General features: G+C 45.3%; 2 protein-coding genes across 2 annotated transcripts; both read left to right on the top strand.

Annotated features, from left to right (window-relative positions):
- The first annotated feature begins 11,008 nt into the window (after positions 1-11,008).
- On the top strand, positions 11,009-53,743 carry VAMP8 (vesicle associated membrane protein 8). Its single transcript, XM_040414522.1, has 3 exons — positions 11,009-11,106; positions 49,362-49,526; positions 51,292-53,743. The coding sequence occupies exons 1-3, from the start codon at positions 11,092-11,094 to the stop codon at positions 51,433-51,435; spliced, it is 324 nt and encodes a 107-aa protein (XP_040270456.1). The 5' UTR covers positions 11,009-11,091; the 3' UTR covers positions 51,436-53,743.
- Positions 53,744-65,016: 11,273 nt separating this feature from the next.
- LOC120986147 (vesicle-associated membrane protein 5-like) lies at positions 65,017-107,178 on the top strand. The gene is made up of 3 exons (XM_040414523.1): positions 65,017-65,256; positions 103,006-103,143; positions 105,607-107,178. Exons 1-3 carry the CDS (start codon positions 65,254-65,256, stop codon positions 105,790-105,792), a joined length of 327 nt encoding a protein of 108 aa, XP_040270457.1. The 5' UTR covers positions 65,017-65,253; the 3' UTR covers positions 105,793-107,178.
- Positions 107,179-135,927: the final 28,749 nt, after the last annotated feature.

A 135,927-nucleotide genomic window follows, 5' to 3' on the forward strand; every position in this document is an offset into this window, starting at 1 on the left:
GGATATCAAGGAAGGCGATACATCGACTATTGATCTCGTGGGTGAACCTAAGGCCTATGTCGTTAATATTAAGTTGCTGAATAAATGCCTTAAATAATTCGACAGACCCATCCCACAAGATCAGGATATCATCGATGTATCGCCCCCAAAATAAGATATGGGGAGTCCATCGTTCGCACGGTTCATTGAAGACGATATTGTCTTCCCGCCAGCCCAGGAGGAGATTTGCATAACTGGGCGCACAGGGGCTACCCATTGCGGTCCCCCTGAGCTGTTTTTTATTTTTAGTTTAAATATTTTGCAGCATGCTGTGGGTATGGCTTTTTTCAGGTATTTTCTTATAGACTTCTCGATAGGAAAAATAAACAGAATAAACAGCTGGAAAAAAAAGTGCCACAAAAAAACAACAGGAAAAAAATGTAATGGCTTAGGGGCTGTTCACATCATATTTTTGCCCCACGTTTAACCCTTTGACCCCCGGAGGTTTTTTTATTATTGCGGTCTCATTTTTTACTCCCCGCCTTTTCGGATCCATAACTTTTTTTATTTTCCCGTTCACATAGCCGTATTGAGGCTTGTTTTTTTTGCGGGACAAGTTGTACTTTCTAATGACTCCATTTAATATTGCATATGAAGTAGTGGGGAGCTGGAAAAAAAAAATCCAAATTGGGTGAAATTGGAAAAAAAATACAGTTCCGCCACATTTTTATGGGTTTTGTTTTTACAGCATTATCTTTGCAGTAAAACTGACCTGTTACTTTCATTCTCCGGGGTAAGTACAATTACGGCAATACCACATTTGTATTATTTTTCTTGTGTTTTAGGCTAGGGCCACGCAGCGGCATGTGTCGCGCCACATTTTTTATAGTGATAGCCAATGGTGTCGCATTGCGACATGCTGCGAAAGTCACAAAGAGTCCATCCAAGTTGGGTTTTTGTGCAACTCTCGCATCACAATCGCAGCATGTCACAGTATGACACTATAGACTATCAATGTTGCAATGTAGTTGTACCCACTTTCGTCACCGTGTAGCCCTAGCCTTAATACTGAAAAAAAATATATATAATTAGATTTTTCTTTTCATCGCCATATTCTGACCCATATGTGTACGGAGCTCATTTTTTTGCACGGCAATCTGGGCAATTTCATTGATACCATTTTGGGGTGTGTATGACTTTTTGATCACTTTTTATTAAATTTTGTTGCGGGAGCTGAAGTCACCAAAAAACAGTAAATCGGCCATTTTTACTTTTCCATTTTGCAGTTTGCCATATGGTATAAATATTTTTATATTTTAATAGTACAGACGTTTTTGCACACGGTGATACCCGTATATATTTTTATTTTTATTGTGGGGAAAGTGGGTGATTAGATTATTTTTTTCTAAAGCATTTTTTTTTTTACACTTTTTTATAGCTCCCACAGGGAACTTTAACAAGCAATCATAAGATTGCTTCTCTCATAGACCCTAATGCATTCATCTATGACAGGGACGCTCAACCTGCGGCCCCCCAGCTGTTATAAAACTACAACTCCCATCATGCTCTGCTGTAGGCTGTCAGGCAGGGCTGGCCTTAGGTATTCAGGCGCCCTGTGCGAGCTAATCAGGCACCCTGTTTACCTAAACATACACAAAGAGGAAAACAATCTTTGTAACAAACAGTTTTTTTAAATTACCGTATTTTTCGCCCTATAAGACGCACTTTCCCCCCCTCCCCCCCAAAAGTGTTGGGGGGAAATAGCAGTGCGTCTTATGGGGCGAATGCTGCATTTTTCCGAATTTTTAATGATACGCTGCGCCGCGATGCCATGCAGTGACTGTATTCTACTACACGGGCCCCGCTCACTGTATATAATCTTATCTATATTTGTAGGCATTGTTAATATAGTTCAGGGTAATCAGCGCCTGTATACTTACAAGTGCTCGTAGCAGAGAGGAGGGAGGAGGCAGGCCGGGAGGACGGGCGCTGGCAGTGTGAGTGACTACGTCACGCGCCTGCGCCGCCCACTTTATGAATGAAGCAGGCGGCGTGGGCGCATGACGTAGTGACTCACGCTGCCAGCGCCCGTCCTCCCGGCCTGCCTCCTCCCTCCTCTCTGCTACGAGCGCTTGTAAGTATACAGGCGCTGATTACCCTGAACTTTTATATATATTTTATATATTAACAATGCCTACAATTATAGATAAGATTATATACAGTGAGCGGGGCCCGTGTAGTAGAATACAGTCACTGCATGGGCCCCGCTGTCATTATAAAACCAGATGCAACCCCCACCCCCTGTATTGGGGGTCATTCACACCGCAGTAACACTATTATGGGGGGGGGGGGGGATCTGTGGATGACACATAGCATAAGATGCTATATATGTGTCATCCACAGATGCCACCCATAACAGTGTCACCCACAGATCCCCCATAAGTGTCACCAACAGATCCCCCATAACAGTGTCACCCACAGATCCCCCATAACAGTGTCACCCACAGATCCCCCATAACAGTGTCACCCACAGATCCCCCATAACAGTGTCACCCACAGATACTCCATAACAGTGCGCCATCCACAGACCCCCATAACAGTGCGTCATCCACAGATCCCCCATAATAGTGTTATCCACAGACCACCATTAGTTCAAAACCCACCAAAAGCACACCTTTTGGTTAAAAATTTTTTTTTTATTATTTTCCGCCTCAAAAACCTAGGTGCGTCTTATGGGCCGGTGCGTCTTATAGGGCGAAAAATACAGTACAGATAATTTAAGTGCAAGTGCAAACACGTACAATCATACCCAGTGTCACCCATAGCCAGTCTCCTGCCCCCCTTAATCATACCCTGTCACCTTTGCCCAGTCCCCTGCTCCCCTTAATCATACTGGGGGACTGGGTAAGGGTGACACTGGGTATGATTAAGAAGGGCAGGGGACTGGGTAAAGGTGACAGGGTATGATTAAGGGGGGCAGGGGACTGGGTATGATTAAGGGCCCTAATCATACCCAGTGTCACCCATAGCCAGTCTCCTGCCCCCCTTAATCATACCCTGTCACCTTTGCCCAGTCCCCTGCCCCCCTTAATCATACCCAGTGTCACATAGAGCCAGTCCCCTGCCCCCTTAATCATACCCTGTCACCTTTACCCAGTCCCCTGCCCTTCTTAATCATACCCAGTGTCACCCTTACCCAGTCCCCTGCCCCCTCAATTAGACCCTGCTCCCCTTAATCATACCCAGTGTCAACCAAAGCCAGTCCCCTGCCCCTTAACCCCTTAAGGACATAGGACGTACCGGTACGCCCTATTTCCCGAGTCCTTAAGGACCAAGGACGTACCGGTACGTCCTGACTTTTAAATCGGGATTCCGGCGCCCGAGGGGTTAAACGGAACGGGATTTCGGCTGAAATCCTTCAGCCGGCATCCTGTGACAACGCCAGGGGGGGTGATGTGACCCCCCCGTGTCGGCGATCGCAGCAAACTGCAGGTCAATTCAGACCTGCGGTTTGCTGCGCTTTTTGCAGTTTCTGATGCCCGCGGTCCCTGACCGCGGGGATCAGAAACTTTTGAGTGCCTATAATCTTTATTTTTCACCCCCCCCTGCACCCCTGCATGATTTGATGCCGGCGGGTGGTGCGGGGGGGGTGTCGCAGGCGGTGGGGGCGTTGCGGGAGGCGGGCGGTGCGGCAGGCGGGATCGCGATCCCCCGCCCGCCTCCCCATGAACGATCGTTGGTGTCTAGTGGTTGTACCAGGGTGCCAGCACATTGCTGGCACCCTGGTATAAACGGCTGACATCTGTGAAGATGTCAGCCGTTTAACCCTTTCCATACCGCGGTCCGTACGGACCGCTGTATGGAAAAAGTTATCTGTCATCGGTCAGGGAGCTCCCTCCCTCTCCATCGGGGGGCTGCTGTGCCTTTGCAGCCCCCCGATGGAGAGGGAGAGAGCACCCAGAGAGCACCCCTTAGCCCCGTGCTTACCCTTCCCCGTCTGCGAAGTTCTGAGCAGACGGGGAGGGTTCCCATGGCAACAGGACGCCTGCTCAGGCGTCCTGCTGTCCATGGTGCTGAACAGATCTATGCTGAAAGCATAGATCTGTTCAGTGTAAGTAAAATACAGTACAGAACAATATATATTGTTCTGTACTGTATTATACAGACATCAGACCCACTGGATCTTCAAGAACCAAGCGGGTCTGGGTCAAAAAAATGTAAAAAAAAAAGTGAAAAAAGTTAAGATAAAAAAAAAAACATTTATCACTGAATAAAAATTAAAAAAATAAAATAAACTACACATATTAGGTATCGCCGCGTCCGTAACGACCTGATCTATAAAATGGTCATGTTACTTTCCCCGCACGGTGAACGCCATAAAAATAAAAAAATAAAAACTATGAGAAAATTGAAATTTTGCCCACCTTACTTCCCAAAAAAGGTAATAAAAGTGATCAAAAAAGTCGCATGTACGCCAAAATAGTACCAATCAAACCGTCATCTCATCCCGCAAAAAATGAGACCCTACTCAAGATAATAGCCCAAAAGCTGAAAAAACTATGGCTCTTAGACTATGGAAACACTAAAACATGATTTTTTTTTGTTTCAAAAATGAAATCATTGTGTAAAACTTACATAAATAAAAAAAAAGTATACATATTAGGTATCGCCGCGTCCGTATCGACCGGCTCTATAAAAATATCACATGACCTAACCCCTCAGATGACCACCGTAAAAAAATAAAAATAAAAACAGTGTAAAAAAAGCCATTTTTTGCCATCTTACGTCACAAAAAGTGTAATAGCAAGCGATCAAAAAGTCATATGCACCCCAAAATAGTGCCAATCAAACAGTCATCTCATCCCGCAAAAAATGAGACCCTACTCAAGATAATCGCCCAAAAACTGAAAAAACTATGGCTCTTAGACTATGGAGACAAAAAACATTTTTTTGGTTTTAAAAATGAAATCATTGTATAAAACTTACATAAATAAAAAAAAATGTATACATATTAGGTATCGCCGCGTCCGTGACAACCTGCTCTATAAAATTACCCCATGATCTAACCTGTCAGATGAATGTTGTAAATAACAAAAAAAAAAACGTGCCAAAAAAGCTATTTCTTGTTACCTTGCTGCACAAAAAGTGTAATATAGAGCAACCAAAAATCATATGTACCCTAAACTAGTACCAACAAAACTGCCACCCTATCCCGTAGTTTCTAAAATGGAGTCACTTTTTTGGAGTTTCCACTCTAGGGGTGCATCAGGGGGGCTTCAAATGGGACATGGTGTCAAAAAAACCAGTCCAGCAAAATCTGCCTTCCAAAAACCGTATGGCATTCCTTTCCTTCTGCGCCCTGCCGTGTGCCCGTACAGCAGTTTACGACCACATATGGGGTGTTTCTGTAAACTACAGAATCAGGGCCATAAATAATGAGTTTTGTTTGGCTGTTAACCCTTGCTTTGTAACTGGAAAAAAAATATTAAAATGGAAAATCTGCCAAAAATTTGAAATTTTGAAATTGTGTCTCTATTTTCCATTAAATCTTGTGCAACACCTAAAGGGTTAACAACGTTTGTAAAATCAGTTTTGAATACCTTGAGGGGTGTAGTTTCTTAGATGGGGTCACTTTTATGGAGTTTATAATCTAGGGGTGCATCAGGGGGGCTTCAAATGGGACATGGTGTCAAAAAAACAGTCCAGCAAAATCAGCCTTCCAAAAACCAAACGGCGCACCTTTCACTCTACGCCCTACTGTGTGCCCGTACAGTAGTTTACGGCCACATATGGGGTGTTTCTGTAAACAGCAGAGTCAGGGCAATAAAGATACAGTCTTGTTTGGCTGTTAACCCTTGCTTTGTTAGTGGAAAAAATGGGTTAAAATTGAAAATTAGGCAAAAAAATGAAATTCTCAAATTTCATCCCCATTTGCCAATAACTCTTGTGCAACACCTAAAGGGTTAACGACGTATGTGAAATCAGTTTTGAATACCTTGAGGGGTGTAGTTTCTTAGATGGGGTCACTTTTAGGGAGTTTCTCCTCTAGGGGTGCATCAGGGGGCTTCAAATGGGACATGGTGTCAAAAAACCAGTCCATAAAAATCAGCCTTCCAAAAACCATACGGCGCACCTTTCCCTCTACGCCCCGCTGTGTGGCCGTACAGTAGTTTACGGCCACATATTGGGTGTTTCTGTAAACGGCAGAGTCAGGGCAATAAAGATACAGTCTTGTTTGGCTGTTAACCCTTGCTTTGTTAGTGGAAAAAATGGGTTAAAATGAAAAATTAGACAAAAAAATTAAATTCTCAAATTTCCTCCCCATTTGCCAATAACTCTTGTGCAACACCTAAAGGGTTAATAATGTATGCAAAATCAGTTTTGAATACCTTGAGGGGTGTAGTTTCTTAGATGGGGTCATTTTTGGGTGGTTTCTATTATGTAAGCCTCGCAAATCGACTTCAGACCTGAACTGGTCCCTAAAAATTTAGTTTTTGTAAATTTCTGAAAAATTTCAAGATTTGCTTCTAAACTTCTAAGCCTTATAACATCCCCAAAAAATAAAATATCATTCCCAAAACAATTCACACATGAAGTAGACATATGGGGAATGTAAAGTCATCACAATTTTTTGGGGTATTACTATGTATTACAGAAGTAGAGAAACTGAAACTTTGAAATTTGCAAATTTTTCCAAATTTTTGGTAAATTAGGTATTTTTTTGTGGAAAAAAAATAATTTTTTTGACTTCATTTTACCAGTGTCATGAAGTACAATATGTGACGAAAAAACAATCTCAGAATGGCCTGGATAAGTCAAAGCGTTTTAAAGTTATTAGCACTTAAAGTGACACTGGTCAGATTTCCAAAAAATGGCCTGGTCCTTAAGGTGAAAATGAGCCCGGTCCTTAAGGGGTTAATCATACCCAGTGTCACCCTTATCCAGTCCCCTTCCCCCTAATCATACCCAGTGTCTGTCACCCTTATCCAGTCCCCTGCCCCGCTTAATTAGACCCTGGCCCCATTTAATAAAGGATATTTGGTTAAAAAAAAAAAAGAAAAACAAGAACAGGTACTCACTATTTAAAGTCTTCTGCTCCCTCCCTGTCACACATTTAGTGGATCCTTCCGCGGCTCTCTGTGAAGGCGCAGCACTTGGAGGCTGCGCCTGTGCCCCTAAGCTCCTCCTCCACGCTCCGGAACCTGACCTGGCAGCTGCAGCGGCTCAGCTCGCCTCACACAATCCTGGGCCTGCTGTCAGGGAATGCTGGGAGTTATAGTTTTGCAAAAGCTGGAGGGCCACAGGTTGGGCATCGCTGATCTATGAGGATTACCTTAGGTGCGGCACCCTCGGATAATTCAGGAGGACGGAGGCACCCGCACTGACTATGAGCCCCTCTAGGGGGAGCAGGTACACAACCGGAAGCGCGTGCTTCCGGGTTTTTGCGCTCCCAGATGCTGTAGAACGTTTGACCTTGGCATCTGAGGGGTTAAATGTATGCAATCGACATGATCATTATAGCCTAGCGGCTATGGCCCCTACATTGCTCGCAAGCAAGCGTGTGCCATCTTTTAAGACCTGCCCTGTGCCATATATGTAGGATAATGTGCGGGAAGGGGATAACATATACACTGGGATAGAAAAGGATACAAAAGTGTACGAAGTTGTGCTTTTTTATCCTGCAGAGTCCAACAAAAAACGTACAGATTAAACACGACCATATTTTCTTTCTGTGTCTGTTCCGTTTTTTTGTGGACCGTATGCGGAACCATTCATTTTAACGGGTCCGCAAAAAAGACAGAAGTGACTCATTCCGTTTCCGTATGTCCGCTTCGCATGCACATGAATGTATTTCCTTTCCATGTCCGTTCAGTTTTTTTTGTGGACCGTATGCGGAACCATTCATTTCAATGGGTCCCCAAAAAAATGGAAGTTGCTCCATGTGCATTCCGTATGTTCGCATGTCTGTTCCGCAAAAAAATAGAACATGTCCTATTATTGTTCGCATAATGAATGAGGATAGTACTGTTCTATTAGGAGTCAGCTGTTCCTTTCCACAAAATACAGAATGCACACGGACGTCATTCGTAACTTTTGCGGATTCATGTTTTGCGGACCACAAAATACATACACTCGTGTGCATGAGCTCTAACGGGCACATTTTTTATATATTTTTTACAATGGAACCCTATGGTGACCGATGCCGCTAAACGGCGTTTTGCAGCAGTTCCATGCAGTCCCCAATGCACGGGCAACATCCGTGCGGCAGCCGGGACGGATCGAGACCCATTCAACTTGAATGGTTCCATGATCCGTCCGCAGCATAAAAAAATAGATCCATGCGGCGCCGGGACGGATCGAGATCGAGGCTGCAATACGGCCACGGCCAGGCAACGGCCGTGTGCATGAGGCCTTAGGCCTCTTGCACACAAATGTTGTGTGCCCGTGGCCGTATTGTGGACCCGCCCGTGTGCACTTCGCATCACGGATGTGGACCCATTCAAGTCAATCACGGAGATGCGGAACGGAAGCACGGATCGGAACCCCACGGAAGCACTATGGAGTGCTTCCGTGGTGTTTCTGTCCGTGCCTCTGCACTGCAAAAAAATATAACTTATTTAATTTTTTTGCGGTGTGGACGGATCACGGACCCATTCAAGTTAAATGGGTCTCTATCCGTCCCGGCCGCCGCACGGACGTTGCCCGTGCATTGGGGACCGCAAATTGCAGTCTCCAATACACGGAATGGATGCACAACATTCGTGTGCAAGAGGCCTAAGACAAATTTGTTAGTGCATGCAAAGATATGTATTCACTGCCCTTTAAGGACCCATAATGTACCTGTACGTCATGGGTCCGATCCCTAAACATGTCGCCCGCTCGCAGAGACCCGCAGCACATGTATGCGATCAGCCATAAGGCTGATCGCATACATCTTACCCTTCAGATGCCGTAGTCAAATGTGACCATGGCGTCTCTGCAGACCGGAACCGGAAGTCGCGCAACAGCTTTCCCCGGCTGAGATCTGGGAATCTGTTACCTTGCGCTAATTGACCGAAGCATCAAGCAGGCTTCAGAGTCAATTAGATGTATATATCAATACAGGCCACTAGGTGGCAGCCTTGTATTGATAGTGCAAATGAAGTCTTCAGTGATGGCTATTTAGCCATCACTGAATACTATGGGCAATCGAATGATTGCCAGTTATTGTCACCCAAGGTGGCTTAAAAAAGAGTAAAAAAAAAGTTTTTACAAATATAAAAAAAAAAAAAAAAAGTTCAAATCACCCCCCTTTCCTTAAAATAAGAATAAAAATACTTAAAGGGAATCTGTCACCTGCTTTTACCATTTTAAGCTGTCACCATCGCTATGTTCACTAAAGTACCTTATTTCCAGCAGTCTTCTTTTTATTTTATTTCGTTTTGTCCTTTTGATATAAAAGTCCTTTTTATGATATGCTAATGAGGCTCCAAGGTGCCCAGAGGGGCGTTTTTTTCCCTCTCCGGTGCCCAGTGACGCCACCCTGCAGTGCCCAAGAACGCCTCCTGATCCTGAAATAACCTCCGACAGCCCCGGCAAACTGTTCCACCCCCTCCCCACGTCATCGTATACCTTCTAGAAATGCCCCGTCCTTCTTCCTGTCGGCGGCCAGAAAACTCGCGCAGGCGCAGTACCGCCTGCGGCCTGCGCGATCATCAACCTCCTCAGGGCAACAGCGCTCAGGTTACATCACTGGGCTCGGCGCATGCCCAGTGAGACTTTTGAGGCTGTTGCCCTCAGGAGCTTGATGATCGCGCAGGCTCAGGCCGCAGGACATACTGCGCCTGCGCGAGTTTTCTGGCCGCCGACAGGAAGAAGGACGGGGCATTTCTAGAAGGTAGACGATAACGTGGGGAGGGGGTGGAACCGTTTGGCGGGGCGGTGGGAGGTTATTTGAGGATCAGGAGGCGTTCTTGGGCACTGCAGGGGGGCGTCACTGGGCACCGGAGAGGAAAAAAACGCCCCTCTGGGCACCTTGGAGCCTCATTAGCATATCATAAAAAGGGCTTTTATATCAAAAGGACAAACGAAATAAAGTAAAAAGAAGACTGCAGGAAATAAGGTACTTTAGTGAACATGGCGATGGTGACAGCTTAAAATGGTAAAAGCAGGTGACAGATTCCCTTTAACCAATAAAAAAAAAACATCATGGGCATCGCCGCGTGAGAAAATGCCCATACTATTAAAATATAACATTATTAATGGCATACGGCAAATGGCGTAGCAGGAAAAAATATAAAAACAGCCAATTTGCCATTTTTTGTCACTTCAACTACCCAATAATTTTTTTATAAACAGTGATCGAAAAGTCGCACACACTTAAAATTGGTATCACTGAAAAGAACAGATCGTCCCCAAAAAAATGAGCCCTTACACAGCCCCATACACATAGCTACAAAAAAGTTATAGGAGTCAGAATATGGTTATGAAAAAAAATATCTTTTTTTCCTCAAAGGTTTTAATTTATTTTTCAGTATTAAAACGCAAGATAAATTATACAAGTGTGGTATGGTTGGAACCGTACTGACCTGGAGAATGAAGATAACAGGTCAATTTTACCGCATAGTGTACAGTGTAAAAAATAAAAATAAAAACCTTTATCAGAATTGCGTTTTTTCCCAATTCTTTCCCATTTGGAAATTTTTCTCCGCTCCCTACTACATGGTATGCAACCGTAAATGGTGCCATTAGAAAGCACAACTTGTCCCACAAAAAATAAGCCCTCATAAGGCTATGTGAATGGAAAAATAAAAAAGTTAGGACTATGGGAAGGAGGGGAGTGAAAAATGAAAACGCAAAAATGGAAAATCCCAGGGTCCTTAAGGGGTTAATGCAAAATAAACACACATTCGGTGACTACATTCCGGTAATAACAGAGACAGATGGAGAGATGGAATGCTCCTTGAAGCTTTACCTGAAGGAAGGTGAGCTCCTCACACCACTCCCTCTTGTGAAGAAGGGAGGAGGGAAGACAAGTGTAGAACAGGAAGGGCTAGTTTCATAACTCTCACACAACAGGAAGAGACTGCAGCAAACTCACAGAGGAACTCAGAGAGAGCTAGAGGACCAGTCATGGACAGGAGGCCGGTGAGTGCTACACAAGGCTGGGGGTAGAAGAATAAAGGGGGGTGGCAGGCAGATAAACTAGAAGGACTGAAATACTTGTGAGGCAGGTGTGAGTTTTAAAAGAAACCTTAAATAAGACCTGGGGGAGGGTTGTCTGTCATGGAGCTTGATGAGAAGGCTTCCCTGTAGAGAACATTGCCAAACCTAAGTATAATGCTGAATGTGATGTGTGCAAATCAACATTGTATCTCACTGAGGTGGTATGTAGGGTCTACCAAGATGGGACTTGTAGTTCTACTAAAGCCAAAGAACAAGCCTAGTGATAGAACTGCCAAAGCTGATGAGACTGGGGGACCTACAAATGGAACTACAATCTTCAAGATCTTGACCCTGACCTAACGTTTGTGGAACCACAAGATCTTGAAGCTCCTCAGAATCTTAAGCAGGTCTGGGATTGCCGAGTTCACATCAGCGTTCAGCCTCTCCGGAAAGGATGGATTACGCTACTTTCACATTAGCGGTTTTAATTCCGCTATTGAGATCTGCAATTAGGATCTCAACAGCTGAAGAAAATGCTTCTGTTTTGTCCCCATTCCTTCTCAATGGGGACAAAACTGAATGAAACGGAACGCACCAAAATGCATTCCGTTCCGTTTGGTTGCGCTCCCATCAAGCAGCGTTTTTCTGTCCGCGATGTGGTGCGGAGCAAAACGGATCCGTCCTGTCACACAATGTAAGTCAATAGGGACGGATCTGTTTTCTCTGGCACAATAGAAAACAGATCCGTTCCCCATTGACTTTCAATGGTGTTCATGACGGATCTGTCATGGCTATAGAAGACATAATACAACCGGATCCGTTCATGACGGATGCATTGCGGTTGTATTATGGTAACGGAAGCGGTTTTTTTTGCAGATCCATGACGGATCCGCAAAAAAACGCTAATGTGAAAGTAGCCTTAGGCACATAACTGAGCAGAATGGGGCCTACGGACCACATAGACTATAATGGGGTCCGCTAGGTTTCCGCTCAGAGGAAATTTTTAAACGCTGATGCCTTAGGAGGAACTAGTAATAGGTAGTCCAAGATTTTGAGAATTTTAGTTCTGTTGGAATGCTGAGTAAAGAAGCCTCCTAATGAAACACGGAGGATTGCCGGCAGTCGTGGCTCCAAGCCAACTTGGAACTAGACGAGTAGAGTTGGTGTGCTGGGACTTATAGTTCCTGGTCATGGTGCTTGGACGATATCAGACACCAGGAACTCTTGTTGGACTTTGTCTGTTTCCAGCTCTTGTAGAGCACACAGAGGTACTGTGTATGGGCAGGCGGTATTATGTTGTCAGGGACACAGCTGCTGTACGCCCCGATTGTCAGTCGTGTAACACCGAGGGGGCAGATTCCTTCACAGGAGCGATGGAAATCGTTTCTATAGGGAGCATTATATGTAATTACGTCTTGCCTTTGTCTCCACATCAAAAGCCTGGCAATGAGAGAGTTAACTCTCCTTTATGTGGCGGCTAAAGGACTGTAGACTTTCCAGGACACAGATTAGGTGTGTGCGTGCAATGACGTCAGGTTATTTGACAGTGACACATAGGGCAAGCAGTGGCCCGCCACCCCTTCATGACCAGAAATGTTTTAGAGGAGACGCTATAGATTAATAGATCCGCTGTCAAGAAATGTTTTATTCAGCCGCCTCTTAGCTTCATCTGTTTTATTACTATATATTAATATTATTTATGTAAGCCAGCCATGAACCATCACCGAACACCCCTCTAATCAGAGCCGACATCTGCTGCTATGTGACTGATATTTTGACTGTCATAGATGGTAGAAAACATTGTCCTTTGACCTGAGATAAAACTAATAAACAGCCAAGGATCCATAGGTAACTTATTTAGTGCTAACCAGTCACTACGAAAGGGTCTAATGATCCACCGCTCTGCTGCTGTTATAATAACTATAAAAAAGGGTGAATAGTATTTTTTTATCTGTTTCTGGGAAAGCTGGTTGACAACCAGTACAACCCTAATATATCCCTATATTGCTGCATAACGAGGTGGATCACCATTCAGGCCTATAGGAAAGATTGGTAAGACCGCCGGTTTGACATCCCAGTTTTCCCCTGTATATAACACCTGTTATGTGAGGCTTATAATATTCCTTTAAATTTTTTTAATTTTTTTTTGTTACAGCGAACATAGGTGTTGAGCGAACTTGTGTTTTAAGTTCGGTGTCCAAAGTTCGGGTTTGGGTTATCAAAGAATCCCTTTATGGATTCCACTACCACATACCTTAACGGAATTCGGAATCCATAACAGGATTTTTCGATAACCCGAACTTTGGACGCCGAACTTAGAACACAAGTTCGCTTAAAGCGAACCTGTCACCATGATTTTGCGCATAGAGCTGGGGACATGGGCTGCTAGATGGCCACTAGCACATCTGCAGTACCCAGGTCCCATAGCTCTCTGCGCTTTTATTGTGTTAAAAAAACGTTTTGAGTTATATGCAAATTACCTGATATGAGTCCTGTAGCCGGAGATGAGTCAAGCGTCAAGGAGCCCAGCACCGCCCCGCGTCCTCCGAATCTACTCCTTGCCGGCTGACGTCACAGAGCTGGAGCGCCGAAATCTCGCGATGCGCGAGCTAGCGCATGCGTAGTTCGTTCCCTGTGCTGATGCCAGCACAGGGAATGAACATGATGCCGACACTGCGCATGCGCTAGCTCGCGCATCGCGAGATTTCGGTGCTCCAGCTCTGTGACGTCAGCCGGCAAGGAGTAGATTCGGAGGACGCGGGGCGGTGCTGGGCTCCTTGACGCTTGACTCCTCTCCGGCTACAGGACTCATATCAGGTAATTTGCATATCACTCAAAACGTTTTTTTTTAACACAATAAAAGCGCAGAGAGCTATGGGACCTGGGTACTGCAGATGTGCTAGTGGCCATCTAGCAGCCCATGTCCCCAGCTCTATGCGCAAAATCATGGTGACAAGTTCCCTTTAACACTAGTTGTCACCCATCTTTCCCAGATTCCTAAACAGCAATCGTGTGGAGATACGAGGGCATGCATATGAAGGCTCAGCCGGGTTGTCAGATTACTGTATTTTTCTGTGTTGGAAACATGAGCTTAAGGCCTCATGCACACGGCCATGTTCCGCGGCCGAGAGCGGTCCGTGGTAACCCGGCCGGGATTCCTGCTGACAGCAGGAGCGCACGGCGTCTTTGGTTGCTATGACGCCGTGCGCTTCATGCAGCCGCTGCTGTACAGTAATACACTCGTGTAGATCATACCAGTGTATTACTGTACAGCAGCGGCTGCATGAAGCGCACGGCGTCATAGCAACCAATGACGCCATGCGCTCCTGCTGTCAGCAGGAATCCCGGCCGGTTTACCACGGACCGCTCTCGGCCGCGGAACACGGCCGTGTGCATGAGGCCTAAAGGGGTCGTCCAGGATTAGAAAAATATGGCTGTTTACTTCCAGATACAGCCTCGCACCTGTCCATGCGTTTAGTATTCGTGCTCAGCTCTATTGAAGTGAATGGGACTGAGCTGCAATACCACATACAACCTGTGAACAGTTGGTGTGCTGTTTGTAAAAGAAAGAAGCCATATTTTTCTGACACAGGACATCCCCTTTAAATCTATTTAAACCTACCAGCAGAGATTCTTTTCTGGGGTTGCAGGCTTCTGCAGATCCGCGCTTTTATCACCTCTTATCAGGAGCTCCTTTGCCGTCTTTTCATGACTTCGCCGCAAAAAAACGAAATGTTCGTATATCTCTTGGTTGGAATATGAACAAGTGAAATCCTATATTTCCTCAAAGGGAGAGAAATGTTCCTTTGAGACGTCCTTATCTGAAACTGAAAAATTATTTGTGTTGCCATCTCCGCCGACTCAACTGATCTCTTCGCTATATAGGAATCTGATAGAAGACACACATAAGGGCAAACCGAGTTTTATTTTGGGTTGGGAACAGGAATTAGGTACCTCTATAACAAAAGAGGACCAACAGAAAGCGTTTATATTCTCTCACAAATTATCAATGGCCTGTTCAGCACAGGAAAAAAACTATAAGATTATGGCTCGGTGGTACAGGTATCCAGTCAGACTACATAGGATATTTCCTTCGGTCCCAGAATCCTGTTGGAGATGTGGTACAGAGAATGGAACTATGCTGCATATTTGGTGGGGTTGTGGTAAGGTAAAACCTTTTTGGGACAAAGTCTTCGATATATATAGAAAGATGACTGAGAAGTCAATAGAAAACACACCTCAAGTGGCGCTCCTCTCCATCTTACCAGGCTCCATTGCATCTCAGAAGCGTAACATATTGAGATTTTATATCTCTGTGGCTAGGTCTGTGATCCCTAGACATTGGCGCACCATACATGCGCCTAACATTAGAGAATGGTATCAAGAAATGTTGCATATAAATAGAATGGAGGAGATCTCTGCTGAGGCCTCCGGCCTATCAAGCAAATTCCATAAGGTGTGGTCGCAATTAGTGTTGAGCGAACTTCTGTTTTAAGTTCGGCGTCTAAAGTTCGGCTTCCGGTTAGCGGAGAATCCCGATATGGATTCCGAATTCCATTGTGGTCCGTGGTAGCGGAATCAATAATCGGCCATTATTGATTCCGCTACCATGGACCACAACGGAATTCGGTAATCCATATCGGGATTCTCCGCTAACCGGAAGCCGAACTTTAGACGCCGAACTTAAAACAGAAGTTCGCTCAACACTAGTCGCAATGGATCGACTTTCAGGAATCCCCAGAACTTTTATCAATACTCACATCGTAAGCAACTGGCACTCTCGTCATATACTCCCCCTCCTGTCTTCTTCCTTCCCCTCCCCCCTTTTGCTCCTCTCCTCTTTTTTCTCTTTATCTTCACTTTTTCCTCCTTCTCTTGTTAGTTCTTTTCTCATATGCTTAGTGTTATCTTTTCAAAGAAAGAGCTGGGGTTAGTCCCCCACGTCATACTAACGTATCACATTGCAGAGATATTTTTGCTGGCATGTATTCATGTTGATACATATGTAAACTATGTGCACCATTAGATGAAATGTGGACATGATAAATGTATGAAAATTGAACTGAATAAAAACAGTTTAAACATAAATCTATTTAAACCATTAAAATGGTCTTCTGGCACACTAAAAAAAAATGGTGGCAGGGGACTCAGAAAGGCTGGAAAACATAGGGAGTGATTTATCAAACTGGTGTAAAGTAGTTGCCCATAGCAACCAATCAGATCCCACCTTTCATTTTCCAAAGGAGCTCTGAAAAATGAAAGGTGGAATCTGATTGGTTGCTATGGGCAACTGAGCCAGTTTTACTTTATACCAGTTTGATAAAGCTCCCCCATAAAATAAGTGCTAACTCACTGGGAATTCCATATTTTTTTCACCCACAATGTGGACCAGAATAGGATGTAATTTGTGGAATTCAGAAAAAAATGTGTATAGGTTGTGTGCTTGAGGCCTAATTCCTTTTTTGGATCATGGTGATATATCTAAACTATTGCACAGCAAAGGGCCGTTGTTGCCAGTAGCACCTAATCGGATTCCATGTTTTTAGAGGTCCTTTGGCAAAGGAGGCAGCGAACTGATTGGGTGCTATAGGTAACTGCACCACTTTTTTCCTGTGCACCGATTTTGATAAATTCGCCCCATCGTGTAGATATTCCACACTTGGTTTACTTCTAGGGCCTCCATGTTTCCCACAGAAACTCTGGGAGAAGTGGAGCAGTTGCCCATGACAACCAATCAAATCCCAGCTTTCATTTTTTAATAGGCTGTTTGGAAGTGAGTTGGGATTGGTTGCTATGGGCAACTACTTCACTTCACACTAGTTTTGATAAATCTCAAGAGAATTTATACCTATACTACCATGTCCAGGGGTTGTTCGTCTGTGTCTTGACATTGAGGACATGTTCTTTAGGACTCGTGCACACGGTCCCCAATGCAGGGGCAACATCTGTGAGGTTTCTGCAGATGAATGTAGACCCATTCAACTTGTATGGGTCCGTGATCCGTCCACACCACAAAAAAATAGAACATGTTCTATCTGTTTGCGGTGTGGAGGCACGGAGAGAAAACTACATGGGGTTCCATACCTCCAGTCCGCACCGCACATTCCGGACCCATTGAAGTGAATAGGTCCACATCTGTGATGCGGTGCACAAACTGCTGGGGTCTGTATATTGCGGACCTGCTGTTTGCGGGCGGCAATATGGGCATGGCCAGGCAACGGCCATGTGCTTGAGACCTTACACTTGTTCTTGCGCTGAACCATGACGGTGTAGGACCCTTTAGACTCTGTTCACACTAATGCTTCTCTGTACTGTCATTTTAAAATAAATATTTCCTTTTCACATGCTCGTTGATTTTTGTGGTATTTTTATTATGGACAGGGACCTGTAGGTGGGACGTATTTTACTGCAAAGCTAGGTTCCCAATCCCATGGAGTATTTTGGGGCGAAGATTTTTGCATGGATCACAAGCCGAAAATCCTTGCCAAAACAGCTTGCAGAACTTTCCCATTGATTTCAATGAGGAATCTGCATGTTGAACCATACGGTGCATTTTTTTTCTGCATGCAGTTTTATAAAACGGACCGTAAAATAAAGAAATGTCCTGTTCATTCTTGATGCGAATTCCGTGCAGAATCCGCATCCAGAACTCCATTGAAAGGCCGCTTTCAGACGAGCGAATTGCACACTCCGGACTCCCTCCGTGAGTATAAGACAGTTCCCGTCCTGAACTTCCAGCACTGCCGGGGTCACATAGCATTATATTGATTTATGATGCTATGTAACCCTTAGTCTGGAATGTATTGGATAACACTGACATAATGCTGTCAGTGTTATACAATACATTTCAGAGCTGTAAGGGTTACATTACATAGCATAATAAATCAATATAATGCTATGTGACCCCGGTAGTGCTGGGAGGTCAGGACGGGAGCTGTCTTATACTCGCACTGCAAGTCCGGAGTGTGCAAGTTGCTCATCTGCAATCGGCCAAAATGGCGAGGAATGAAAATCCTTGCCGAAACCACAACCAAAATTGCATTGAAAAACATGGCAGAAAAAAACTGATGTAGATTCCGAATTACCCCCCCCCCAAAAAAAAATAATCCAAGCCATAATTGGGGGTGTCACACGCACAGCATTTTTCACAACAACAACAAAAAAACACACCACACCACCAGATGTTTGTGGAAGGCCAGTGGGGAGTTACAACACACCACAAACACTACATTATTATGGCTTTTTTCTTCTTCTCACTTTTGATCCTTTTTTGGGGGTCTGTGCTGTTAATTTATTTATATTATTTTTTTTTTTTCAAAAGCAGCAGTTATTATTTTTTTTAAAACCAATTCCCAATAAACACCAGAAAAAACGGTGTCAAAGATGTGGGACCAAAAAAAAGCAAACCAAAAATGCTTGTAAGAAAAAAAGATGTGTGTGATAGAAGCCTAATCGGCTCAAGTGTCACACACAAGTTTTTATTTTATTTTTTATGTTTTTGTGGTTTTGGTTCATCTTTTTTGGCTTGTGTTTGTTGCAGCTTTTTTTTTTCCGCAAAAAAACACACCAGTTCCAGATATTGCATGGAAGTCTATTGAAAATATTAACCGTAGGACAAACAGGTGGGCACATCGATTCCTCTAGTCAAAACACACTATATATGCAAAAACACATCAAAAAACGCTACAAAAAAAAACTTTCCATATCATCATTATGACGGCCCGTTATTCCGTGTGGCCGTCATGGTGATCTGATGGAAACCGAATTACCGGTAAGTCGAATTCCGTTTTTTTTTTTCGCGTTTTTATCTTAGCCCAGATAATGGCATGGAAAAATACTGAGACGAGACCCTAAGGCCTCTTTCACTCGGGCGTTGCGGGAGCGTTACGGGAACACCCGCGATTTTTCCGCGCGAGTGCAAAACATTGTAATGCGTTTTGCACTCGCGTGAGAAAAATCGCGCATGTTTGGTACCCAAACCCGAACTTCTTCACAGAAGTTCGGGCTTGGGATCAGTGTTCTGTAGATTGTATTATTTCCCCTTATAACATGGTTATAAGGGAAAATAATAGCATTCTGAATACAGAATGCATAGTAAAATAGCGCTGGAGGGGTTAAAATAAAAATAAAAATTTAACTCGCCTTAATCCACTTGCTCGCGCAGCCCGGCATCTCTTCTGTCTCCTTTGCTAAACAGGACCTGTGGTGATGTCACTCCGGTCATCACATGATCCATCACCATGGTAAAAGATCATGTGATGACCGGAGTGACGTCACCACAGGTCCTGTTCAGCAAAGGAGACAGAAGGAGATGCCAGCAGCGCGAGCAAGTGGGTTAAGGTGAGTTAAATTATTATTTATTTATTTTTTAACCCCTCCAGCGCTATTTTACTATGCATTCTGTATTCAGAATGCTATTATTTTCCCTGATAACCATGTTATAAGGGAAAATAATAGTGATCGGGTCTCCATCCCGATCGTCTCCTAGCAACCATGCGCGAAAATCGCACCGCATCCGCACTTGATTGCGGATGCTTGCGATTTTCACGCAACCCGTCACGCATTGCACCCACGCGTAGAACTCGCTCGTGTGAAAGGGGCCTTGATGTGCTTTCTCACTGTGCCGATAAACAGGCAATTATCAGGAAGGAAGCCTTCCTTCCTGATAATTACCTGCTCGTCAGTGGAGGTAAGAGCTGCATTTACATGCAGCAATCTCCTCCGCTTTGTGGGGACCAGCATCGCTTGTCCACATACTGGTGCGTTGTTTCTGGGCAGCAGGTCGCTGTTCACACAGCAAGATCTGCTGCCCAGGAGCGACGACTGAGGCTTTTTGATCATCCATCTGTTGACCGGCCGCACCTTTACGTGGGCAGATCATCGGCAACAAGCATTCGTGATAACGTTCATCCCCGATAATCTGCTAGGCAACGTAAATCCGCCATTAGGCCTTATTCACACGTCCGTTGTTTCTTTCCTGATCTGTTCCGTTTTTTGCGGAACAGATCTGGACCAGATCTGGACCCATTCATTTTCAATGTTTCCTGAAAAAAAATCTGACATTGAGCTGTCCGTTTTTTTTCAGGACCCATTAAAAATGAATGGGTCCAGATCTGTTCCGCAAAAAACGGAACAGATCAGGAAAGAAACAACGGACGTGTGAATAAGGCCTAAGTCTTGCAAAATGCAAAAATTTCCAGATTTCTACCTGGCGTTGCTCTCTTATCTGCTTCCTGTTTCCGACTTCTTGCAAGATGAGTAATGTGAGTACTGAAGAACCAGTTTGGTGACTGAGAAGGGGCGACGATACGGCCAAAATGTCTCCGTCATTGTATGAGATAATTCAGAGGTGTGGAGGCCTGTATAACACATGAGTTATGTGAAGTCACTGCTTTTGCCATGACTACATCCTATAGATACATATGGGCTCGTGTACATGTGTTTTTTTCGGATTTTTTTTTTAGTACAATGAAATCTTTTGGAGAGTTTCCCTTATATGTAATACTGCATAAACCGTAGTTCATATCAGAAGGTTTTCCCATGCTCGGCCTGCTGCTTCTTTCATAGGAGGTCATGGGGCCCCTGATCTTGTGATTGGTGGAGGTCTCAGTGGTTGGACCCCCCAAGGATCAGATACTTATCCCCTATCAAGTTTTTATCTTGACACAACCTCTTTAAAGTGAACCTCCTGTTCAAAAAAACAAACGTTCACATTATCTAGGGTAGGAACAGAACATTTACCAGATGCCCTCCTTTCAATCTTTTTAGTTGCCGATCTGCCAGTTCCTGGGATCCTCTGCTGTCACCCAAGATGCCCACACCGCTTCTCGGACCACCCAGTACACACTGTGCGTTTGGTGGCACATGACACTTCCTACTTGTCCAGTCCTGCTCCTGGATTGGCCAGCACTTTACACGTGAGCAGTGGTGGCCAATCCAAGGGCAGCCATCTTGGATGGTACAAGAGGAGCCCAGGAACTGGCAGATCTGCAGCATAGAAGAGGAAAAGGAGGGCACCTGGTAAATGTTCTGTTCATTCCCCAGTTAATGTGAATTTATTTTCTTCTGGAACAGACGGTCGCTTTTAGGGTAGAGAGAAGAAGTACTACAAAGGCTCCAGGATTTGGGAGATGCTATATCTTCTTATGGAGAAATGAATGGAGTAGCTGCCTGCACGTGTGGCCGGCCACTATAGTTATTTCAGGGGAGCAGCAGGGGGTACGGGGTACCTGTTCACATGATTGGTGGAGGTTCCAGTGGTAGGATCCCCTATGTGCTTGTTACTTTTTTCAACAAAAACAAGGCTCTGACCCTACAGCCTAATTCACACGTCTGTGGAACACGGTCTGTGAGATACCGGACTGGCACGGCGTCATCGGTTGCTATGAAGCTGTGCACTTCGCGCCGCCGCCACTGCTGTACGGTAATACACTTGTATAGATCATACCAGTGTATTACTGTACTGCGGCGGTGGCACAAAGCGCATGGCGTCATAGCAACCAATGACGCCGTGCGCTCCTGCACTAAGCAGGATGCCGGTCCGGTATCTCACGGACCGCGTTCCACGGACGTGTGAATTAGGCTTAAGTCTCAGGTAAAATAACTTGCAATTTTCTTCAATGCGATACCACGTAAGATTGCAGTGCAAACTGCATCACAATAATTCACATGTGGATGCAGATGCTAACTTCAGTCTAAGGCCCCTTTCACACAGATGAGAATTCCGCGCGGGTGCAATGCGTGAGGCGAACGCATTGCACCCGCACTGAATCCGGACCCATTCACTTTAATGGGGCTGTGCACATGAGCGGTGATTTTCACGCATTACTTGTGCGTTGCTTGAAAATCGCAGCATGCTCTATATTGTGCGTTTTTTTAACACGCAACGCAGGCCCCATAGAAGTGAATGGGGCTGCGTGAAAATCACAAGCAAGTGCGGATGCGGTGCGATTTTCATGCATGGTTGCTAGGTGACGATCGGGATGGGGACCCGATCTTTATTATTTTCCTTTTATCAAATGGTTATAAGGGAAAATAATAGCATTCTTAATACAGAATGCTTAGTAAATTAGGGATGGAGGGGTGGAGGGGTTAAAAAAAACAAAAAAACTCGCCTCATACACTTGTTCGCGCAGCCCGGCTCGTCTTCTTTCTTCTTCTTTGAGGACCTGGGGGAAAAGGACCTTTGGTGATGTCACTGCGCTCATCACATGGTCCATCACCATGGACCATGTGATGAGTGCAGTGACGTCAGCAAAGGTCCTTTTTCCCCAGGTCCTCAAAGAAGAAGAAAGAAGACGAGCCGGGCTGCGCGAAAAAGTGGATGAGGTGAGTTAAAAAAAATGTAACCCCTCCATCCCTAATTTACTTAGCATTCTGTATTAAGAATGCTATTATTTTCCCTTATAACCATGTTAGGGCTCTTTCACACCTGCGTTCTTGTCTTCCGGCATAGAGTTCCGTCGCCGGGGCTCTATGCCGGAAGAATCCTGATCAGGATTATCCTAATGCATTCTGAATGGAGAGAAATCCGTTCAGGATGCATCAGGATGTCTTCAGTTCCGGAACGGAACGTTTTTTGGCCGGAGAAAATACCGCAGCATGCTGCGCTTTTTGCTCCGGCCAAAAATCCGGAACACTTGCCGCAAGGCCGGATCCGGAATGAATGCCCATTGGAAGGCATTGATCCGGATCCGGCCTTAAGCTAAACGTCGTTTCGGCGCATTGCCGGAGCCGACATTTAGCTTTTTCCGAGTGGTTACCATGGCTGCCGGGACGCAGCTACGTGCGGCTCCCCGGGCGCTCCAGAGTGACGTCAGGGCGCCCCAAGCGCATGGATCACGTCATCCATGCGCATGGGGCGCTCTGACGTCATTCTGGAGCGCCCCGGGAGCCGCACGGACTGTAAGTATACCGCTCCCCCGCTCCTACTATGGCAACCAGGACTTTAATAGCGTCCTGGCTGCCATAGTAACACTGAAAGCATTTGGAAGACGGTTCCGTCTTCAAATGCTTTCAGTACACTTGCGTTTTTCCGGATCCGGCGGGCACCTCCGGCAACGGAAGTGCATGCCGGATCCCAACAACGCAAGTGTGAAAGAGGCCTTATAAGGGAAAATATTAAAATCTACAGAATACCTAACCCAAACCTTAACTTCAGTGAAGAAGTCCGGGTTTGGGTCAAATTCATTTTTTTCTCACGCGCGTGCAAAATGCATTGCACTCGCGCGAAAAAAACTGAAGAACGCAACGCAATCGCATACAAACTCACCCCACTCACAGGCAAAATCACACGATTTTTCCGCGACGCACCGGCATCCTATCCGGCCCTCACACGCAACGCCCTTGTGAAAGAGGCCTAAGGCCGGTTTCACACGGGCGTTGCGGATTGGGGCCGGATGCGTTCAGAGTGCGTTCAGTGAAACTCGCACTATTTTGCAAGCAAGTTCAGTCAGTTTTGTCTGCGGTTGCGTTCAGTTGTTCAGTTTTTTCTGCGCAGGTGCAATGCGTTTTGATGCGTTTTTCAAGCGCGTGATAAAATACTGAATGTTTACAAACAACATCTCTTAGCAACCATCAGTGAAAAACGCATCGCACCCGCACTTGCTTGCGGGTATAATGCGGTTTTCACTGAAGCACCATTCACTTCTATGGGGCCAGGGCTGCGTGAAAAACGCAGAATATAGAACATGCTGCGATTTTCACGCAACGCAGAACTGATGCGTGAAAATCACCGCTCATGTACACAGACCCATTGAAATGAATGGGTCAGGATTCAGTGCGGATGCTATGCGTTCATGTCACGCATTGCACCCGCGCGGAAAACTCGCTCGTGTGAAAGGGACCTAAGGCTACCTGCACACGTAGTGGATTTGTAAGCGGAAAATCCACAAAAAACGCATGGAAATGTGCACTATTTATTGAGGATTTTTCTGTTTGTTAACAGCCCCATTAAAGTCTATGGGGAAACCACTATAGAAGGTGCAGAATCACACAAACATAGTAACCTAGTTTATAAGGCAGTTTAATTTCTGCAAAAAAAAAGTATACATTACATTTGGCAAATGTCATTCACCTTGCTGGTACTGTACTACGTTATGCTTTTTCCACACGAAAATCTGCGTGGAGAAAACGCACGTAATCTGCAACGTATTCAGGTAGCCGAAGGGCTCATTCACACGACTGTGTGAAGCCCGTGTTGTGGAACGCAAATTGTGGTCCGCAGTGCACGGGCACCGACCTTGGCCAAGCTGCATGGGGATCGTGGACCCATTCACTTGATCCCTCCGTTCCGCAAAAAGATAGAGCATGTTCCGTAGTGTTCTTTTTCGTGCTTCCGTTCAGCATCTCCGGATTTCCGGAGCCATTGAAGTGAATGGGTCCACATCCGTAATGCGGAATGCACACGGAACGGTGCCCGTGTATTGCAGATCCGCAAATGCGCTCCACAATACGGCAACGGGCAGCACACGTTCGTGTGAACGAGCCCTAAAGGGGTTTTCCAGGATTTGGTCCCTTTTTAATTAAGCCCCCCTAGTATGTGGTACTTAATTAAAGAATCATACTTAATGAGGCAGCAAAAAAAAATGGAAGTTACTTTGTGTGCGATCCGTTTCCGTATGTCTATTCCACAAAAAAATAGAACATGTGCTATTATTGTCCGTATTATGGACAAGGATAGGACTGTTCTATTAGGCACCGCAAAATACGGAATGCACATGGACGTCATCTGTATTTTATGCGAATCCGTGTTTTGTGGACCCCAAAATACATACGGTCGTGTGCATGCGCCCTAACTCTTCTCCCTGCTGCTCTGTTCGGTCATCTCCCAGTCCCTGGCTTGTTTACTTCCAGCCAGGGTATGGACAGGGTCACGTGTGCCGCTGCAGCCAATCGCTGTCCCCAGTAGTGACCTATCGCTTGGGGGATATGTCACCACTAGCTTTAGATGCTTCATCCGCAGTCGCTTTGTTCAAAACTTTGGAATAATACTGTACTGTATTAGAATGTATGGGCTCCGATGAGCCGAAGTAAGTTATTAGCGAAGTCGCGCGAGACTTCTTCGAAAAACTTCAGTAGTTGATGTTTAAAGTAGAAGCCCATACATTCTAATAATGTATGGAGACGGATCTCCGTACAGTATTAGGGTCCATTCACACGTCCGTGTGTGTTTTGCGGATCCACGAATCTGTGGATCCGCAAAACACGGACATCGGCGATGTGCGTCCCGCATTTTGCGGACCGCACATTGCCGGCATTCTCATAGAAAATGCCTTTTCTTGTCCGCAATTGCGGACAAGAATAGGACATGTTCTATTTTTTTCGGGATCGGAATTGTGGACCCGGAAGTGCGGATCCGCAACTCCGGATCCGGGCAGCACATCGTGCTGCCCCATAGAAATGAATGGGTCTGCAATTCCGTTCCGCAAAATGCAGACCGAAATTGCGGATGTGTGAATGGACCCTTATTCCGAAGTTTTGAACAAAGCGACTTCGGATGAAGTATCCGAAGCTCGCTTCGCTCAACACTAGTCACCACTGAGGCCAGTCATTACCTGCATCGGCGCACATGTTTCCAGCCAGGAATCCGAAGATCACCGATGGAGCCAGGATGCCGGATCGGAGCGGCAGTGAGCAGGTGAGTGTGATTCTTGATTTAAAAGAGACCAAACCCTGGAAAACCCCTTTAAACGATGCATATTTAGGGGCTCTGCGACAATTGGCATTAGAGATTAGAAGAGGCATGAAAGAAATGGCGCATGGAATAAAATGTGCAATAATTATAGCGTGTTATGTCACTGTGGACTCTTGACCTGGGCCGGACATTTTCTGTGCTAGGTCAATTTGCATGGAACCCGTGAAATCCGAGAAGTGTGAGTCACAGGGAGTCTTCCTGCTGCTTATATATAGCAGGACAAAGGGCAAGGACGTTTCCGATCTAATCATTATGATCCATCTTACTGCACGATGATTGGTTTACAATTCGTTAGGCTGTATTCATATGGTGCAATAAAAAATGCAAAAAAGTAAATTTTTTTTTTTTTTTGCCTTCTGAGGTCTGCAGTCGTGTTTTGAATGATAATTTCATCATTGTTTGGTGCCATGATAGGTCTGATACACTGCACCATTAAATGGCATTTTTTCAGCCTTTTCCATCCATTTTTTTTTTTGAACATCCATCCTTTGGTCTGCGGTGTATTGGGTTTTAAAACCCCAGATGTCTCCCATCTTTAAAGACCCGTTCAGTGGCCGGCAATGGGTGGGAAGGGGTTAAACAGGTTGGGGGTAGAGTCACGAAACATATTCTATATTTTTCAAACCAGCACCTGGATTTGAATACTTTTGTAATTGCATGTATTTATAAATTTAGTATAGCCAGTGCGCTATTCAATAAAATGTATCTGTATAGCGCCACCTGCTGTTTGTTCTTTTCCTTATTTTATGTCCGTCTCACTGAGCTGGTCGAACGTGCTCAGTTTAAATCTTTTAACTTTCACCAGCCATATGTTCTGTAAGAAGCTGTAGCAGTTACAGGGAAAGAGCTGCAGCAGAAAGGACATGCCCCCTGAACTGCCAAGCCAAGGATAATGTAGGAAAGCAATTGAAGCAGTGAATGAGGAGATTTCTGGATCCATGTGAGCTACAGGACTGTTTCTAACTTTGTTAGAAAGGTATTGTCATGTTTTATATGATGTCTGATTTTCATTTTTTACATCAATCACGACATAACCCCTTTAATCGAAGGATATCTAAAGTGTATGAACTGCTTAAAGTGAGACCACAGTTTATCCCAGGCTTCCATAGACATTAGATAAAATGTGACCAGTACATGCACCACCAGTGGTATTGCTTACTGGTCATACAACGCTGGTAAGAACATGTCATGCTCATCCAGAAGGGCTTGGAAAATGTGCAAATGTATGTTACCATCTTTTCTCATTTCCGCCCTGCCAACTCTCGCCCTCTCATGATGTCTCATCTGACGTATGACACAAGGTTTCTTATCCTGATAAACCAGATAAGCATTTAACAGTCTTGAAGGAGGGTTATCTAGATGAGCAGTTTATACATGGTATTGATGATTTAGGACCCTTTTACAGGAGCACATTATCAGGAATGAACGCTTGTTCCCAATAATTGCCCTGTGAATATGTGCCGCTGGTCACTTGATGAACAATCATTTGCTGGGGGAAAGCATCATTGATGTGGTACCCAAAAACATTGTGCAGCGAGTCCCTGAGGAGCCGACGCAGAGGATGGGAGTGGTTGGGTCACTGTGTACTCCTTCAGGCCTTTGCTCCCTGGGGGATCGGTGGTTTGAAGAATTAGACAAGAAGTAAAAGTAGAACAGTTTCTTTCTACTTAGTCCAAAATTTAACTTGTGGTACATCCAGCAGGATTAAGTACAAAGTGCAGTTTCTGGCACCAGATGAGGAGGTATGGTGGCTGGTTGTGTGGCAATTAAATAAAATTTGTAGGAACTTGTGGATATAAGTGTCCACTCCATGATACAGGCTTGAAGTTAGTGTGGCCTGGATGTTTGCCAGGTGATGGATGTCCGAGCCGTAGTCCCTCACCTGCAGCAGGGTTTGTAAAGCTGTGGTTGCTGCTCACTTTGGGTGCTGTAGCTTTTTGGAAAGTAGTGTTCTCGATTTTGGCAATCTCTCTGGATTAAAGGTCTCACAGGGGAACTGGATACAGTCCCTTGAAGAAGGAGCTCAAGCATGTGCTACCTTTCCCTACTTGGTCTGGACTTGAACTCTCGCTCCTGGCAGGAAGTAGAATCAGGCCACTCCTACCAAGAGGGGAGTAACAGGATGGTTAGCCATGTTCCTGCCAACCATCCCTCCTCCGATGGAGTACACGGCAGAACATCATATAACCTAATATAACAATTGCAGATACTTCCAGGTCTGGGGCACTGCAATTGTTTCTATGTAAAGAGGGATCTGCTGCCCAGAAACAATGAATGTATATGGGGATGAGTGAACGCTGCTTCTATGTTTTTCCCTCATGCAGTGGAGGTGATTGCTGTATGTAAATGCAGCTCTCACTTCCGCTCACGAACAGTCAGTCATCAGGAACCTTCGGTTGATTCTCGATAATTGCCTGGGTATCGGCCAGTTTAAAAGAGTCTTTAGTGATCAGTCTTGTCTGGTGACACATGTTCTGATCACGCAGTGCATACCTGTCACATGCCACATCTGTCTGTAAATAGCCGTGACGTCATACCTGTCCGCCTATGCTTTAGGTGCAAAGCTGCTGGCAACAAGGATATTGTATTTTTAGTTGAAAAATATAGCCACCTAGTATGTAACCACCATACATAAGCAGGCAACAAATATGTATTGCCTCCCATTATATCTTTAGGCTTGGTTGACACTTGGGGCGGGTAGTTTTTATATATTTTTTTATTTATTTTTTTGGTTGACACTCTGAGGGGGTAGTTTTTTAGTTTTTTAATTGAAGGGAGTTCCCTGTTAAGGCTTCATGCACACGACTATAATTTGGGTCCACGTCCGGTCTGGTTTTTTTTGCGGACAGATGTCATCCATGTGTGGTCAACATCCACGTGGCCGTTCAGCAAAATAAAGAACATTTTTCAGACAAGAATAGCCAGTTCTAATAGAAAAATGTGGCATACATACGACAGATATCCGCAGTTTGTGAACCACAAAATGGATAAGGTTGTGTCCATGTAGCTTAAACCAGGCACAGTGCCTTGTAGGGCTAGCTAGATTCTTAAACCAGGCACAGTGCCTTGTAGGGCTAGCTAGATTCTTAAACCAGGCACAGTGCCTTGTAGGGCTAGCTAGATTCTTAAACCAGGCACAGTGCCTTGTAGGGCTAGCTAGATTCTTAAACCAGGCACAGTGCCTTGTAGGGCTAGCTAGATTCTTAAACCAGGCACAGTGCCTTGTAGGGCTAGCTAGATTTTTTTGTGTAACGAGTCTGGCTGCAGAGCTCTCACCCATGACCTAACCACTTTTTGGAAAAATGGCGAGAGTGTTGGAAAAGACTAAAAAGTCACAAACTTTGTAGCCAAACGGCACTTCCAACAAATTTTGTGACTTTTCTATGCCAGAAAAACTGGTGTGGAGCTACAGTAAATGGCCCCCTATTGTGCCTGGTTTAAGGCCTAGTTCACACAGTCGGTGTTCGGTCAGTGATTTTCATCAGGGATTGTGAGACAAAACCAGATATGGGTCAAATACACAGAAATGGTGACAATCCCTCCATTATACCTTATCTCTGTGTAGCCTTCACTCTTGGTTTTGGCTCACAATCCCTTACCAAACACTGACTAATGGCTCATGCACACAAACATATTCCGCGTCCGTTCCGTTTTATTTTTGCGGACTGTATGCGGAACTATTAATTTCAATGGTTCGCAAAAAGAAGTTACTCCGTGCGCATTCCGTTTCCGTATGTCCGTTTCTGCAAAAAAATAGAACATGTCCTATTATTGTCCGCATAATGGACAAGGATAGGACTGTTCTATTAGGGGCCAGCTGTTCCATTCTGCAAAATATGGAATGCACACAGATGTCATCCGTATTTTTTGCGGACCACAAAACGCATACGGTCATGTGCATGAGCCCTAATACTGTGAACTAGGCCTATCAGTGAATTTCTGCTGACAGACCCCCTTAAGATATACAAAATGGATAGGATAACTGATGCAAAATGGAATAGAAGTCCATTAGGTTTTCATTCTCTTTAAAAAGCTAAAAAATTCCTTGGATAAAAAGAAAACTAAAACTTTCAAAGGGGTTGTCCAGGATTTTCAACTGATAGCTTATCCCTTTTAGGGGTCCTACCACCAGCGCATGCGACGTGTGCCGAGCTGCAGTACCAGCAGCAGCCACACTAGTGTTGGGGGTTACTCTCCTAGGTAGCACAGTTAAAGGGATTATCCAGGAAAATATATTTATGACTTATCCTCCTGATAGGTCATCAGTATCAGATCTGTGGGGGTGCGACACTGGGGACCCCCGCCAATTAGCTGTTAGCAGAGGGCTGCAGCTTTTTCCTAGGCCAGTGACATCACTGTACATCGATCACATGGCCTAGTTGCAGCTCAGCCCCATTTAAGTCAATGGGGCTGAGCTGCAATACCAAGCACTGCCACTATACAATGTACGGCGCTGTCCTTGGAAAGCTGATGGGAGCCTGCATCGCTGATGGTGAGCTCACCATAGCAACCAGATTCCACCTTTCATTTTTCAAAGCTCCTTTGGAAAATGAAAGGATCAGTCTGGTTGCTATGGGCAACTAAGCCAGTTTTCCTTAGCTCCAATTAGGGCTGCGAGCTATTGATTATTTTAGTAATCAAGTAATCTATCAATTAATCCAACGATTAATCGAGTACTCTATTAAAAAACTAATAAAGAACTTTTTCCTTTATAAAATATCAGCCCCCCCCCCCCAGTGCCATCAATCATTTGTGCCATCAGCTCACCTCATGCCATCAGTCCTCTGTGCCATCACCCCCTCAGTGCCATCAGTCCTCTGTGCCATCACCCCCCCCAGTGCCATCAATCCTCTGTGCCATCACCCCCCAGTGCCATCAGCTCTATGTGCCATCTGTCCCCAATGCCATGAGCCCTCTGTGCCATCATCCCCTCCGATGCCAGCGTGCCCTCAGCTCCCCCAGTGCCACCATCTCCGCTCCTAGTCTCCAGCAGCCCTTTAATACTTACCTCTCCTGTAGGGGCGCCCCTCCACAACTCCTCTGTCTTCTTCTCCGCGCGCTGCACTGTCCTCCTGACACATCATCAGGACATAGGGCACGCATGCGGGCACTATGACCTGATGTGTCAGGAGGGCAGTGCAGCGCGCGGGCCGGCGGGTGACCACGGAGCGGTGAGTAGTAGCAAGCACTTCTCTCCTGCTCCGTGGTCACATAACACAAACAAATCCTCGATGCATCGAGGATTTTTTGTGTGGAATTACTCAATCGAGTAATCATTTCAGCCCTAGCTCCAATTTTAAACCTCCCCTAAAGGCTGCACTGTTGCTTGAGGCCTCATTCACACAGTGGTTCCAGTTTTTGATCCATTTTGGCAATTTGCCAATATCATCTGTAAAAACTTCCACTGCTATCAAAGCCACATGATGCTTTTGTCCGCCGCCCCCACCCAAAGGTGAAAACTATGCCGCAAAAATATGTCCAGTACGTTGTGGGGCACACGGGCTCCATGGTGCGGTATACTGTTATTAGGGTGTGGTTCTCGAAGAAAGCTGTTTTGTGTATAATAAAAGTAAATTGTGTTACCTGGTGGTAATAATCGGTTTATTAGACATACCAGTTATTGGCAGGTGGCAGGGCGGGCTATTTACCCTGCATGGCAGTGACGTCACATGTGGGTTTAGCTTTCAGAGTAAATTCCAGCATAGGGCAGGCCACGCGGAGATCATTTTCTGAGTAAACAGGGATCCTGGCTAATTCAGATAAAGGTAACACTATACAATAATACAATAGAGTAGCAAAATACTGGGGTTAGAGGGGAAAAAAGGGTCTATTTTTTTTCACTGAAACAGCGCCACTCTTGTCCATAAGGCCTTGCCTGGTATTGCAGCTCAGTCCCATTGATTAGTGAATGTTGACCAGTGTTATGCAGGGCGAATGAGAGGACATTGGAGCCTTAACTATGGGGGTGTCTGAAAACGTCACGGAAAACAATGTCAGCAGCGTCCTCTGTCTACTTGTCCCTGCTAGATCACTTACCTGTGTAAATTTATGTCCTTGTTGATTGAACTACCTCCACAGAATGGAACTGTAGGCATAACATGTGCCGCCATATGGCGCTCCTTAAGGCACCGTATTTTGCAGATCTTTCCTTTGACAAATAGTGTTTCCGAGGGAGAGACATTCAATGTAGTACACCAACTAATAAAAAGAGGCTTATGGAGGTATGGTACATTCCTATAGGGGTTTATGGAGCCATATTACAGCCATGTGCTGGAGAGTGTACTGTCGTGCAGATATAAATATTCATGGCACGTGGACGGCACCATGATTAACATGTCAGTCTCAGCACACTCATAGGCAGGCATTTATGACTGAACTACATGCACTTATGTCTCTCTTCTACTTTACTAAGTCACTAGGGCGGACATGAGAGGTTTGGCTGCCTTAACTTTTCTATCGTCATATTTAAAGACAATAGGCATAGTAACAGCATATGCAGTCTTACCTTAAATACAACTTCTGTGGAGTAAAAAAAAAGCATAGGAACGTAAAGAGGTTGTCCCATCATATAATATTCTACATTTTTCAAACCAGCACCTGGATCTGACACCTTTTTGTAATTGCATGGAATTAAGAATTTTGTATAGCCACTGAGGTATTCAATAAAATGTATCTTTATAGCGCCACCTGCTGTTTATCGTTTCCTTATTTCTTTGTCCACCTTGTTTAGATGGATACACATGCTCAGTTCCATCCTTGGACTGTTACCTGCCGTATCTACTGTTAGAAGTTGTGACATTTACAGGCTAAGGACTGGAGCAGAAAGGATACGTTCCCTGAGCTGTGATAGGGAGAGAGCTGCAACAGAAAGGATACGCCCCCCTGAGAATGGACATGCTCTCTTACCAGTGATAGGGAGAGAGCAGCAACAGGAAAGGCAGCCCCTGAGCTGTGATGGGGAGAGAGCAGCAGCAGAAAAGGCAGCCCTTGAGCTGTGATGGTGAGAGAGCAGCAGCAGAAAAGGCAGCCCCTGAAGTGTGATAGGGAGAGAGCAGCAGCAGAAAAGGCAGCCCCTGAGTTGTGATAGGGAGAGAGCAGCAGCAGAAAAGGCAGCCCCTGAGCTGTGATGGTGAGAGAGCAGCAGCAGAAAAGGCAGCCCCTGAGCTGTGATAGGGAGAGAGCAGCAGCTGAAAAGGCAGCCCCTGAGCTGTGATAGGGAGAGAGCAGCAGCTGAAAAGGCAGCCCCTGAGCTGTGATAGGGAGAGAGCAGCAGCAGGAAAGGCAGCCCATGAGCTGTGATGGTGAGAGAGCAGCAGCAGAAAAGGCAGCCCCTGAGCTGTGATAGGGAGAGAGCAGCAGCAGAAAAGGCAGCCCCTGAGCTGTGATAGGGAGAGAGCAGCAGCAGAAAAGGCAGCCCCTGAGCTGTGATGGTGAGAGAGCAGCAGCAGAAAAGGCAGCCCCTGAGCTGTGATAGGGAGAGAGCAGCAGCTGAAAAGGCAGCCCCTGAGCTGTGATAGGGAGAGAGCAGCAGCTGAAAAGGCAGCCCCTGAGCTGTGATAGGGAGAGAGCAGCAGCAGGAAAGGCAGCCCATGAGCTGTGATGGTGAGAGAGCAGCAGCAGAAAAGGCAGCCCCTGAGCTGTGATAGGGAGAGAGCAGCAGCAGGAAAGGCATCCCCTGAGCTGTGATGGTGAGAGAGCAGCAGCAGAAAAGGCAGCCCCTGAGCTGTGATAGGGAGAGAGCAGCAGCAGGAAAGGCAGCCCATGAGCTGTGATGGTGAGAGAGCAGCAGCAGGAAAGGCAGCCCATGAGCTGTGATGGTGAGAGAGCAGCAGCTGAAAAGGCAGCCCCTGAGCTGTGATAGGAAAAGAGGTGCAGCAAAAAGGACACTCCCCCTGAGCTGTCGCTATAAGGACACCCCCATCCCCAAGCAGCCAGCTTAAAATAAATCTAGCAGAGTTAATTGGAGCAATGAATGGGGAGATCTCTGGATCCATGTGAGGTGCAGGGCTGGTTCTAGCTTTGTTACAAAGAGATTGTCATGTACTATATGATGTCTGATTTTCAGTTTTAACATTAATCATGGGAGAGCCCCTTGTAAGAGTGCCCATATACCCTCAATAGCTGGGTTTAATACCTCCACAATTTTGTGTTGCACCTCATGAGGGCTTGTATACTTGAGGCCCTATATATCCTGCTTTTTATTTCCCTTGGCCTGGATGTAATTACACCTCCAGATTACTGTAACTGAATCTTTGTCCTTGAGAAGTATACTAAAGAACCATACAGAAGTATGTAGTAAATTTAGAATCCTCCTCCACAAAATGACAATAATGGCATTGTTTAAATAGTACATGCACCTTTAAAACACGTCCAAAGAAACAGACATGACAAGATTATATTTTTGGGGCCATGAGATGGGACCCCTATTAATAAACACTCCACTCAGCTTTTAGTTTTATGATACAATAGTATTCAGGATCCATATGATAGGGGGGGTCATGTGCTAACTTTGCCAGTTTTCTTTAGTAGAAAAGTCACAAATATTGTCACAGGGAATCTGTCACCAGCGACCTCCCTATCCAACTGTTTGCATAGACACATAGCTGTAGTTCACCTGATTAAAACTCAGTTTTTCTTTTGTTGATCCGAGGCTCCGTTCCTGAGTTATGATACTTTTTCTTAATATGCAGATTAAATCTTTGGTGCAATAAGGGCGTCACCATTGCTCTTGTTACACACCAGCACCACTCCGTTCTGTAGCCAGCTCCTCCCTTGATGCTTTGCTTGACAAGGCCAGGCAGTGTCAAAACAGTGAGGGAGGCACAGAAAGGAGTGATGCTTGGCTGCAGCGAGAGCAATGGCGACACCCTCATTGCACCAAAGGCCTAATTTGCATATTAAGAGCAAAAGAAAAACAGCATTTGGTGAACCACAGCTATGTGTCTATGCAAACAATTTGATAGGGAGGTCACCAGGGACGGACTGGGGACTTAAAGTGGCCCTGGATAAAATACTAAAAGTACTAAAAGTTTTGTAGTCGGGTCCAAATTGATGGAAGGCAGGGCCAGCAATACCATATCTTGGCACATTATACCACCCCAACAGAGCCAAATGCCACAGTCCATCAGAAAAATACTGCGTTTTAGATAGGACCGTGCTACTACAGGATTACCAGAGACCTTCTTTATATCACAGGATTTTCATCAGCAGATGTAGACCTAGAAGACACTCAGTCTCCACCAATATGCTTCCTTCCCCCAACACGACAAGCACAAAACGCATTATTCTACTGTGTGAATTTGACCCACGTCACTTTTTGGGACCTGCAGCATTTTGAGTCCTGGCAACGTATCGGAGGTTTTATATAGTTCATCACAAAATACTGCCACCAGCAGCACAAAATACATCCCCAAAAACTTTCACTGGCCAGCCTTGAGGAGGGCCTATGCGGCCCCCTGGGCATCAGCCCTCCGGGAACTTTCCCTGTAAGGTTTATGGCCAATCCGCCCCTGGAGGTCGCTGATGACAGATTCTCTTTAAAGGCTGTGTACACTTTTTGGGGGCAATTTTTTATTATTATTGCAATACTTATTTTGAGCTAAAATCATTTTTTCAATGGCTCTTTATTAAAAATATGTTTTTTCCCCCGTCATCTGGGGAGCAGACAGGCTCCTTATCTCTGCTCTCTGACCTTATAAACACTCATTCTAGCTCAATCCTTCTCTTACTGATAAGAATGTGGCTTAAATAAGTGTTTATGACCTCTCAGTAGTTTAGAGATAAGGTTTATTAGATGACCGGCACAAAGTGAAAGTACCAGTCACACAGCTAGCTAAACAGTTATCCCTTTGTGACAGAATGGCTCAATATTTTTTAATAAAAGCCAATTGAAAATATGATTTTTAGCCAAAAATGAGTAAAATACAATCATAAAAAAAAATGCCTCCAAAGGTGTACATAGCCTTTAATAAATTGGCTCATTAGCATACAAGGCGGCAAATATTCCAGGGGGCAGCGCGGACAAATGGGGGCACTGATTGAAAAATGAATGACTGAATAAGCAATACCTGGGGCATGTAAGTAAGGCTATATCTTTAGTTTAACTTTCATTTTCAGGTGAAAGGTCCTCTTTAATCTGAATATTGCCTAGAAATTGAAGTCAGAAGCCTAAATTCCCAGTCCCAGTAGTCGGGGTGTTAGATGACATATACATTTATAGGGTTGTTTTTGTAGTTTTGTGCCTTGTTGTCACCTATAGAAAATTATTTCATGCTTGTTTTGTACAGTCATGTTGTATTCATGATGATGTCTTCCAGGTGAATGGAGCAATAGTGCACATGTGTGACCGCTACTCCATTTACTTCTATGAGAGTCATGTATTCGCCACTCCCATAGATGTAAATGTAGCGGTAATGCACATTCACATGTGGCCCTTGTGGACCCCTCCTCTCGTGATCACTGGAGGTCACAGTGTCTGAACCAACAGAGATTAAACAATTATCCTTCCTTCTGTGGATCAGTGTTATTGGTTTGATAACCCCTTTAACCCTAAGTTCACACTTGCGCGTTTTACAGCGCGTTCGAACGCGCTGTAAAACGCATAACCGATGCAAACCAATGCTTCCCCATGGGACTGGTTCACATTTTCGCGTTTTACAGCGCGTTCGAACGCGCTGAAAAACGCCCGACGCATAAACAAGTTCTTGAGCTTCTTTGGGGCGTTTTGTCGTGCGTTTGCGGCCATAGGACACTGCTGTCAATCACACAAACGCGCGTAATACGCACGTTGACTATGGACAAAAACGCGCGACAAATACGCACGACAAAAACGCGCATATCAAATACGCTCAGGTCTGAACCCAGTGTTAAGGCTTGGAGATGGCTGTAAATCTCTAGGATTTGCAGATCTCAAAAATGGATACAGTTGTGTGCAAGAGCCCATTCGGAAGGAGACACGCTCACACTCTGCCCTAACCCCTGAAGACGCCGGTTCACGGTGAAACATGTCGGGGGGCAGCGTGAAGCTTCAGTTTTAATGCAGTACATCGTTGCAGCCTAACTAGCACAGGGGGAATCGACACACTGAGCTCACACTATACTGGCAGCGCGCAGCCAGTTAAGCAGTAGTGATCGAACCCTGCACTAATAAATCTGGTGGCGCAATACCCAATAGCAAATTGAATAGACGAGAAAGGTCTGCGATGCACTGGAATTTTAAATATGTAGTTAAAGGGTTTCTATCACTTCGTTTCACCTATTTAGCTTTCAGACACTAGCGATCCGCTAGTGTCTGCTTTATCTAACCATCCTAATATAAGAGCTTATTGTCCTGCCGTTTAGCTAAAAAAATAACTTATATAGATATGCAAATGAGCCTCTAGGTGCTATGGGGGCGTGATTAGCACCTAGAGGCTCCGTCTACCTTAACAAACTGCCGCCGCCCAGCGCGTCCCTCCAGCCCGCCCATCTCCTCCGGAATGCGATGCTCCTCGTATTCGGCGCATGCGCAGTGAATGTCTGATCGCTTCCCTGCTCAGACATCTCCACTGCGCCTGCGCCGATGACGTCATAGTGCTCCGAGGAACAGGCGCAGTGGAGATGTCTGAGCAGGGAAGCGGTCAGACATTAACTGCGCATGCGCCGAATACAGACGCGCACAAGGAGCATCGCATTCCGGAGGAGATGGGCGGGCTGGAGGGACGTGCTGGGCGGCGGCAGTTTGTTAAGGTAGACGGAGCCTCTAGGTGCTAATCACGCCCACATAGCACCTAGAGGCTCATTTGCATATCTATATAAGTTATTTTTTTAGCTAAACGGCAGGACAATAAGCTCTTATATTAGGATGGTTAGATAAAGCAGACACTAGCGGATCGCTAGTGTCTGAAAGCTAAATAGGTGAAACGAAGTGATAGAAACCCTTTAAGTTAGAAGCAGCACTATTAGAAGCATACCAATAAAAGTTAAGTACTAGGCATATAAGTAGGTGCTGGATTAATAGGTGTAATTTAGTCCTTAGGACATTAGTAATTATCATTTTTTGTGTAAAAACACCACATCCAGTACTAAGGGAAAGTTTAGTTTTTGTTGCTAAGCACTTTAAGGGCTCAGGCACACAAACATATTTTTTTCCGTTTGGTTCCGCATACGGGTCTGTAAGAAAACAGAACACATTCACTTCAATGGGTCCGCAAAAAAACCCAGAAATTACGTGTGCATTCCGTTTTCGTATGTCCACATGTCCTATGGCATTGTTACAATGGATTTGCAAAAAAAAAACAAAAAACTGATGCAATACGGATGTCACCCGGATGTTATCCGTTTTTATTTTTGCAGATCCGTGTTTTGCGGACCACAAAACACATATGGTCATGTGCGTGAGCCCTAACAGTGATAAGCTTGAAAATATTCCTATGGGGCCAGTGCTGAGCACCCTGCGCTCCCCGGTGTATTTAGGTAGTGGGCAGTTCCTGGATCATGTGCCATACATTCGGCATGTGATCCTAGCCTGGTTACAACCAGTGATCTACATGGGTTGCGTCTGCGCAGTCAGGCAGCCTCGGGCACTGACTGCTCACAGCTCCAGAAGCTGCTTGACTGCGCAGGTGCAACCCATGTTGTAACCAGGCTAGGATCGCATGCCGAATGTATGGCACGTGGTCCAGGAAGTGCCTACCACCTAAATACACCGGGGAGCACAGGGAGCTCAGCTTTGGCCTGGTAGGAACATTTTCAACCTTATCACTGTTAAAGCGCTTAATCCGTTAAAGGGGGCGGCACTAAAAAATTAAATAAATGGCAGATTAGGCTACTTTCACACTTGTGGCAGAGTGATCCGGCGAGCAGTTCCGTCTCACAAATGCATTGCAATAACGGATCCGTCTCTCTCCATTTGTCATACGGACAAACGGATCCGTTTCTATTTTTTTTTCACATTTCTACCAGTCTGCGCAGACCGGAAGGACAGATCTGGCATTCCGGTATTTTTAATACATTTCAATGTAAATCCGGCATTCCGGCAACTAATCCGGAATTTTGGACGCTGTGCTGTGGTATTTCCTCCGTCCAAAACGCTGTTCAGTGACTGAACTGAAGACATCCTGATGCATCCTGAACGGATTACTCTCCATTTAGAATGCATGGGGATGAAACTGATCAGTTCTTTTCCGGTATTGAGCCCCTAGGACGGAACTCAGTGCCGGAAAAGATAAACGCTAGTGTGAAAGTACCCTAACCCCTTTAAGGTTCACTTGAATGAGGCCACGCTTCAGTACCCCACCTAGCGGGCGGCTCTGTAGCCTCTTCGTTATTCAGATTGGTGGAGCTTGCAGAGGTCGGACCCCCACTGATCATAAGGCAATGGCATATCCTAGCAAGATGGGAAGGGGAGAGTGAAAAATCAAATACGGAGACCAGGGGAAGGGAAACGATGGTCCTGGTGGAGCGGGGCCCATGCCATCAATGACCCTAATGGAGCTAAGAATTGTGTAATTTTTACAAATCTGTTCCATAACATTTATCTAAGCTTTCATGACGGGGACGTCAAGAGCTGTGTGCCTCTCGGGCACCGGAATGGGTTAAATATACTGGCAGTGTGCATATAGGCGCAGCGGGTCTACACACGTACATGATGGCACACATGCTAAAAATCAATGCGGCCGTCTCCGTAGGAAAGTTTATTTGCTGTGCTCCCTGGTGTCCTATACTGCGCACAAAGGAATTCACTTGTGCAAGCGAATGTGCCCTGGAACAGCCTGTACGGTGCCTGCTGATTTAGGCTCCATTCACACGTCCGCAAAATGTGTCCGCATCCTTTCCGCAATTTTGCGGAAAGGGTGCGGACCCATTCATTCTCTATGGGGACGGAATGTGCTGTCCGCATCCACATTTGCGGATCCGCACTTCCGCATCCGTGCTTCCGTTTCCACAAAAAAATAGAACATGTCCTATTCTTGTCCGCAATTGCGGACAAGAACAGGCATATTCTATTATGTCGGCAATGTGCGGTCCGCAAAATGCGGAACGCACATTGCCGCTTTCCGTGTTTTGCGGATCCGTGACTCCGTGTATCCGCAAAACACATTGCGGACGTGTGAATGGAGCCTAAAAGGCACAGTCATTACTTATGTGTAACTGCTGTACGACCCTGTCCACAGTTGCTGTGACCTATAGCCTCAATGTAAAGTACACCAGCTACTTAAAGGGAACCTGTCACCTGGATTTTGTGTATAGAGCTGAGGACATGGTTTGCTAGATGGCCGCTAGCACATCTGCAATACCCAGTCCCCATAGCTTTGTGTGCTTTTATTGTGTAAAAAAAAACGATTTGATACATATGCAAATTAACCTGAGATGAGTCCTGTCCCTGACTCCTCTCACGTACAGGACTCATCTCAGGGTAATTTGCATATGTATCAAATCGTTTTTTTTTTTACACAATAAAAGCATACAGAGCTATGGGGACTGGATATTGCGGATGTGCTAGCGGCCATCTAGCAACCCATGTCCTCAGCTCTATACCCAAAATCCCGGTGACCGGTTCCCTTTAAGCACTTGTAGTCCCATAGACTGAACTATAAACTGTTCTAAGAGCATTTTTCATAAAACCTGCATGAGCCGCTTTAATTGCTTTTGTGCAGTGATGTGGAGACAAGGGTTGGCCAGCACAATCCTCAGCTTACATTGCGACACTGGATGACACCGTCAGTCATAGAACTCGTTCTGCCTGCATAACCGATACTGCCGGAGTCTGTCGGCTTTGTGTCGGTCACTGCTGAGACTTCCACCATTATATATTGTACAGGGCAGTAGGGAAGCCATGGCGGGTGCACAATAGTGTTGATCGTGAATATTCTACTTCGAGAATTCGCGAAGATGTAGAATTTTGTGCTATATATTTGTAATCGCGAATATTCTAGCTTTTTTTTTTTTTTTTTTTTTTTTTTCATCAGTACCCTCCCTTCTTGCATGTGGGCCAATGAGAAGGCTGCAATATCTTTGTCAGAGCTTAGCAACACCCCTAGCAACCAATAGGAAAGCTGCCTACCCCTTACTATATAAGAAACTCCCCAGCAGCCATTTTCTGCTGTTCTGAGAGAGAGAGCAGTGACATTGCTGTGCTCTGTGCTTTCATCTGGATCCTATTCCTTATCCAATTACATTAGTTAGTTAGCTCATATATACTGTATAATACAGATAGTTAGTTAGTTAGTTAGCTCATATATTTAATACAGATAGTCAGTGTAGGTTAGATAGTGAGATAGTGTAGCTGATGGGTGAGCACCTCTTTATTTTTATCATTAGGGCATCTGCCCTTTACCCCATGTCTAGTTAAAGGGAGTCTGTGAGCACATTTACCCCTTTTTAACAGTTCCCATAGCGCTGTAGCCGCAACACAGATGATTAAAACGGTATCTTTATATGCTTTTGTGGACTTGTAAAACTGATAAAAACGAACTTTGATACATATGTAAATGAGGGCTCGCAAGTGCCCAGGGGCGGCGTCCACCGTGTTGGTGCCCAGGGGCGGCGTCCACTGCGTTGGTGCCCAGGCAGCTCTGCCACTTCGGCTCTTATCCCCGCCCAGCCTCTTCCTCTGCCCGCCCATCTGTTTTCTCTCCCCCTCAGCGAGATCCCGTGCCTGTGCGCTGACTTCCTTGGCCGGGGCATGCGCACTGCGATGCCCATTGCTGGCACGGCATTGCAGTAGCTTATGCGTATGCGCCGGCTAAAGGCGCAAAAACTGCAGAAAGGAGGCGGTCCATCGGCGCAGGAGAAGAGGAGGAAAGCAGAGCGAGCAGCTGTCACTGCAGACAGAGAGCCAACAGAGGTACATTCATCTCTTTGATCCGTTAGCCGGCGCATGCGCATAAGCTACTGCGATGCCGTGCCAGCAATGGGCATCGCAGTGTGCATGCCCCGGCCAAGGAAGTCAGCGCGCAGGCGTGGGATCTCGCTGAGGGGGAGAGAAAACAGATTGGCGGGCAGAGGAAGAGGCTGGGCGGAGATAAGAGCCGAAAAGGCAGAGCTGCCTGGGCACCAACGCGGTGGACGCCGCCCCTGGGCACTTGCGACCCCTCATTTACATATGCATCAAAGTTTGTTTTTGGCAGTTTTACAAGTCCACAAAAGCATATAAAGGTACCGTTTTAATCATCTGTGTTGCGGCTACAGCGCTATGGGAACTGTTAAAAAGGGGTAAATGTGCTGACAGACTCCCTTTTAAAGGTAATTTTAGAAGCACGTTCAAACTCCTCATGAATTTTCTAATTTATTAATACATGTTATATATCCACTATATCTATTTTAAGTAATTCTGAGTACTAGCAATAGGCAAAGTCCCAAAGTACATTACAGTGTAGTCTTTTCCCAATATCTGTGTATAAATGGCAACAATGATGGTAGTAGTAGTCTTCCCTGAGTCTCACTCTTAGGGCTCATACACACAAGCGTAATGGCTCAGTGCTTGTGCTGCGGACCGCAAATAATGGTCTGCAATGCACGGGCACTGGAGGTGTGCACTTTGTATACGGATGTGGACCCATTGACTTGAATGGGTCCGTGATCCGCAAGATGCGGTCAAAGATAGAGCATGTTCTATCTTTGTGCGGTGCGGAGGCACAGAGTGTTTCTGACCTGTATCTCCACTCCGCAAAAGATAGGTGAAGTCCTATCTTTGGTCGTATCTGGCAGATTGTGGACCCATTGAAGTCATTGGGTCCACATCCGCAACATGGAGTTCACACGGCCAGTGTCTGTATATTGCGGATCGGCTGTTTGCAGTCCGCAATACGGGCACGGAGCCAGTACGCTCGTGTACATGAGCCCTTAAGTTCGCTTTGCAATCTTCCCAAATAACTACAGGCATGCAATTCTGTTTTCGTTAACCATTTCTGCAATTCCCAGGCCACAAGGTGCAGATTCTTGACCTTCTAACTTCTTCTTAGCTGTAAGTGTTTCAGAGATGATCATTCTCTTGGACTTAGCCCTAATCCTGTGTCCTCTTAGTAGCACAGCTAGAATAGACTTTCCACTAACTAGAGGGGGGAGGGGGGGTGGACCCAGGTCCATCTTCTAGTAACCTCAAAGGTGTTTAGTCAAGGAGTTAACCCTGACTGTTATTCGGCATACAAATGCAATAAGTCACAACATTTCACTTAGCAATACAACATTAGAACAATCAACCTTTTGAGGTGTCCTTGTTTTAGGATACTGCAGATCGAGCACATCACAAATGTTCCAAGCGTTGTGGCATAAGATGAGTTCTTCAGTATAGCGCTTGCTACTAACAGTGTTTGCTCAGGGGTAGAGATGCAACTATCGATTATTTTAGTAATCAAGTATTCTATCAATTAATCCAACGATTAATCGAGTACTCTAATAAGAATAAAAATGAATTAAAAGCACATTTTCCTTTATAAAAACTCATCAGGCCCCCCCCCCGTGCCATCATTAGCTCCCCGCAGTGCCATCAGCCCCTCTATGCCATGTGCCCCACTGCCATCAGACCCTCTATGCCATGTGCCCCACTGCCATCAGCCCCTCTATGCCAGGTGCCCCACTGCCATCAGCCCCTCTATGCCAGGTGCCTCACTGCCATCAGCCCCTCTATGCCATGTGCCCCACTGCCATCAGCCCCTCTATGCCAGGTGCCCCACTGCCATCAGCCCCTCTATGCCAGGTGCCCCACTGCCATCAGCCCCTCTATGCCAGGTGCCCCACTGCCATCAGCCCCTCTATGCCAGGTGCCCCACTGCCATCAGCCCCTCTATGCCATGTGCCCCACTGCCATCAGCCCCTCTATGCCATCATGTCCCCCACTGCCATCAGCCCCTCTATGCCATCATGTCCCCCACTGCCATCAGCCCCTCTATGCCATCATGTCCCCCACTGCCATCAGCCCCTCTATGCCATCATGTCCCCCACTGCCATCAGCCCCTCTATGCCATCATGTCCCCCACTGCCATCAGCCCCTCTATGCCATCATGTCCCCCACTGCCATCAGCCCCTCTATGCCATCATGTCCCCCACTGCCATCAGCCCCTCTATGCCATCATGTCCCCCACTGCCATCAGCCCCTCTATGCCATCATGTCCCCCACTGCCATCAGCCCCTCTATGCCATCATGTCCCCCACTGCCATCAGCCCCTCTATGCCATCATGTCCCCCACTGCCATCAGCCCCTCTATGCCATCATGTCCCCCACTGCCATCAGCCCCTCTATGCCATCATGTCCCCCACTGCCATCAGCCCCTCCATGCCATCATGTCCCCACTGCCATCAGCCCCTCCATGCCATCATCTCCCCCACTGCCATCAGCCCCTCCATGCCATCATGTCCCCCACTGCCATCAGCCCCTCCATGCCATGTCCCCCACTGCCATCAGCCCCTCCATGCCCCTCCCCCCCTGTAATACTTACCTTTCCTGGCAGAGTGCATGGCTGGCTGGTATGGAGTCCCCAGGAGAAGGACCACAGCATCTTCTTCTTCCCAACATGCACTGGGACCTGACGATGTGTGCATGCCAGGCCCAGGACAGTGCAGCGCGGTGCCGACGGGAGGCGACGGAGCGGTGAGTGATGGGCTTCACTTCACTCATGCTCCATGGTCACATGATCAAAACGAATTCTCGATTACATCGATTAATTGTTACAGCCCTACCCAGGGGTGCACCTAGCCTTTCAGCTGCCTAAGACGAAAAAACCCCCTCCCATGTCAATTTCTTAACCTAACCCCTTCCCTTCGGCTGCCTCCCCTCTTGCCCCTACCTGGTGCTGCCTGAGGTGATTGCCTCACCTGGCCTCATTGGTGGTGCACCCCTGTGTTTACCTATGGAGGTTGCATGACTGTGTGCTTGATTTTTTTTATGCACTCGGTATAGTGTAGATTTAGGTACATTTCCCCAGTTGAAAAAAAAACTAGGAGCATTTCCTTGTGAGCTTCTTGAAGCCGATGTAATCATGTAGATGTGAAGACTTGAGGTGTTTTGTCATTACAAGTAACCACAAGAGCAAATAAATATTGAGCTCCATAGAAATCATTAGTCCGTGGCTAGGGTTGGGTGCACTGCTGGCATGCTCGGGACACCAGATCTTGGGTGGTGAAAGAAAACCTCTGAATAAAGGACTCTGTGTAAGGAGCAGAAAATCCCTTGAAGAATGAAGATTTTTCTGTTTAATTACTTTGATAGGAAAGAAAGACTTCTCAATGCTGCTGTCTGAGTGGCTTCCAAGTATGGCCTCAACCTCTCTCCATTCCCATAGGATATAAGCACGTTCCAATCTATTGTTATTTTGGGGCCCCTCTGTGACAAATGATGTATGAATGATCCCTTCTCTACAGCGTTACATCTTCATTACTCCTGCACTGTGACATCATGAGTGCGTTATACCTGCCAGTGACATCGTTATTTTTTATGCTGTGAGGTCACAGGTAACCTTTGGTCACCTCCTGTGCTACGAAATCACTGGGTGAGATTTATCTTCCCCCATAATTTGCAAAACCCGGGTTTGTGAATTTTTGGACTGCATTTTGACTAAATTTAGCCACAATTGGCATTTCTATAGCACCCTTTCTGAAAAGTGGACGTGGCGAGGGCATGGTATGGGCAGGGCCGTTGTCACCCCACCACATGTATCGTAATTTATGCCAGTTTTCTGGAGTAAATGATGAATGAAGTCTGCACCAGCTACAAGTTGGCATCGTTTTCAATAAGGGCGCACAGTCTGTCAGAGGATAAGCTTAATGTGTAATTAGTTGTGCCCCTCGCCATAACTCAAGTGCATCCTCCGGTGACGCAGGAGATATATAGACTGAGCTAGCAAACATAGATCATGATACATCTCCCCCATTGTGTGTGTTATCCCCGTGTCGTGACATCACTGCGTGTATTATTCCTGTGCTGTGACATCACTGCGTGTATCATCCATGTGCCGTGACATCACTGTGTGTATTGTCCCTGTGCCGTGACATCACTGTGTGTATTGTCCCTGTGCCGTGACATCACTGTGTGTATTGTCCCTGTGCCGTGACATCACTGTGTGTATTGTCCCTGTGCCGTGACATCACTGTGTGTATTGTCCCTGTGCCGTGACATCACTGTGTGTATTGTCCCTGTGCCGTGACATCATGGTCTACATCAAGAATAAATAATTTTGTGCTTTTCATGCTCTGAAGCTGCTGATGAAATTAAGGCTAGGTCTACACGACGACATATGAAAAATTGTCGCACGACATTGGCCGAATAGTGATGAGGGGGTCGCCCGTAATCGCAGTTACTTGTTACACCCCTGCCAATACCTCATGGACCCAACACATGTTTTTTCAAAATTCCAAGGCCTGTATGAGTTCCCAGGACTACGAGTAGCCATGTGTACTTTATGATGTTTTCTGCTGGTGCTTTAGTTTTTTAGATCTTTTTTTTTATGTGAATATTCATTGTATAATGAAAAGACTCGCCATTCTCCACCTGATTGCCGTCAGTGAATGTAAATCATTCTTACTTGTAACCAGAGTTTGAAGAGCTGTACAGACCTAACATTTCTCATGCAGAGCTATGAGGAGGATGGGTGTGGGAGTAATGGCACAGATAGGAGTAGTAGTGGTTCGCTGTAGCTGTCCTGACACTGGCGCTCCATGGGGCCGTGCAGCAGTGAATGGAGGACACACGCCGGAGTTCCTTGGGGCACACCCTGGGCCTTTTGGGGACTCCTGCCTGGTGTTAGTCGGGATGTCTTTGATGGTGTATGGTTGGTTGGTAGGGTGCAAGGCAGGAGGGCAGGTGCAGGGCCTGCAAAAGGTTAATGAAGTCAATGATCAGGCCAGTCTCTCTTTACTGAATAGATAATGGGAGTAGTAGTTCATACAGCAGCAAAGGCACAGTTCTGGAGTATGTGACAGAGTAGGCGTGTTCCAATAGTTGTGTATAGGCAGTAGCAATGATGTTAGTAGTAGTCCTCCCCGAGTCTCTGAGGTTCTCCGGGCTTTTTCTATTGATGACGGGGGTCCGACACCCAGCACCCGCCAGCTGTACGGGGAGACGGCGCATGCAGTGCACACATGCTGTCTCCCTTCTCTCTACCTGCTCCTCCGCTGTATGTCTATGGGACAGTAGCGGCGGACAGAAAGAGAGAAGGGAGATGGCACGTGCGCAGTACTCTGCACCGTCCTCCCGTAAAGGTGATTGGCGGCGGGTGCTGGGTGTCGGACCCCCGCCGATCTGATATTGATGACCTATCCTAAGGATAGGTCATCAATAGAAAAAGCCCAGAGAACCCATTAAACGCACTTTACAATCTTTCTAAGTAACCACAGCCATGCAATTCCACTCTCGCTGTGTAGTGGCCATGCCAGGTACTGCCGCTCGGTTCCCATTTATTTGAAGCTCCAGCCCACTGTCAGAACAAAATTACAGGGATATTTCTAATCCAGTTCCAGGAGCATCTGCTAAGAAATAAAATGAAGGCAGATGGAGGTTTCTTCTCACGGATGCTGAATTGGTGCAGTGCTTTATGGAGGTACCATATGGCGGCACACAGACTGCCTCATGTTCCTGCTGATTTTATACCATTGCTACAGAGGGTTTGCCTGTAATCTGCAGTACCACATTTGGCTGTGTGCCGTTAATGACTTGGCGCCATTTGTGTCTTAAGCCTTCGGTTGAAATCTTTCACAGAAGCGGTTTCCACATCCTTAACGACCTTTTACATTTTTTGTTCCTTCCTCTTTTTTCCTCAGTCTCGCCCCCACCCCACATATTCTGTGATCTCTAACCTCCTTCTGTGATCTCTAACCTCCAAGATGTTCAGAAAATAAATTTTACATAGATTTGGTTATTGAGGCCAGCGCTGGGTTCATACGACCAGACGCGCGCCGTCCTGTTAAAGGCACAGTAAATCTGATGCCTGAATTATCTACGTTTCTTAGATAAATATTGGCTTCCGTTTTTTTGGGTTTTTTTTGGCAGCATCTGCTAACCCTCTAAAGCTGGCATCCTCAAACTGCGGCCCTCCAGCTGTTGCAAAACTACAACTCCCAGCATGCCCGAACAGCCTACAGGTATCAGCCTACAGCAAGGCATTGTGGGAGTTGTAGTTTTACAACAGCTGGAGGGCCGCAGTTTGAGGATGCCTGATCTAGTGTGTGGGAGAGGTCTCCTGACTTTTCCCTGACAGCTTGGGGTTTGGGGGAGATGAGGATTGAGCATGTTGAATTTCCCCTGCCTGAAGCTTTTTCTTTCTCCCCCTCTCTGCATACTTGGATGTGTGTGGAGAGAGAGCTGTAGGCTGAACGACTGTGCATGGCCGGCCATAGTATGGTTATAATTCACAGTGGTCGTCAGGTAGCAATCTCTGAGAGCTGAATGGCTCTCCATTTATGCACTGATATACCCCTCAGGGGAAGGGCGTATGACTAAAGAAGGTCCACGGCACCTCAGCCACGTTAAACACTTAGTAAACTCTGCTTGGGTCAGTCCTCAAAATTTTCTGTACCAGAATTTCAACCTTTTCATAGATTACCTACTGTCCTCTACTAGGCCGCAGCTGAAGCCTAGACCTGAATCTGAATGAATAACCACATACATGTGATATGTGAAACGTGGATATGATCTAAAGATGAATTTTCAGTCTTTGTCCAGAGTTACACTTTATAGTTATCCCATGTAAAAAAAAAAAAAAACCCGGACATCATATAGTACGTGACAATCTCTTTCTAACAAAGCTAGAACCAGCCCTGTACCTCACATGGGTCCAGAGATCTCCTCATTCATTGCTCTGCTAGATTTATATCAAGCTGACCGCTCAAGGGGGCACATCCTTTCTGCTGCCACTCTCGCCCTGTAACTTTTAGCAATTGAATGATGGAACTGAGCATGTGCGTCCACCTCAGCCAGGTGGACAGAGAAATAAAGAAAAGAAAAAACTGCAGGTGGCGCTATACAAATAGATTTGATAGATTTACTCAGTGGCCATACAATGTTTTTAATTACATCCAATTACAAAACTAGTCAGATCCAGGTGCATTATTATTATTTTTTTTTTTTTTATGTATTTCGTGGGACAACACCTTTAGGTGCAAGACTAGCATTAAAAGTGCAGATGATAAGTCTTCCTGAAATGCATCTTGTAAAATGTCTGATGGCTATAGTGGAACCCACGTCACTCCTGATGCCCGCATGGCCGCTGCTGCATCTCCTCGTTGCGTGGATCAAAACATCCAGCAACAAGGGTGGAGGGGGTGGTATAGGCTTTCTGGTCAGCGAATCGCAGGCCGCGATCGGACGAGCCTACCTAGCATGGCGGGTGACGCTAGGGAGGCTTGTTCCCATCGCGGCCTGCTATTCCCCCATCATTCCCCCCCCTCATGGCCGGATATTTTCATACGCACATCGGGGAGATGCTGCAGCGGCCGTGCGGGCATCAGGAGCAACGCGGGTTCCGGGAAGCGGGGTAAGTATAACCTATATGATGTGCCCGAGAACTAAGGAATGGTCTTGCAGGTTGCTGTCATGCTGTATAATAACATTCCTTTATTTTTGTATTTTCAGGAGACAGTAGGGGCTTCGGCCCAAGTGGCCCCGGATCGCGTGAGGGACCTGCAGAGTGAGGTGGAGGGTGTGAAGAATATTATGTCTCAAAATGTGGAGCGAATCCTAGCTCGAGGGGAGAACCTGGACCACTTGAGAAATGTGACGGAAGACCTGGAGGCCAGTGTGAGTATGCTTCTCCGTATAGGACCCCCGAGTGATTCCAGCCAGCATGCAGAGCTACATGCATGACCTCCGAGGATCCGCACCACATGGCCCAGCAGTAAAAGCTTTTGATGCTATTGCAGGAGTAGTAAATAGGGTAGGCAGTACGCTTCAGGTCACCTGTGGTGATACCAGCTAGCAGGCAGGGTAGGCCATCAGTCTATGGTCACAAGCGTCTGATTTCTGAGACCCCCACAGATTCTGAAAAGTAAGGGGTCACAGAGCTGGTTTAGTGTCCGGTCACCTTCAGAGTTCTCGGCCCCATGCTGCAGTTTCTGCATGGAGGTAGTTAGGGCGCTGATGTTCAGAGCAAAGCAATAAAGGGGACACAGTGACCCCCCTTTTCAGGTTAGGTGGGGTTCCCAGAGGAAGATAAGAATACCCATTCAGTGGGTGCAGAGCTGTATGGTGGCTAGTTGCTGCAGCTCATGGGGGCTTGGCTGGGCAGCAGGTGCGTTCCTATAGTTGCTCTCTTGGGCAACACTAAGGCTACGTGCACACGGCAGTATAGTTTATGCAGAATTCGCTGCATTTCCGCACCGTATCTGCATGTCTTACTTACGGATTTTGACTCTGATTTGCTCCAGATATCATCCTTTGCATTGCAGAGAGTGAAATATGCTGTGAAGGGCCGCACAAAGGATTGACATTTCAAAATCCGCACCGCAGACCAACTTCCGCCACCAACTTTCCCACCCTGTGAACATAATACTTTGAAAATCTGGCACTGTGTTACTCTGCACGTAATACGCACTGTGTGCATGTGGCTTCAGGGTTTCTGCACACCTTGCAGACTATGCGTGTTTTTTCCCTGCGGATTTTCGTGCAACAAAAACGCAGCAAAGTGAATGGGATTTGCTAAATCTCATGTACACTTACTTTTTCCATCTGGAAATTAACCGACCATGCTGATTTAAAAACCTGCAGCAGGTCAGTTGTTTGTGTGGATTTTTAAAGTGAATTTCATCATTTTGCAAAGGGTAAGATTGGGGCAAATCCGCAAGAAAATCCGCAAGCGACAGATGTGGATTTGGTGTGGAAACACAGAGAAATCCACACGAAAATCTGTAAACCGTGTGAAGGTAGCCTTTAAGATCCACACGAATTTCCATGCAGAGATATGTGCGTTTCTGCAGCATATCCACGCCAAAATCCTTATTTCTAATTGCGGATTAGATGCAGTTTTGCTGGAGATCTCACCCTTCTACTAAAAAGGGTGAAAAACGCAAACCTAATTGACGTGCTGCAGATTTTCCACGCAGAAAATATCCGCAAAGTGTACATGAGATCTGTGTAATCTTATACACTTTGCTGGTACTGTAACACACGGCGGTTTTTCTGAACATGAATCCGCGTGGAAAGCTCGCACCTATTCCGCAACGTGTGCAGGTGGCCTTAGTGTTCGTCCACACATGGCGTATACACTGTGCGTTTTCCTCAGCAGAATTGCTGGAGATGTAGGCATATCTTATTCTTGCCCACTCTCCTCTGCAGCAGAAATTGACCCAGTATGTCCATATATTCCTCAGATAGGCTGAAATCCACCGCAAATCCGCAGCAAAATTCGCCGCACAGTGCAGCCATACCCTTATGGTAGGATCCTCCTCGAAGGAGGTTTCCATGAAGTGGCCAGCTTGTGTGGATATGTGGAGCGCCTCTTCTCCCCTCCAGATCATCTACTTCATTGTCTCTTATCCCTATTATTGTCCTTTTTTTTTTTTTTCAGTCTGAACACTTCAAGACGACATCGCAGAAAGTTGCCAGGAAATACTGGTGGAAAAACGCAAAGATGATCGCTATAATTTGCGTCGTTGTTGGGGTCATAGTCCTGCTCATCATCCTCTTGGCCACCGGGGTCATCCCCACATAGATATCCTCTATATCCACGCTCTTCTTCATCCCTTCCCTGAAGACTCGTGCTGATCCCGAATGAACCCCTGGCGAGGAATCCTGATATTGTGACCGACTGTGTGCGCCCTCCACGGGATATAAATTGTCTGTGTATGAATGGATCCTGTTTTTAATATCCGCCATGTCTATATGTATGTCTAGTTTCCATGTTCTGTAATTTCAGAAAATCGCTAAGCCGATCAAATACCCTTTGTGCTCTTGCAATGTGCCAAGCTGCCTGGATTTTGGGGGCGGCCAGCGCTTGCTTACAGTGGAGGTGGTAGTTTAAAGTGAAGCATTAGGGCCACGGAATGGCTATGTGACGTGCCCTGCTGGCTCTTGATCTGTCCAGTAGAGGGAGTATTTATTCATGCAGAGTATGGGGTAAGTCATGACTATGCTTCAAGCAGACCGGGAGACTAGAGTCTACAATGCCCAGAGTTACCCTATAAGCTTAGACATATGTCATGACGTTACAAAATAGCGGCCTCCACTGTGATCTGTAAACGGTACTATTAAATCTTATCTGCAGACGTTTTTTTGTTACTCGTCTCCATTGCCCTTTTATAATGTATTGCTTTACTACCTATTGTAATATTACAGTCACCAAACCATTAAAGGGGTATTCCGCTAACTTCTTATCCCCTATCCACTGGAGATGACTAAAGGATTGGTGGAGGTCCGACTGCTGGAACCCCCACTGATCGTGAGAATAGAGGTCCTGTACCCCTGTCCTGATGGAGCAAGGTCGAGCATGTGCACTTCTGCTCCATTCATTCTCTTTGGGACTGCTGGAGATATACTTAATCCATAGAGAATGAATGGAGCAGCATGGGGCATGCTTAACCAGTCGATCTATTCCCTCCATTCTCGTGATTGTGGGGGTCCCAGTGATCAGACTGTCACCAACAGGGGGTAACTTCTTATATGGGGATACCCCTTTAAGCAGGAATATGCTAACTACCTGTAGCCACCACTAGGGGGAGCAGGCTGCATATTGTATATATATTGATCACAGTAATAACACAGTATTCAGTAAGCTCCCTCTGGTGGCGGCTACAGGTATTTAGTCTATGCACAGGACTTAGGGCTCCAATCGCTATGAAGAAATTAGTTTGCACAGAACTTTAGACCTAAAAACAATAGGATAATAAAAGTTGGACCTCTTTAGTGTAAATTGATTGCTTGGTCATGGTGGATCATCAATTGGGGACAGGGAAGTCACACCACAGTGGGGATGAGGAAGACCTGTGCTTGTACATACAAAATAAATGTATCACTGATGCGAAAAGAATGTAATTTAGCTAAATGTATGTTAAAGGGGTCTTCTAGGAGTATAATATAGAGGACTTATGCTGAGGACATGTGATAAATATATCTGATCTCTGGGGGTCTGACCGTTTGAAGAGGCCTCTGGTCGGTCACGTGGCCTAGGCGTAGTTCGGTCCCATTCATGTAAATGAGATTGAGCTGCAATACCAAGCACAATGCCCTCACTAAGTAGATATGGATGACCTATCCTGAGGACAGATCATCAATATTATACACCTGGAAAATACCTTTAATGGCAGATTTAAAAAAAAAAATGTCTCCTAAACATCCTTTCTGGCAGCTCGGCCTGAGCATACGGTAACATTTTAGTGCTTTTTTTTTATTTTTGTCTTTTTAATAGCCGGGTCGAGCATCCTTTTGTATATTTCTTCGGTGTGAGCTATATCAGCAGGCTGCGCCTATGCAAGCGGAGAACATTTTTGTCATGATTCTCTCCTTTTTGATACGTGATTGTGCTTTACCGGTGTTTTCACTCCAGCTCAAATACACGATCTCACATTGACTAAGTGGTGTGACACTGCAGCAGTTGTCGGGAAGGGTGACAACCCTGCTGGTGTGTATATAGCTCTCCAGCTGCTGTAGAACTACAATTCCCACCATGCCCTGCTGTAGGCTGATAGCTGTAGGCAGCCTGGGCATGCTGGGAGTTGTTGTTTTACAGCAGCTGGAAAGCCGCAGGTTGGCCATCCCTGAATTATAGCTAATGCCTGCCATGTGCAGTTACAGGAGGACATCCAGGGCACTAGATGAAGAGTCTAAGCTGCCAGAAATCTGTGCCTATAGGTTCTTGAGAGGTAAATCCACCTACTGTTAAAACAATTTTGCTTGACATGTCTGCTTTAGTAAATAAATGCTTGTGCTTGACCCTCTGTTATTCCTCCTGGAAAATGTCTGAATGAGGGTGTTGTCATTCTCTGTCAGCACTGATTGGGCCGTTCAATACTGTAGGGACACATCCCTCTGAAAAGCGGAACAGTAACACCCATTTGTCAATCTATTCATTTCAGGGAGGAATAACAGAGCAACATCACAACAAAGATGTTCCAGCATTGTTATTTTATGAGTAATGCAAGCACACACTAAGGGTCCATTCACACGTCCGTATGTGTTTTGCGATCCGCAAAACACGGACACTGGCAATGTGCGTTCCGCATTTAGCGGACTGCACATCGCCGGCGCACTCATGGAAAACGCCTTTTCTTGTCCGCAATTGCTGACAAGAATAGGACATGTTCTATTTTTTTGCGAAACGGAAGTGCGGATCCGGAAGTGCGGATGCGGACAGCACATTCTGGCCCCATTGAAAATGAATGTGTCCGCAAAATTGCGGAACGGATGCGGACCCATTTTGCGGACGTGTGAACGGACCTTTAGACAGACATGTCCGGAGAACTGACTCACCTTTAAGAGCAACAGTTGATTTTTCTGCAGGATCGAGGATTTACTGCACATGAATTATAGTATGGAGAAAAATAAAATTAGTTCTCAGCCAAGAGAAACTTACTATTTCCAGTTCATGTCTATATATTTGAATATTATTAGATACATTTTCCTTTTAGGTTCCTTGACGGATAGGTTTAGTACTCCTGCACTAGGAATGGAGAATTAAAAAATACAATTTTGCCCCAGAGATTTCCTTCATGTCATTATCTAATAAAAGATATATATGACTATAAAAAAAAAGAAGCGCCATTTAATATGAAAGTGAAAATAAAAAATATATACTTGCAATACTCAATCCAAACACCAGAGGGCGGATGTGCAATATAATTCTCAGCCAGGAAGCACTGTACAATACCATTCCTGCTGTACACCAGAATATAGGGGATGCCATGGGATTTTAGCCTCCGCTGTAGTCCTGTAAATCTGTCTTCAAATAAATGAATATGAAGCTGTTTGTTCTATAACTTCTATAATTTAACTGGAATTACTTGGCATTAAAGAGTTAAATTGGTTCAGCTTCCGTGTGATTTGATTTGCGGATTTGCGGATTTGCGGTGACCTCTTTCCTATATTCTCCTGTGATTCTTCTGGTGACCATAGAGATGTTTTAAAGGGGTTATCCCATGACTAATGTAAAAAAATGAAAACCAGACATCAGGTGGTTCATGACAACCTCTTTCTAACACAGCTAGAACCAGCCCTGTACCTCACATGGGTCCAGAGATCTCCTCATTCATCGCGCTACTAGATTTATATAAAGCTGGCAGCTCAAGGGGAGTGTCTTCTCTGCTGCAGCTAAGGAGGCGTGTCCATGCTCTGCCTATCACAGCTCAGGAGGTGGATGAAGGATGAAACTGAGCATGTGCGGCCATCTCAGTGAGCAATTTGAAGAAATAAGAAAAAAACAAACAGCAGGTGGCGCTATACAGATACATTTTATTGAATAACTCAGTGGCTAGGCAAAATTTTTAATTACATGCAATTACAAAAGTATTCAGATCCAGGTGCTGGTTTAAAAACTGTAGAATATTTTTTGTGGGACAACCCTTTTTAATCGGTTATTGACCCCTGTGCTCCTGAGAGCAGAACATTGAGGTTCTCAGTTTTTCGGCCATATTTTCCCCAGTAACAGGTGTCTTCCATACATTGGAATTTGCCCTTCTCCTCCAGGGCCGTGCAGCCCCCTCCTCACAGATTCCACCTGCAGAAGCTTTTCCCTTTTCCAAATCCTTCTTAGGATTTAGTAGGAGTACCCTGGGCCTATGCAGGAACATGGTGTCACATCACACTCCACACAGGCCCAGTGCATGGCTCGTGAGATGGTGTGTGGTCATTCCAATCTACAGGGCACCAGGGCTGCAGATTATGTGATACAATCCTTCTACTGATTGTACAGCTAGTATATATTGATGACCTATCGTCAGGATAGGTCATCAATATCTGATCGGTGGGGGGGGGCGGCACCCCTGCCGATCAGCTGTTTGAAAAAGAGACCGCGCTTCATGCGAGAACTGCTTCATTACACTGCACTTTATCTTGAAAGTTTTGGCGGTGTAGTGTAATGACTAGTCCTCACTCCATTCATACTACGCCGCCACCACAAGGAAGACGACACACCGTGTAAAGAAGAAGAAGCAGCGCTCGCATGGAGCCAGGTTTTCGACCACCATTAATCGCATATTGATGACCTATCCAGTGGATAGGTCATCAACATATACTGCCTGCACAATCCCTTTAAGGCCCCATGCACATCACTGTATCCGTTTTGCAGTTTGCAAGCCGCGGATCCGCAAAACACAAATACCGGCTGTGTGTGTTCCGCATTTTTCCGTTTCACACATCCCACCCTATGTTTTTACGGACAACAATAGGACAGGACATGTTCTTTCTTTTTGCCAGAACGAACATACGGATACGGACCGCACACGGCCTGCTGTCCGCATTTTTGTAGCTCTGTTGATATGAATGGGTCTGCATCCGACCTCATCAGGCAGTTGGATTTCAATTGCCTGATCGGTTTGTTGTTCTTGAGGGTAAGTTGCTGCTAGATGAGTCTGACGGCGTCTTTCTGCCCTTTTACATGCATGCTTGGCCGAACTGAGCATGCATGTGTATGGGAGGGTCAGGAGAGAGAGAGAGATCTTTAAGCCAAAATCTGATGTATATGACAAGTATTAGACTTATCGAAGGCCTTCAGCCCCTTTTCCTTCTTAAAAACACTTCCTGCTTGTGCCCTGGACTTTGTTCAGACTTGTTATAGGGACATTATGTGAAACCAAGTCATCAGTCAAATCAATATTAATACATATACACACCGCTGCCATTATGCTAGACACTAGGGGGAAATCTATCAAGACCGGCGCTACAGAATTTAGTCTTTAAAAAGTTACAATATAGGGCCTTGCAACTTTTTGAAGGCTCATTTTTAGAAAAAATGTTACCGCGTTTTGCATTTTTTTCACCACCCAAAAAACCAAAATGTCATCGGAGTTTCCATCATGCACGGCGTCATGGTAAACCACAAGGCAGCAGAGTTTAGCTTTTGAAGTGAACGAAGAAGAAAACTTCATGTTACTGAAAATTCAGGACTAGATAAGTAAAGCAAAGTATTTACAAAATCACTCTTTTTTTGTAGCCTGTGATGGGCTGTTCAAAGTGGAGAAGAAGGAAAAGTCAAGGAATTCTGGAAATCACAGGATGGACAGACATGATAATACTATCCAAATGGAAACAAAATATTCGAAATATCTCAATTTATTCAGTACTGAGTATGAGCGCCACGCACAGTAATACACACACTTACACTCCTTGGCATGCTATCAGTGAGGTTATAAATGGTGGTATGAGGAATGTTCTTCCATGCTGAATGTACTTGGGCACACAAATCATCAAGATCCACTGCTGGCAGCTCCTTTTGCAATTTCCAACCGATGATGTCCCAGATGTGCTCGATAGAAGACAAGTCCAGAGATGCTGCAGGCCAGGCTAGCAGTTTAGGCCACACGCTGCTCACAGTAGCACAAGCAACATGCGGCCTGGCATTGTCCTGTTGAAAAATGGCTCCTGGGACACTTTGGAGAATTGGCGGTAAAACTGATTCCATGACCAAATCAATGCGCCGTTAGTGGCACCAGAGGAGGTAGTATTTTGTGTAGGTTCCTGTCCTAAAAATATCACCTTGTCGTTGGTGGACAGGCAAAAATAATTTTGCTTTTGTGCTTTCAGCCATGGTGATGTGCATCTGCGCACTGGGATGTGCTAACTCCCTCTTTTTCTTTGTGAGCTGTTAGTGTACCTGAAATGACTAGAGGGTTCTGACGACCATACATTATGCCACCCCACACCATAATCCCGGGACTAGGACTTGTTTGATGTTCCCTTGTGAAGGCCTTCTCATGATGTTGCCCATGTGGTCTCCAGATGAATCTCCAGCTATCATTGCATCTGAGACGAAAGTGGGACTCATCACTGAAGAGGATCTCCATTCCAGCCTCCATTGCCGTCTTACTGTACACCATGATAGCTTTGCGACAATGTCGTGCAGATGCCTGATGGTTTGTGTAGACACTGTTTGCCGCCCTAGGCTTGGGATGTGACGTCCACTTTCACTTGCCGTACAGAATGGATCACGACGCGCCATTCTTCTAATCAGACGATCCGTCCATGCAGAGGTTCTCCTCTGTCCACCTCTTGCTGTCATTCCAGTTCTTCGTTGTTCTCCCAACCACCTGGACACACAACGTTGAACAGTGCTGTCATCTCAGCCTATACACGTAGCAATCTGCCGCAGTAATGAACTGAACTAGGTCTCTTAGTTTAAGGATTCTGTCCCTCTCAGTTTGCGACAAGTGGAGATACCTGACACGCTGAACAACATGAGGCATCACACAATCATCCCACATGACTTGATTCAATTACTGAGGTTTCACGTGGCTAAAAAACTTTGCTTTTAATCTGGCTTTTATGCCCCTCCAAGATGCCACAGGTAGTTGAATATGTAATTATTTCCCGATTTTCTCGGTTTGCATAACCTTACGGCTTGTGTTCTTGGTGTTGCAATTTCAATGTTGAGGAGTGTACAGTATATGTAAGTTCTCTTCCTATAGTTTTTCCAATGCAGCTGTATGTGGGAGTGAATTCTAAGCAGAAATGCTGACATTTCTCTAGGAAAGCAATTGTCTGAGTTGGCATTTCCAGGCAGGACAACATGAGGCATCTGTGTAGTGTCAGAGCTGGCACTGCACTCATCACTGACAGTAAGCACCCTCAGATCACTCCCTCCCACCCTGGAACCAGCTCTTGTCATAAGAAAAAAAATACTACTTTTGGTCATGTAAGTAATTAAATCAGTTTGGGGACTTCCCTTTCATAAAAAATTACGGGTTCTTTGAATAGCGCAGAATAAGGCAGACAGAGGCACCTGCAGCAAACACAGAACTTTACTGCACAATATGTTACACAAACGTAGGGTACTTTCACACTAGCGTTATTCTTTTCCGGTATTGAATCCGGTAAAGTGTCTCAATACCAAAATAAAAACGCATCCGTTTTGTCCAAATGCATTCTGAATGGAAAGCAATCCGTTCAGTATGCATCAGGATGTCTTACGTTCCGTCCCTTGTACGGTATTTAACCGGACAAAATACCACAGCATGCTGCGGTATTTTTTCCGTACAAAATCCGGGAACATTACCGCACTTGCTTGATCCGGCATTAATTTCCATAGAGATGTATTGGATCCGGTACCAAGTGTTCCGGAAATTGCCGCATCGCCGGATCCGGTTTTCCGGTCTGCGTATGCGCCGGGACATAGGAGGAGCTATTTTTGCTTTTGATCTTTAAATACCGGATCTGTTATTCCGGATGAGACGGATCCAGTATTTCATCGGATCCGACTAACGGATTCGGAAAAAAAGTTTTTTCGTTTGTACATGGCTTTCCGGATCCGGCAGGAAGTTCCGGCAACGCTAGTGTAAAAGTATCCATACTCCACGGGAGGGCATGATATGTGTAAAACACTGTATCACTAACATATCACAGCCTATATTTTGCAAGCCCTAAAGGAGGCGGTGCAGAGAATGGGAGTGGTAGTGGCCCTGATGAAGTGTTGTGTCACAGTGTACTCCCTTCAGGCCACTGCTCCCTGGGGATTGGTGCAGTGGAAATGAGGTATCGCAGAAGGCCAGAATTAATCATCTTTTTTTACTAAGTGCAACATAGAACTTGAAATACATCCAGTAGCAGCATATTTATATTTTGAGGGAAATCTTCTGGCACCAATAAGAAATATGGAGGCAGGTTGGATGGCTGAATTTGAGCACTTAGGTTGTACTGGCCTAGTTATGTCCTTGGTGTCAGCAGTGTCTTCAAATGCTGGATGTAGCTGTTCATTCCGCTGTATGTCTTCTCAAGGATTTACTTGAGGCAGTATATAAGTGTCATTTACTTTGGAGAATCTTCTTTAGGAGCAGGAGCTCTGTAGTGTGCCTCCTCTCTAGTCTGTAGCTCAACAGGAACTCCTCCTCCTGGCAGGAAGCAGGACTGGCCCACTCCTATCAAGAGGGGGGCGAACCACCCTGTCCCTTGTCAACCATTTGCCATCCATTCCTTTGCTGGAAATATCATCTGGAAACATAGTTCAGCCATTTTCTGAACTCCTCCAGTTGTTTCTGATTAAGATACGGAGCAGGTGGCCTAGGAGGTGAGATGCGGGCCACACCAGTTGAATTTTAGAGGGCATGTCTGGTCCCTGGCCTGGGTACACGAGTACTTGATTCTCACAGCATTAATTACCACTGACAGCTTACTTGGCCAGCAGTAGAAAGGAAGTCTATTGCCAACCCTCCCCTGGGTACTACATACAGTACAGACCAAAAGTTTGGACACACCTTCTCATTCAAAGAGTTTTCTTTATTTTCATGACTATGAAAATTGTAGATTCACACTGAAGGCATCAAAACTATGAATTAACACATGTGGAATTATATGCATAACAAACAAGTGTGAAACAACAGAAAATATGTCATATTCTAGGTTCTTCAAAGTAGCCACCTTTTGCTTTGATTACTGCTTTGCACACTCTTGGCATTCTCTTGATGAGCTTCAAGAGGTAGTCCCCTGAAATGGTTTTCACTTCACAGGTGTGCCCTGTCAGGTTTAATAAGTGGGATTTCTTGCCTTATAAATGGGGTTGGGACCATCAGTTGCGTTGAGGAGAAGTCAGGTGGATACACAGCTGATAGTCCTACTGAATAGACTGTTAGAATTTGTATTATGGCAAGAAAAAAGCAGCTAAGTAAAGAAAAACGAGTGGTCATCATTACTTTAAGAAATGAAGGTCAGTCAGTCAGCCGAAAAATTGGGAAAACTTTGAAAGTAAGGGCTATTTGACCATGAAGGAGAGTGATGGGGTGCTGCGCCAGATGACCTGGCCTCCACAGTCACCGGACCTGAACCCAATCGAGATGGTTTGGGGTGAGCTGGACCGCAGAGTGAAGGCAAAAGGGCCAACAAGTGCTAAGCATCTCTGGGAACTCCTTCAAGACTAATGGAAGACTATGTCAGGGGACTACCTCTTGAAGCTCATCAAGAGAATGCCAAGAGTGTGCAAAGCAGTAATCAAAGCAAAAGGTGGCTACTTTGAAGAACCTAGAATATGACATATTTTTAGTTTTTTCACACTTGTTTGTTATGTATATAATTCCACATGTGTTAATTCATAGTTTTGATGCCTTTATAGTCATGAAAATAAAGAAAACTCTTTGAATGAGAAGGTGTGTCCAAACTTTTGGTCTGTACTGTATATGCTTACCAGTTACTTCACTCAGTGAGAGGGCATAGTACTCTTAGTGGTTGCAGTCTCCTAAAGGGTACACAAGCGGCTCTGTTCTCAGGTAGCACTCTCCGAATACACAATAGTCTATATTATCCTCCTTATCCAGGGCGATAATTGACCTCAAGTGCCTTCGCTTAGTGTCTCCTCAAAATTATCAGCTTTTCACACTTACTCCTCCTGCTGTGCCCATCTGCTTTGGTGGCACACCTACAAGAAGTGAGACTCTCTCTCCTCTCATACCACAGCTCCGGCAGCCCCTTCACATCACAGGTCTCACACTACGTCACTGTGGGCTGTCACGTACACACACAATCATCTTTGGGTCACTGCAGCTCCACATCGCTAGCCAGGCTTGGTCTGCAGCTCTTTTTCAGTGGTGCACCCCTGGGGCTGTACACAGCATTTGGCACTGCCGCACCAACTTTCCTATGTGCAGGCTGCTCCTTGTAGCATGCAGTAGCCTCTGCCACTGCACATGGGTGGCATCAGAGCAGCAACGTCACTCAGGGCATAGAACACTCCTACCTTACAACACAGCAAAACCTACAACTACAAAGAGATGTAAGTTTAAAGAGTGTGAACAAGGTTTTACAGTAAAATAATTTATCTCTGGTGCTGCCAGAATAGGCAACTGTTGTACTAAACGGCAAAGTCCTGCCCTTATCCGCTCCCAGATCTTATAACTTCAAATGACTTTTGTAATAGAGAAGAAAACAGCGTATGGGCAGAGAGTGATGTCTCCAGCTCTGGTGGAGCTGACATCCAATGGTTAGTGATCCGGACAGGTGGCTCTAAATATAGATAAGCGAGAGCATTGGTGCCGGCTATGACACTACACAAGGTACAGCCCCCCTTACATCAATCCACTTTTCTACAGCAGGAAATTGCTTATATAACAATTCCCCAATATATTTCTATCACTGGAATGTACGAGCAGGGGTGATCTGATTATAGGGCAGCCGTGGTGAAAGGTTGGCTGATTGCCTTTAAAGGGAATCTGTCACCTAGTTTGACTCTATTTAACCCTTGGCAATGCTATGATCAAACCCATGCCTTTGTTAGAATTATCCTTAGTTTAGAACTCCAGAAATCACAGAGGGATCTGGATAGATTGCAGGCTTGGGCAGATGAGGTTTAACACTGACAAATGTAAAGTTATGCACATGGGAAGGAATAATGCAAGTCACCCGTACATACTAAATGGTAAAACACTTGGTAACACTGACATGGAAAAGGATCTAGGAATTTTAATAAACAGCAAACTAAGCTGCAAAAACCAGTATCAGGCAGCTGCTGCCAAGGCCAATAAGATAATGGGTTGCATCAGAAGGGGCATAGATGCCCGTGATGAGAACATAGTCCTACCACTTTACAAATCATTAGTCAGACCACACATGGAGTACTGTGTATAGTCCTGGGCTCCTGTGAACAAGGCAGACATAGCAGAGCTGGAGAAGGTCCAGAGGAGGGCAACTAAAGTAATAACTGGAATGGGGCAACTACAGTACCCTGAAAGATTATCAAAATTAGGGTTATTCACTTTAGAAAAAAGACAACTGAGGGGAGATCTAATTAATATGTATAAATATATCAGGGGTCAGTACAGAGATCTATCCCATCATCTATTTATCCCCAGGACTGTGACTGTGACGAGGGGACATCCTCTGCGTCTGGAGGAAAGAAGGTTTGTACACAAACATAGAAAAGGATTCTTTATGGTAAGAGCAGTGAGACTATGGAGCTCTCTGCCTGAGGAGGTGGTGATGGTGAGTACAATAAAGGAATTCAAGAGGGGCCTGGATGTATTTCTGGAGCGTAATAATATTACAGGCTATAGCTACTAGAGAGGGGTCGTTGATCCAGGGAGTTATTCTGATTGCATGATTGGAGTCGGGAAGGAATTTTTTATTCCCCTAAAGTGAGGAAAATTGGCTTCTACCTCACAGTTTTTTTTTTGCCTTCCTCTGGATCAACTTGCAGGATGACAGGCCTAACTGGATGGACAAATGTCTTTTTTCGGCCTTATGTACTATGTTACTATGATTTGTATGCTAAAGAGGCCTCAAAGTGCTCAGCAGGGATGTGGATAACAGTTCCAGGAGCCAAAGACCGCCTCCAGGAAGAGCCCAAGTCCGCCTCTTCACTCGATCAAAGTACCTGTCACGGCCTCTGTAGTGTGCGCCGTGACACGGTTGCCGTGCATGCTGTTGCCTGCGGCATTGTGTTGTTGCAGCATGTAGGTGGCTCCTCCTTTCCCCTGGGTCCTTTCCTGTCAGGTACCGGAGGGGTTAACTATCTGGCTGGTGTGTATTTAGGCTCACAACACAACATATAAAGAGCCAAGAGGCCACACCCAAGACACACCTAAATCCACACCAGCCAGATAATTAACCCCTCTGGCACCTGACAGGGAAGGACCCAGGGGAAAGGAGGAGCCACCTACATGCTGCAAGAACACGTTGCCGCAGGCAACAGCATGTACGGCAACCGTGTCACGGCGCACACAACAGAAGCCGTGACAGTACCTCCCCTTGCGCCATTCAGCATAGAACTCCTCCCGCCTGGTCATCGTGTCCCTCTGCAAAATCTCACACAAGCGCAGAATAGGGAAATGTCTGTGCTTGCGCATTGGCTTCCCTGCACTGGGAGTGGACTTCACTTTACTTACTGTGCATGCGCTGAGCCCTGTGGCGTTGATGACCAGGTGGAAGGCGTTCTATGCTGATTGTGAGGATGCAGAGGAGGGGGCAGAGGTGGGCTTAAGTTCTTGAGCACACTTACTAATGTATTGGGATTGTCCATATTTCTTCCTCTGCTGGCTAGATTCATTTTCCCATCACATTATACACTGCTCGTTTCCAGGGTTACGACCACCCAGCAATCCATCAGTGGTGGCCGTGCACTATAGGAAAATGTGCCTGCCTCTCTCTTGGCCGTGTCTGTGGGAGCTCACATAGGCTGGTGCTTTTTCCTATAGTGTGCAAGCATGGCCACTGCTGATGGAAAAATGAATCCAGCCAGCAAAGGAGACAATATGGACAATCACAATACATTAGTAAGTGCCTTGTATTAACTTTCTCTACATGATAAATGTTTTTTTGCCAAAGCGACACAATCCCTTTAAAGCAGCACTACATAGCATTGCCAAGGGTTAAATGGAGTCAAACTAGGTGACAGAGTCTCTTTAGACATCTGTTGGCTGACCGCTTGTTTGACTGAACGCTATCTATGCCAACCCCTCCATACGCACTCGGCTCGCCCAAACATGCATGTGTCCTGAATGTAGAGAGCAAAAAAAAAAAAAACAGCATAATCCTTATCTCCCCGAACACCTGTTGTCGGGGGTAAAGGCTATACTTATATATCGGAGAATTGTATATACAGCAATTCCTTAAAGGGGTTCTCTGGGATTTTAATATCGATGACCTATCCTCAGGATAGGTCATCAATAACAGATCGGTGGTGGTCCGACACCCGGCACCCCCGCTGATCAGCTGAATGAAGCAGTCGTCTCCCGTCTCTCTGCTCGCTGCCGCTATGTCTATGGAGCGCAGGAAGAGAGACGGCACGTGCACACTGCGTGCGCCTTCCCTTCATACGGCTCATCTGCGGGGGGTGCCAGGTGTCGGACCCCCGCCGATCTGATATTGAGGATATAGTATCGATATTAAAAGCCCGGAGAACCCCTTTAAAGTACTTCGGTTATTGTAATTTATCAACATCAGCATTTCGATAAGAAAGCAGGGAAGTCACCGGCAAAGAAAATTCCTCCTAGAAGTAAATTAGGGAATTGACCTGCAAGCAATTCCCCATTGGTATTTAGGGTAACTTTTTGTTCACGCTTTAAATTCGCCTCATCATCATGGGAGAGAGATAGTGCCAGTAATTACACCGAGCTAATCGGGGTGATATGGGTGTGGAGAGCTCAGATAATGACTACTTATTCGTGCCTGGAACTTTTGTCTGTTTGGTGGCAGAGAAACACAAAGCCCCATTTCCAGCACCCCTCCTCCTCTCCAGGGGTGGATAACTGCAGGAAACCTGGGAGCTGAGGGGGAGGAAGAGATGACAGGAAGGCGGGCAGTCACTGAGAGAGTGCACAACAGTGTCAGCTGTTCTCTCACTACTACCATGTAACACACCTACAGGCACTACTTCTCCTCCTCGCTGCCAGGATCACTGCAAGACATGGTAAGTGTCAGCTGTATGCCAGTCCCCCTGGCACTGCTGCCCTATGTCCCCAACCCACCACACTCCTTAGCTAATTCTTGTACCTTAGCCTTTTCTCTACTAGTTTCACTTTCGACCAGGAAGAATCAAGGATCATTGGTGGGAATGATAGGGGGCACGCTGCCTGTCCTCTGAACGAATATTTTGCTCTGACTGATCTGCCAGTTTTTGTGTGATTGTGTAGTTGCTCTTGTTTTATGACTATATCCTGTATACAATGTTTTTTTGCTTTTGCATATCGGCCATTATAGACTTCAGGTTAGAACCAGAAGACGCCTGATATTTTGTGAAGCCTGCTGTGAAAGTGTCAAGACAAGTCGAGCGAGATTGGGTTTCGACAGCTTTTTGTTTGTCGATGCCGGAGTCGTCCTCCGGTGGTTCAGCAGTCACACAAGTGTAAATTTCCGTTGACTTTGTAGGAGATGGGACTACAGTGCTATCGTTATGGATTAAGTTGAAGTTGGCATCAGTTACATGGGTGCTGACCCACTCCGTAATCGCATACAAGGCAGTTTCTAGGGAAATATACCAACAGGGCGAACATCAAAAAAGCGCTGTACCCCATTGTAGTTGATGGGGGTGGCGGGCATTCAGTCTGCAGTGCCGAATCCAGTGTATTAAGCTACTTTCACAACTGCGTTAGTGATTCCGGCAGGCAGTAGACTAATACAGCCCCATATACCTCTTACATCCAGTGATGTCTCCTGTGATGTAGATGTTCTCTTTCTTTATCTTCTCCATTCAGACCACCCCCCGCCATGATGATTTCTTTCAGCCATCTCTTCTCCCTGCAGAGTTTGACAGACATCTTAGTTTCCTACTTTTCCATCATCCACCCACCTTCTCAACATCCCATCATGTACCCCCAAAACCATACTGCATAAACTGATAACCCCCATGAAAATACTAGTTACACACAGATAGTGCCCCCTTCAATAATTATTGGAACACAATGCTCTAAAAAATAACTGCACCAAGCAAATAGTGTCCCTGACACTAAGGCCTCATGCACACGACAGTTGTTTTTCTCGGCCTCCGTTCCGTTTTTTTTGCGGATAGGATGGGGACCCATTCATTTCAATGGGTCACCAAAAAAAGGCTGATAGTTCATCCGTTTGTGTTCCGCGTCCGTTGTCCGTGTTTCCCTTCAGCAAAAAAAATAGCGCATGTCCTACTTTTTTCACATTTGCGGACAAGGATAGGCATTTATTACAAGGGATCTGTGAAAAAAAACGGATCCTCCAAAAAAAAAAGGATGCCGCATCAGTTTTTTTTTGGCGGACGCACAATTTGCGGTCGTGTGCATGAGGCCTAATAGTATAACCATAATGTCCCCCAAAAATAACCGTGCTAAGCTGATACTGTGCCAGGGTGCCCCCACAGTAATAGTGCTCCCAAAAATCCCAACAATAGTGATAATTCTGTGCCATAGTGCACCTAGTAGTAATAGTGCTCCTACAGTGCCCCCAACAGTAATTGTGTCCCATAAGTAATAATGCTCCCATAGTCCCCCAGTTGTAATAAAGCCCACCATAATGCCCCTGGTAGTAATAATTCTATTTATAGTGTGCGCCAGTGCAAAAAATGCCCCGTTGTGTGTCAGTAAAAAATAAATAAAAATCTCTTAGTGCCCCCAGTAGAGCCAATGTCCCCAGAATGCCCTCATGTGTTCCAGTGACCCGTACTGTGTGCCACTAGAAAAAACACTTAGTGCCCCCAGTTGAGCTTAGGTGCCCATAGTACCCCTATCATTTGTGACAGTATAATATACTCCTATATAGTGCCCCCAGAAGATGCCCCATAGTGCTCCTCCCCCATCCCCATAGTGTCCTCCATAATGTGCCAGTATAAAATGCCCCTATAGACTGCCCCACATAGATGCCCCCATAATGCTCCTCTCCCCCTTCCTCATAGTGGCACCAAAATGGTTGCCAGTATTAAATGCCACTATATAATGTCCCCATAGTGCTCTTCTCCCCCACTTCTCCATAGTGCCCCCCCATAATGCGTGCCAGTAAATAGGGCCCCCAGTAAATGCCCCCATAGTGCTCCTTTACCCCTCATTTCTCCATAACGCCCCCCATAATGAGTGCCAGTATATAGGGCCCCCAGTAGATGCGTCCCCTCTTCTCCATAGTGCCCCCCCATATTGTGCCAGTATATAGGGTCCCCATAGTGCTTTCCCTCTTCTCCATAGTGCCCCCCTTATTTGTGCCAGTATATAGGGCCCCCATAGTGCTTCCCCTCTTCTCCATAGTGCCCCTCCATATTGTGCCAGTATATAGGGCCCCCATAGTGCTTCCCCCTCTTCTCCATAGTGCCCCCCCCATATTTTGGCAGTATATAGGGCCCCCATAGTGCTTCCCCTCTTCTCCATAGTGCCCCTCCATATTGTGCCAGTATATAGAGCCCCCATAGTGCTTCCCCTTTTCTCCATCGTGCCCCCCATATTGTGCAGGTATATAGGGCCCCCATAGTGCTTCCCCTCTTCTCCATAGTGGCCCCCATCGTGCTTCCCCTCTTCTCCATAGTGTCCCCCATAGTGCTTCCCCTCTTCTCCATAGTGCCCCTCCATATTGTGCCAGTCTATAGGGCCCCCATAGTGCTTCCCCTCTTCTCCATAGTGGCCCCATAGTGCTTCCCCTCTTCTCCATAGTGGCCCCCATAGTGCTTCCCCTCTTCTCCACAGTGCCCCTCCATATTGTGCCAGTATATAGGGGCCCCACCCCCCTTCTTGCCACAGTATACTATAAATAAAGAAAAAATGTGGGGGGTTCAGTCAGCACAACTCTGTATGCAGGTGCACATCACTATGGCGAAATACACATACAAACGCAAAAACACAAATGCAATAGCACTCTGCAACCAGCACTCTGCCCTGCCTCTATGCTGGATGCTGAATGAGGCATTGGTGTACATTTTGGCCAAAGCGTAATAAGCCACTCACCACGTCAAGGTCGCCTCTATGAGTGGTCCCTAACACTAGTTCCTACCTGTTATGGGCCATGATAGCCACACAAAGTCCAGGGAGCGCAGGTACAGCTTGCACGCCAGGCACACTCTGCTTTTAACCCCGTCTGGTGCCGTGACAGCTTTCATCGGATCCAGGGATGCAAGTACCAACATGCATGCTAAGCCCACTATATACTTCTCCTGGAGCCAAATGGCTACTGGTAGGTGCTATATAAGCAGACTCAGTTTTATACTGACTTTAAAACCAGCCTCCAGGACAGATTGACTGGTCAGGTGTGCTTGACTGTATGGAGATCGCCACGCCTCCAATATATACTACAAAGAAAAAATGTGGGGGATTCAGTCAGCACAACCCTGTATGCAGGTGCACATCGCTATGGCGAAATACATATACAAACGCAAAAACACAAATGCAATAGCACTCTGCAACCAGCACTCTGCCCTGCCTCTATACAGTATACTATAAATAATAAAAACAATAAACACATATACTTACCTTATGCTCCTGTTAGCGATGTGATGCAGGCCTCTTCTGGCCTGTGTCCCGCTCTGTACGGCTCAGGCGGCGCAATGACGTCATCGCATCGCCTGCACTGGCCTCTGATAGGCTACAGGCCTAGCGCCTGTAGCCTATCAGAGGAAGAGGCAAGGGAGACGCCTCTCTCTTGCTCCTCCACACCGTTCATCTGTATCGCTGTCCTGAGGACGGCGATACAGATGAATTTGGAGATGAGCGCTTCCACAATGGTCCTGCTGCTGTGTTGTTGCCCTCCTACGGCCTCCTCCACGTCTCCTGATGTACTGGCCTGTCTCCTGGGAGCGCCTCCATGCTCTGGACACTATGCTGACAGACACAGCAAACCTTCTTGCCACAGCTCGCATTGATGTGCCATCCTGGATAAGCTGCACTACCTGAGCCACTTGTGTGGGTTGTAGACTCCGTCTCATGCTACCACTAGAGTGAAAGCACCGCCAGCATTCAAAAGTGACCAAAACATCAGCCAGGAAGCATAGGAACTGAGAAGTGGTCTGTGTTCACCACCTGCAGAACCACTCCTTTATTGGGGGTGTCTTGCTAATTGCCTATAATTTCCACCTGTTGTCTATCCCATTTGCACAAAAGCATGTGAAATTGATTGTCACTCAGTGTTGCTTCCTAAGTGGACAGTTTGATTTCACAGAAGTGTGATTGACTTGGAGTTACATTGTGTTGTTTAAGTGTTCCCTTTATTTTTTTGAGCAGTGTATTTATAACCCTAGAGGAAGCCTCAGTTGATGGCGATACACATAGGGTCTACATCTCCCCTCAGTATTCAGTAGAATGTGTAAATGTCCAGCCTCATCCGCGGTTATCTATCTGCTGCATCCTCTCTCATTTTACTGTATATACAGTACAGACCAAAAGTTTGGACACACCTTCTCATTCAAAGAGTTTTCTTTATTTTCATGACTATAAAGGCATCAAAACTATGAATTAACACATGTGGAATTATATACATAACAAACAAGTGTGAAACAACTGAAAATATGTCATATTCTAGGTTCTTCAAAGTAGCCACCTTTTGCTTTGATTACCGCTTTGCACACTCTTGGCATTCTCTTGATGAGCTTTAAGAGGTAGTCCCCTGAAATGGTCTTCCAACAGTCTTGAAGGAGTTCCCAGAGATGCTTAGCACTTGTTGGCCCTTTTGCCTTCACTCTGCGGTCCAGCTCACCGCAAACCATCTCGACTGGGTTCAGGTCCGGGGACTGTGGAGGCCAGGTCATCTGGCGCAGCACCCCATCACTCTCCTTCATGGTCAAATAGCCCTTACTTTCAACGTTTTTCCAATTTTTCAGCTGACTGAATGACTTTCATTTCTTAAAGTAATGATGGCCACTCGTTTTTCTTTACTTAGGTGCTTTTTTCTTGCCATAATACCAATTATAACAGTCTATTCAGTAGGACTATGAGCTGTGTATCCACCTGACTTCTCCTCAATGCAACTGATGGTCCCAACCCCATTTATAAGGCAAGAAATCCCACTTATTAAACCTGACAGGGCACACCTGTGAAGTGAAAACCATTTCAGGGGACTACCTCTTGAAGCTTATCAAGAGAATGCCAAGAGTGTGCAAAGCAGTAATCAAAGCAAAAGGTGGCTACTTTGAAGAACCTAGAATATGACATATTTTCAGTTGTTTCACACTTGTTTGTTATGTATATAATTCCACATGTGTTAATTCATAGTTTTGATGCCTTCAGTGTGAATCTACAATTTTCATAGTCATGAAAATAAAGAAAACTCTTTGAATGAGAAGGTGTGTCCAAACTTTTGGTCTGTACTGTATATCTTTTGGTGATGGTGTCTGCACATTTCTGTTTTGTATGGTATTTACAGGTAGCACTGTTATTATCACACACCTTCTGGTTTTTGGTATTGCATGCTTTGGGTTACTTTGGGTGGTGCCAGCCATTTCTCTATTGTTGGTTGAAAATTTGTAACTTATTTCCAACAACATTATAATTGCTTCTACTGGAACGTGAAAAGGATCCTTTAAAGAGAAAATCTCCCATTATGGAAAATTGTGTTAACACATTACATTGTACACACACCGATCAGCCATACCAATAAAACACTGGGATATATTATGCAGCATCTGAGCAGTCAGTTCTTGAAGTTGATGCTGGAAGCAGGAAAAATGGGCAAGCTTAGTGACTTTGACAAGAGCCAGATTGTGATGGCTAGACGAATAGGTCAGAGGGTCTCTATTGCAGGTTTCTTGGCAGGCCCTCGGTATACTTTGGTTAGTACTTACCAAAGGTGTGCAAAAAAGGACAAACAGTGACAGGGACCTGGGTGTCCAGTGCTCTTTGCTGCTAGTTCAAATGATAGAGGCTGGTTAAATTAGTTTGTACGAGCTTTGCAACAAATGACGGGATGTTTCTACAATGATATCTTTTGACAGGTCTGAAGGACAGATAAGTGGTGGTTCAGCAGTAGGTTCAGGTGACCATTTTCATCGTAGAGATACAATGCATGGCCACTTCTCCACTGGAAACAGTGGTACCTTCTGACAAGTAGGCAAAGAGATATCTCCTGGTAAAAGAGAACCATCTCACTAGAGCCACCTTGTGGAAGTAGCTCCTTATGAGTCAGAATCCTGCTCTTTAACAAGCCTTAGGACTTGACAAGGGAAAATAGCCAAGCCAGATACCCATCTGCAGACAGCTGTTTCAGGATACTAGCCCCTCATCATTACGGAGTAGTATTCTGGCTGGCTGAGTGCAGAAGCTTAAGCAGGGTTTCCGAATCTCCTTAAAGGGAATCTGTCAGCTCCAAAACAGCCCCTAAACTAGAGTAAGCAGTGTATAGTGTCAATAAGGCCTATTGCACACGACCGTATGGCTTTTTCAGTGTTTTGCGGTCTGTTTTTCACGGATCCGTTGTTCCGTTTTTTGTTTCTGTTCCGTTTTTCCGTATGGCATATACAGTATACAGTAATTACATAGATAAAATTGGGCTGGGCATAACACTTTCAATAGATGGTTCAGAAAAAAACGGAACGGAAACGGAAGACATACGGATGCATTTCCGTATGTGTTCCGTTTTTTTTGCGGACCCATTGACTTGAATGGAGCCACTGAACGTGATTTGCGGGCAATAATAGGACATGTTCTATGTTAAAACGGAACGAAAAAACGGAAATACGGAAACGGAATGCATACGGAGTACATTCCGTTTTTTTTGCGGAACCATTGAAATGAATGGCAGTAGTAAAATGCATTGAGAGGACTCCTGTGCCCATGCACATAATGGAGAGGACTCAATGCATTTTACTGCTGGTTTGATAATCAGACTCAGCATCACTTGCACTATACACCACTTTCAATAGTTTGGGGAGTGTTTTAGAGCGGCCAATTTCCCTTTACAGAGGCCAGCCCTGTGTGGAGACTAACTGGAAGTACTCTTAGATGCACATATGCCATGTTAACTCAGTTTTTAATGGAATCCACAACACAGTGCTGGATCTATCATACGACTGACTTGTAATGGGGGTCTATTGGGCTACCGTAGTTTTGACGGTTAAAATATTGCTATTTTCTTGATGCCAAATTAGATGGAACTGCGATGGAGAGCCTTGGCTAAACTATATCATTCCAACAAAGATTTGGCTATCTTTAAGGATAACTGTCATATTTTCATCAAAAAATCAATTTTAGCATATGTTACTGCAGCAGCAGCATTATGAATAAAGCAATCTTTAGTTTTTTCACTTACCACTGTTTTCCCTGAGTTTTCCCCTTAGTTACAGCTGTTTAGAATTCTACATTATGAGGATCTTCTCAAGATGGCTCCTCTGCCAGTTCTCTGAGGCCAAAACTGTATTCCCTCAGGTCACATACAAACTTGCTGTAGCCAGCAGCTTCCTGCCAGCCAATCAGATTGGATTACTGAGAGACACGCCTCCTCACTCTGAAGCCTAATGCAGGAATGCAGTGTGAAGGACCGCCCCTCTGTCTTCCTAGCCGGAGACAGATGAGCCATAGCAACGGTTTTCCATCAGTTATTTGTGAGCCAAAACCAGAAGTGAAGCCTATACAAAGATAAAGTATAATGGAAAGATTTGCTCCTGTTCTGTGGTTTTGACCTGCATCTGGTTTTAGCTCACAAATCACTGATGGAAATCACTGACCAAATACTGAAGTGTTAATGAGGCCTAAAGGAGACATGTAGAAGCCACATACAAAAATAAAAACAAGACCTGTACATATGAGTATAGGGGGCCATGTAGGTTATTGTTTTAATAATGTGATGGAATGGTGATAGTGGGGAACCACTGCAAGGCTTGAGGTCGGAGCAGTAAACAATGGATCATGTGGTAGAAATGGTAATTTCCCAATGATTTATGTGCATTATGGTGTAGATAAGGGATGTCACATCAATTAGTACAGACTGACATCCGGTTCTGGTACCGAGATGTGTAGGTGCAGAAGGCAGAGCTCTTGACCTACCAAATCTGTCCTTTTTGTTAGGGCTTGTTCACACAAACGTAAGGGCACCGTGCCCGTTCTGTGGAATGCAAATTGCGGCACCAACCGTGGGCCAGTCGCATGCGGATCGGGGCCCATTCACTTGAATCGGTACCACAATTCATCCGATCTGCAAAAAGATAGAGCAAGTTCTATCTTTTTGCGGTGCGGAGGCATGAAATGGAACTCCCCGTAAGCACTCCGTAGTGCTTCCGTGGGGTTCCGTTTTGTGCTTCCGTTCCGCACCGCATCTCCGGATTTGCGGACCCATTCAAGTGAATGGGTCCGCATCCGTGATGCGGAATGCACACGGCCAGTGTCCCGTGTATTGCGGACCCGCCGTATGCGGGCCGCAATACGGCCACGGGGGACACACGGCCGTGTGCAAGAAACCTTATGCTGAGACATTACTTTATTTGCGACAGAGGGTACAGTAATCAAGCAAGTGGTCAGGTTTCAACATACAGTAATTTGCAAGACCTAGGTGTGGATCCTTATAGCTGCAACTGATTTGGCCCTAGCTAGACTGGGGTGAGCAGTCTAAGAGGTTTTAACCTCCTTACTGAAACGTAAAGTGAGCTGCAGAAAGATCCCAGGTTGAAGTCTCCAAAATAGTCATCAGTAGGCAGCAGGACGCAGTAGAGAAGGACGAAAAAGATGTGGAGCATGGAACCAGAACAAGCTAGGAGAAAAGACACCAGGGAATGAACCAGGAGCAGGGACACCAGAAACACAGACAGTCTGGAGGGTTAACACAGGAGCCGTATTGGAATGTGGTCTAGAATCTAGCCAAGGGTCATGGCTAGGAGAGGTGTTGAGGAACCAAGTAAGCAAGGTAGTCAGGTAGTACTACCAATATCAGAAACCCCTTGGAATAGGCTTGACTTGGAACACACAGACCTGAAGCTGGACCATGAAGCTGGAGGCCCACCAGCAAAACGTATTGCACCTGTTATTCTTACTGTATTTTTAACCAGTTATGGAAAACTAGCACTCCTTGATCTGCTCCTTTTTTTTCCCTTATAACTTACTACTGACACCATGGCATCTCTCTGCCCAAGCCCCACAGGCTCTAGACCCCGACAGGCTTGGATGAGGTCTCAAGATTCATGTACTTGCACCACTGTAGATAGAAATAAAAGGCAGAAGAAAACTAGACTATCTTGCCTGTTTGGACTGCTGCCCATGCTATTCCAACAATACTACACAGAACCAAGACTCATTACAAACTGTCGGCACACAAGCATACCTTTTTGCTACAGATCCTAACCTGTTAAATATCGTCAGTCCCCATGTGGTGGTCGAGACAACGCAATGTTGAACAAAGTGATGCCAACACATAATCACCCTACTCATACCATAAAAACATATGTCCAACAAACCTCCTGGTCTTCAGAATCTTGAGCCTCGGGGAAGCATATTTAAAAACATTCAAAAACATTTAAAATAAACATATTCAAGACAACTATACAGGCTTCCTAACTCCCAACATGCTGCAGTCACTTCTCTGGGGGTTCTGAGAACAAGTGTGCAGGAGGGGAGTTGTAGTTTCTCAACAGCTGGAGTCCCTGAGATTTCTGGCCCTTGATCTGGCATCAATGAACAGGCTTTTGCATGAAAGAGGCAGAGCCAAAATAAATGTCTGTTTGCCAAAATAAATGACATTGAAAACCGGTCGAGATATAATAATCATAGGATGGTTGGCATCCTGTGAAAGAAGCTGACCTCTGTAAAAAAAAAAAATAGCTTCCAGAGACCTTAGGACTCGTCCATTGCTGTGGAATGGAGAAAGCTCATAGAATTGTCCGGATCTGTACCTGACTAGAGTGCCTTAGGGTAACCACTTGCCAACCACAAAAGAAAACCAAAATCGCAGAGTTCCAACATAAGTAAAAATGTGATTCAAGAACTTTAATGACAAAGTTCAGGTCCTGAGAGCTTAGGAGGAACCCTTTGAAATTCAGAGGTTCACAAGTGTTGCTTTCTGAAGATTATTCAGAGGTGGCGAAACAAAGAACATCTTTAGCATCTTTTCCAGGCACACAGTACATAGAAACATAGAAACATAGAATGTGTCGGCAGATAAGAACCATTTGGCCCATCTAGTCTGCCCAATATACTGAATACTATGGATAGCCCCCGGCCCTATCTTATATGAAGGATGGCCTTATGCCTATCCCATGCATGCTTAAACCCCTTCACTGTATTTGCAGCTACCACTTCTGCAGGAAGGCTATTCCATGCATCCACTACTCTCTCAGTAAAGTAATACTTCCTTATATTACTTTTAAACCTTTGCCCCTCTAATTTAAAACTGTGTCCTCTTGTGGTAGTTTTTCTTCTTTTAAATATGCTCTCTTCCTTTACCGAGTTGATTCCCTTTATGTATTTAAAAGTTTCTATCATATCCCCTCTGTCTCTTCTTTCTTCCAAGCTATACATATTAAGGTCCTTTAACCTTTCCTGGTAAGTTTTATCCTGCAATCCATGTACTAGTTTAGTAGCTATTCTCTGAACTCTCTCTAGAGTATCTATATCCTTCTGGAGATATGGCCTCCAGTACTGCGCACAATACTCCAAGTGAGGTCTCACCAGTGTTCTGTACAGCGGCATAAGCACTTCACTCTTTCTACTGCTTATACCTCTCCCTATACATCCAAGCATTCTGCTGGCATTTCGTGCTGCTCTATTACATTGTCTTCCCACCTTTAAGTCTTCTGAAATAATTACTCCTAAATCCCTTTCCTCAGATACTGAGGTCAGGACTGTGTCAAATATTCTATATTCTGCCCTTGGGTTTTTACGCCCCAGGTGCATTATCTTGCACTTATCCACATTAAATTTCAGTTTCCAGAGTTCTGACCATTCTTCTAGTTTTCCTAAATCCTTTTCCATTTGGCGTTTCCCTCCAGGAACATCAACCCTGTTACATATCTTTGTGTCATCAGCAAAAAGCCAAACCTTACCAGCGAGGCCTTTTGCAATATCACTTATGAAGATATTAAACAAAATCGGTCCCAGTACAGATCCCTGTGGAACCCCACTGGTAACATTACCTTGTTTTGAATGTTCTCCATTGACTACAACCCTCTGTTGTCTGTCACTCAGCCACTGCCTAATCCACTCAACAATATGGGAGTCCATGCTCAATGACTGCAGTTTATTGATAAGTCTTCTATGTGGGACAGTGTCAAAAGCCTTACTAAAATCTAGATATGCGATGTCTACTGCACCTCCACCGTCTATTATTTTATTCACCCAGTCAAAAAAATCTATAAGATTTGTTTGACATGATCTCCCTGAAGTAAACCCATGTTGTTTTTCATCTTGCAATCCATGGGATTTTAGATGTTCCACAATCCTATCCTTTAATAGGGTTTCCATTAATTTGCCTACTATTGATGTCAGACTCACTGGTCTATAGTTGCTCGATTCCTCCCTACTACCTTTCTTGTGAATGGGCACGACATTTGCCAATTTCCAATCTTCCGGGACGACTCCTGTTACTAATGATTGGTTAAATAAATCTGTTAACGGTTTTGCCAGCTCACCACTAAGCTCTTTTAATAATTTTGGGTGTATCTCATCAGGCCCCTGTGACTTATCTGTCTTCACCTTAGACAGCAAACTTAGAACATCTTCCTCTGTAAAGATACATGCATCAAACGATTTAATAGTCATTCTTTCTAGTGGAGGTCCTTCTCCTTTTTCTTTTGTAAAAACTGAACAGAAGTATTCATTAAGGCAGTCGGCTAGTCCTTTATTCTCTTCTACATACCTTCCGTCCTTTGTTTTTAATTTAGTTATTCCTTGTTTTAATTTCCTTTTTTCATTTATATATCTGAAGAATGTCTTATCCCCTTTTTTCATAGACTGAGCTAGTTTTTCTTCTGCCTGCGCTTTAGAAGTTCTTATAACTTGCTTGGCCTCTCTCTGCCTAATCTTGTAGATTTCCTTATCTTCATTGCTCTGGGTTTTTTTATAATTACAAAATGCTAGCTTTTTATTTTTAATGATTTGGGCCACTTCTGCTGAGTACCACATTGGTCTCCTCCTTTTTTTGCTTTTACTGACGAGTCTAATGCAATTTTCTGTTGCCTTGAATAATGCACCTTTTAAGTAGTCCCATTTCTCCTGGACTCCATGTAATCCGTTCCAGTCTGATAAGGACTAATTTATGACTAATTTCATTTTTGAAAAGTCTGTTTTTCTAAAATCTAAAACTTTTGTTTTTGTGTGGTGGGACTCTTTCACAGTTCTTATATTAAACCACACTGACTGGTGATCACTAGATCCCAAGGTTTCGCCTACAATGACATCATATACCGAATCCCCGTTTGTGAATACCAAATCCAAAATGGCCTCCCTCCGGGTTGGCTCCTCAACCCGTTACAGTACACTTCCAGTTGGTGTACTCAACACAATTAGGGTCCATTCACACGTCCGTGGAATGGGTCCGCATCCGTTCCGCAAATTCTCTATGTGTGCTGTCCGCATCCACATTTCCGGAGCGCGCCCCCGATCTTCCGGTCCGCGGCTCTGGAAAAAAATAGAACATGTCGTATTCTTGTCCGCAATTGCGGACAAGAATAGGCAGTTCTAGGGGGGTGCCGGCTGAGTGTATTGTGGATCCGCAATACACTACAGAATGGACCCTTATATGTCTTATTTCCGGGCCACCCACTGCTCCTCTGACCGAAAGTTAGTAATTTATGATACAGTCAGTCTCTATCTGATTACGGGGCTATTGCAGTTTACTCACTATCATCATGTCAGTACACTGCTGTAGCCCCACGATCACATACAAACTGACTGTATCATAAAACAGTACGATACAGTCAGTTCGGGTCAGGGGAGCCTCAGTCAGCCTGGAATATGTGGCCTACACATAGACCATGTATCCTGGGTTGATCACGGTCTTGTGAATGAGCCCTAATGTGTAAGGCCAGCTTTAGGGTTTTGGTGCTTTTAACGACATTAGTTTTGGTTTGGTTACTCTTCCTATGTTATGTTTATTTTCTGTCACTGACACAATCCTCTGGTCACATAGTTTGCATAGTTTCAGATTCAACCCCTGCTCAAGGCATATGATGATGATGATGATATTTATACACACTGCTGGTAGGGACCTACCCAACCCAAGATTTATCTTCGACCTAAATATTGATTCTCTTCATGATATAAAACCATGGTTGAAGATGCATATTTTCATATACTCAGACTCCTCCAATCTGTTCACAATATGGTAATTGTATTGTGGAACATCAATGGCTTAACATAAAGTCAGCCATGTGTGCCAGAGTCCCAACAGGCAAGACTTCGCGGTCGTCATCAGGAGGATGACTCTCAATCTCCTCATCCTCTTCCTCCTCTTCTGCCCATCCACGCTGAACAGATGGAATTAAACTTCGATGGGTACTACCCTCTGTAGCGGAGGCAACCGTCTCCTGCTCCTCCTCATCATCATCCAATTTGCGCTGAGAAGACGAACTGAGGGTGGTCTGGCTATCACCCTGTGTACTGTCTTCCCCCATTTCCACCTCTTCCACATGCAAATCGTCGGCCTTAATTGTGAGCAGCGAGCGTTTGAGTAGACACAGAAGTGGGATGGTGACGCTGATAAAAGCGTTATCGTCGCTCACCATCTGTGTTGATTCCTCAAAGTTTCTTAAAACCTCACAGAGGTCAGACATTTATGCCCACTCCTTGCTTGTGAAGAGCGGAAGCTGACTGAAAAGGCGACGATCATGTTGCAGCTGGTATTCCACTACTGCCCTCTGCTGCTCACAAAGCTTGGCCAACATGTGGAACGTCGAGTTCCAGCGTGTGCTCACGTCGCACAACAGTCGGTGAGCTTGCAATTGTAAGTGCTGCTGCAGCGTTGACAGACCAGCGGAAGCTGTCGATGACTTGCGAAAATGGGCACACACGCAGCGTACCTTCACCAGTAGCTCAGACAAATTGGGTTGGTTTTGAGAAACCACTGAACCACTAAGTTGAAGACTTGGGCTAGGCATGGGATGTGTGTGAGCTTGCCGAGCTCCAAAGCCGCCACCAAGTTACGCCCATTATCAGAGACAACCATGCCTGGTTCTAGGTTGAGTGGCGAGAGCCACAGCTCAGTCTGGTCTCTTATCCCCTGCCACAGCTCTGTGGCGGTGTGCTGTTTGTCACCTAAGCAGATCAGCTTAAGCACGGCCTGTTGACGCTTCCCCACTGCAGTGCTACACTGCTTCCAGCTACCAACTGATGGCTGACTGGTGCTGCAATTCGGAGGTGGAAGGGGAGGAGGAGAAGTGGGGGTTGGAGCTACTAATGTAGGTGGTGGCGGAAACCCTGATGGAACTAGGGCCGCAATCCTTGGCGTCGGTAGCACCTGTGCCATCCCAGGGTATGACTCGCTCCCAGCCTCCACAACATTCACCCTGTGTGCCATTAGGGAAATGTAGCGTCCCTGGCCACAAGCACTTGTCATTTTGTCAGTAGTTAAGTAGACCTTCCCAGTAACTGCGTTGGTAGGGGAACGGGTGATGTTATGGGTCACATGCTGGTGTAAGGCGGACATGGCACACCGTGAAAAATAGTGGCGGCTGGGGACTGCGTAACGAGCGACGGCCGCCGACATCAGGCTGCGGAAGGCCTCAGTGTCCACAAGCCTAAATGGCAACATTTCCAGGGCCAGTAATTTGGAAAGTTGGGCATTTAGTGCTACTCAGCGCTATAATAAAGTGTACAGCCCCCCATACTGCATGCTGTACAAGAGGCATTAGTGTACATTTTGATCAAAAGGCAATAAGCCCACTCACCACGCCAAGGTCGCCTCTTTGAGTGGCGCTGTGCTGGTGGGTTGGTGGGACCCAGTGCCATGGGTGGCATAATCAGACAGCAGAGGTGCTGTTTGACATCTGGGTCCCGCCACCTACTAGGGCAGCGCCGCCTCGTCACCGCATGGTCGCTGCGCCTTTTTCAGAGTAGGTCCCACTCAAAGAGGCGACCTTGGCGTGGTGAGTGGGCTTAAGCCTTTTGATCAAAATGTACACTAATGCCTCTTGTATAGCATGCAGTATGGGGGGCTGTACACTTTAATATAGCGCTGAGAAGCGAGTCAGATCAAAGCATAGCATTGTGAATGTGCGATCCAGTTCTGTTCTTTACCCCCAGACTTAAATGTTATATATGCTTGAAAGCATGTCACACGTACAGTAGCATAGGATTTGTAAGTGTATGCGCAAAAAAAATAAAAAAAGGTATTTGGGATGTGGAAACGTCACATAGGAGATATACCGCAGATAATGTCGCTGATGTCAGCAGTGGCTATTAAAAAATTACAGGGAATATCACAGGTATTTTAGATGTGGAAACGTTACACAGGAGAAATACTGCAGATAATGTCGCTGATGTCAGCAGCGGCTAATAAAAAATTACAGGGAATGTCACAGGTATTTGGGATGTGGAAACGTCACATAGGAGATATACCGCAGATAATGTCAATGCTGTCACCAGCGACTAATAAAAAATTACAAGGAATGTCACAGGTATTTGGGATGTGTAAACCGCGGATCCGCAAAAAACGGAAGCCGCCCGTGTGCCTTCCGCAATTTGCGGAACGGAACGGGCGGCCATTGATATAACTGCCTCTTCTTGTCCGTTTTGCGGACAAGAATAGGACATGTTATATTTTTTTTGTGGGGCCGCGGAACGAAGCAACGGATGTGGACAGCACACGGAGTGCTGTCCGCATCTTTTGCGGCCCCACCAAAACGGCGGCTCGGATGCGGACCCAAACAACCTCCGTGTGCATGAGGCCTATGGCATTAGACTGCAAGATGATAGCTAACGAGCGTTCATACGAATGCTCGTTAGCAATCATCTGGCAGAAACTCTGCCCGTCTAATACATCCTTAGGCCAGTTTTTGATTGCAGCAGTCTTGATAAATCTCCCCCATAGACCCTGATTTATCATGAACGGCGTGTGCTACCGTGACGCAACTAGTGCCTGTGCTGCTGGAGGAGGCATGTCATTTATGATGAGGCCATAGATTTCAGTCATTATTTACGCTAGTTTCTTGTGTAAATAATGCTGAATGTGGCCGGCCATTAACCAGCGCCCCCTCCAAACACATACACACATGAGGGTGGTGTAAAAATGCCAGTTGCAACTAAAAAACTCCAAAAAACATTTAAAAAGTTGCAAAGCTGGCGACTTTTTAACGCCAAAACAGGCATAGAGGGAATAGATTTCCCCCATTTAGTCTCTATTATAGACTTTAAAGGGTTTCTGTCACCTGAAAAATGGGTATTAAGCTGGCTGATATTAGTGATGTAGTAATGTCAGCTGAACATAACTATATTAGTGCCATCTCACTGCCTGAAGCCTTTATTGAGAAAAACGAACTTTTATAATGTGACAATTAGCCTCTAGGAGCAGAGGGGAGGGGCGTTGTTCCTGTTCCTAGAGGCTCTGTTTGCCCACCCCTTTTCACGCCCTTCTTCTCTTGATTGACAGGGACAGGGCAGCGCTGCTCTCCTCCCGCCAGCCATGTCTGCAGTGTAAAGTGAGGAAGCTAGCATCCACCGAGTGTCCTTCCCTCACTGCGCCTGCGCCGAATACTGAACGGGACGGCGCAGGCGTGAGATTTTCTTAGTAGACACAGCCGGCGGGAGGAGAGCAGCGCTGCCTGACCCTGTCAATCAAGAGAAGAAGGGCGTGAAAAGAGGTGGGCAAACTGAGCCTCTAGGAGCAGGAACAATGCCCCCCCCCCCCCCCCCCCACCCCGCTCCTAGAGGCTACTTAGCATATCATAAAAGTTTGTTTTTCTCAATAATGGCTTCAGGCAGTGAGATGGCACTAATATAGTTATGTTCAGCTGACATTAGCACGTCGCTAATGTCCGCCAGCTTAATACCCATTTTTCAGGTGACAGAAACCCTTTAAAAGTCGTAGAAAGAGATGTAAGTATTGTTATTTCTTCAAAGGAAAATGGGAGAGGCCGGCAACACCCTAATTCCCAACCTCAGTTCCAGGACAAGATTATAGATAGCTGATCCCACAGAGAATATCTCCTCATTAGTAAGAACTTGTCAATCAAGAACATCATGATATAAGAGCACGTTCCGGCTTGATTTCTTTCTCCCAGAGGCCAGGATATTGTGTGGACATTTCTGTTTTTTTTTTATAAAGGATGATGCCTTCCAGGAACTATTACAGGACTTGTGGCTGGAGGACTATAGAGACGAGCAATTGCATAACGATCACTCCTATGGAGGAGCATATAATAGCAGCAGTCTCCTCCACTGATGAGCAGGTGACTGCCAGGAAGGAACGCCTGGATGACTGCTTAATAATACTGGCCTATGGGTATTTTGAAAACTGACCTAAAAGTCCTTTGAGGGACTACCATTTTCAAGGGGCTACAAAGAAAGCCTTGATGTTCAAAAGGGACTTTTCTTAGATCAGGTGTCGCTTTGTTTTTTGACAAAGGAGAATTGTACATTGTTGAATGGTGGCATGACCAAGGAGGAAATCAAGTTAACAATGAAGGACTTACACAATGGCAAGTCCCCTGGCCCAGATAAGTACAGAGGGGAATTTTACAAGACTCAATCAGATTTCCTTGTCTGTTGAGCTTTTTCAACAATGTCCTCCATACGGGGTCTATCCAAAATGTCTCCAATGTATCTTATGTCAAACTATAGGATAGATCACAATTGGCCAGTTCATACAGACCAATCTCCTTGATAGAAGTGGACTTAAAGGGTTCTCCAGGAATTAAGAAAATGAAAATACTTAAATATTACTTTATTATAAATATATTCCCAAATACCTTTCCATTAGTTATAATTAGAGACGAGCGAATTTCATATTTTGAAATTCGTTCACGCTTTGTTTGGTAGTAAATCCAGAATTGCATTATGGATTCCGTTACCACGGACCATAACGCAATTCTATGACGGAATGCATAACGGAATACCTTTAGAGGCATTCCGTTATTTATTCCGTCATACTAGAAGTCTATGTGACGAGGGGACATCCTCTGCGTCTGGAGGAAAGAAGGTTTGTACACAAACATAGAAGAGGATTCTTTACGGTAAGAGCAGTGAGACTATGGAACTCTCTGCCTGAGGAGGTGGTGATGGTGAGTACCATAAAGGAATTCAAGAGGGGCCTGGATGTGTTTCTGGAGTGTAATAATATTACAGGCTATAGCTACTAGAGAGGGGTCGCTGATCCAGGGAGTTATTCTGATTGCATGATTGGAGTCGGGAAGGAATTTTTTATTCCCCTAAAGTGGAGAAAATTGGCTTCTACCTCACAAGGTTTTTTTTTTTTTTTTTGCCTTCCTCTGGATCAACTTGCAGGATAACAGGCCGAACTGGATGGACAGGCCTTATGTACTATGTTACTGTGTTACTATGGGCTGCAAAACGGATCGGAGTCACCTGCATAGCGGGAAAGGGACGGATCCGTTTGGCAGCCCATAGACTTCTAGTATGACGGAATAAATAACGGAATGCCTCTAAAGGCATTCCGTTATGCATTCCATCATAGAATTGCGTTATGGTCCGTGGTAACGGAATCCATAATGCAATTCTGATTTTACCACCAAAGTGTGCACGAATTTCAAAATATAAAATTCGCTCGTCTCTAGGTGTAATGGATCGTTTTGTCTAGAATATGAAAAGACTCCAACACAGTAATTGGATTACGCAAAATATTTATTTGAAAGTGGCTGTACATGTGACATTTCGACCACATGGCCTTTCTGAAACTACAACAAAATAACAACATAAAATGTCCATTAGGACAATAGACACAGCTATTATAGGTCACAAAATGTACAATAGCCAATCTCTTATGTTACATCTGGTAATAGATAGACAAATAGGATCAAAATTAAATTAAATCAAGAGAAGAGGTATAATACACTGAGTAAATCAGTCTGAATGAATATAGATCACAAGGGGTAAAAAGAAAGAGCAGAGAGAATTAGTATATATGAATGTATAGGAAAATATGCCGCAATGTTTGAACATACTGGGGAGGACTAGTAATATTATTATAATTTATTATTAACGCGCCATTCATTCCATAGCGCTGTACATATAAGAAGAGGTATACATACATAATACAGACAATTGCACTAATCATAAACAAGACGATATGTAATATAGCATATAACTAGGGAATATGGCTCATTTTGTCTAGTGAGCAATTATTAGAAGAAATAAAATGGCCGCCGTCCTATTAGTACACACAAAACCTGTCCTAATCACAGAGGAGGACCAGTTACTTCACAACACTGAGCTAAAGAGCTGCCTCATCCTCCTCTCTGCTCTGCTTGTCAGGGATTATGATCTACAAGTGTTGCTGCTCATTAGCCACACCACCACCTTCTCTATGTACTTCATGTCTCCTCATGAACTCCATCATAATTCCTGACAAGTAGAGAAGAGAGGAGAATGAGGCAGCTCTTTACCTCAGTGTTGTGAAGTAACTTGTCCTACTGTGTGATTAGGACAAGTTTTCTGTGTACTAATGGGACTAGAATAGCATCCATTTTGTTTCTCCTGATGATTGCTCCCCAGACAAAACGAGCCATTATAACTAATGGAGGTTATTTGGCAATATATCTATAATAAAGTAATATTTAAGTATTTTCAGTAATTTTATTTTCCTAATTCCCGGAGAACCACAATATCCAAGATTCTAACTAAAAGGATTGGCCTCCAGGGTTCTTAATTTTATTGGAAAATCTAAGGTAGGATTTATTAGGGGCCAAGCTACTATCATGAACCCACCCAAGGTCCTCACAGCACTGGGCAATGCCTGAAGCATTCCTCAGCCAGAGGAGCACCCAACTTTTGAGACAGAGAAATCTTTTGATAATGTAAAGTCGAATTGGCTGAGAAAGCATCTGGACAAAAGGGGCATCAGGTCACCTTCTGTTAGCTCCCCACAAGTATCCTCCAGGCCTCACAAGACCTTCTTCTCTGCTCTTCCATTACAACAATCTCTTACGGCAACCTCTGCCTGCCCATCTGCACTCCCACGGTCTCCACCACCAGAGAGGTCGGTGCTTTTTCCTATAGTGTACAAGCACGACTACCACTGCTGGATTGCAGGGTGGCCATAACCCCTGGATCTGAGCAGTGTATAATGTGATAGAAAACTGACTCAAGCCAGCAAAGGAGGCAATATGGACAATGACAATACATTAGTAAGTGCCTTGTATTAACTTTCTCTACATGATAAATGTTATTTGCTGCAGTGAGACAACCAGGGGCAGACTGGGAGCTTAAAGTGGCCCTGGAAAAAATACTAAAAGTGGCCCCGTTTTGTAGTTGGGTCCAAATTGATGGAAGGCGAGGCCAGCAATACCATATTGTGGCACATTATACCACCCCAACAGAGCCAAATACCACAGTCCATTACAAAATACTGCCAGCAGCACAAAATACATCCCAGAAACTTCCACTGGCAAGCCTTGAGGAGGGCTCAGGCGGCCTCCTGGGCATCGGCCCACCGGGAAATTGCCTTGTGAGGTCTATGGCCAATCCGCCTCTGGAGACAACCCCTTTAAGTTCCTGGATATTACGGGTTACCTGGCTAATTAGTTTTGAAACGTAATTAACTTTTTAATCTACTCTTGTCCGGGCCTGGAAGCGGACTTCCCCACCCCATGGAGATTGACTTTTCCGCTCCACACAAGATATGTTAAAGACTGTAAGATCAACAATCTTGCATAGAAACACAAATGTTTCTTGGAAGGAGTTGCGGAAACACTTTAAACTTCCTCTTCTGATTTCCAAACGCGTGTCATTTTGGGGAAACACGGGGGTAGACAACAAATTTCATCCATCCAGAAACCTGACCGTGTGACTGTCCAGCTGATGACAAGACAATATACACAATGGTATGCCACAGAGAATTTCAGGGGAACTCCTAAATCCTGGGTCTCCTAAATCCAATATTTTGAGAATACAACTTCTGGTGTGGGATTAGCAATGCTGTACTACTGTAAGGCTGGGTTTCCATGAGGCAGCGGAAACCCAGCCCAACCACGGAGGCCAACGGTTGCACAAATTTTTATGGTAACATTTCCGTCAATTTCTCAGCCTGATAGAATGTTAAGAAAAAATAAAAAATGTTTATTAATGAAATACTTATAAAACAAAGGGGCAAAACGGCCATAATATATCTCAACAGGCTAGTAAGGCGCACCAATTGTAACGAAGGGCAAGCATATATATGCCTTCTGTTTAGTGTGCACCTTAAGAGATACACTGTGCAGCACTATCGTCAGATAGACTGTTGAGGCAGTGAGTGTGTGTCTTGCACAGGTATATAAAACAAGCCACTGAGGACAGGTAACTGCCTATATCAGGGCTGGCCAACCTGTGGCTCTCCAGCTGTTGTAAAACTACAACTCCCACCATGCTTTGCTGTAGGCTGATAACTGTAGGCAGTATGGGCATGCTGGGAGTTGTAGTTTTGCAACAGCTGGAGAGCCTCAGGTTGGCCATCCCTGGCCTATATTATATCATTCCTTGGTAGCCCCTAGCGTTGGTTCTGCCAGCAGAATAGCCGGCCTCACAGTGTAGCTAAGTATAGGGCAAACAGATCCACATATGGCACACATGCTTGGTGACCCCAAGCGTCGGTTCTGTGTAATAGACCCTGCCTCAAAAGTATAACTAAATATCCTTATTGGTCTTTCTCAACATGTTTCCACACACTCACTGCCTCAACAATAGTGATTCTATCTGACGATAGTGCTGCACAGTGTATCTCTTAAGGTGCACACTAAACAGAAGGCATTTACAGTATATGCTTGCCCTTCCTTACAATTGTTAACCTTTACTAGCCTACTATATTAGGGCCGTTTTGCCCCTTTGTTTTATAGGTATTTCATTAATAAACATTATTTTTTTTTTATTAACATTCTATCGGGCTGAGAAATTACGATAAATTTCTGAACATGTACTTGACACCAGGGTGGATAAAAATCAATGATTTAAAAAAATAAAAATAAAATCTGATTTTTTATTTAAATCAGATTTTTTTTATTTAAATCAGTTTTTTTTATATATAAAATGCTTTTTGAGGAAAATATATTACCATCCAAAGGTTATTCCATCATGAAATAAAGATTAGTTTTTTAATTATGTAGAATAAGCCTGTATGTGTTTAATTTTTTTGGTAAATAAATTCCATTAATCTATTCACAATGTCATGCTCTTCCAGAGGTTTTTGTAAGATTATTGGGCAGTTTCTCTGCCTACAAGATATTATCACAGATGCTTGGTTTACTTTTGCAGTTCTCAAAACTGAATTTGACTCAGCAGAGATCACATGCCTCTTCTTCACAGCAAAAATGTTATAACATGAACAGAGTTGAGAAAAAGACCTTAATCCTAACTACTACAAACCTATGAATGCAGAATCAACCTAATCAAACTAATATGAAAAGTTGTTATTCTAAAAATCTTCATCTACTTGCATATTATAAGTTATACCAGCAAGAATTAGTCTTTATTTAGAAAACTATGATTTAAATCAAGCCTTACTGACTAGTGATTTAAATCAAATCCACCCTGCTTGACACATCTATATTATTTTGCTAACACTTCCGTCAACCTGCAAAATCATACGGGCATTGACTGTAGCGGATAGGGGGTGAGGTTCCAACCACCACATCTTGGCCACCTTGTAGAAACCTAGCCTAAGATTCAAAACTTTTGTGAAATCTACATGTGTATTCTTGTCATCTTACACTTATATATTGTACTTCACAGCTCTAAAATTGTTATGATCTTCTCTGATCTACTAGGAGCATTTATTTTACATAAATTGAATACAAATTTTAGGGAACAAGTACAACTTACTGGGATTTAGAAGGAAGAACAGCCAGTCATATTGTAATTTTGTAGAGCATCTCAGGCCTCTTTAAGGCCACATTCACACACAGCATTTAGGAACATTTCTAGCTAACATTTTAAGGCATTTTAAAGTCAAAAACACTGTGGTGCTTTCAGGAACATATGGATATCAAAGCACACAAAAAAGAAGCAACAGATATCAGTAAAATGCCATTAAAAACTCTTACAAACCAGCCAGCTGTGAGTGTTTTTGCAGGTGGTTTTTGATCCAGTTTTAAATGCCCCCCCCCCCCCCCCCCAAAAAAAAAACACCCTTTGTGAACCTGGCCTACCCATTGTGACTTATAAGTCTTGAATTATACGCTTCAGCTGTCAAATAGGTTTGAATCCAACGAAAATAATCCCCAGCCATACAGGAAGGCAGGTGATGAACCCGTTAAACAGGTCATACCTTGTGGCGTTGCACCAGGACATGCCTGTACCATGCAGTGCTGCCTTCAGTGCTCCAAGGGGCACACCCTTCCTCTCATGGCACCTCAGCTCCTCAGTTTTCCAAGTGCTGTACTGACCCCTCAGTGCACTGAAGTCTTAATTTGTATAAAGAATTAAGTATTTTTTCCCTGAAAAGCCACAACTGATTTTCATAAGACAGGTATCATTTTAATCAGCAGGGTCAACCCTACCAGGTGCAGTACAACATAATAGGGTACTTGCAAACTGTTTCTTGTTGTGTAATGTTTTGATGTATTTTGTAACCCAGTATAACTGTGTATGGATCAGTCAGGGTTAACAATCCTAACTCTACCCCTGTAGGAAGCTAGATGATGGACTTAGGTCCACCTCTAGCTCACTCTCTAGCGATAGCTGAGGAAGTGAGAGTAACTACATGTGCTCTTTCCTTAGAGCTTTGCATCAAAAAAGCCATCTCTACTTTACAGTACTCCAGATAGAGAAAGAAAGAACTATAAGGTCCAGAATCTTCATGGCCGATCATTGGAGTCAGTCAGTAAGGTGTTTGCTGTTTAAGGCTGATATAGACCTTACTGCAGCAAGAGGGACATTGATAACAGACCCTTGGACACATTGACACAGTCCTAGCCAGCCATATCTTAATCCTGTACCTCTTAGCTGAGAATTACACAGAAGTCTGCCTGAACCTTATTGCCAGCCTTAGATTCTGCTGAGAGAGAGAGAGAGAGAGAGACTGGAAAGATAGCGGAAAGGAGTACTACAACCCCACCTTTGTTTATATCTATACATTGCTATATGGGAAAGTTTGGAATTGTTTGGAACTGTGTTTGATATCGTTGGATGTATTACAACTCCCATTCTGCACTTTAGTAAAGAGACACTTGTTTATTTTCTACAACTGGCCTGGTTACTAATTCCAGTAACATTTGCTGGCAACTACACCTACATCTCCTTCCTTGCACCCATACAACACTCATAACGCCAAGGGCACCCCAATTACCATCAGACAGGAGCCCCAAAATCATGGTTTGCCCAGAAGGAAGAAAGGGTGTGCCCTACTGTTACTGCCCAGCCCTAGGAAGCATCGGTGTGAGGATTGCCACTGTGAATAACTGTTGCAGCCATAAATTATTGCTTAGCTTTAACAGATTTTTTGGAAGGAGGAAATGTAAAAAATAAAAAAACAGCATTTTTACACCATAATAAGTGATATTTATATAGGTAATTTAAAAATGCAGCAGTAACAAATACATATTTTTGCAGCACTGGGGTACTAGGTTCAAACCAAGGACAACATCTGCATGGAGTTTGTATGTTCTCCCCATGTTTGTGTGAGTTTCCGGTTTCCTCCCAAACTCCAAAGACATATTGATGGGGACCTTAGATTGTGAGCCCCATTGGGGACAGCCCAATGCCAAGTCTGTGAAGTGCTGCGGAATAGTAGCGCTATATAAGTGCGTAAAATAAAAAAATAACTAAACATATTTATTACATTTTTAAATAAAACTGGTAATAAAGGGTTTATTAATAATTTTTTTGGGTGGAGGAGACTTTTTTTTTTCTCTAATAAAACTCAATAGCAAACACAGCACGTAAGGAGGGCTAACCTTCCTGTATCAGTTTAATCTCCGATCCTCGCATTTGCAGAAGGAACATGACTGTGTATTACAGCTGTGGTCAGGGGTGTACCTAGCCTTTCTGCTACCTGAGGTGAAAACTAAAATGGTGCCCCCCATGCCAATTTCTTAACCTCATTGCCACAATGAAAGCACTCATTACCCATGGCCCTTCCACTGCCCCCCTCTTGCCCCTTCCTGTGCTGCCTGAGGCGATCGCCTCACCTGGCCTCATTGGTGGTGCACCCCTTGCTGTGGTCCTGCTGTTCATTGTGTGGGCACAGTGACTATGCCCTTAGAGCCCTCTGGTAGAATGGTATAGAACCTCTGAGAACTCCTGCCTGTACTGTATTGTGGCCCATGTTATAAAGGGGTTAATACATTTTGACAGGCCTACTGGTTTCTGTCGCTCCTAGTCAAGCCAAGCCATGCCTGACCGTGCAATATCCGTGGCTATTTGGGCTTTGGACTGTGTTAGCATATATCAGATGGGCAGATAATAATGCAGACAATCGATAACAAGTGTTTGTATGAATGCTCGGTAGCAATGATCTAGCAGTGTAATACTGCCGCCAATTACCCGATGAATCTTTCAGCAGGTTTAAAAATCATTGTTTACCCTCGGCAGATCGTGGTGTCTAATCATGTTCTGCTGCCGGCAAACAATGATTCAGTATGAGGACGAGCGATGGCAATAGCAGCGGTCTCCTCTGCTGACAGGCAGGCAATTGCTGGGAAGGAACGCTTCAGTCCCCACAATCACCTGTGTGATCTGCCCGTCTAATAAAAGCCTTACCCTCAAGGTGGCTTGGATGGCTGGGTCCACTAAAGTCAGGGCCGTCTTTAACGCGGGGCAAAAGTGTATACTACAGAGCCGTCCCATAGAAGTGCACGCGGCGGCTTGTAATTACACCTGCTCATTGCTTCTGTTTCGATGGCAAGGAACTAAGTAATGAAGAGAAGGCTGCACTGGAACGCGCCTTCTCTTCAACTAGCTGATCGGCGGAGATGCCTTTTGTCGGACCCCTGCCGATCTGATATTGATGACCTATCCTGAGGATAGGTCATCAATAAAAATAACTTGGACAACCCCTTTAAATAGCATTTCCACCTGAAACAAAAACTAACGAGTTAGTATATTCCTGGAATCAACAATAACTTCAGCTTAAAGCCTCATTCACTCGTCAGTGTTTTTTGGTCAGTGATTTCCATCAGTGATTGTGAGCCAAAACCAGGATTGGAGCCTCCACAGACATGAGGTATAAGGGAGAGATCTGCACCTGTTCTGTGTTCAGAGTCACACCTGGTTTTGACTCAAAATCACTGATGGAAATAACTGACCGAACACTGAAGTGTGAATGAGGCATAAGTATCATGCTCTTTGGACTCGGTTCACGTTTAAAGTCCCCATGCAATCCGTTGTAAAAACAGGAGGACTGTTCATGGACTATGTCACTGCACTCTGGCTAAAGGTATCCATACACCTTCAATAGCTGGCTGCCGAACGTTCAGCCCTTTTTCTCAACTTCCCCATAATACACATGCACTGGTTTGGCGGAGCATGTATGTGTTTTCAATGACAAGAGAGGAGAAGACCTCTGCCAGGGGCCTCCAGGAGAAGAGAAGGATCAGGTGAAAAAATGAATCTCGCCTGATCCGTCTCTCTCCCCACAGATGAGTCAAGAACTCCCTGTGCACATTAGATTGTTAGCCAGTCCCACCGGAAATGGTTGATTTGGCCGACAAGATGCTACTGTGTATAGGGCCTTAATACAGGAGGGGCCCATGTCATAAAAAGATTTCCAGGATTAGCAAAAAGTTTATATTTTTCTTTCCAGAAACAGCAGCACTCTTTTCAATGGGCTGCATTTAAAATTGTAGTTCTGTTCTGTGGGAATGAGATGCAATACTAGACACAACCAATGGCAAATAGTGGTGATGTTTTTTTTGGGGGGAAAAAGTAGATCCTTTTTTTTTATAATTCTGGAAAACCTCATCGGACATAAAGAAAATCTTTGTTCAAAGAGGACTCTCCCATGTATTGTGTATAGCCATAGGTGTGCAAATTACAAGGTCTGTGAAGACACAACCACACAGCACCTGGCAGGATATGAGGCCATGTGAGTACAGACAAGTGTGTTTTCTCATATGCAGCTGCAATCAAAATGATGATGACAGGCCCATGAAAGCGGGTTGTCTCTTAACCACCTCCGGACCGCCTAACGCAGGATTGCGTTCCGGAGGTGGCAGCGCTGCGCAGAGTCACGCATATACGCGTCATCTCGCGAGACGCGAGATTTCGCTCAAAGCCGGCCCGCGCATGCGCATCGCGGGCCGGCAAAATTAAAAGAAGTATTTCGTCACCAGCCTGCCAGCAACGATCATTGGCTGGCAGGCTGGCGATTTTCAAAAAATCCAATCCAAAGTCATATAACAGATCATATTAGTAAATATGATCTGTTATATGGCTTGTCTGCTCCTGTGCTGGTCCTTTTCGTCGGTTGGATCCAGCACAGGAGCAGACTGAACTGTGAGTACACCAAACACTACACCTTAGCCCCAGATCACCCACCTGCACCCCAATTAACCCTTTGATCACCCCTTTGATCGCCCCTGTCAATCACTAGTGAAAGGAAAAAAAGTGATCAGTGTAAACTGTCACTTTTTTTTTTTCACTGGTATTGGCTGTTAGGTTTTAGGGATAGTTTAGGCCCCTTGGTTAGGTAGTTAGCGTCAGTTAGCGCCCAGCCCACCGCACCGCAGTCACTTTTATTCGCTGTTTAGCGTATCGCTAATCAGCATTTGTACTTTTATAGTATCTGTAAGTGATCAAAACTGATCACGGTCAGATCTATAATAGTATTAGTGTCACCTTAGCTCGCCCTCCACCCAAAACGCAGTGTTTGCCCGATCAGGCCTGATCGGTCGCCCACACGTGCGTTCACCCACGCCCGCCCCACCGCAGTGACAAAAAATTATTATTTTTTGATCACTGCACATTCATTTTACACGCACTGCGGCGATAAAAAAATCAGTTTTGATATTTTTTATCAACCGCAGCAGCCTCCGGTACTTCGCTAGCCTCCCCTTTGTAAGACAGGTTTGCTTTTTTTCTTGGGTAGTCTCAGGGAATACCCCTAAATTTAGTAGTCCAAAATGTCAAACAGGGGGTATTCTTCTGAAGAGGCCTACAGGATTCTGACCCAGTCGGATGAGGAGTGGGAACCCTCATCTGACGAATCTAGCGGGTCAGAATATGAACCTGTGGAAAGCAGTGGCTCTCTGACCCAAAGTTCGGACGAGGAGGTGGAGGTCCCTGGCAGCACCAGGCGTACCCGGCCCCATGTCGCTAGACCACAGGTTACGCAGGATCCGCTTCAAGAGCAGCAGAGTGGGGCTGTCGCTGCCGGATCACGTGGTGAGGCATACACCAGCAGCGCAGCCCTTCCTGGACCTAGTACCAGCACTGCCGTACAACCTGGTGAAGTAGCGAGCACCAGAAGGGCAGTTGAAGCTGGTACGGTGGCACGTGCAATAGTTACCCCGTCGCAGCCACCGCAAAGACGGGCCCGTAGAGCCCCTAGAGTCCCTGAGGTGCTGGCAAATCCTGATTGGCAGTCACCAACTTCAGCCGCACCAGTAGTTCCCCCTTTCACCGCCCAGTCTGGAGTTCGGGTTGAGACGGCTCAAATCGGTTCGGCCCTGGGATTTTTTGAGCTGTTCTTGACTGCGGAGCTCTTGGACTTAGTCGTGGCAGAGACCAACCAGTATGCCACACAATTTATAACCGCTAACCCGGGAAGCTATTATGCCCAGCCTTTCCGGTGGAAACCAGTCCAAGTTTCCGAGCTTAAATTTTTTTTGGGCCTTCTCCTCAACATGGGCCTGACAAAAAAGCATGAATTGCGGTCATATTGGTCAACGCACCCAATTCATCACATGCCCATGTTCTCTGCTGCTATGTCCAGGACACGATTTGAGACCATCCTACGTTTTCTGCATTTTAGCGACAATACCACCTCCCGTCCCAGAGGCCACCCTGCTTTTGACCGGCTCCACAAAATTCGGCCCCTCATAGACCATTTCAACCTGAAATTTGCAGATTTGTATACCCCTGAGCAAAACATCTGCGTAGACGAGTCCCTAATACATTTTACCGGGCGCCTTGGCTTCAAACAATACATCCCAAGCAAGCGTGCCCGGTATGGGGTCAAATTGTATAAGCTCTGTGAAAGGGCCACAGGCTATACCCACAAATTTCGGATCTATGAGGGAAAAGATCAGACCCTGGAGCCGGTCGGTTGCCCTGACTACCTGGGGAGCAGTGGGAAGACAGTCTGGGACTTGGTGTCACCCTTATTCGGCAAGGGGTACCATCTTTATGTGGACAATTTCTACACAAGTGTGGCCCTCTTTAGGCATTTGTTTCTAGAACGGATTTGCGCCTGTGGCACCATGCGAACTAGTCGCGTGGGCTTCCCCCAACGGCTTGTAACCACCCGTCTTGCAAGGGGGCAGAGGGCTGCCTTGTGTAACGAAGAACTGCTCGCGGTGAAATGGAGAGACAAGCGTGACGTTTACATGCTCTCCTCCATTCACGCAGACACGACAATCCAAATTGAGCGAGCAACCCGTGTCATTGAAAAGCCCCTCTGTGTCCACGACTATAATGCGCTCATGGGAGGGGTGGACTTCAATGACCAGATGTTGTCTCCGTATTTAGTTTCCCGCAGAACCAGACGCTGGTATAAGAAGGTGTCTGTATATTTAATTCAATTGGCGCTCTACAATAGTTTTGTTCTCTACAGTAAGGCTGGGAGAACAGGATCCTTCCTCAAATTCCAGGAAGAGATCATCGAGAACCTCCTTTACCCAGGAGGTTCCGTGGCCCCATCCACCAGTGTAGTTAGCCGTCTACACGAGCGACATTTCCCCAGTGTCGTTCCTGGTACCTCAACCCAACCGTCACCCCGAAAAAGATGTCGTGTCTGTAGCAGGAGTGGAATAAGGCGTGACACCCGCTATTTCTGTCCTGACTGTGCTGACCACCCTGCCCTATGCTATGGAGAGTGTTTCCGGAAGTACCACACACAGGTACACTTAGCATAGGGATCACATCTCACCAGGACAGGCACACAGGGCTATTAGGGCCCATTCACTCACAGCTGCTGCAAACCTCTCCTTTCACCTGGGATAAAGTGCATAATGTACTTCGCCACATCTTTGGGCGATTTGCGCTTTGCACATTGTCCCATGGGGAAGGAGAGGTTTGTTCTATAAAAGGTAAAAAAAACTAAACAAAAAAAAAAATACCGGTAAGTAAAAAAGTTAAATGTTCAGTTAAAAAAGTTTAAAAAAAGTTTCTATGTTCTGTTCAACAGTTAATAAAGTTATTGCTTTGCGGCCTGGTTTTTTCTTTTTTGTTTTGTTTTTTTTACCTTTCAGGTGGACCAACCGATCGACTAGCTGCAGCACTGATGTGCATTCGGACAGAAGCATTGCGCTGCTGTCAGATTACACGCAAGTCGGTGTATGCGGCGCTGCAAGACGAGATTTCTCCTCTGCAGTAAAAGATACGTTTGCCGAGGCATATGAGCTGAGGAGGTGGCGGTGTTCATATACTTTGGCAAACACTTTGTATATATAAAAAAAAAAATCCCGGCAATGATTTATTCATCCACATCGATTGATGTGAATGGAGAAATCTGGTTTGCCAGGGCATACGAGCTGAAGTGGGTATGGATGTTGGGCGGAGCTCCTATGTCCTGGCAGACGCCTTTCCCCTCCTTTTTCTTTTTTTGGCAGAGATTTTTTCATCCACATTGATCGATGCGAATGAAGAAATCTGTGCCGTTCATTTTTTTCTTTCAGCCCAGAGGCTGAACGGAAAAAAAAAATCTCATTACCCGTATGCTCAATATAAGGAGAATAGCAGAAACTCCTAATGCTGGGCATACATGTAATGATTGCGGAGACCCTCAAATGCCAGGGCAGTACAAACACCCCACAAATAACACCATTTTGGAAAGAAGACACCCCAAGGTATTCGCTGAGGGGCATATTGAGTCCATGAAAGATTGAAATTTTTGTCCCAAGTTAGCGGAAAGGGAGACTTTGTGAGAACAAAATCAAAAAAATCAATTTCCGCTAACTTGTGCCAAATTTTTTTTTTTTCAATGAACTCGCCATGCCCCTCATTGAATACCTTGGGGTGTCTTCTTTCCAAAATGGGGTCACATGTGGGGTATTTATACTGCCCTGGCATTTTAGGGGCCCCAAAGCGTGAGAAGAAGTCTGGTATCCAAATGTCTAAAAATGCCCTCCTAAAAGGAATTTGGGCACCTTTGCCCACCTAGGCTGCAAAAAAGTGTCACACATGTGGTATCTCCGTATTCAGCAGAAGTTGGGGAATATGTTTTGGGGTGTCATTTTACATATACCCATGCTGGGTGAGATAAATATCTTGGTCAAATGCCAACTTTGTATAAAAAAAATGGGAAAAGTTGTCTTTTGCCAAGATATTTCTCTCACCCAGCATGGGTATATGTAAAAAGACACCCCAAAACACATTCCCCACCTTCTCCTGAGTACGGAGATACCAGATGTGTGACACTTTTTTGCAGCCTAGGTGGGCAAAGGGGCCCACATTCCAAAGAGCACCTTTCGGATTTCACAGGTCATTTACCTACTTACCAGACATTAGGGCCCCTGGAAAATGCCAGGGCAGTATAACTACCCCACAAGTGACCCCATTTTGGAAAGAAGACACCCCAAGGTATTCCGTGAGGGGCATGGCAAGTTCCTAGAATTTTTTATTTTTTGTCACAAGTTAGTGGAAAATGATGATTTTTATTTTTTATTTTTTTTTCATACAAAGTCTCATATTCCACTAACTTGTGACAAAAAATAAAAATTTCCATGAACTCACTATGCCTATCAGCGAATACCTTGGGGTCTCTTCTTTCCAAAATGGGGTCACTTGTGGGGTAGTTATACTGCCCTGGCATTCTAGGGGCCCAAATGTGTGGTAAGGAGTTTGAAATCAAATTCAGTAAAAAATGACCTATGAAATCCAAAAGGTGCTCTTTGGAATGTGGGCCCCTTTGCCCACCTAGGCTGCAAAAAAGTGTCACACATCTGGTATCCCCGTACTCAGGAGAAGTTGAGGAATGTGTTTTGGGGTGTCTTTTTACATATACCCATGCTGGGTGAGATAAATATCTTGGTCAAATGCCAACTTTGTATAAAAAAATGGGAAAAGTTGTCTTTTGCCAAGATATTTCTCTCACCCAGCATGGGTATATGTAAAATGACACCCCAAAACACATTCCCCACCTTCTCCTGAGTACGGAGATACCAGATGTGTGACACTTTTTTGCAGCCTAGGTGGGCAAAGGGGCCCATATTCCAAAGAGCACCTTTCGGATTTGACAGGTCATTTTTTTCAGAATTTGATTTCAAACTCCTTACCACACATTTGGGCCCCTAGAATGCCAGGGCAGTATAACTACCCCACAAGTGACCCCATTTTGGAAAGAAGACACCCCAAGGTATTCCGTGAGGGGCATGGCAAGTTCCTAGAATTTTTTATTTTTTGTCACAAGTTAGTGGAAAATGATGATTTTTTTTTTTTTTTTTTTTTTCATACAAAGTCTCATATTCCACTAACTTGTGACAAAAAATAAAAACTTCCATGAACTCACTATGCCCATCAGCGAATACCTTGGGGTGTCTTCTTTCCAAAATGGGGTCACTTGTGGGGTAGTTATACTGCCCTGGCATTCTAGGGGCCCAAATGTGTGGTAAGGAGTTTGAAATCAAATTCTGAAAAAAATGACCTGTCAAATCCGAAAGGTGCTCTTTGGAATATGGGCCCCTTTGCCCACCTAGGCTGCAAAAAAGTGTCACACATCTGGTATCTCCGTACTCAGGAGAAGGTGGGGAATGTGTTTTGGGGTGTCATTTTACATATACCCATGCTGGGTGAGAGAAATATCTTGGCAAAAGACAACTTTTCCCATTTTTTTATACAAAGTTGGCATTTGACCAAGATATTTATCTCACCCAGCATGGGTATATGTAAAAAGACACCCCAAAACACATTCCTCAACTTCTCCTGAGTACGGGGATACCAGATGTGTGACACTTTTTTGCAGCCTAGGTGGGCAAAGGGGCCCACATTCCAAAGAGCACCTTTTGGATTTCATAGGTCATTTTTTACTGAATTTGATTTCAAACTCCTTACCACACATTTGGGCCCCTAGAATGCCAGGGCAGTATAACTACCCCACAAGTGACCCCATTTTGGAAAGAAGAGACCCCAAGGTATTCGCTGATGGGCATAGTGAGTTCATGGAAGTTTTTATTTTTTGTCACAAGTTAGTGGAATATGAGACTTTGTATGAAAAAAAAAAAAAAAAAAAAATCATAATTTTCCACTAACTTGTGACAAAAAATAAAAAATTCTAGGAACTCGCCATGCCCCTCACGGAATACCTTGGGGTGTCTTCTTTCCAAAATGGGGTCACTTGTGGGGTAGTTATACTGCCCTGTCATTCTAGGGGCCCAAATGTGTGGTAAGGAGTTTGAAATCAAATTCTGAAAAAAATGACCTGTCAAATCCGAAAGGTGCTCTTTGGAATATGGGCCCCTTTGCCCACCTAGGCTGCAAAAAAGTGTCACACATCTGGTATCTCCGTACTCAGGAGAAGGTGGGGAATGTGTTTTGGGGTGTCATTTTATATATACCCATGCTGGGTGAGATAAATATCTTGGTGAAATGCCAACTTTGTATAAAAAAATGGGAAAAGTTGTCTTTTGCCAAGATATTTCTCTCACCCAGCATGGGTATATATAAAATGACACCCCAAAACACATTCCCCACCTTCTCCTGAGTACGGAGATACCAGATGTGTGACACTTTTTTGCAGCCTAGGTGGGCAAAGGGGCCCATATTCCAAAGAGCACCTTTCGGATTTGACAGGTCATTTTTTTCAGAATTTGATTTCAAACTCCTTACCACACATTTGGGCCCCTAGAATGCCAGGGCAGTATAACTACCCCACAAGTGACCCCATTTTGGAAAGAAGAGACCCCAAGGTATTTCGTTATGGGCATAGTGAGTTCATAGAAGTTTTTATTTTTTGTCACAAGTTAGTGGAATATGAGACTTTGTAAGAAAAAAAAAAAAAAAAAAAAAATCATCATTTTCCGCTAACTTGTGACAAAAAATAAAAAGTTCTATGAACTCACTATGCCCATCAGCGAATACCTTAGGGTGTGTACTTTCCGAAATGGGGTCATTTGTGGGGTGTTTGTACTGTCTGGGCATTGCAGAACCTCAGGAAACATGACAGGTGCTCAGAAAGTCAGAGCTGCTTCAAAAAGCGGAAATTCACATTTTTGTACCATAGTTTGTAAACGCTATAACTTTTACCCAAACCATTTTTTTTTTACCCAAACATTTTTTTTTTATCAAAGACATGTAGAACTATAAATTTAGAGCAAAATTTCTATATGGATGTCGTTTTTTTTGCAAAATTTTACAACTGAAAGTGAAAAATGTCATTTTTTTGCAAAAAAATCGTTAAATTTCGATTAATAACAAAAAAAGTAAAAATGTCAGCAGCAATGAAATACCACCAAATGAAAGCTCTATTAGTGAGAAGAAAAGGAGGTAAAATTCATTTGGGTGGTAAGTTGCATGACCGAGCAATAAACGGTGAAAGTAGTGTAGGTCAGAAGTGTAAAAAGTGGCCTGGTCTTTCAGGGTGTTTAAGCACTGGGGGCTGAGGTGGTTAAATAGATGTGGGTTTTGCTTTAGAGACATTTACTCAATGTCTGGTTGCACAAGTTGTAATACTGAGCAGTTAGCTTGTTAGTTCACAAAAAATGCAAGTGAGCACAATGCTTGATAATGACTCGTTATAAGACTGGCGTTATAGGCAGTGAGTAGGTTTGATTGGGCTAGTCCTGAGGGTGTTATTCTGACATTCCTTGGTTTTCCCTCTTTACCTCCTATACATGGATCTGGACTTCACTGCAGGGGATCCACAAGGCCGCTACCCCTTGGAATAGTCACAGTGGGGTTGGCTCCTGACCCACTGGGGTTACAGACACCAGTGCCAAGCACCAAGGGATCATGCAATACACATAGTCAAGAAACAGGCAAAGGTCAGGGCAAGTAGAGTACATGCAAATATATGAAAAAGTTCACATGTCAGGGCAGGCATCTCAGGGTCAGTACAGTAAATAGGCATGGGTCAGGTCAGGTGGCAGAGAGTCAAGGTCTAGAAAACAGGAAGAAGTCAGTACACAGACAGACAAACTGATTATCACTCTTTTAAATGGCCCAGCAAGCAAGAGAAACCAAAAGGAATCTAATGGATTGCCCAGGTAAGGGTTGGAACATACAGCCCAGCACAGGAGGGTTAATGAGCTAATTAATCAAACAGCTGAACACAGAGAAAAAACAATTAACCCTTGTAGTGCAGGTAGATGTTCAATAAATAGATACTAATACACAGACAGAAAGAGACCTAGTAGCCTGCAGCATGGGACACAGAATCTGGTGGATACTAGGTGAGTGATGCTGCGCCCGTGCCCGCCCCAGATATTGGGATGGCGGCGGGCATGGAGTATCACAATAACAATTGGATGCAAGCAAATGTTAACTGCTGCCATTGTGAAGGAAAATTAATCATGATCATTAGGATAATCAGATTTAGGAGTGTTGGTAGCCTTCTAAGATAAGTGGGACACATGAGGTTCTGGGGGCTTCCCAGAACAACACAGGCTTTTTCAGTTGAACAAGTTGATCATAGCATGAGCTCCGCTTGAGGTCCTGCCAAGTTGGGTTGCCCAATGACTGCCAGCTGCTATCAGCCTGTCATACTGTGCTGCTATGTGTCTCTGAGAAGCTCCTCTCTACTACAGCCTGGTACACTAATACTCAGCTCACTGAACTGCAGCAGATACTTTGTACCATTAAGCCTCTGTGGGTACTCATGGCTGCTTCACCTATCATTGAAACCTTGCTACCCTCTTTCACAAGCATACAACTTGCATTTCATATATGCCTTGTGAACTTTGCTGTACAGCCCCAAGCTACAGGATAGTAAACAGTTCTAGTCATCTTTTTAAAGGAGCACTCAATGCAACAACCATATTAGTATAAAGCTAAACCGTGCAGCCCACTACACATGTCCACCTGTGGCAGTCAGTCACAAAATCGTGTGCCCATTGGCTGTTGCTTGTGGCCGTCACCTGAGGATGAGTACCCTCATATTTGTTCCTTTTGTCCAGGGGTGGACTGGGAACTTAAAATAGCCCTGGAAAAAATACTAAAAGTGGCCCCCGTTTTGTAGTTGGTTCCAAATTGATGGAAGGCAGGGCCAGCAATACCATATTGTGGCACATTATACCACCCCAACAGAGCCAAACACCACAGTACAGAACTAAATAAATCGGCAAAAACTTCCACTGGCCGGCCGTGAGGAGGGCCCAGGCAGCCCCCTGGGCATCGGCCTACCGGGGAATTTCCCTGTAAGGTCTATGGCCAATCTGCCCCTGCTTTTGTTCCACTAGTCCACTCATTCTGCTGTACACTAACACTCTTCCTCCTCTTACTATACCATCCTATTGGTTCCTCCCTACACTCCAACACTACAGCACAACATGCAGAGCCATCACACTGCCCTCTACGTGAGTGCCGCGCTCTGCGTGGGCCTTGCGCTGATGCCAGACTTCTCCTCCAGCAAACTGCCAGCTACAAAATTACTTGTGACCAGTGTCATTGGCAGGGTTTGGCGGTGCCCACCACATGAGCAAACTACTTACCACGATCCACTCAAGAGGCAGAGCAGACATATAGAAGAAGTAAAGGGAAAACACAAATATAAAGGGGAAGACACAGGAATGCTGTAAGAGGGGAAAAGGTTAAGCCTGCATTAGATGTTGTGAACGAAAAATTGTAATATCATTTGCAAAAGAGCGATCTTCGTACTTTGATAGTTTCCAGCGATCGCAAAAAAAGTTCGATTCTCGCTGATTGTGATCCTTCAGCATGCTTAAAAATTCTCGTTCATCAAGTGCATATCTGAGTGTGTGATAAGTCGTCACCCGTTTGTTAGAAGATCAGACTGCAGGTGTGGTGTAGTGTAGCGAGTTTATAACGATCTAATTACTGGTAACTACAACGACCATTGCTCTGTGTAATGTGAACACTTTCGAATACTAACGAGTCGCTATTCGATCGTCAATCATCATCGGTACAAAATCTATTTGGCTAATACAGCCCTTACCCCCTACCCTACATACAGATACAACTAATGTGAGGATCATTCATAAACACTCATTTAATCTGAATTCTTATTAAATTGATAATATTTTAGCTTAAATTTAGTGTTTATGAGCTCTCAGGAATGCAGAGGTAAGGGCTACAGACCCAGTCATCAGACAAGCTCCTCTGATGGATTTCACTGTGAAGGGGACAGAGCAGCCTCCAATACAGTGTATGTGAAAAGAGGCTGGTTGCAGAAGACAAACTCTTAATATTATGGAATAAAGATCTAAAGGAAACAATGGCTTTCAAACATGTCCATAGCCTTTAAAGTAATCTGTCACCAGCCACCAACTTGGCATAGACACATAGCTGTGATTCACCCGATTCAAACGCTGTTTTTCTTTTGTTGATCCGAGGCCCTGTTCCCGAGTTATGATACTTTTTCACAATAGGCAAATCTCTTCCAATTCCAGAATTCCCAGAAGCTACAAGAATGTCAGCAAGGTGCTGAAGAGGTGAAGATCTTAATGAAGGAGAATGTGGATAAAATATTTGAGAGGGAAGGAAAACTTGAAAATCTAGAAGTTCGATCAGATGAACTAAAGAACATGGTATGTCCTTAACTTTTGTAAAATTGCTTTAATCTGTCTACGTGTTTGATTTGACTACAGAACTACAGTTTTCTGCAGAAGATGAACAATATTAGACATCTTAAATGCTGACCCCACAAGATTTACTTACGAGACCAAGCCAAAGAGGAGATCCTCCACTGCCTTCCAGAGGGCCACTGTAAAGACATAGGCAACAGCAGAGGCTTACTGGAATGCATCAGGAGGTCTCTTCATTAGTGGTGAGTAGTTAATGGAAACTTTGGGTATGTTACCTAAACACTCTAGTATTTATATTCCCAGAGAGTATACGGTATACTCACAGATGAGGTGGCCACTGGTTGCTACATGTAAAGGAAAATGAATGAAGTGGCCATTCATTCACTGCTTGGATGCAAGAGGCAGAGATCCCCATTTTCAGCAGAAGAGAGGGTACCAGAAGTGGGACCCACATCTATCAGACACTTATAGCATATCCTGTGGATAAGCCATAAATGTCTGAGATGGGAATGCCTCTTGCAATCTATGACCAGCTATAAAGCTAGCATACAAGACATATCTACTGGGAATATAACTCTCTTCATTCACGTTCTGTCTCTAACCGAAACACTTTTCAGTAAAGTTGATATTTTAAAGCATACGTCATGTTAGGTAATTTTTTCTAAATGAGCTGTCATGTTGGGTGTACATAAGGACACTAAATCTAGCCATTATATGACTTGCATCTGACACCCGGCCCTCGCCCCTCAAATTCTCAGTTTTCACTGAGCTAGTGGGTTGAGACTACCTTAATGTCTTCCATAGACTGCACATGAAAACAGCAGGACCTCATTCTCTCACTCACTCACAAACTCAGAATTAGCAGTAGTACCAAACAGGACATTAGAGAGAAGTACTGAGCAGTACTGATGTGAACAGAACACTTGGGATGAGATAGAAAACTCACAATTACATGTCATGTTAGGTAATTGTTTCTGAATAAGCTACCATGTGGGTGTACGTGAGGACACTAAATCTAGCCATTATATGACTTGCATCTGGCATTTCATCCCCTGCCCCTCTAATTCTCAGTTTTCACTGAGCTAGTGGGTTGGGACTAGTTGCTTAATGTCTTCTATAGACTGCACATGGAAATAGCAGGACCTAACTCTCTCACTCACTGACTCAGAATTAGCAGTAGTACCATACAGGACATTAGAGAGAAATACTGAGCAGTACTGATGTGAACAGAGCAGTTGGGATGAGATAGAAAACTACAGACAATTACATGTCATGTTAGGTAATTCTTTTTTCTAAATAAGTTCTCATGTGTGTGCATGAGGGCACTAAATCTAGCCATTATATGACTTGCATCTGACATTTCACCCCCTGCCCTTCTAATTCTCAGTTTTCACTGAGCTAGTGGGTTGGGACTAGTTGCTTAATGTCTTCCATAGACTGCACATGGAAACAGCAGGACCCAACTCGTTCACTCACTTACTCACTCATTCAGACTCAGCAGTAGTACCGGACTACTGAGGCTACTGAGAGGCTACTGAGCAGTACTGATGTGAACAGAGCACTTGGGATGAGATAGAAAACTCACAATTAGCTGCAGTAGCCTCTGTGTCTCTGTATCTCCCCCCCCCCCCCCCCTCCTTAGACTTCTATGTGTGCTTGTAATCTGAATCTTTAGTGAGCTGACAGGCCGTCTCCCCTCTCAAGATAAAGTTCTCACAGAAATCAGAGAGAATGTTACCGTATTATTTGCCCTATAAGACGCACCTGCCCATAAGACGCACCTAGGTTTTTGAGGAGGAAAATAAGAAAATATAGATTTTGAACAAAAAGGTGTGCTTTTGGTGGGTTTTGAACTAATGGTGGTCTGTGGATGACACTATTATGGGGGATCTGTTGAGGACACTGTTATGGGGGATCTGTGGGTGACACTGTTATGGGGATCTGTGGGTGACACTGTTATGGGGATCTCTGGATGGCTCTTATTGGGGTCTCTGGATGACACTGTTATGGGGATCTGTGGATGACACTGTTATGGGGGGGATCTGTGGATGACCCATATATGTGTCATCCACAGATCCCCACCATAACAGTGTCCTTGTAGTGTGAATGACCCCCAATACAGGGGGTGGGGGTCGCATCTGGTTTTATAATGACAGCGTGGCCCGTGCAGTGACTGTATTCTACTACACGGGCCCCGCTCACTGTATACCGTAGTTTAGAAGGGGGGGGGGAGTTGATACGTGCAGAAAAGCATTTTTCTCTAATAAGATATATTAAAGTTTCTTAGCTCACCTGTACTATTGATTTATTCAAAGTTTGTTGAAAGTTTGAAACCATTGAAATTCCAATTTGTTGCCTTGCAACCTTTCAACCCAAGAATCAAACATGTTCTATCTACCCAGAAATATATGCACTGTGCTTTCATGTTTGTCAGTATAATAACTAACTTGATGATTCCACCTACAGGCCATCAGCTTCCAGAAGACAGCTCAAACTGTGGAACGTAGAACACGCTGGGAGAAATGGCGCTGGTACATTATTTCTGGATTAGTAGTTCTTTTGGCTTTAATTATTATCATCGCTATTATTGTTAGTCAGCTGAGTGGAGGTGAAGAAGCACCACAATCAACTGTGGCTGTGGGCGGCAACTGAACCGCATGAGATGCTGACTCTCCCAACTTCTCCACATGTGGGATACCTTAGAGAAAAAGAAGGACAAATACAATGGAAGACTTGCTTAATAACACCTGGTAAGATCTGAAGAACATTCTTCTCCCATGACTGGCAATCACATGGATTGCTCTGTCAAAAATCACTGTGCTTAGTCCTCGCTACTGCCCAATGAACTGGAGTATGAAGGTCCCAGATGACTCTCAGCACCCTGCCATGATATGGAGTCTTTAACAGCAACATGCTATGTACACAGCACTGATGAATGTGTGAAGACCTCACCATTTTGTGTACAGTCCTGGAGGCATCTATTGTGTTTTTATTGTTTGCTAATTGCTATGTACAGTATGTCCATATTCTGCCAGCTGAGCTATCAAAGCCTTTAGACAATGTCCAAATTCCCTGTTGTTCATCTTGTGCCTTAAAGTGACAATAAGCCTAGTCGATCTTCGTATCTTCTCTCAATATAATCTATTACTTCCTGTCATTCGCCATTTCAGGAGTGAGAGATGTTCTTCACTAGGCCTACAGACAGGAAGTCAATAAAATGTCAGCCCTCATCATCAGGGGTTTATCTAATATATTTCCGTTTTGATGACCTCTACGAACATTTCCTTATATGTGTGCAATGTTTTTATAACATACACCTGACAATGATAGGTCTAGTTTTCCTTTAAGCGGTTGGCCACTTTGTGAAATAAAAATCTATACAATAGCATAAACTTCTGGGTACTAGCATAAGAAACCTCAAGCCCCCCCATAACCCACCACAGCACCCAGGTTTAGGGTCCCCTGCTGCCCATGGATTCCATCTGTAAACAGTGGATGCTGGTGGCTGCCACATCCATGCAATCACGATGGCAGCATTAAATGCTGGCTGCTTTCCCCATACACTTCTTCTTCTTCACTAGTGCTCATGGCATTGTGTGCATGCACAGATAAATGCAGCGCAATCTCCTGAATGCTCTCAGAACCAGCACAGAAGAGGATGCATCTGGGGCAGTGGTAATGTGAGTGCATCTTGTGACTGCTGATCTTGATTGCAATGGATGTCCTGGCCACCAGCATCCACTGTTTACAGATGTAATCCATGGGCAGCAGGGGACCTTGACCTAGAGTGCTGTGGTGGGATATGGAGGGCTTAGGGGTTTTCTGTGCTAGTGCCCACAGGTTCATGACCTAGTAAAGTGTCTTTCACAACGTGACCAATCCCTTTAACTACTCTAACACCTCATTGTGTGCGCAGACTGTAATTTGTGAGCCCCATAATGTATACCTAGTGACTGAGAATGGGTATTTTGTAATGGCTTACTGGTAAAGTAGGATTTATTACCAACTTTTGCTTCTAATAAACTTGGTTTAGAAGGACTCTCACGTTGTTCTTTGTGTGTGGTGATATACAGAGGATAAAAAGGTTGTATAAACTGTAAAATTAAGATGGAAAAAAAATGAGGAGTTCCCTTCAGAACACCTCCTGTGCCAGGGGCGGATTGGGAATTTAAAGTGGCCCTGGAAAAAAAGTGGCCCCATGTTGTAAGTGGGTCCAAATTGACAGAAGACGGGACAAAACAAGTAGGCAGGGACAACAGAAGTAGGCAGGGCCTGCAATACCACAGTGCAGTACAGAATACCGCCCCAGCAGAACAAAATACCACAGGGCAGCACAAAATACTGTCACCCCAACCACAAAATTCAACTGTATCACAGTTGAGTTCAGGGGGGCACCTGTGGCCGTTGAGCACCAGATCATTATGTACCTGGCCTGCTGCCATCAAGAGGACTTGACTGGCCCCCTGGGCATCGGCCCACCGGGAAATTTCCCTGTATGGCCAATCCGCCCCTGTCCTGTGCATATGTCATGGATTGAGGGGGGCTAAATCTATTAGCCACAGAAATGAGCCACTACAAGGACAAAATCCTGCTTTGGAGGACTCCCCTGAATGAGAGTCATGTAATATCACAGAAATATGCAACTGCACATGACTTCCCTGGGGCTACCAGATGATTTCCTGGACTTGTGGTAATCTGCTGATCACAAGTGGGTTCACAATGGGCCATGTGTTGGTAAAGTCCTTCTGTCATCTTATATGTGAAAATTTTTCATTGTGTTTGAAAATAAAATTGAAGGCTTAGACCCAGTTAGCAACAGGGATCCATGGGCAACCGGATGTCTCATCAACCCCAAACAGCTGACCATACATGATCACCTGAAAAGGTAGATATTAGATGGTTTTCTCCTAAATCAACTTTGCAGTAGGCTTAATGGTAAAGTCCAGGATAGAAAACTTATTTTCAAACACCTTATAATGGCATGTCACTGTGGTCACATATAGAGTGTCCCTGTGTCTGAAGGACCCAGCACATTTCTTCCTTGCGTTGACAGCCTACTGATTTTGAAGACCACCATGTAATACTTAATTTTTCTTTTGGTGCCTCCGCAGGAAAACGTGACACTTGCTGCCAGGTCTACGTATTACAGCTGATGGTCAAAGGGGATCATCAAAAGTGTTCAAGCTGACTATCAGGTCAAGGCATTATTGGAGCTTTCTAGCTTCTTAACCCCTTAGGGACTCAGCCTTATTTCACCTTAAGGACCAGGCCATTTTTTGCAAATCTGACCAGTGTCACTTTAAGTGGTGATAACTTTAAAACACTTATCCAGGCCATTTTGACTTATCCATGTTGGCATTGACGAACATATTTAAAGGATGCCAGTGTATGTATGTATTGAAAATTAGTTTAGACAAAAGATATTTGGGTGGTTGAAATGTTTTATATGCACCCCTGAAAAATATTGCCCCTCAAGGGAACACATAGCCCTCTGTCTCAATTTGGTTTGCTTGCCCATAGACTAACACCATTTGTTCTCTACTGTAAAAGTGGTGGCTTTGGCGCTGGCTGTCCTCCTAGGGACCGCGGTTTAGGAAACACTGTATTAAGTTAGTGTAATAACATGGAAAAGATCAGTTATGCGATAGCTTGGAAAATTAGAATAAATCTACTAAGAGACAGGAAAATATGAAATGTTTACCATGATGGAGACCTGTAATTCTCACAACAAAATGTGAGATGAGCCCCTTGGGAGCAGAGGACTCTATTAATAAGAAGACTGTGTAAACACTGTCTGAGAGCTGTATGGTGCTGAAGTCATCACATATCCTGCTGTGTGACGCCCCAGCCTCAGGTCACACAAGTCAAACATAAGACACGCTACTCTGTCATACCAGTAGACCCAATTCCCCAGGCTAGGTTTGCTGATTTTCCATATCCTGTTTAATAGAACACAATCAACACTTCATTATTTTAAAATAAGTTGAGGGATTGTTCGCACTACAAATTTTCTGCATGGGTGTTTCCAATGGGAATTTGTGCTGCCTCTCATGGTTGTGGAGCGTTTCCAGACAACGTCAAGGAAATCCAAGGACATGTCCCTTCTTAGAATGACTTTCGCCAGCAAACCTGGCGGGTATCCTCACACAGATTAGCCCTGTTGAATGGGGCTAAATCTCTGGCGGCATGCGGACATCAGAAGGTCAGCCTTTAATTTTTGCTGTGGATTCTGCAGTGTGAACATACTCACAGGGTGGTCATACAATTTTTTTCAGATGCTTAGTACTGATTCTACACTGAAAAGCTGCCTTGAAAGTAAAGCAAAGAGAGGCACTTACAAATGTAGCGGCATGGACATTTGGACAACAAGAGCCACAACCGCTTTATTCTAGTGTGAGAACCTGGATCCCCCCACCAGGGATGGGCATTCCATATGTGCCCAGTACCACCCTAAATGCAGCTAAAAGCTCATTACTGTCTATTAGCCTACATGTAAGGGACTGCGCTAATTAATTCCACATAACACAGTAAATAGTGGTTTCTAAAGGCCAGTGGCGACTCTAGGAACAATATATAGGGGGGACACAAAGATACCACAGTCAAAAATGGGGGGGCAAAAACAAAATAAGTATATATAAATAAGATTACAAAATACCAGAGAATTGCGGTATGCAGGGATACATTTATAATAAAACAATTTACTTACAAAAGAAGCTATTCAGTCGTCTGCTGTGCCGTCCTCTGCTTGCTTCCGCGGATTGTTTCCCCTTCTTTCTGTCTCTCGTCAGTGCGCAGGTGCACTGTTATGGGGGATCTGTGGAAGACACACTGTTATGGGGGATCTGTGGAAGACACACTGTTATGGGGGCATCTGTGGATGACACTGTTATTATGCCTCTCATTAGCCTTCATTATGCCTCTCATCACTCCCATATCAGCCCCCATGCCTCTCATTAGCCCCCATATCAGCCCTTATGCCTCATTAGCCCCCATTATAAGCCCTTATGCCTCATTAGCCCCCATTATGCCTCTTATTAGCCCCCATTATGCCTCTCATCACCCCCATATCAGCCCCCATGCCTCTCATTAGCCCCATATCAGCCCTGATGCCTCATTAGCCCCCATTATAAGCCCTTATGCCTCATTAGCCCCCATTATGCCTCTTATTAGCCCCCATTATGCCTCTCATAACCCCCATATCAGCCCCCATGCCTCTCATTAGCCCCATATCAGCCCTGATGCCTCATTAGCCCCCATTATAAGCCATTATGCCTCATTAGCCCACATTATGCCTCTTATTAGCCCCCATATGCCTCATTAGCCCCCATATGCCTAATTAGCTCCCATATGCCTCATTAGCCCCCATTGTGTCTCTAATTAGCCCCCATGATGCCTCTCATTAGCCCCCATTATGCATCTTATTAGCCCCATATGCCTCATTAGCCCCCATATGCCTCATTAGCCCCTATTATGCCCCCAGCAGCCTCATTTTTTATAAAATAAAAAAACCACTTACCTCTCCTGCTCCTGGATGCCGCCTGCAATTTTCTTTCTCCTCAGTCGACTGTGCTCTGAACTGGCGCGCACAGCATGAGGTCACAGAGCGCCCTCACGCTGTGCGCAGCCCTGCACAGCCGACAGCCGAGGACCAGGAAGCGGTAAGTACAGATCCTTTACCGCTTCCTGGTCCTTCAGTACTAATGAGCGCTTCCATAATGGAAGCGCTCATTAGTATTCACCAGCCATTGGGGCTCAAGAGGCAGAGCAGCTGCTTTGGGGAATCAGCGGGGGGGCACCCGGGGGGGGGGGGAGAACAATTGCCCCCCCCTTGCCCCCCTGTAGCGACGCCACTACTAAAGGCCCATATGCAGTGCATTCGGAAAGTCTTCAGACACTTTCATGTTTTTGCATATTTTGCTATATTGCAGCCTAGCCTGGTGCTAAAATTTTAAAAAAAATCAGGTCCCCCCCCCCCCCCCCATCATTCTGCACTCAGTACCCCATAATGAGAAAGTGAAAATGGAATTTTAGAAATGTTTGCAAATTTATAAAAATAAATCCACATGGACATAAGTATTCAGACCCTTTGCTATGACACTTGACATTTTGCTCTGGGGACCTCCCATTTCTATTGATCATCTTTGAGATCTTTCTACACCTTGATTGGAGTCACCTGTGGTAAATTCAGTTGATTAGACATGATTTGGAAAGACACAGCCCTGTCTGTGTAAGGTCAGAACAAAAACCAAGCCATGAAGAGGAAAGAACTGCCTGTAGAGCTCAGAGACAGGATTGTGTGGAGGCAGAGATCTAGAGAAGGGTGCAAACATTTCTGCTACACTGAAAGTTCTCAAGAGCACAGTGGCCTGCATAATTGTTAAAAGGAAGAAGTTTGGAACAACTAGGACTATTCTCTGGGGGAGAAGGGCCTTGGTAAGAGAGATTACCCAGAACCCATTGGTTAAGCTCCAAACATCCTGTGTGCAGATGGGAGAAACTTCCAGAAGATCAACCACTGCAGCACTCTGGGCTTTATGGCAGAGTGGCCAGAATGAAGCATCTCCTCTGTAAAAGACACATAAAAGATTGCAAAAAAAGCACCAAAGGACTCTCAGACTGTGAGAAACAAGTATCTCTGGTCTGATGAAACAGAATGATTCGGTGTGTATTTAGTTCTAAAAACCAGTGCCGCAGGCATAGGTAGGTCTGGCTAGTGGGTGGCATTCGCGCCGTGGTTGGCATATAGCGGTCTAGCCTTTCCCTGTTCTTCCTGTGTTCATGTCAGTCTGCTCCAGTTTTCTTCTATAGTAGAATTCTGACCGTGCGTCACACTCGTCTCAGTCTGAACCTTTATTGTTCCAAGTGGTCCTCCGGCTTTGTGTGGGTCATGTGCCCATTGCCCTGCACAGAGAAAGACATCTTTGTGTGAGTGCCAGTAAGGCATGAGAAAGAAGCAGAGGACAAGTGATGAGCTGTATCATGAGGAAAACTGAGAAAAAGGGCTGAGGAGACATAACAGGAAAGCATTAACAAGGACTTGTATGAGAAAATGGATGTTGGGAGGGTTGTGGGCACAAAACAGCAGAAAAAAAACCTTCTTAACCCTTTAGTGATTGGTCTTTTTCAGTTTTATTTCACACTCGCGTTTGGTGCGGATCCGTCATGGATCTGCACAGACGGATCCGTTCAGATAATACAAACGTCTGTATCCGTTCAGAACGGATCCGTTTGTATTATCTTCAACATAGCCAAGACAGATCCATCTTGAACACCATTGTAAGTCAATGTAGGACGGATCCGTTTTCTATTGTGTCATAGAAAACTGATTCCTCCCCATTGACTTACATTGTGTGCCAGGACGGATCCGTTTGGCTAAGTTTCGTCAGACGGACACCAAAACACTGCAGGCAGCCTCCAGAGCGGAATGGAGACAGAACGGAGGAAAACTGATGCTTTCTGAGCGGATCCTTTTCCATTCAGAATGCATTAGGGCCAAACTGATCCGTTTTGGACCGCTTGTGAGAGCCCTGAACGGATCTCAGAAACTGAAAGCCAAAACGCCAGTGTGAAAGTCGCCTAACTTTATTCTGGTTTGCTCAAAAATAGTTTTTGTTTTGCTGCATTCCAAGATCCATCGTTTTTTTTTATTAGAGTACATTCACACGACCGTGTGTAATCCTTTCCGTTTTGCAGTCCGCAAATAATGGAACCGTGGGTCCGCATTTTGCGGACAAATGACTTCTGTTTGTGTTCCGTATGTCTTCCGTTTTTTATGGTCCGAAAAAAACGGAAGGAAAAAAAAAGAATTAAGGCCTTCAAAAATACGGAAACGGATCCGCAAAAAACGGATGACATATGGAAACCATTCCGTATGTCATCCGCAATTTGCGGATCCATTGACTTGAATGGGGCTGCGGACCGATCTGTGCGGACAATAGTAGTACAAGCCTTATATTTTTGCGGACTAGAAATGCGGAAACGCGGATGCGAACAACATACTGAACGTTGTCCGCATATTTTATTCACCCATAGAAATGAATGGATCCGCATCTATTCCGCAAAATGCGGAATGGATGCGGATAAAATTATACGGTCGTGTGAATGTACCCTTATTCTGTCCACAGTGTTGTGTGGGGCCTACCTTTTGCTGGATGAATTGTAGTTCTCCTTGGTACCATTTTCGCGGACTTTTTGACTGCTTTTTTTTTCATTACTTTGAGGTGGAACAAAACACAGCAATTCTTCCATTATTTATTCAATTTTTTTTATGGAATGTCGGAGAAAGAAAGTAATAATTTTATCATTCAGCCATTTACGGACAAATTATTATATACAAATACATATTAAATCTAAACTATATATACTGTATATATATATCTGTAAAGAGTGGCAGTAAGGGCAGCAGCAAGAAGAATGATAGTTACAAAAATAAGAATGACAGTTAGGCCTCTTTCACACGGGCGAGTATTCCGCGCAGATGCGATGCGTGAGGTGAACGCATTGCACCCGCACTGAATACCGACCCATTCATTTCTATGGGGCTGTGCACATGAGCGGTGATTTTCACGCATCACTTGTGCGTTGTGTGAAAATCGCAGCATGCTCTATATTGTGCGTTTTTCACACAACGCAGGCCCCATAGAAGTGAATGGGGCTGGGTGAAAATTGTAAGTATCCGCAAGCAGGTGCGGATGCGGTGCGATTTTCACGCACGGTTGCTAGGTGACGATCGGGATGGGGACCCGATCTTTATTATTTTCCCTTATAACATGGTTATAAGGGAAAATAAAAGCATTCTTAATACAGAATGCTTAGTAAAATGTCCATTGAGGGGTTAAAAATAATAAACAAATTTAACTCACCCCATCCACTTGGTCGCGTAGCGGATCTCCTCTTCTTTCTTCAGGACCTGGCAAAAGGACCTTTGATGACGTCACTGCGCTCATCACATGATCATCACATGGATTTAACAACATTTGTAAAAATCATAATGAAAAAAACGTAAAACGTACAGCGGCTCACCCCCGTTCCGTATGGATAGGTGCTCACCCTCCGGTCCTACCCTCAGGACCCACAAAAGGTAATGGCAATATAGAAAAGTGAGGGGGCACTCCAAGACGGGATAACTAGATAATATAGATATTTATTAATATATTAAGAACACACCCTTAAAACCATTAAAACATACATAAAACACATATGCAAAACGTCACTGGTATGGTCCCGACTTCAATCTGTATGAAATTGACAGCACTTACAATATATTATTATTGCAATGGTGAAGGCAGATTGAATGTCCCAATCATATGTTGCAACAGTGTAGCCAATGACATTGAGGCAATAGTGGTACTAATCAATGACGGCCCTGTGGCCCAGTCCTATTGGGGCAATGGTGATGGTAATGTCCCTTAATCCGATGTTCTGGACAAGCAAAGGTATGTGCCAAATTTGGAGACTGAACTCCAGCTACTTACAGTCTCTCGTCGCTTCCAGTGTTGCGGTCTTACCCTTCCTGGCTGACTCTCCGCAGCGCTGGTTTCCAGGCGGCCGTACACTCACAGCGTCTCACGTGGTGTACTCGGCCAAGACGTGGCGTCCCACGTGACCTGGTTGTCTAGGGTGCCGGCTAGACGCTGGGTTGACGTCACTGGTGTGCGACTTGAGCTCCGGTTCTATGCCGGTGAAGAATCTCGTGTAGCGATGTCTTTGTCTTTGTTGTAGAAAGCTTTCTTGCTCTTTCCAGGAATCCACGCTCACTCGGTATTTGCCAATTGGCAAATACCAAGTGAGCGTGGATTCCTGGAAAGAGCAAGAAAGCTTTCTACAACAAAGACAAAGACATCGCTACACGAGATTCTTGACCGGCATAGAACCGGAGCTCAAGTCGCACACCAGTGACGTCAACCCAGCGTCTAGCCGGCACCCCAGGTAACCAGGTCACGTGGGACGCCACGTCTTGGCCGAGTACACCACGTGAGACGCTGTGAGTGTACGGCCGCCTGGAAACCAGCGCTGCGGAGAGTCAGCCAGGAAGGGTAAGACCGCAACACTGGAAGCGACGAGAGACTGTAAGTAGCTGGAGTTCAGTCTCCAAATTTGGCACATACCTTTGCTTGTCCAGAACATCGGATTAAGGGACATTACCATCACCATTGCCCCAATAGGACTGGGCCACAGGGCCGTCATTGATTAGTACCACTATTGCCTCAATGTCATTGGCTACACTGTTGCAACATATGATTGGGACATTCAATCTGCCTTCACCATTGCAATAATAATATATTGTAAGTGCTGTCAATTTCATACAGATTGAAGTCGGGACCATACCAGTGACGTTTTGCATATGTGTTTTATGTATGTTTTAATGGTTTTAAGGGTGTGTTCTTAATATATTAATAAATATCTATATTATCTAGTTATCCCGTCTTGGAGTGCCCCCTCACTTTTCTATATTTCCATTTGTAAAAATCAGTTTTGAATAACTTGAGGGGTGTAGTTTCTAAAATGGGGTAATTTATGGGTGGTTTCTAATATGTAAGGGCCACAAAGTGACTTCATAAATGAACTGGTCCTTAAAGTGGGTTTTGGAAATTTTCTTAAAAATGTTAAGAATTGCTTCTAAAATTCTAACCCTTATAACGTCCTAAAAAATAAAATGATGCAAACATAAAGTAGACATATGGGAAATATAAAGTGGTATCACTATCTGCCAGAGAAATTACAATTTCAAAAAATGGCGAATTTTTCCAAATTTTCATTTTTTTTTATAAATAAAGGTAAAACATATTGACTCAAATTTATCACTAACATGATGTACAATGTGTCACGAAAAAACTATTTCAGAATGGCTTGGAGAAGTAAAAGCATTCCAGAGTTAATACCACATAAAGTCCACGGACTTAAGGTGAAAAGTGGCTCAGTACTGAAGGGGTTAAAGGGTTTCTGTCACCCCACAAAACTCATAATTTTTTTTTTGGATAGTTAGATTCCTTATAGGGCGATATAGGAGAATATAATAGTCTTACTTACTTTCATGCGGCCGATTCTTTATAAAACGAAGTTTTATAATATGTAAATCAGGGCTCTACCAGCAAGTAGGTCGTCTACTTGCTGGTAGCCGCAGCAGAAAACCGCCCCCTCGCCGTGTTGATTGACAGGGCCAGCCGTGATCTCCTCCTCCGGCCGGCCCTGTCAGTATTTCAAAAATCGCGCGCCTCTGGTCATTCGGCGCAGGCGCTCTGAGATGAGGAGGCTCGTCTCCTCAGCACTCCCTCAGTGCGCCTGCGCCGATGACGTCTTCTCTTTCGGTGATGTCATCGGCGCAGGCGCACTGAGGAGACGAGCCTCCTCATCTCAGAGGGCCTGCGCCGAATGACCAGAGGCGCGCGATTTTTGAATTACTGACAGGGCCGGCCGGAGGAGGAGATCCCGGCTGGCCCTGTCAATCAACACGGCGAGGGGGCGGATTTCTGCTGCTGCTACCAGCAAGTAGACGCCCTACTTGCTGGTAGAGCCCTGATTTACATATTATAAAACTTCGTTTTATAAAGAATCGGCCGCATGAAAGTAAGTAAGAGCATTATATTCCCCTATATTGCGCTATGAGGAATCTAACTATCCAAAAAAAAAAAAAAAAGAGTTTTGTGGGGTGACAGAAACCCTTTAAGGGCTCTTTCTTGCCGGAATCATGCTCCATGTGAGAGAGAGATCGTGCAGTCTGGACTACAGAGGCGCACCGGGATTATCATGATTGATAATGCTGTGTGCCTCTCTGTGACCTTTGTGTACCGGAATCATACTGACATATAACTGTCAGTATGATTCTGTAGAAGTAAGGTCAGGCAGAGCCACACAGCATTATCAATCATGATAAAGCCGTGCACTTCCTAAGTCCAGGACACGCAATCTCTCTCTCACATGGAGCTTGATTCCCGCAAGGGACACGCTCCCTTATGTGAAACAGCCCTAAGAGATACAGGATCTTTACCTGTGAGAATCATAGTACGACAAAAGAGCTAGATATATACTAATCAAGTGCAAATAAAAAACCTCATAATATATACAATATAAATAATGCAATATAAGGCTACTTTCACACTTGCGCTTGATCGGATCCGTTCTGAACGGATCCGATCATATTAATGCAGACAGAGGCTCCGTTCAGTACGGATCCGTCTGCATTAATAACTTAGAAAAATTTCTAAGTGCGAAAGTAGCCTGAGCGGATCCGTTCAGACTTTCAATGTAAAGTCAATGGGGGACGGATCCGCTTGAAGATTGAGCCATATGGTGTCATCTTCAAGCGGATCCGTTCCCATTGACTTACATTGTAAGTCTGGACGGATCCGCACGCCTCCGCACGGCCAGGCGGACACCCGAACGCTGCAAGCAGCGTTCAGCTGTCCGCCTGGCCGTGCGGAGGCGAGCGGAGCGGAGGCTGAACGCCGCCAGACTGATGCAGTCTGAGCGGATCCGCATCCATTCACACTGCATCAGGGCTGGACGGAAGCGTTCTGCTCCGCTCGTGAGCCCCTTCAAACGGAGCTCACGAGCGGACAGCAGAACGCTAGTGTGAAAGTAGCCTAAGGCGCACATTATTGCTAAAATCTGTATTTCTTAGGCTAGTTTCACACTAGGGCTAAAATCTTCTGCTGGAGTTTATCGTATCCGGCGTAGCTAGAGAGGGCAAGAGCACCTCCAGGGCCCATTGACTATAATAGGACCCAGACGGTTTCTGCTAATAGATCTCGGATTTGGCCGGACAAAAACCGCTGCAGGCATATTGCTAGGAGGTGACGCTTTGTGACGAATAGCTTCACCACAAACTGCATTTTTTTGTAAGTTGCAGGTGCACTGCTACTTACAAAAAAATGCACTTCATGATGAAGTTATTCGTCACAAAGCGAATTATTTTGTAAAATTCGGCGAATCAGCCAAATTGAACTTTTCATAAATTCGCTCATCTCTAGTCATTTGCATGAGCCATGAAGCTGTATTTCAACTCATTTTTTAGTATTGTATTTCAGTTGTTAATACCTCTTTAAATGTTATTTTCGGCCCTCGTCATTGGTTCAGTCTGGCAATGTGGCCCCTGACCAGAAAACATTGTACACCTCTTCCCTAGACACTATTCACCACTAGTTGGCATACAGCAATGGTGTAAAATAACGCATCTTGGTTCCCACCCCCGACAGCTGCCTCAGGTTGCTAGATAACTGGACACCTCTGTTGCTCCAGCGTCACCTCCTTCTTCTGCGCCCACATGGCAGCGTCAGGTTCTTAAAGCAACTTGCACCCAAAAATGACTTCAGGCTCTGCCGGCCAATTTATTGAGGACTTCAGCACGATGCTTGGTGATTTAGGCACATCCTTCCTTGGCTCCCCTTTGGTGTACTGCTATTGACTTCTGAGACTGCACCAATAATATAAGGCCCAATACCGCAGCAAGATAAACTTATTGATCTAATTACACACATGCCTATGGTAGAAATCACAATACATACAGTACAGACCAAAAGTTTGGACACACGTTCTCATTCAAAGAGTTTTCTTTATTTTCATGACTATGAAAATTGTAGATTCACACTGAAGGCATCAAAACTATGAATTAACACATGTGGAATTATATACATAACAAACAAGTGTGAAACAACTGAAAATATGTCATATTCTAGGTTCTTCAAAGTAGCCACCTTTTGCTTTGATGACTGCTTTGCACACTCTTGGCATTCTCTTGATGAGCTTCAAGAGGTAGTCCCCTGAAATGGTTTTCACTTCACAGGTGTGCCCTGTCAGGTTTAATAAGTGGGATTTCTTGCCTTATAAATGGGGTTGGGACCATCAGTGGCATTGAGGAGAAGTCAGGTGGATAGACAGCTGATAGTCCTACTGAATAGACTGTTAGAATTTGTATTATGGCAAGAAAAAAGCAGCTAAGCAAAGAAAAACGAGTGGCCATCATTACTTTAAGAAATGAAGGTCAGTCAGTCAGCCGAAAAATTGGGAAAACTTTGAAAGTAAGGGCTATTTGACCATGAAGGAGAGTGATGGGGTGCTGCGCCAGATGACCTGGCCTCCACAGTCACCGGACCTGAACCCAATCGAGATGATTTGGGGTGAGCTGGACCGCAGAGTGAAGGCAAAAGGGCCAACAAGTGCTAAGCATCTCTGGGAACTCCTTCGAAACTGTTGGAAGACCATTTCAGGGGACTACCTCTTGAAGCTCATCAAGAGAATGCCAAGAGTGTGCAAAGCAGTAATTAAAGCAAAAGGTGGCTACTTTGAAGAACCTAGAATATGACATATTTTCAGTTGTTTCACACTTGTTTGTTATGTATATAATTCCACATGTGTTAATTCATAGTTTTGATGCCTTCATAGTCATGAAAATAAAGAAAAGTCTTTGAATGAGAAGGTGTGTCCAAACTTTTGGTCTGTACTGTATATCCTACAGAAAAATTACCAGACCGCATGAAAGTACAAAATTATTTTATTACATAAGTTGATAAGACAATACATCACAAAACAAGTACAGGGACAAGGCGACATCACAGAGGTAGACACACTGGCCATATCTTCACTGCTCCACAAAACGATAAAATAATAAAGTGCTAGTGCATGTATGTGCAATAATACTAATCACAAAGGCAGGACATGGCGGAATGGCACCAACCCTGACACGAGTTTCGGTGAACCTTTGTCTGGGGGTGGCGTCATCACCGCAGGACTTACAATAAATATCCCCACCCACCAATCACCACACAGATTGTACTAATGTGCACAACTGGGCCAAATGAATAATGGCACAGCGGGCCGCATCTCAGTGACGCGAGGCATCACATGACTCCTCGGTCACCGTGACCTGCATATCGCGTCACATGATGACACCGGCACATTCCGCGAGATATTCGGGGATAGTGTCGGCGGCATCAAAAAGCCAATAGCGCATGCGCAGGCCTGGATGATAGCGCTAAAAAGGGGAAGAAAAAAAGGAGACTAAATAATAAAGATGTGAAACCGTGCATTTCACTACCCCGATACCGACATGATGACAACGACTGATAAATTGTGAAGTGTTCTTTAACATGACGTGAGCCACAACCATAATCATTAATTGTAGAGAAACCGCATCACACATAATCTGAAATGAACCAAAATGTGTAAAAAAATATTAAATAAAAAAAATATAAAAAAAAAATAATAATAATAATAATTATAGTAGTGTAATCCAGGTGAAATCGTGATGAATAAAAGTGAAATTAATATATAACCATAATGATGATGTGATCATGATACATTAATTAAAAATGATATAATCCTAATAAAGTGATGTAAACATGAATAATAGTGTTGTAAGCATGATGAAGTGATAATGTAATGATAATGAATTAATTAGTTAAAGGGGTTTTCCCATTTTGCTAAATCAGCCTCACCTGCAGTCACTCTGCTGGTAACTTCCTGCTTTTCTGCAGATAAGGCTGGGCGGGGCTTAGGCAGCTAGAGTGAAGGCCTGCCACGCCTCCTTATGACATCACACTGAGAGCTCAGTCCTGTATGCTCGTTCATGTGAAGACTATGATTCATCAGGCTCACTGGCTCCTGGCAGTGTCTGTGAAGCTTATCTCTCCTGGTGTGGATTGCTATCACTCAGCAAGCAATGCTAAATGATCTTAGAGAGTTGCATTTTGATGTCCTGAATACTATCCACACATAAAACTTTCCAAATATATTCAACACTGTGCATCAAAAACTGTAATTTACTACAGCACAAATGCATGACACCTTGTATAAATATGATTTTTGTTTTTTACTCCCCTAAAACAACCACTGAACAGCACAGATGCTGTATTCTTACCATTATAGCTGTACTAAATTGAGTAATAACATTCATATCCAACTTTTCTATATATCAGTGTATTCCCCTCCCCCCATGTCATCTAGATTTCCACTTTTCTGTCATACCTTGGTAATCCACTCCCCTGCTATCCCTGTGGATGCTTGCAACACGATTAGCTCTGCTACATTTGATGGTTTTCCATACAATTCATAAACTTGCCCCCAGTTTCAATAAAATTCATATAGTTGCCCCCATTGTCCATAAAATTCATATAGTTGCCCCCAGTGTCCATAAAATTCATATAGTTGCCCCCAGTGTCCATACAATTCATATAGTTGCCCCCAGTGTGCATACATATAATATAGTTGCCCCCAGTGTCCATACATATAAAATAGTTTCCCCCAGTGTCCATAGATATAATATAGTTGCCCCCAGTGTCCATACATATAATATAGTTGCCCCCAGTGTCCATACATATAATATAGTTGCCCCCAGTGTCCATAGATATAATATAGTTGCCCCCAGTGTCCATAGATATAATATAGTTGCCCCCAGTGTCCATAGATATAATATAGTTGCCCCCAGTGTCCATACATATAATATAGTTGCCCCCAGTGTCCATACATATAATATAGTTGCCCCCCAGTGTCTATAAAATTCATATAATTGCCCCCAGTGTGCATAAAATTGATATAGTTGCCCCCAGTGTCCATAAAATTCATATAGTTGCCCCCAGTGTGCATAAAATTCATATAGTTGCCCCCAATGTGCATACAATTCATATAGTTGCCCCCAGTGTGCATACATATAATATAGTTGCCCCCAGTGTGCATACATATAATATAGTTGCCCCTAGTGTCCATACATATAATATAGTTGCCCCCAGTGTGCATAAATATAATATAGTTGCCTCCAGTGTCCATAGATATAATATAGTTGCCCCCAGTGTTCATACATATAATATAGTTGCCCCCAGTGTCCATACATATAATATAGTTGCCCCCAGTGTCCATACATATAATATAGTTGCCCCCAGTGTCCATACATATAATATAGTTGCCCCCAGTGTCCATAGATATAATATAGTTGCCCCCAGTGTCCATAGATATAATATAGTTGCCCCCAGTGTCCATAGATATAATATAGTTGCCCCCAGTTTCAATACATATAATATAGTTGCCCCCAGTGTCCATAGATATAATATAGTTGCCCCCAGTGTCCATAGATATAATATAGTTGCCCCCAGTGTCCATACATATAATATAGTTGCCCCCAGTGTCTATACATATAATATAGTTGCCCCCCAGTGTCCATACAGATAATATAGTTGCCTCCCAGTGTCCATACATATAATACAGTTGCCCCCAGTGTCCATAGATATAATATAGTTGCCCCCAGTGTCCATAGATATAATATAGTTGCCCCCAGTGTCCATAGATATAATATAGTTGCCCCCAGTGTCCATAGATATAATAGAGTTGCCCCCAGTTTCCATAGATATAATATAGTTGCCCCCAGTTTCCATACATATAATATAGTTGCCCCCCAGTGTCCATACATATAATATAGTTGCCCCCAGTGTCCATAGATATAATATAGTTGCCCCCAGTTTCCATAGATATAATATAGTTGCCCCAAGTGTACATAAAAATGCCCCCATTGAATTCACTATGAACCCCCTTTATTGCAGAATATTCAATAATCGTTGGTCGATTAGTGGGCCAGTAGATATTATACTTACAGTATCCCGTTCCTCCGACGTCCGTCTGCTTACTCCGCTGACTCGCCCGAACTGTTCGGATGCCCGCGCATGCGCAGCTCAATCTCAGACGCGATTGATATACTGCACATGCGCGGAACCCTGAAAGAGATAAGACGTGCGCGTTCACGTCTTACAGCATAGGCCGGCCGCTGTTAGAAAGGTTAGGATTTTGTGTGCAGGCGCGGCACATCGATGCGGCCGAGATGAGGCCGTAACCCAGCGGTGGGGAACCATTTTGCTGCCAAGGGCCATTTGGATATTTGTAACATCATTCGGGGGCCATACAAAATTCTCAATAAAAATTTTTTACTGCTGTATTTGGTCAAACATATAATTGACTTAGGGATAAGTTACAGAAATTGCACTTCAATTAAAATAATCTAGAGGGCTGTATTTTTGCAGCACAAAATAGCGCCTGCACTATATATATACAGTATATTACATACAATACAGGCGCCATATTGACCACACATAGCAGTCTAATTTTTAAGTTCAGAATGTTACTTATTTGACATTAATGGCAGGAAGCTAAACCCAGGGGGTCCAGAGAGGGGTTCACCCAGCTTTCACTCTCCCTGCCTCTTTCTTCGCAACTGTCCCTGCCTTTGTCCCTTTCTCAGCAAAATATCTGCCCCCACCTCCATCAGCCTCCTATCAGACCCCCCAGGCCTACATCAGCCTCAGATCAGACTCCCATCAGACCTCTAAGCCTCAGATTAGACCCCAATCAGACCCTTCCTAGCTTCAGATCAGACTCCCATCAGACCCCCAGCCTCAGACCAGACCCGGATCAGACGCCCAGCCTCAGATCAGCCCCCATCAGACCCCCCAGGGTCAGATCAGCTCCTATAAGACCCCCCAGCCTCAGATCAGACCTTCATAATACCCTCCCTAGCCTCAGATCAGCCCCCATCAGACCCTCCCCAGCCTCAGATCAGCCCCCCTAGTCTCAGATCAGACCCCTATCCACATCCCAGCCTCAGATCAGACACCCCCAGCCTCAGATCAGACCCTCCCAAGCCTCAGATCAGACCCCCATCAGACCCTCCCCACCCTCCTTTAGCCTCAGATCAGCCCCAATCAGACATCAGATCAGATACTGTATTTAAGATAAACAAATAAACTTACCTCTCCAGCTCCGTACGGCGCTGCCTCTTGGCAGATTCACTTACCCTCCCTGTTCTTCTTCCTGCCGCACTATATTGTCACCTCACACCGCACAGCGTCAGGTCATAGTGCACGTCTACGTGCACTGCGTCCTGACGCTGGATGTGTCAGGACACAGTGTGGGGCTGAAAGAAGACCAGGGAAGGTGAGGACAGCCAGTGCAGTGCTGTTCTCACCTTCCTGTGCCTCCCGTATGCTAATGACCGCTTCCATAATGGAAGGGGTCATAAGCATTTTCACATTATGTTCTGGCAGGGGGCCGGGGGCCACATGAAATGATACCGTGGGCCGCATACGGCCCTCGGGCCGGAGGTTCCCCACCCCTGCCGTAACCCTTGGATACCCTAATAAACAATGAGGAGTGAAAGGAGGTTTTTTAGGACGAATGTTAGTTTTTTTTTAATGACATGTATTAAAAGAAATGTTCAGTGGGGGGCATTTTTTATGTATCCATATTTAATGAAGTGGGAATACCCCTTTAAGTCTTGTAAACATGATTATAGATAATCATGCAATTTAAAAAAATAAAACAAAAAAACTATTTTCCTTGCGTCATAAATATCTCAGAGCTCCAGCACTAGATTCATAATGCTCCTTTCACATCACTGTTTCTCCTTTCCGTTCTCCGGCTCCGTTGAGGAGCAGGGGAATGAAAGGACGGATTCTGCAGATAACTGAGGCCTGAGCGTAACGGACTTTCGTCTCCGCTCAAAAATCTTATTCTAAACGGACACCGAACGGACCCCATTATAGTCTATGGGGTATTTAGGCTCCGTTACGCTCAGTTAGGTCTCAGTTATCTGCAGAATCCGTCCTTTCCGTTCCTTAACGGAGCCGGAGAACGGAAAGGAGAAACGGTGATGTGAAAGGAGCCTAAGCAAACCTAGAGTGGAAGGTGGTTAATTTTATCTCAAGACACGGAGGCTCCTATTGCTTAACCTTTTCTTTACTGACACACAACAGCAGCAAAGAATTCAACAACAAAATCAACCAATGGGCACACAGCCCCCCCCCCCCTTTAGTCACAGTATAAAGGGAGCACCCCTCAAGTCCTTCCTCCTCTTTCTTTGCTGCTGCACACAAGTTAAGTATTCCACCCTCCTAATAAAAAAATTTTAAAAAAATTCCACCCTCCTGCTTGCAGGTGCTGGTGGTATTGTGTTCTATATATATATTGTTTTTCCTTGTATTTAGGATTAATTGGTATCCCTGGTTCTTATAGTCCGTTTGGTCTGTTCGGACTACTGTTTACTCAGTTATCTTGGTTTTTTCCATATAGCTCTCTGGTCTGTCCTTGCCTTTTTTCCCCTTATCCTGTCACCGTTTATAAGGAACGTTTTTTTTTCTTTCTTGGTATTGTTTTTTCTCCTGTTTACTTGTGCGGCGCCCTTACCTTCTCCGCCGCTGCACCGTTGCGTCCGAGATCTTGCGGTTATTCGCGGGATCTCGGGCCGCTTCTCTTCCTGCTTCTGCCGCTTGTTCCCGCCGCTTCTCCTGTTGCACCCGAGATCTCGCGAGATTTCGGGCGCCATCTGAGGAGAGCCGCACCGCTGTGTTCATTCGGTGGGCGGTCTCTCCAGCGGCAGCATCGGAATGGCGGCTCCTCTACTGCAGGGTGACTAACACTGCATAGTTTTATCTAGTCAGCTCTAGTTATTAGGGACAGTTCTCTGTTGGATTAGCCCTTTGTTCAATTAGGCTCTAGTTATTTGCCTCAGGCTTATCTACCCTGATATTGCTATACATTACTATGTCCTCCCAGAAGGCTCCACCTTCAGCCCAGGGGACCCCTTCTCATGGGGACTCCCCCTTTCCCCCTCAGAATATGGGGATTATACCTTCTACAGGGGGGACTGCCCCTATACCAACTGATACTCAGGCCCTGTCCCTGCAGAGATCTATTTCTGAGGCCATTATTTCGGCCATGGGGTCCATGTCCTCAGTTTTGACGCACTCTATCTCACAGGTGCTCATCGCTAATACATCAGCTACGGTGACCCCTAATCCCATTCCTATGCCAGCCCCTAAGGCTGGGTTCAGACCTGAGCATATTTGATATGCACGTTTAACGCGCGTTTGTGTCGCACGTTTTTGTCCATAGTCAACGCGCGTATTACGCGCGTTTGTGTGATTAACAGCAGTGTCCTATGGCTGCAAACGCGCGACAAAACGCCCCAAAGAAGCTCAAGAACTTGTTTGAGCGTAGGGCGTTTTTCAGCGCGTTCAAACGCGCTGTAAAATGCTCAAGTGAGAACCAGGGCCATAGGGAAGCATTGGTTTTCATGTGTTAAGCGTTTTACAGCGCGTTTGAACGCGCTGTAAAACGCACAAGTGTGAACCCAGCATAATGCCTCCAGAAATAATATGAACGATGGCCTTGTCCCATCCAATGACAGCGCGCTTCGGCCGCGCAAAAGAGCCTGTCCGCGCCAGGCAGAAAGAGCACGGCATTGGAAGTCGGCCCGGTCCCAACCCGAGCTAGATTCTGATTCTAATGGAGAATCTGAGGAGGAGGCTTTGATGAAATCCTATAATGATTCCGAGGATTTAGACAATGATGGGTCACCTGTCCAAGGGACATCTGTCTCTTTTTCATCATTACCCCGGTGACCGGTAGAGGTCGACCCGGCGGACCTTGGTCAATCCGTTTCCCTTATGGATCCGGCGGGGGACCCGCTATTTGACCCGGACTCCCTGCATCACCCCAGGTCCGCAGAGTGGCTTCCGGCACCTCACGTTGCCAATTATCTGGAATCCATGGTCCATAAGCCCCTTAGCAAAGAGGCACGGAACAAACTCCGGGCTGAATGCCCTCGCCCGGCGATACCTAATAAGGTATGCGAGACGCTGGTCGTGGACCCAAAGATGGTCCAGTTCCTATCCAAAACGGGATTTAGTCCCAAGAGAGGCCTAGACTCGGCTCTCAAAGCTTGTCAAGACAAGTTATTGGATATTATGGGGCCCCTTACAAAAATCTTTGATTTGGCGGAATCTGCCAAGGCGGAAGGTCAACTGGTCGACCTGGAGGAACTCCGTGGTTGGGCTCAAAGAGCCATTTGCATGGCAGGTAATGCAAACACCTCCCTGAGTATTGAAAGGCGCAAAGCCATTCTGTTGAAAATCGAGCCTAAACTGACTAATATGGCTCTGTCAGAATCGGGTAAAGATGCCCAAGGTTTCCTCTTTGGGGATCCCTTCGTTAAAGAACTGGGGAAGTTCGTAGGGACCTTTACCGCCCTGGATAAAGCCCAAACGTCGATGCGTAGGGTATTTAGTGGTAGGGTTTCCACTAGGGCCGGCAGTACCAGGGGCCGTCTGTCCGGCCGTTCCTCTTTCCAGACCCGAGGTTCGGGTCGGGGCTCCTTCACCTCCTACCGCCCGCTTACCCATGACCAAAGACACCAACCGTCCTTCTTCCCTTCCCGTGGTGCGTCCGGACGGGGAAGACCATACAGAGGAAACCCAAACCTCAGATGCCCATTTGGTAAGTCTATCTCCTCTTTTCCCTTTTTTGGAAAGTTATGTAGGGGGCAGACTCCAACATTTTATTCATGCTTGGGCGTTCATTACCAACGACCCCTGGGTGTTATCCACGGTTCGGGGCTTCCACATAGAGCTAGTCGCTCCCCCTGTGATTCCATCCCCGCTCCCCCCCACGTTCCGGTCCCAGGCATCTCAGAGCCTCGTAGACGTAGAATTACGGGCCTTGTATCTCAAAGGAGCTGTAGAACCGGCCCCTCTCAATCACGACGGGGTGATCAGCAGTATTTTCCTGGTGGAGAAGAAGGGAGGCCAGTTCCGTCCTGTCATCAATCTCAGGGCTCTCAATGCATTCGTCAGGTACAGGCATTTCAAGATGGAGGGCATCCACCTTCTAAGGGACATGCTGCTGCCCGGGGACTGGATGGCCAAGTTAGACCTCAAGGATGCATACTTGACGGTTCCAATAGCACCTCCCTCCAGGGATCTTATACGTTTCCACTGGCAGGGGACGGTATGGTGCTTCACGTGCCTCCCCTTTGGGCTCTCGTCCGCCCCCTGGTGTTTTACCAAACTGATGCGTCCGGTAGTGGCGTGGCTCCGCTATCGGGGGGTGAGACTCATAATCTATCTGGACGATATTCTGATTATGGCTGCGGACCGTGCCTCTCTCCTGTCCCACCTTCAGATGTCAGTTCATCCTCTCTCCGCTCTGGGCTTCATAGTCAACCACGAGAAGTCTTGTCTAGATCCTTCTCAGTCCATGGAGTTTCTCGGATTCCAGGTGGACTCTCTGTCCTTGTCTCTCAGTCTTCCCCCTACGAAGGTGCGGTCGATCCGCAAGGAGTTACGTCACACTCTATCCCTTTCACAGATTTCCCTGCGTCATTTGGCCAGAATGATAGGTCTCTTGTCATCTTACATTCAGGCTATCTTTCCGGCTCCCCTACATTATCGGGCCCTTCAGCGTCTCAAAATCGCACACCTGCATGCCGGTGCTTCTTATGCGGATCTGATCTCCTTGGATCCAAAAACGAGGGACGAGTTGGAATGGTGGATTGCCAACCTCTCTGCCTGGAATGGCAGGGCTCTGTTTGGCCCACGCCCGGATACAGGGCCGGCGCCACCAGTAAGGCGACTTAGGCAGTCGCCTAGGGCGCCATGTAGCAGGGGGCGCCCGTTGCGGTAAAAAAATAAATAAAATGTTGCTTATATAAGTTTGGGCGGCCAGCGGCGCCGCCTGAGCGGCTGAGGCTGAGCGCTTGCCGCTCTAAAGAATCCTGCCTGCGCCTGCTCTGTGCTGTTGTTAATGTAGCGTGGTGGCCGAGCTGTGTTCGCTCCGCGGTACAGGAGCTTTTGTTTCCTGTACCCGGCCGGACTGACAGGAAGTGCTCACTTAGTGTGCACTTCCTGTCAGTCCGGCTGGGTACAGGAAACAAATGCTCCTGAGTGACAAGGGGGGAGGGGGGGGGGGGGTGACAAGGGGGGAGGGGGGGGTGGAAATAATGAGTGACAAGGGGGGGAGGGGGGGTGGAAATAATGAGTGACAAGGGGGGAGGGGGGGTGGAAATAATGAGTGACAAGGGGGGAGGGGGTTGGAAATAATGAGTGACAAGGGGGAGGGGGGTGTGGAAATAATGAGTGACAAGGGGGGGGTGGAAATAATGAGTGACAAGGGGGAAGGGGGGTGGAAATAATGAGTGACAAGGGGGGAGGGGGGGTGGAAATAATGAGTGACAAGGGGGAGGGGGGGGGTGGAAATAATGAGTGACAAGGGGGGTGGAAATAATGAGTGACAAGGGGGGAGGGGGGGGGTGGAAATAATGAGTGACAAGGGGGGAGGGGGGGGGTGGAAATAATGAGTGACAAGGGGGGAGGGTGGGGTGGAATTAATGAGTGACAAGGGGGGGGGAGAGAAGAGAGTGACAAGGGAGTCCCCAGAGCCAGACCAAGAGCCAGACTGCGGCCAGAGACCAGATCTTTTTATTGTCCTGGTGGTAAGTAGACAATGCAATATGTTTATTATGTAATTGTTTAGTTATTAATACTACATTGGAAACTAATTTACCTCACATTTAGGGTCCAGTCACACATCCGTGTGTGTTTTGCGGATCCACAAAACACAGACAGCGGCAATGTGCGTTCCGCACTTTGCGGACCGCACATTGCCGGCACTATTGCGGACAAGAATAGGACATGTTCTACTTTTTTCAGGATCGGAATTGCGGTCTGTATGGGTCCGCAATTCCGTTCCGCAAAAAGAGACGGCTACAAGAAGCTGGATTAACCCTAAGGAAAACATAGCAGTTCTTTTAATTTAAAAGCTGAGAAAGGGGTGGAACATGATATGGGCATATGGGCAGATCATATGATAAGGTGGGGGGGGGGGGCGTCAATTTTTATCTTGCCTAGGGCGGCAAAAATCCTTGCACCGGCCCTGCCCGGATATAGTGATAGAGTCGGACGCCAGCCTTCACGGTTGGGGCGCCCATTGCGAGGGTGTTTCCACGGGAGGCCCTTGGTCCACAGTAGAGTCCCACTTACACATCAATGCTCTGGAGCTTCTGGCGGGTTCCTTTGCGATTCGCAGCTTCACCAGTGGGAGGGCCAAGGCATGTATTCGCCTTCGGATGGACAATGTCTCGGCCGTCCGTTACATCAATTCCATGGGAGGTAGCCATTCGACGATGTTGACACACCTGGCCAAGGATTTCTGGGATTATTGCCTGTCCAACTACGTATCGGTAGTGGCGGAATACCTACCGGGATTACACAACACGCTGGCTGATTGGAACTCACGCTACATCTCAGACGCCAGCGACTGGAGGTTAGATGTGGAGATCTTTTCTACCATCGAATCTCGTTGGGGCCCGTTTTCGATCGACCTTTTCGCATCACGCTGGAACGCCCAACTTCCCAGGTACTTCAGTTGGAGACCGGACCCGGCCGCGGAGGCAGTGGATGCTTTTCTTCAGCAATGGTCGGAGGACGTGATGTATGCATTCCCACCGTTTTCGCTGATTCCTCGGATTTTGGCCAAGATACGCCTGCAAGCTTCGGAGCTGGTGCTGATACTTCCTTTCTGGAGCACTCAGTCGTGGTTCCCTCAACTTTTGGAACTTCTGGTGGAGATTCCCCTATTACTTCCTCTCCGGACATCGCTACTTCTGGACCCACTGAATCAACCTCATCCGCTGGTGCTGGAAGGGTCCCTACGTCTACTGGCCTGCAGAGTGTCGGGTTGTCCTGGCAGACCGAGGGACTTTCGGAGACGGCTATGTTCCTATTGGAGAGTGCGTGGGCCCCGGGAACCAGAAGAGCCTATAGGACAGCTTGGAAATCTTGGGCTGGTTGGTGCATCCTTCGGGACCTGAATCCCACTACGCCCGCTGTAGGCCATGTGGTTCAGTTTCTCAGTTCTCTTTACGAAGAAGGTAAAGCCTATCGTACAATAAATGTATTTCGGTCGGCCATTTCCTACGGACATAGGGGATTTGACGGTTGTCCTGCTGGACGTCATCCTCTGGTGTGCCGGTTACTTAAAGGCTCACGTTTTTCACGGCCCCCCCAGACCTCGGTTTTCTAGCTCTTGGGACGTTTCATCCGTTTTATCTTTCCTTTCAGCCTGGCATGCCAATGAAGAATTATCCCTTCGCCAGTTATCGGCCAAATTGGTTACACTATTTTGCCTGATTTCTTGTAAGAGGGTTTCCGATGTCCGGGCATTAGATCATGACGCCCGGTCTTTCACTCCGGAGGGTGTACCATTTAACATTTCCCGGCGTACCAAAACTAATATCACGTCGGTGTCTTACCCCACTTTTCCTTCATCAGTGGAGCTCTGTCCGGTCGCATGTCTGAGGGAGTACGAGTCCAGAACTCGGTCCTTAAGGTCCTCTTCTGCTTCTCAGTTGTTTATATCTTTCCGTAGGCCCTTTGCCCCGGTTGCCGCTGTAACTCTGTCGCGTTGGGTGAAGTGGATTTTGTCTCTCTCTGGTATTGACACTTCCATTTTCACGGCACATTCTGTTCGTGGTGCTTCTGCGACTTCCTTGACTCTGTCCGTTGCGCGCCTGGAGGACGTCATGAAGTTGGCAGACTGGTCGCGTGTCTCCACGTTTAGAGAATTTTACTTTAGGCCGGATCCACATGTTTTCGCTTCTATTGTGAATTGACTTTAAACTAGCAATAGGAGCCTCCGTGTCTTGAGATAAAATTTAATGATTTTCCTAAAATATGACGTAAAGTCATGATTTTATGAAAGACACGGAGGAGAGTATTGCCCCGCCCATGTATTTATCCCTCCCTGGGGTTATGTGATATGTTTATAGTGTTATTTATGTTTTTTCATGATTATTATTTATGTTTATTTTGACTATTGTTAAATTATTGATGCTTCTTGCCATGTCTGGTACTACCTGACGTAAGTAGGATATACGCTTCTTTTGCGTTTCTTGCTATTATCCGTTTTGTTTCTTTTTAAGGTTGACCCCATCGAGTCGGTTGAAGAGTTGAGAGTGTCTTCTGCAGTTTCTGTTTGACACCATTCCTCCAAGTCAGTTGTTCAAGACGTATTGGACTTTTCGTTGGAGTTCTCCTGGTTCTGGTTGTTCCAGTTTATTCCGTTGGTGGAGTTGTAAAGACAAAGAAAGAGGAGGAAAGACTTGAGGGGTGCTCCCTTTATACTGTGACTAAGGGGGAGGGCTGTGTGCCCATTGGTTGATTTTGTTGTTGAATTCTTTGCTGCTGTTGTGTGTCAGTAAAGAAAGGGTTAAGCAATACTCGCCTCCGTGTCTTTCATAAAATCATGACTTTACGTCATATTTTAGGAAAATCATTCAATTACATGCAATGACAACACTAATTAAATAAATAATAATAATTATACAACTATTTATGATTAAAAAATCATTAAAAACAATGAGCGTATGCTGACCAGGGAAAGCCTATAGGAAAGACGAGACGCCAGAAGACTCATCGAGTCCATTTGGACGCAATGAGTTAAGTTTCCAAATCCATTTACATTCCAATCCAGCAAGTTTCCTAGATAGGTTTCCACCACAAACATTTTGGGGTATACAATCTATCCCCCGGACCTTCAGACACTTAAGCCTCTTTCACACGAACGTGTGAGCTCCGTGGCCGTATTGCGGACCGCATTTGCAGATCCGCAATACACGGGCGCCGTTCCATGTGCATTCCGCATCACGGATGCGGACCCATTCACTTAAATGGGTCCGCAAATGGTGCGGAACGGAAGCACTACGGAAGCACTTCATGGGGTTTTCGTCCCGTACTTCTGTTCCGCAAAAAGATAGAACATGTCCTATCTTTTTGCAGATCGCGGACCCATTAAAGTGAATGGGTCCGCAATCCGCTGCGGCTGCCCCACGGTTGGTGTTCGTGCATTGCAGCCCGCAGCACGGCCAAGAGGCCTTAGGGTCACAGGCGTGATACATTTTGAAATGTTGAGTTCTGAACCTGATCTGAATGAATCTGAATATCGCCCTTGTTGCTGGCGGTGGACGGTGATACAGTTGAGTTCAGGAGGGCACCTGTTCATAAACGCCTAGCATTAAAGAGGCTCTGTCACCCGGATCAACGCTACCCTACTAGGCATATAGCCTGGTAGGATTCATGACACTGACAAAAAAGATCACTTTTTTTCTGCTGTTGGTGGTCCGGTGGTGGAGAAAAAAGGTATTGTTTTTGTTAGCGTCATCAACCCTACCTAGCACTGATCCGGGTGACAGAGCCTCTTTAATTAGTGCTTAGAGCATCAGATCGTTATGTACCCAGCCAGCTGCCGTGAGGAGGGCTCAGGCACCCCCTGGGCATTGGCCCCCTGGGAAACCTCCCTGTAGGGTCTATGACTAGAGATGAGTGAATTTTTCAAAAGTTCGATTCGGCTGATTTGCCTAATCTTACAAAAAAATTTGCTTTGTGACGAATTACTTTGTCACAAAGCGCATTTTTTTGTAAGTAGTGGGTGCAATGACAGGGAGCTGCGATAGCGCCAGTGTGAAAACAGTGTGAAATTAACATTACATTTTTTTTTATCAAACTTACCAGGTCCATTTGCTCGCGATGGACCGGCCGCTGCCATCTTGCTTGAAGATCTGGTGCGAAATCTCACGTGGCGCGAGATAACGTCATCACGTCGGTCAAACAGGATTTCGGCTGAGATCTTCAATCAAGATGGCGGCTGGCGGTGGTAAGAATGATTTTTTTTTTTTTTTTTTATACTATTTCAGGTTAAATCGATTCGCTTACACGAAGCACAAGGGAATTTGGCTTTGAGGGATTCGATTCGCTCATCTCTATCTACGACCAGTTTGCCCTGCCTGCTGGTGGGGGTTAAGGGTGAAGACCAGGGGATTCCTTAGACTCTGCACCAAGGTCTAGCCAGCATCAAGAACTGGGAAAGTTGAAGATAAGTAAACGATTAGCACATGGTCTAACTTATAAGAGAGCTGACGACATGAGCCTCACATGGTGAAGAGGGAGAAAATTATTACGCCAGGACAGGAAGTAATCTTATCACATGGCGGTGGTGCTTATACCGATTCCTCTTTGGCAGCCGGTGGCTTTGATTGCCTCAGTCCAATAAAGCCAAGAGGAAACATAGGGGGAAAATAGAGTGACTGAGGGAGGGTTTGAGAGTAATAATGCAATCTGCAGGATGGAGAACCTGATAGCATTCACCACTGGGGGTCCGGCCAGTGGAAGTTTTTGGGGATGTAGTTTGTGCTGCTGGCAGTATTTTGTGATGGACTGTGGTATTTGGCTCTATTGGGGTGGTATAATGTGCCAAGATATGGTATTGCTGGCCTCGCCTTCCATCAATTTAGACCCGACTACAAAACGGGGCCACTTTTAGTATTTTTTCCAGGGCCACTTTAAGTTCCCAGTCCACCCCTGCCTACACAGATGCCATCTTAAAGGGGTTGTCCCACAAAAAGTATTCTACAGTTTCCAAACCAGCACCTGGATCTGAATTCTTTTGTAATTGCATGTAATTAAAAATGTAGCATAGCCACAGAGTTATTCAATAAAATGTATCTGTATAGCGCCACCTGCTGTTTGTTTTTTCTTAGTTCTTTGACCTGCTCACTGAGATGGCCGCACAGTCTCAGTTTCATCCTTCAACTGCTGTCACACTCGTGTGTGGGAGGAAAAACACCACACCGAACATAGGAGGGAAAGGGGATACCGGAATAAGGCCTGGAAACTAGGGAAGGAAGATGGTCACCTCCTAGAGAAAACCCTAACTCCAGTCCTGACAGACTACCAGTATGAACAGGCCCCAAAGGAGGGCAAGTTCATACACCGGATACCTAGAATCCTATCTCACCCTATAGGACCCTGGAACTAATGTCAGGACTGAGTCTACCTGTTCCTCCAAAGGGAAGGACGAACAGGAGTCTCCCTCAGGCCTAATGACAAACAACAGAGAAAGGCAACACACATATATATATATATATATATAAACAAAATACAAAAGTGAAAGGAAACACTTATCTTCAATGAAGCTTTGGTAGCACAGGAACGCAGCCGAGAACCAAACACAAGCTAACCACAAGTCCAACAGAAGCTATAAACCGCATAGTATAGTGGGAGAAACAACAATAAATAGAGAAGGTAAAATGACCACAATAGCCACACCTGGGGAAAGAAGGTGTGGCAAGCACCAGAAACAACACAGACATCATTAGATCCAAAAGGAAAACATGTCAGATAAGACCACGTGCTGCCAGTCTCACAGATCTCCTGCCACCTGTCGCGGGAACGTCCGTATATCGCGGTACGTCTGTGACAACTCCCTCCTGAGCTTTGATAGGGAGAGCTGAGACACGCCCCCTAAGCTGTGATAGGGAGAGCTGTGACACGCCCCCTAAGCTGTGATAGGGAGAGCTGAGACACGCCCCCTTAGCTGCAGCAGAAAAGACACTCCCCTGAGCTGTCAGCTTGATATAAATCTAGCAGAGCAATGAATGGGGAGATCTCTGGATCTATGTGAGGTGCAGGGCTGGTTCTAGCTTTGTTAGAAAGAGATCGTTATGTTCTATATGATGATTTTAATTTCTTTACATTTATCATGGGTTACCCCCTTTCAATGTCAGCCACTGTACCCCCCAAACAGTGTCTGCTTCGGTGCCCTAGACAGTCAAATTACAGAGAGAAAAATACAGTGCCATGGTAAGTGTACCAGCCACAGTGTCCGCCTCTGACTTGCAGGAAGAGTGGCCACTTACGGTCCATTCACATGTCCGCAAAATGGGTCCACATCCGTTCCGCAATTTTTCAGAACAGGTGCGGACCCATTCATTTTCAATGGGGCCGCAAAAGATGCGGACAGCGCACAGTGTACTGTCCGCGTCCGCACTTCCTTTCCGCGGCCCCGGAAGAAAATAATAGAATATGTCCTATTCTTGTCCGCAGCCACGGACAAGAAAAGGCATTTCTATTAGCCTAGGTTTATTCTTCAGCGACCACACCCAGAAAGGATATGCCCGTTCTTGGTGTGGTGTCCGCACGATCT

Source organism: Bufo bufo, chromosome 1, assembly GCF_905171765.1.
Source record: "Bufo bufo chromosome 1, aBufBuf1.1, whole genome shotgun sequence".
NCBI classification, from domain to species: domain Eukaryota; kingdom Metazoa; phylum Chordata; class Amphibia; order Anura; family Bufonidae; genus Bufo; species Bufo bufo.

Excerpts from the sequence above, each read along its gene's own strand:
- LOC120986147 (XM_040414523.1), top strand. Across the intron at positions 103,144-105,606 it reads CAGATGAACTAAAGAACATG|GCCATCAGCTTCCAGAAGAC; the intron begins GTATGTCCTTAA and ends TTCCACCTACAG.
- VAMP8 (XM_040414522.1), top strand. Across the intron at positions 49,527-51,291 it reads CGGAAGACCTGGAGGCCAGT|TCTGAACACTTCAAGACGAC; the intron begins GTGAGTATGCTT and ends TTTTTTTTTCAG.